The sequence below is a fragment of the Trachurus trachurus genome (genome assembly GCF_905171665.1).
Source record: "Trachurus trachurus genome assembly, chromosome: 9".
Taxonomy (NCBI): Eukaryota; Metazoa; Chordata; class Actinopteri; order Carangiformes; family Carangidae; genus Trachurus; species Trachurus trachurus.
The window spans coordinates 7,176,825-7,321,003 of NC_139895.1; the positions used below are offsets into that span (position 1 = coordinate 7,176,825).

Consider the following 144,179-nt stretch of genomic DNA (forward strand, 5'->3'; position numbering starts at 1 on the left):
CTTTGTAAGGAGGGTCAGAGCTCAGAGGGGGGAGACCTTTAAACAGTTCACCACACCTTCACATCAGTAGTGACAAATGTCCATCACAGATATAAAGACCATCAACATGTCGGGGCTTCAGTCTCCCTGTCCCAGACCACACCTCCACAAGATATGCAACATACAGAAAATAAATAGATGCATGTTAAAGGTCATTTCCATATACAAATATATTTTATGAAGCTTATTGTACAAGCATTTCTTTTTTTTCTTCTTACCTACAGCGTAACATTTACAAGATAGGATTGAACAGTGAAGTAGAATAACCTCTTATAAACTGCTGATATACTGTCCTGTATATACGTGTCTGTGATACCTGCACTCCAACAGACGTTAGTGAAGTTTAGACCTGGGTTGAGTCTCAAATGCAGCAAAAAGCATAGGCTCTGTGAAAATAAAACAACTGGTCAGCAGGCGTCATGGCTGCAGTGTTGCACTGGTGCAATCAGAGGAGGCCACTCCACTCTGCAGCATGCATTGCTAAACAAAAAAATCTGTATTGGCACAAGATGAGGAAGCACAAACTGGGAAAAAAAAAAGTGTCAGTACAAAATATATAAAGTTAAACAATCTGCCCATAGCTATTGACACAAAATAAATGTCTCTGTAATATCAAAATAGTGAATTATTTGAAATACATAATAGAATAATTTCCACTGACGAGCATCCTTATCAAAAGAATATGCACTATGTTCACTCACTGTCAACTATTTTGTACCATTAAAAAAAAAAAAAAAAAAGGATTCTCAGCTTTGACTTCAGCTTCATAGCAAACTGAGCTGAGAACAGCCAGGTCCCTCTGACCAGCTCATGAATCAAATCAAACTTTTGAAAAGCAGAAATCCACCCATTCAAAAGGCACTTCCATCTCGAGGAGACAATAGAGTGTCATCGACATACAGGGAGCTATATACAAACACAATGTACAAAGTCTATAGAAAAACAAAGGTTGCTGCGATGTTTCTGGATAAACATTTGGTTTGATGAACTCTGACAATAATGCACGACCTGAGGCAACGTTTACGACACGTTGGCTGTACCCCCCATCACCCCCAGATGTGCCAGATGTTTAAAGTTGACCTGTTGTAAGTTACAAGTGATCAATTAACACATCTCCTCATGATTTATGTAAAACCACTCTATACAGTAACGTTAAAGGGTTAATGCGACCCAGAAAAACAGATCAGCTCTCCCTGATCAATCAATTATATATTATATGTATTGCTCATCATATTCATTATTTATTTATTAAGAAAACTGCTGAGAAAAGTAGGTTTAAAAAAAAAAAATCTATGCCGTCAAAAAAAAATAAAAAAATTCTCTGGCTCACAATATACAGCTCATTTTTGTTTTTCTTTTGTATCTTTATCTCAGAGGTGTCCTTCCACACAAGACAGTCCCGTTCACTGTAAACCGAAGGTCGGCAAGTTTCTTTCTAATCAATTAGGCTCATTTATGCTGGAATTTGCTTTGTTGTTTGTTCACATGGTGCTCTGGTCTGGATATATCTTTATATCACGTCTGCTTCAGAGGTCTGTCAAGCAAGCATAACATAACATTTGGAACTTCCTGTTTTTTTTTTTTTTCCAGAATAAAAATAAAATTCATAAAAACAAAACAAAAAACAAATACCAACTGAACATTCTTGTGTGTTTATTATGAAGGGAAATCACTTAGAGAAATGTTTTCTGTTGTTAACTGTTATTGCCAAGATGGAGCACTGTCATAGCACCAAGCTCTTTGCACCGTGCACTACAGTGACTGTGTGAGGACTAATAATGTGATTAGACAGATCACTGTCGGTTTTGGCCTGTGAGCCACCAGTTGCCGAAGCACTTGATGTAAACAGTGTCAATTTGATTTGTACGTCACCATCACAACCTTGAAAACATCTGGGCATACTTCAATGAAATGAGTTAAAACAAAACATGATGATGATAATGTTTTCAAGGCAACACTGATTCCAGACCAGCACTTTATATTGACTCGATACTGACTTTTCTAGAAGCATTCTGAGAGTTTATGATAGTTTTTCCTCATAGTAAATGTCATTACATGCTGTATGACTCTGAATTGTAATGTCAACATCTTCTGAACTGAAACAAAGCCAAAAAACAAACAAGGTCCCCTCACACCAAGTCCCGTGACCTATTTGATTCCTCTCTGAAATGATTGGGTCCAACAAAGGTTTCGAAATCCCACACAAGCATCAAGTGGCTTTGAGAGTCCGATGTTTTTTTTTTTACACTTGCACTGTAGCTCTTGTTTAATATAGTAGTTTCTCCTCTTGATATGTTCGATCCCTTTATCTTTCAAAAATGAAATCTCGTAAAGCTTGATCGTTTTCCCATGGCGAAGCAATGGCATCGTGTGTCTCCTCCAGAAACTGCCCATGCCGACTGTTAACGAAGACCACGAATGAAAAGTAGCTTACTCTTCCGGATATAATAAACTCTTAAAATGCGGGGTTTTCTGTACAAACACGGGAGCAGTGATCTAAACACAGATATGTAAGGCTATCTACCGTCTACATCACAAATTCTGGCTTTGGAACCTAATATATCTCTCTATAGCAGCCAAGCCAATAATTATACAATAACTTCTCATATAGTGAATAACACAGTGATAGTACAGACATAAATACATACACATAGTAACAAAAAACCATGCAAGTGCGAGCAGAGGTGACTTTGTGGTAATGACCAAAGACAACTTCAAGCTATGAAGAAGAGAAAGATGAGAATGACCCCCCCCCCCCGCCCCTCCCCCACCTCAGTTCAAACTGAGATCATTTTTTCCTGAAAAGTGATTTTTCCTTCAGTTTTTGTCTCTTATGCCTCGATCTGTGTTTGTAAAATATCTTGAGAGTGAGTCTGTGATCGCGTTCACCCTGCTGTGATCGCCCACCTGAGCAGCGATGATGAAGACACGGGGGGATAATAAGCAGTCGAGGTGAAATCGGAGCGTGGAGATTTTGACTTTTCCATTCCAGTTATCTTCCACGAGGATAACTCACACGATCCATCCCTTCCCACGAACGGACCAGTCTCCTCTTCACCCGGAACAACAGGCAGTAAAAAAAAAGGCTCTCCTCCAGTGCAAAAGGGAAGTTGCGTTTCAAAATGGGTGTTTGGAAATGAGTGTATAGACTAAAAGGAACAGGAGGAGAGAGTTGTTGTTTTTGGCTGCATGTGTTGACTTGTTTTTTTTTTCTCTTTCTTTTCTGTGTGACATTTAGTTTTATGTGAAAAGGCTTTGAAGGAACAAAACAAAACAAAACAAAAAAACTATCTACAGGCGCAGGAATCTACAGTCATGTTGGGGTAGACTTTGAGCACCACGTTCTTGTCCTCGTCGAAGAAGAGGATGCTGAGGGAAGACATCTTCTCTGGGACGCAGCACGGCTCAGGGATGCCGGGGACAACGCCCACTGCCCGCACTATGCTCTGGATGGTGGCGTGGTTAGAGGGCTTCAGAGCCTAAAGCAAAAGGGACGAGAGGATTATTCAACTTTATCAAAGGTTTAAATTAAAATGCATTGAGAAAAGAGGAATAAATCTGTAAAGCAAACATTTGCCTTTTACACTAGTCAGTATTATATTGTTATGTAACTTTTATTTTAAGACAAACTTGAAGGAAAGATCTGACAGCTTGGGTTTTATTTTGAAAACTCATTCCCCCCGCTACCATTCAAGATCACAGAAAGCACCATTGGAGAATCTTACAATTGTCACTGATAGCATTTGTAATAACTTTTTTATTCTATTTTGAACTAGTGTGCTTGCCGTAATTGTGGATGCAAATCGTTTTCTTGTAGTTTTAGACATTTCAGGTGCATAAAGTGGTTTAGTTAATCTGGATCAACTGTTTTCAGTCAGTCTGATCATCTGAATGCTCATTTGATGTAACTTGGTTGGGGACAGTCTTATTGCAACCAGAGGTGAAATACACAGAACTAAGACCCAAGTTGAAATAACCTTCTTTTTTTCCCCATATAAAGGTATCTACCTTTTGGATCCCAGCTGACAACTTTCACAGTCCATTTGCCATGTTAGCATACCTATGATTTAACAGTGCATCCAACGTGCAGCTGCAGGTAGATCAAAGTGGTGACGGCCTGAGAGGAAGCCAGCGGTTCCCACACACAGCTGTATCACCTGATCAGCTGCTTCAGGTCTTAGCGGGATCCACTAAAGTGACAGCAGGGATCTTCCCGCACGTCACGGAGCGCCTTTTAATAGCAGCTATTTAGCAGCTTCTAAAGCTCGGACCTGACAAAGGAGAAGCAACATCACAGGATCACAGGCCTGTCGGACTGAGCGGCAAACCTTCAGGAGAGGGAGGGGAAGAGGAGGGGAAGGAGGAGTAGGAGGGGGTTGCCTCAGGCCCTGGGCCTTACTTCTGGGACTAATTACATCCAACTACAAAGGCCGGTGACTCCGAGGTAATGAATTAAGTGGATGGAGCTCGTGCATTCCGGCCGTGTTTAAAATACCTGTGATGTTATCTTGTCACCAGGGGGCCACGAGCTGCAGGAGGGAGCTAGTGTTAAACATCAAGTAAGTTTTTTTTCTTCTTTTGTTTCTTTTATTTCTTTGTGAGCTCTGTCAAAATGTGCAGAACCACTTGGTGTTAGAGAAACTTTTACTCGAGGTCCTCCCTGCAAGGTTGGACCTCCTCAAGAACTTACTTTGCCTTGCCTTGCCTTGCCTCAAGACCTATTATAAGGTCTTCCACCTGCTCCTGTTGGAAGTTTGACCACTTCAGCTGCACGTTTAGCACAGTAGGTCTCCACCTTGGACTAATCATTGTTCATTAAATTGTGTAAATTTAGCTCTGATACAAATCTTCAAAGACCTATTGATCTTCATTCCTTCAATATTCTATACGCGGGATAAAAGGCAGGAGGAGGAACTGCTACCAGTGTATCTGGTTCATCTTTGGCAGTTGAAGATTAAAGCAGATGGCATACATTTCTGTCTGTGGTATTATCATCTATAATATAAGACAGATAGGCCTCAGGGGCTTCTGATGTAAATGTTCTGAATTAACATAATACAGAGCAGTAACAGTGGCAGTAAACAAGGGAGCGATAGCCCAGCGTAGTCTGTTATATTTACATAATGTTTCCCATATTGCATGAATAAAGCGCAAAAAAACATATAATGAGGCCGTTTGGTCAACAGTTCCTGGCCTACAGTCTAGAATCGGTTGGGAAAACCAGATTGTATGTTAGAAGTGTTGGACCAAGGCCTGACGTGTAACCTCAGGCCTTCAAACCCTCATTATGAAAAGGTGTAAAGGTCTATGGGTAATGACCGGGTCTACCACAGAGTTATTCCCTCCTGTTTCATGCAAATAAAATCTAAAGGCCTGAAATCCCGAGACAAAAGAACCAGTACTGGTGGAAGTGTTAAATTGCTGCCTTGATTGATTTTGATTTATCTAAGTTTCATCTTGCATATACATAGGTCACTACAGGACTCTTTGTCTCACCTTTGGCATGGGGAACTGGCAGGACCCTGAGCAGTAGTATGCGTCAAACGACTTGGGCGATATAATCCATTCGCTCCATCCAATGTCGGCAAAGTCCACTTTCAGGTACCTCCGCGCGCAGTTCCTGGGCTCGTTCCACTGCTTCTTTCGCGCCTTTTTAATCGTCTGCTCGTCGAACTGCAGCAGGGGCATCTTGTGCCGCTGGTTCTTGCGAGTCTTTTTCCGCGGCCGGCGGGCCTGCTTGTTTTCAAAAGGTTCGTACGGACTCGTCTCGTCCCAGCCGGTCGTCTCGTAAGGATACTCGGGCCCGGGGAGCTCGTTGTTCTGCAATGGGAGCAGAACGTTCACCGAGCGTTTCTGTCTGGGCTGTGGCTGCTCTTGCTCGGTGCTGTTGTGCTCACGCAGTCCCAGTTTGTGGAAGCCGTGTGCGGCGGAGCCCTCCCCTCCCACCGAGTGGTGTCTCTGCAGGGTGGCTACCACGCTCTCGGGCTCCGAAATGGCAGAGTCGTTGGCGTAGACCAGGACGTAGGGCGAGCGGTCCGACAGGAGCTTCTTCCACGGCTGGGGCCCCTGCGAGGCCACGTCGATCCCGATGAGCAGCTCGTCGTGGTGCTTGGCCTGGTTGACCACGCGAGTTATGTCCTTCCACTGCCAAGATATGAAGTCCCTGTAGAGCGTGGACACGTTGATCCGAACGTGTCCGAGAGTCCTCATCTTGTTATCCGTGGAGGCAAAGCTCCAGATGACCATGTGGATGTGGCTGTGCCTCCGGGGGCCGTGGCGAGCACAGCTTTTGGACCGGGAACAGCCCTGGGTGCCGTTCTGAAGGTCTCCGATGTAATAATGAAGAGTGGCCGACAGAACGTCTTCTGACTTGGTGAGAGAAGTGAGGTTGAAAATCTGCAGCTGCTTCTTGTTGATGGTACCTGTGCATATAACGATAAGGAAAACACAGTTATCACTTATGATGGTCATGATCTTATTAAATAAGAATGGTTTTATTGATAAGCCATGGTTTGTGTGTTTAAATTATGAAAAGATCGGATTAAAAACTGAATATAAACTGATTTTCCTCCTGGTTTCTAAGGACAGTCCACAATTTTAACAGCTGTAAAATGGACCCTTTCTTCTGAGGATAGTAGTTCCAGGGGAAAATCTTTCTCAGTGAATCATCCCGAGTAACCAGGACAATGTTTCTGGAAAGAGACTTTGTTTTAAATAGTATTCCAGTGCTTTAAGCAACACCATTTAAATTCCTCTCATGTTCATTGTAACGGGGTGGAGGCTGTAACCTCAAGATATCCCAGAACCTGGCCAAATAAAACCAAAACCATCTGCCTGGCTTGATACCACTGGGGGTTAAGTGAAAAGAAAAGAAAAAAAAAACAAAAAAACATGTTACTAATTTGGGTGAACTGACCCTTTATAAGCTTTGATATGCAGCTAACAGGCGATAGGAGGCAGTATAATCTAACGAAAACTTGACCCCGAGTGGAAACTGTCTTCAACAGTCTCCGTGTCCCGGTGATAACAACACAGCGAAGCCTCCAAGTCATTTCGGCCTCATAAGATTTAATTTATTATAACACATCCCGGAGAAAACACATGTAAAAGCACTTTAAATGCAGAATCTCAGTGTGCAGTGAACACACACACACATGCACATACACACACACACTCTGCTGCCTGCAACACACACACACACACACACACACAGGCAGACTGGGCAGCTGCCAGATGCTGGCTCGAGGGAAAATCTGTCTAGACTATCTGACAGTAAAATCTTAAGGCGTGAAAACAAATGTGGCGGCAAACAATTTTGAGTTATATGCGGAGATGTGGTGCGGAATCTCTGCCTCTGGCACCGGGAGGGAGGAGGTAACAGGTTGATCACATTTCCATGACTGGATCAACAGGTGGATTTCAGTTTCAGCTCAGCAGACTTTTGCACATGAACGGCACCGATTTCCACCTTTAGTTTATTAGTTTTAAGGCTAAAATCAGGATTTATTATTCTTTCTTTATTGACGTTAGTGGTTTTTTTCTTTTCTTTTTACAATACGGTTAAATTGCGCACACGCTCCACAAAGAAAAGGCTCGTTGTTGCACTTGTGCGTATAAATCAAAGTGAGCAAAACTGAAATAAAAGTATCTCCTGTATCTATACATTCAGTCGTGTACGTGTTCCCTCTCTAGACTGGCACAAACCCGTGGTGTAAACATGCGTAAAAGTTTGGATACGTACCCCAGTGCGCTTTGAAACTGCGGACGGTGTTTCCGTCCTTGAAGGGAAATCCAGCCCGGTTGTACTTGGCGTAAAGCATCTGCATGTGTTCCGTCATTGTATCCTGTAAAAGCAGATCCTGCTCTTCCTTCGCCGGATGCTTTTTATCCACCGAATGCGTAAAATCCACCTTTCGTCTCTCGGGGATATTGTCTGTCTTCAGCATCGCGCAGTATCCAACGCACAGATAACTCCATCCGTAAAGCAGCACGACCACAAACCGAGAGTAGAGAGCCATGCTCGAGCCAAAGCGAAGGTAGCAAAGATAAAAAAATAAAAAAAATAAAACAGCTGTGGAAAAACCTTGAAGTTGTCCCTATCTCCAAAAGGACATACCATCACCTGAGGAACAGTCCTCTGTGGGGAAATGAGACCATCACCTCTGACACCAGTTCACAGCGAGAGAGAGGAAGGTGGACAGGAGAAGAAAGTTCAAATATATATATAATATATATATAAGAGCGTTATCCAAAGTTGTCTCTCTGCTTTTGATAAGTTGCAGGTCTAAACGTGCTGCAGGCAGCAGATGATAAAAGTCCCACAGAGCCGAGCCGAGCTGCTCCTGGTTCAGTATCCGAGCTCTGAGCTGATTTCTGGGACCAGCAGTCAACCGTGCCCCCGTCTCAGCTTTCATTGAAGGTAAAGCATGTTGTGCTTGGTATTATAGGGCTTGTGGGACCAGCTGGGTATTCCTCTCTCTCTCCCTCTCTCTCTCTCTCTGAGTGTGTGTGTGTGTGTGTGTGTGTGTGTGTGTGTGAGTGAGTGAGTGAGAGAGAGAGAGAGAGAGTTTCCTGTTCGGGATACTTTTACGCACATTCAGCCTGGGGACAAATTATCTGGTGTTATCAGGAGCTGGAGGAGGCTGTTTTGTCAGTTGATTCGAGGCGGATTTTTAAAAATATTTTTATTAAAGGACATTCCATCGATTTATTGAACTGATTTCCAGTTCCCAAAGTGCTGCGGCAGAGCAGAGCAGAGCAGAGCGGAGCAGCAGCCCCCTCCTCCCTGCCTGGTTCCTGAGCTGTGCGTCTGGGCCGCGCTGCTGAATGAAGCGGCTTATTGTCGGCATTAAAGGCTCTCTCCCCTATTTAGTTTTGTTCAATGGAGTTAAGCACACACATCCTGTACCATCACGGTCCGATCCGGATGCTGTACTGTCCCCACTCCCCACTCCCAACCCCCCCACCACTACCCCACTCACCCCCCACTCACCCCAAACAGCCCAAACAGCCCATCCATGCAGGCGGGGTTTAAACACCCCCCCTCTCGCCACTGGGCTTCTCTTTCAGGGGCACTCGGGAGGAAATGATTAGGGCATTTCCCCGCCCTTGGACATCTGATGGCAATAATATTAGCATGCCGTGTCCTTCATAGCAGTCCACGCGCGCCTCTCCCCTCCCTGCAACCTATGGAGGAGACGGGCAGTGACGTCAGCTGGAGCCAACTCACAATAATCGATCAATAATCACAACACCTGTGATCCACAAGCCATTGAATATCAAGAGTTAAAGGGATAGTTCAATATTTTGGCAAATTGGCCCATTGCCATAATCCCTATAGTCATAGCAGTAGGTTCGTTACCTTTAATTGACGTTGCAAGCTATTTTTAGAACGGCGGAGCAGAGCCGTGAGCTGCTCAGAGCTACGCTACGGAGGCTAATGGGATTTCTTGGTTTCCCTCATCAAACTCATCAAATACACAATCCAACAACTCCAAAACGCTCTGGTGGACAAGTTGTGACCTGCACATTCACCACGCTATGAGATAATAACAGAACGTTACCAGACAGAGTTGTTTTAGAGGGAAATTCATGCAAAACCGCTGATGCACGTTCCCGTCGGAGACAGTTTTTCATCAAGCAGTTTTTACCTCTAAAACAACTCCGTCTGGTAACGTCCTGTTATTATCTCATAGCGTGGTGAATGTGCAGGTCACAACTTGTCCACCAGAGCGTTTTGGAGTTGTTGGATTGTGTATTTGATGAGTTTGATGAGGGAAACCAAGAAATCCCATGAGCCTCCGTAGCGTAGCTCTGAGCAGCTCGCGGCTCTGCTCCGCCGTTCTAAAAAAAGCTTGCACCGACAATTAAAGGTAACGAACCTATTGCCAAGACTATAGGGATTATGGCAATGGATTGCATTTGCCAAAATGTTGAACTATCCCTTTAAATGTGTTTATTTATGATCTAAAAGTATCAGATCTGTAAGCTGATCTGAGTAGGTGTGATAAGAAAATGAGATGACTAATATTATATTTCATAATAATACAGATGAGTTTTTACATGTTGGAACTGACGCAGCTCCTGATAAGAGTCAACAAGACAAAGCAGCACAGTGAGGCGGGAACTTAAAGTGTCGTCCGTCTTCATGAGTGTCAACGTGACGCCTGTTGAACGGCCCGGAGGTTTGGTTCACGCGCTGCACTGAGAGAACTCGTCACTCACCATGAATCACTTTCCTGCTCAGAGGCCGATGCTACAGGTTTTAAATCCAGCATGAACCAAACACAGCGACACTGTCTTGAGAGATTGAAGCGTCTCTTATTAAACGATGGCTGTTGGCTGGAAAAACTGTATTTTAAATTATGTTTTATTGTTTTGTTTTGTGCTGAAGAGAGGTGGCGACTGGTCTGGACACCAACCATGTGTCCTGGTGTCATCACCGAGTCTCTTAGGCCTTGTTCACACTGCAGCCCAAATCCGATTTTTTGCTAATCTGATCAGAATCTGGGACAACATTTATCCTGTCATAAACATCAATGAATACTTATGACAGCTGTCGTTAAGTGTCGTTATGTCACTTTCGATGCAAAGTTAACATTGTTTGAGACCTTATTATGACAGCTTGACATAAAGACAACATAACCTGTCATAGCAGACCTAACTGCCAAATTTTAAAAATTATATCAAGCTGTCATAACAAGGACATCCCAAACAACGTTAAAGCAGAAGTAAGCGGAATGTTTGTGTTAATATAAGTCTTAAATAGTTATATCTTCCGACAGCAATCACTTACATAGAGTGTTTGGTCTGAAACACGGGTCTGTCAGTCACTCTGCTCTGCTGTAAGCCGAGGAGAAAACTTTCCTTGTATCCCACAACCTTTATCCAATGAGGAGAGAGAACAGCATAAAGGGGCAGTCCTCTCTGTGTGTGCAGCCAAGGGATGCGCGTGAATGTGGTGACGTAGGGACGAGGGAGGGGACTGCTAACTCCATCTGCTGACAAGAAGTTAGCCAAAACGACCGGATCGCTTACTTCTGCTTTAACTTTACATCAAAAGTGACATAACTCACCGAATGACACTTAAGGACAGTTGTCACAAGTATTTACTGATTTTTATGACAGGTGTCATGTCAAAGTGTAACAGAATCTGGTCTCACTGATCGACAGTCCACATGACATATTGCAAGTGATCAGACCTGATCTGATCTGCATGTATGTGTCTTATCCACATTGATTTCTATGGCAACAGGCTACGCCCAGAAAAAAAACCCCAACAAACACAGACGACGGTGAACTGTGCTTGTTTCTGTCCCAACTCATGTGAAGCAGAGTCGTTCAGACTAGATACAATCTGGATATACTAAAAATCCAATTTGGAGCAGCAGTGTGAACAAGGCCTTAAAGCGAGTGCTGATATGTGTTAAAACAATTGTACTGAAATCGTTCTTGAATCTTCTTTTTTTCACTTTTTACAACAAGTTTTAAGAGCTAGACATCAGTTTCATCCGTGCATCGTCGGCACCAGTAACTCCTCGGCCAACACATCATCATCCTCATGCTAGAAATAAACTGTCTTAATCCAAGTCGTATAAATTTGGTCACAAAACTGCATTTGTTCAACTTTTATATATTTTTTTTATAGGTATGATTTGTTTTTAGCACTTTTGGTTTAATGCAGAACTTTGCTGTTTAGTCTTCATCCATCAAAAGCTGCTAATGAAACGTCAGATACTTAAAGATGCCACAGAGGTCGAGACACCAAAATAGGGTGAAACTGGCCAAATAGTGGCTGCACTATGTCGAGCCCAGTTCAGTCTGAATCCACCTCTTTACCTCATGTTGTGTATATTAGGGGCAAGTCAGGCCTCAAACCAATAAAACCACGCTTCAGTTGAAACCCCAACAGCTTAAAAGCCCAGTAAAAGAAATGAAGAGGGATATAACCATTTAAATTAGACTTTATTGTGAAATCATTAGTTTACAGACACATGATCTGTCTGGGTGCACTTCCAGTAACTTAGTTTTTTGTTTCTGTTCTTATAATGCCCGACGACACAGAAACTGGAGAGCGAGGAGGTCAGGTGGACAGTCCTGGTTAAATCTGGGCTTCTACAAAGAGCTGGAGGGGAAAAAAATGAATATCTAAATGTGCTTCTAATCCTGGTCCGTCCAGTTTGTTTTGTTGAAACAAAAGCAAAGACAATCCAGTTTTTCTTAGAGCCATTTTATCAGAAGCAGCTCAAAACACACATTTAAAAATATGTTGGAAGAAAAAGGGGAAAAAAAAGTAAATCATTTTTTTCACCCACTCAATCACAGATTTTTTTTTATTTTTTAGACATACTTTGAACCCCAGAACTCACATCTTTGAAAAAAAAAAAAAATCAAAGAAAAATTAAAACCAAAACCCCAAAAAACAGAAACACTAACTAGGAAAACCCCAAACCAGACCCCCATTCCTCAAACCCTCTGCTATTACAGAACCAAAACCCATATCCCTGTGTCACATATTGTTTCAATGAGACCAGTGGGGTTCGATTTTAGTCAACAGGCAAACAGATGCAGCCGGCCGGCGGAGGCTGCTCTGGTATCAGCGAGGCTCAGAGGAGACGTGAGAGGTTTTTCTTAGAAAGAACTAAGTTGTTTAAAGAAGGAAATAAAGTTATTTGTTTTCTAGATAAAACCAGGAGGCAGTTGGCTCGGCTTACTGTGAGGCCAGCCTATAGCCGAGTCTGCAGGTCAAAATAAATGATACTGTTTCAAAGGAGAAACTTTATTGTTGGCGTTAAAAATAAAGTATGAAATGTTAATTTATGAGCTTTAAAGTTGCAGATAGGTGGATTTTGTTACTTCGCTGTCTCCTGAGGCCTCTGGTTGGTTGAAGGCCTGTCAACGTCATATGAAACGCACCCCCCATACGACTCCTCCAGTTTAGGAAAGGCTCCAAAATGTCCATCGCCCCGGGGGCCAAGTGGACATCTAGTCGTCCCTAGAACAGATATCTGATTCTAAGAAAGCAAATAAACATATTTCCAAAAGTAATGTCGAACTTTTCTTTTCTTTCACCATTGAAAGGTGAATTTTTTGTTTTCCGTTTGTTTTCAAGGAGCCGACAGAAAGCACATTACTGCTTGTGTCTGTTTCTGATGAGTCGGCGGAAAATTAACTTATGAACAAATAACAACGGTCCTGTAATTTGTTTGCTTGTAAACACAGATAATGTTACTGGAAGAGCTTCCCACCATGTGCTTAAATGGTAAAAGCAAAAAAAAAAAAATTTAATCCAGTAATTAAAAGGGAATCAGTTGCCTAACTTCCTCAGTACGTCCTAAATCTTTTTTTTTTTTTAAAGAAGAAGCTGTGGAGTCGTCTTCCATTAAAAAATGTCAGAGTGAGTGACTAATATGTAAATGATAGAGCACTTTGATGTCCTGCAAAGTGTGCCCTGCATCTGGGAACATGCGGAATGCTTTAAGCCCATTACCCATTCTTCCAGTCCGACTGGAGCTACCGCAGCCTGGGGGAGGACATAAAAGCAAACCCCCATCATCTTTCAAAGCTCTTACGCCTTTAATTTGTTTAGACAAACAGCCCAAAACATGCCAGGCTAAAACCATGGAACGAGCCCGGGGTCCCCCGAGCAGGTTCCTGCCCCCAACTACGACCGCTGCTCAGGGAATGTCAAACAAACGGAGCCAATCTGGGCCTCGGTCCTCACTATGTAGAGCGGAATAATAATAAATACATTTTAAAAAAGAGAACGAAATAGGGGCCACGTCTAGATTAGAATAAGACCCTTTTTTGCAGTGTAGAAGAAAAATAATGTCACAAATTTGAAGTTATTTGTAAAGGAAACATCCAAGTTGTCACACCAGTCCGCCCACTTCTTCCTCTGGGAATCCTCAGTTTAAAGTCTTTTTTTTTTTTTTTACTGCAGCACCTCCACCCAGATGGCATGCATGATATGAGGGGAACAGTTTGTAAATGATGGTGCGACTACAGCGACTCGGTCAAATTAGAGGCTTCCAGTGCGCTCCAATATGTGCCATATGTAGGAACGTGTCAGCAGCAGCAGCAGCAGCAGCAGCAGTCTGGAGCTCAGACTGTCCTGATGTTGTGGTCGTAGATGACGACATGGATGTAGAGGTCCGACTGCAGGAATGTCCTGTGTGAGTCCTCGCCCGGTCCACACTGCAACCCAGCAGCACAGAGGTGGAGCAGTTAGCATGCAGGGCTTGTGTGGACAGTGTTAGCTATACTAGTGTATAATGGTGCATTCAGACTAAAATGCAAAGTGAATTTCCACTTTGCTTCTTCCGTTTAAATCCATGTTTTTCGCCGTGTTTGCTCGTCGGTCTGAACTTGGACCGATCTCAAAACGTAACGCAAAAAAAAAAAAAAAAAATCAAGTCCTTTGCTGCTTTTTTCCCTCTTATTAGGAAAATGTTTGCTCAAGCTAACGTTTTCAAGTCCGTGTGGAAGACGCCGATTCACGCGGCGCCACTTCTGCCACTTTCCGTTGACTTTACATTTACATTTACACTTCCTGTACGATTAGCTTCACTTTCAGGCTGAACATACCGTGAAGGAAGGTTCGTTAAAGAAGCATTAGACTAATTTCACCCGCGATGGGTCCATGTCACAGTTGAAGTTGTAATCAAGCGGCTACTTGAAGCTGAAACATGCTCCTCTGGGCTGCATGGAGGGTGGTCGACGGCTGTTTGTACTTCTTATTTTACCATTGAAAGGTGATTTTGTTTTCCGTTGTGCCATCTTGGTCTAGCAACAGCACAGTGTGTTCAATTTTATCAATTATTTATTGCCTTTGACTGTCAATATCTGTTGTCTGTCCATTGCTTACGTCAGTGTTTTGTGTTTGTATGTTGTTTTATGCTCTATGCCACTCCTGCAAATGAATTGCCCCATTGAGGACAAATAAAGTTGTAGAAATTGTGCTTAACACCTTCATTTCAAAGTGTTTCGAGGGATGTTGCATTACTGAACCATTAGGTATTATTGTGACCATTTAGCTTGTAGAGGGAGTGGGAATTTCTACATTTAATTATCACTGAAAAATACAATGAATGATGCTGCTGATTGGATTTTGTACCAGGTTGTCTATGTAGCTGGATAATTCTGATGATATATGGTCTATTTTGACGTATTTAACACTGTATCTACTGTAGTTTTGATATGATTTCGACGAATAGTTCAATCCTGATGTACAGGTTGGCATGATTTGTGCACGTTGGCTCTTATCTGAGCCTTCACAACCTGCCGATACCCACAATACCCTTCTTCATACTTTTTGGAAATACATTTATATGTGGCAGCTGCTGGATAAATACGATAGTTTCTAACAGAGTCTATAGATAGGTTAACATACATACAGTGTGTTTCCCGTTAGACAGAATCATTTGATTCAGTGTTAATCTAAAGAAAACATCTCTGAATGCAAAGCTGTCACAGAGAGAGTGTGTTAGCAGTTATCCACAGCACATCTCTTTATAATAACAGGTAGTGCGTTAAAAAGGAGGAGGTGGAACGCTGCATAATTTGACAATGATCGTAACGCTTCATTTTCCACCAAAGATGTTTTGCGTTACTTTGAACGTCCGAGCTGACGCGGCCCCACCGCCAAGATGTGAAGCCACTGGCAGCTGGGAGCATTTATTTAAGGCTAAGTGTGTCAAAAAGCTTCTAGTGGGAGTGGATCCATGGCCAACCATTACACTCAATTTACACTTTTACCTCAAACACACTTGTGGGTGTCCTAATAAGTGAGGCGGTCTTCCTTTGCAAGTTCAAAAGAGCATCAATAAAAATAGACCAATAAAAAAGAAAGGAAGAGAAAAAACAAAAAATAAAACGACATCATAGACACATTAAGAGAAAATGGGAATCGCTGGCGGACTTAAATGATAAGCGTCTATTTTTTTACAGAAACCAAAATGTGTCATTATCACTCACGTCATCCCAGAAGCTTCCTCTGTTCCTCAAACGTCAGCTTCAAGAGGTTTTGCTTCAATTGAATCAAGTCATTGTCATAAGTGAAATATGAACCAGCCCAAACTCCCCCCAACCCACTTTTTTATTTTATTTGGCCTGGACAGAAAAAAAGTGGTCATGGTATATGACAAAGGCAGAAAAACAAACAAACCACCCAAACGGAGTTGATGTTGAGTCTTGATTTTGGAAAGGTTTCCCCCTGCGGATCTGCAATGCGGCCACATGAGCAGCTAAGTGAGCTCATGGTGGGTTAAAAAAGCCGGATCGGTTGTGCGCTCGCTGCTCCGTGCCGACCGAGCCAATGTGGGCTGAGCCGAGCTGAGCTGGGATCTGGGCACACGGGGTGGTTTGCTGTGTCTGGCTTCCCTATGCCTTCTCTTGTGTTTTTAATAGACAGCCTGGTCGGGGCGGTGCTCGACCGCAGCTAGAACACTAGTGCTGCCATTTTGGCGATTGGCCTCAAAAACGCAGTCCCCACAGCTCCGTCGGCAATTTCAAAATAGTTCAGCCCCACAAGCTCCCCCCTCCCCTTCTCCCCAGCAGAGAGGGGAAACTGGAGAGAGAAAAAACAGCGTCTGTCAGTCGTTAGTCTTCCGAGGGCCCCCGTCAGGCTGCGAGGTGGAGGAAGCACCTGTCTCGACCCCTTGATCCTCAATTCTTTGTGCAGGTGGAAAGCAAATATCTTTCCCTCCCACTGATTTCTCTCTGTCTTTCTCTCTCTTTCTCTCTACAAGTGATTCTCCTACAGCGTTGACCCCCCCCCCTAGAAATGCACTTTGTCTCTCTTGATCTCAATTAATCAAGACTCATTAAAAGCCAAGTAGAGAGGTGTCAACGTTAAAGGGATAGTTCACCCAAAATTGAAATTTCATTATCTACTCACCCTCATGTCGACTAAGGGCTGGGAGAAGTTTCAGAGTCCTCCGTGGCTTCTCTGAGTTACAGGGGGTCTCGGTGTAGCAGTGCATGTCCATATAACGGTTGCAAATGGATAGCAACTGTCTTCGTACCAAAAAGACACACTAAAAAACATCCAAATACCTCCATGCTGCTCGTATGTAATGTCCGTCTTGTATTGAAGCCCCGAAATGCGAAATTGTCCCGAAAAAAATTAACTAAGTCTATTTTTCAAGCTTGTTTGTAGCGGAAGCTTCTCTTCCCGGTTTGTCAGGTCCGTCCTCTTCCCAGTTCGTCCAAATTTGACGAACCGGGAAGAGGAGCTTCGAAGATGCTGCCGCTACAAAACAAGCTTGAAATATAGACTTATTTAATTTTTTTTCGGGACAATTTCGCATTTCGGGGCTTCAATACAAGATGGACATTACATACGAGCATGTATTTGGATGTTTTTTGGTGTGTCTTTTTGTTACGAAGACAGTTGCTATCCATTTGCAACCGTTATATGGACATGCACTGCTACGGCGAGACCCGACATTTCAATTTTGGGTGAACTATCCCTTTAATGGAATGGATAGAGGCGGTACTGTAGGAGGAGGTGATGCATTCAAAGCATCCTGGGTCGTCCTAAACAAACAGGACGTTGTGGGTACATGATGAGTCAGTTGTTGGACACATGAATCAGTTTTTAAAACTGTTCTTGGAGCAGAAAAAAAGGAATTTGAAGAGTTTTTATTTTTTTTGTGTTTTGTGTTTTGACCTATAGCCTCTTTGCTTTCCAGGGACGTTTTTACTGCCGTCCAACAGGTGAACTGATCTAATTAGCCGGACCATTTGTCTCCCTGGGGGCTTTAAAACAAAACAGGACGACTGCAACAACACACACACACACACACACACGATGGGAAACCTACCAAAGGGTCCACATTCAGGATCTTTTTGTCCCTCTTGTTCTTGAAGAGCAGGCCGCTGGGGTCGTCGTAAATCACCTCAAAGTTTGGGCTGGAGTTGGAAGTGGACGTCTGCGTCTTCCAGTTGTAGTAGCTGCGGAGGGAAACGGTACATAACAGTAAGAGTTAGGTGTTTTTAAAAATGACTGGAAGCCACTGAGTTGTTTTTATGTTGCCCTCCGTCTGTGTCGCGCTGCCATTCAGGCCCACACAGACGTTGCTGCTGATGAGACACAGTTGGAAACTCGTGTATTTCAATGAAAGAATGCAACCCGTAGAATTCAGGCAGGGTGCGACGTGGTTTCATGTTTTTATTTTTTGTTGTTGTCAAATAAAAACAGTTGAAAATAGGTCAGCTTTACATGAGAAACCAAGAAAACCAATCCGTATTGTTGCTGACTTTGCATTCTGTCTCTCGCTCTCAGTCTGAGCTGTGACGCACCAAGAGACCAGAGGCCTGGAAATACTCACTATGGATGTGATGTAACAATCTTCACCTACAACAGTATCTAGGTTCCAAAGAGGAGATAAAAACAATAAAAACCAACCACACAGTAATTCAAAGAGAAATTCAAAAACAATACCAGGAAATTAAAGGGATAGTTCAACATTTTGGCAAATTGGCCCATTGCCATAATCCCTAATCCCATAGCAGTAGGTTTGTTACCTTTAATTGTCGGTGCAAGCTATTTTTAGAACGGCGGAGCAGAGCCGCAAGCTGCTCAGAGCTACGCTACGGAGGCTCATGGGATTTCTTGGTTTCCCTCATCAAACTCATCAAATACACAATCCAACAACTCCAAAACGCTCTGGTGGACAAGTTGTGACCTGCACATTCACCACGCTATGAGATAATAACACAACGTTACCAGACAGAGTTGTTTTAGAGGTAAATTCATGCAAAACCGCTGATGCGTGTTGCCTTCAGGGACAGTTTTTCAGCAAGTAGTCTCTGCAATTACCTCTAAAACAACTCTGTCTGGTAATGTTCTGTTATTATCTCATAGCGTGGTGAATGTGCAGGTCACAACTTGTCCACCAGAGCGTTGTGGAGTTGTTGGATTGTGTATTTGATGAGTTTGATGAGGTAAACCAAGAAATCCCATGAGCCTCCGTAGCGTAGCTCTGAGCAGCCTGCTGCCCCACTCCGTTCTAAAAATAGCTTACGCCGACAATTAAAGGTAACGAACCTACTGCTATGACTATAGCGATTATGGCAATGGGGGTTTTGCCAAGATGTTGAACTATCCCTTTAAAACCAGGAAAAGTTCTCCTGAATATCTAAAGGTGCAGGACCAAACTAAAACAAACAAACAAACCAGGAGCCAGTGAACCAGAAGTGATGTAACCATGTCTCTCTGGAGCCGAGTGCTTAATGGTCTGGACACGATCAATAGAGTTCTGGGTGAAACACGTCAAGGGCTGTTGAGTTAATAAGATAATAATGGATTTACAGTACACAACCCCGCTCACAGACATTTGTGGCTGACGTACTTCAAACGCGCAGCAAGTCAAAACAGCCGACAGCTGACAGGTCTCTGAATTTACCTCAAACTCAAAAGCATCAAGAGTTTTGTTTTGGGTTGGACTCTGATCGTCTCGTTGCATCGCTGCAACTCGTGAAACAGTGAAAAGACGGGTGTGGTGCCATTTTCCAGTCATGAGCAGAAATACAAGTCAAACTTTGCAAGGTAAGCATGTTTTTTTTATTTGTTCGTCTCAAATTGAACTCAGTGACACTTTGTGTTTCAGCAGTGTTTTGACAGTCACATCTCTGAAGATAAAAAAGATATGAAGATTACAATGATTTTAATGTCCTCATGATGTGTTTTATATAAAACAAGACGTATCAAGACATTATTTTGACCTACACTAAACCAATAACAGTCTCATAAAAAACAGATGCAGAAAGCTGGGGCTTCTTATGTCACAGATCTAAGCAGCCAATCCTGTTAAAGGGTTAGTTCACCCAAAATTGAAATTTCATCATTATCTACTCACCCTCATGTGGACTAAGGGCTGGGAGAAGTTTCAGAGTTATCCGTGGCTTCTCTGAGTTACAGGGGGTCTCGGCGTAGCAGTGCATGTCCATATAACGGTTGCAAATGGATACCAACTGTCTTCATCGCAAAAAGACACACCAAAAAACATCCAAATACCTCCATGCTGCTCGTATGTAATGTCCGTCTTGTATTGAAGCCCCGAAATGCGAAATTGTCCCGAAAAAAATTAAATAAGTCTATATTTCAAGCTTGTTTTGTAGTGGAAGTTTTTCGAAGCTCCTCTTCCCGGTTCGTCAAATTTGGACGAACTGGGAAGAGGAGCTTCCGCTACATACGAGCAGCATGGAGGTATTTGGATATTTTTTGGTGTGTCTTTTTGTTACGAAGACAGTTGGTATCCATTTGCAACCGTTATATGAGAGACCGAGACCCCCTGTAACTCAGAGAAGCCACGGATAACTCTGAAACTTCTCCCAGCCCTAAGTCCACATGAGGGTGAGTAGATAATGAGTGAAATTTCAATTTTGGGTGAACTATCCCTTTAATTTGTGGGGAAGCGGGGCGGAGCCAAACCAACCTGAAGAGTTTGCTTTGGCACAACCACTAACACTGTGTCATCCACTGCCAGGTACAAGCTAATATACAGCATAACCACAAATAAAAGATGCTAACTGAGCTCATCTCTGTGATACATCCACTCCTTCACCACAGATGCTCCCAGCCCCCCCCCTTACTGGGTAAATAGTTCATGGATATTTAAATCATGTCTGGAGAGGAGTTTGACTGATATCCAGTGGAAGTGGTGAGTGCTACCTGAACCATGTGGCGTTCTGTTTATCTGGATCATTTTCCCTTTACAGTCTCACAGCAGCAGGAGGCTTCGAGACAACACACACCAGCACCACATCACATTGAGGTCACGACTCGGCGGGTTTCGTAGAGGGGGAGAAAACTTCACGGATTACAGCGCATTAATACGCAGCCGCCGTCACCGTATCGACATCCAGCAGCAGCAGCAGCAGCAGCAGCAGCAGCAGCAGGTTAAAATAAAAGATCTTTGCTTTGCAGAGAAGAGGAGGAAGTAAAGCAACCTGCAGAGTTCTGTATCTTTTTCTAAGAAAGAAGGAGAGAGAAGGTACAAGTCTGTTTCCAATTTGATCTTGAGGGCGCTGCGTTGGAGTTCGCCAAGCCCGGCATTAAAGTAAAGCTGTGGGTAATAAGCAATTGAAACCAAAGAAAAGGGTTGAATTCCAAAATAAATGGCCGATTAATTTACAGCATCCGATTGGATCCTGCTCTGCTTTTAGGTTTTCTGTTATTTTTGACACAGCAGAGCAGGAGTCAAAGGGACACTCGCAATGAATTAATGTGCTTTAAGAGTTTATCGGTTTGAGGATGTGATGTATTAACATTTTTACTTTGATAGTCCACTGATCAAGTGCAGATTCCTTGAGCAAAGATCAATATCTTGTTTGACGTCCCCCCGCCATTAATTTGGCAGATCTTTCCTTTGTGTTGATGTGAAACACAATGGGGCTGGTTGGGAATTAAAAACATCTCATTACGGTAGTTGTTGAATGGTGCATTGTTCCCATGTTAAGGTTGGATTCAGCACAACGTCGAAGCTGAGAGGGGCCAGGCATGGAAATGAGAAAACCAAAGACACAAGTCTCTAAAATTGGTTTAACTAAAAAAATGAAAAGAAAAAAGAAAAATCAAAATGAAATGAGTCCAGATTTAGCTTCACTGCTCCGTCTGTTTTCAATTCATCTGATTCATCTGAAACATCTTTATGTACCAAACCACTTTTTATTTGCACTGTACAAATTTTTATTGTTAATTTATTGCTCTGAAATGTGATATATACTGTGACACCTTGTTTTGAAAAGACTTACACAAGCACATAATATTATTATTACACTTTTCCTCTGTTTAATTCAAAGTGTTGCTGTCCAAGGGAAGATATATTTGGAGTAATGAGAACCAAATACTTCTCTCTGGAGCTCTATAGGTCAGAGCCAGCCAATCAGAGGAGAGGAGGCTCTGAGCTTCTCTTCTGATTGGCTGAATGACTGCTGAGTGATGTAATTGAAACAGAGAAGATTTCAGGTAGAACACTTAGGAAAACTAAATCCTGCAAGTGTTGGATGGTGTTGTCCAGGTGGTGAGGGGGCGGGGCTTTGGGTGACTGCTTTGTTGTGACATCACAAAGTGACAGGAAGTCCTGACAGCTGGTTTTAAGGCTCAGTTTCTGAATACAGGCTGTGTGCATTTCTCTGTGGACTGAAGCTTTGATACTTTCACAGTATTAATATAGAACCTAGAGCTGCTTTATAATCACACTACACATGGACATCTACCTTTATACTGTATGGAGCTTTAACCCGCATTATGATGCCATTGGGGGGGGGGGAATGTTTGGAGTGTTTTTATGTCTCAAAATAGAAAAAATGAACATAATGTAAAGAAACTTTTTAGAAATTATTGTTTTTTGTATACTGTATGGAGCTTTAACACAAACATCTACCTTTATACTGTATGGAGCTTTAATACAAACATCTACCTTTATACTGTATGGAGCTTTAACACAAACATCTTTATACTGTGTGGAGCTTTAGTATCTTACAGAGCTGTACAGCACAGTAACACAACACCACATGTCACACGACAAGAGTTGCTTCAGCCGTAGCAACAGTTTGCGTTCCAAGAACAAAGTTGGACCTCAGGGAGGAAGCTCAGTGTAAATTTGGGAGAAGGTAGATTGTGCTGTGGAGGGTGAGCCGGGGGGTGGGAGTGATGAAGAGGGGGTCAGAAACAAGCTGTAAATTTGGGACCATAACGTTGTGGAGAGGTGCCAGCATGCTGCAGATTATATGGCACTTGCTGCAATGCTTTACCGGAGCCAACACATGATGGACATTACACATAAAGAATTAATGACCTACACTGTGTAAAATATATCTCACAACTTACATTTATATTGTGAAACCTCTGCTGTCTTTGGCTGTCTGGCTGGTGTCAAGATGTTTTCTGCAGGATCTTCTTTCAGAGGTAATCTCTTGTGGCACATAAAAACCTGTTTGCAAATACCCATTTGCATTTGGGCCGTGAAAATATTTTCTGACTGCAACATATTAGGCATGCCTCCCTACAAATTAAAAGCAAACGTATAGTTCAAGCAACATAAAAACTTGCCCATGTGGCCTTTCCAAAACCCACAGACCCCTACTATGCAACTTTGGGAAATGTAAATACTTATTTTTTGCAGATTGGACTATGAAAAGGGCCAGGTATTCAGAGACGGACTCTACTGCTCGCTGCATGGTTTTCCTGGATTGGCCACTTGTCATATTCTCAAAGACAAGTTTTTCTGAATAAGGGGGAACGCTCCATCTCTGGAGGCCTGCACCAGGACTGAATATCTTGACCCAGATCTAGACCCAGATCCAGCTCCGGGGGGAAAAATTCAGTCTATTTGCAGACCACATTTCATGGCAACAAATGCGGGCTAAAGTGCTGAACAGAGACATACAGAAAGACAGCTACAATCTTAACTGCAAAACAAATTAAATGAAATGTATCAGGACTATGCAAAATACTTTCATGGTGACAGGTAAACACTTATTAAAGACTTTCTTTGGACTCGGTCTTGATTTATTCTGACTTTCTTCAACAGTTTAAGTTCATTGTGACAAGTGTAGGACAAGTCTCATGTCTAATAAACTTGTTGCACTTTGATATAGACGTCTCCAATGACTTAACACCTGTTACATTTCAACCATTCACTTGAGACTTGCAGGTTATTTCGTCTGGAACAGATTGCTTGACAGGTTTCACATACACCATAAAGAACCAGACACTAGCAAATGCATCAAACAGACATTACTTTAATCAATTAAAAGAATAAATTCTGTTGTAAAATCTACTATATCACAAAACCTAATGATGATGAACAGTGTTAGAAGTTTTGTCTATATTCAAATAGTTGTTGAATTTTGAGGGGGGAAGTTAATGCACCCTTTCATGTTGTCTGTATTTAATGGTCATAAAGTTTGAACTGATCGTGATATAAAGAGTAGGAACTTTGGTGCAATCTTCTCAGGATATCTGGTCTGAATGTTCCTCTTCAGCTCAGTCCACAGCATCTCAACAGGATTATGGTCTGGGCTTTGACTGACTTTGCCATTCTCAAATAGATCAACGTCATTGTCCCGCTGCATCGCCGGCTTCTCCTGAGCTTCAGCAGGTGGACATCCGTCCTGTGTTGGAGTCATCAAGAGACCATGATGATGTGGAGCCAAATCCCAGAGGCAGCAAAGTCCAAAATCATAACGTGTCCTCCACCTTTCTTCAGCTTTTAGAAGATGTTTTCATTTTTACATGCAAAGTTTGCCTTACATTTTGCATAGTGATACATGTTCCTCCAAAGAATTAAAGCTTTGTTTCACCATCCATCCATCCATCCATCCATCCATCCATCCATCCATCCATCCATCCATCCATCCATCCATCCATCCATCCATCCATCCATCCATCCATCCATCCATCCATCCATCTGGTCTTTGTTAAACTCTTTAGTGCAGTCGACCCATGAACAGACAAGTTGACCAGCCTCAATGAGTCTTTAAGCCTTAAGCAGTTCCTCCGGTTCTCCGTCATGGTACTGGTCATGCTGTGTTGTGTCTTTGGAGCCGTCTTAGCTGGACGTCCTCGTCTATGAAGAGAAGCCACAGAACCAAACGGTGTCCATTTATAGACAGTCTGTCTGTCTGACTGTGGACTGATATAGACCTGAACTCTGTAATCAATGAGATGACTCTGTAATCCCTTCAGCTTTATGCAAAAAACAAGACGTGATCTTCAGTCATCTGGGATCTTCGTTTGCGAAGCTCGTTTTTATTTTAATTTCAACCCACAGCTCCGACCTCGTTTCGACGACTGGACTTAACTTCTGCCTCCTGATTAATGAGTTGGTCATTCTTTTTCATCCTACACTGTGAATCTTTGAATGATGCCTTATTCAGGCTACATTCAGAGCAGTGTTATGAGTTGAAACAGATTGCGTTTGTTCATATTTGCCACTTGGATGAAGATCTGATAGATGAAGGTGAGTCCGTAGGTGTCACTCACATTGAACACAACTAAACCTGAAGTCTCAGATATCGGTTGAACGCCTCCTGGCAGCTGTTGCACCAGCTCTACACCAAACACATGCCCTGGATGCCTCTGACCAGTACACACAGTGTTGGGGGAATACACTGATGCATAAAATTATAAGGTATGATAGAACAAGAGGTCTGGCTTCTTTTTTTTTTTTTTGTTCAAGTTGCCAACGGAGCTGAGTAGAGCAGGTTGAGAATAGACTGCTGCAATGCCCCAATTATGAAATACAAATTGAGGTTTTTCCCTTAAAATTATATTGTCTGAAACCTGCTCTCAGACACATGCATAACTTCTTCTCTTTGTAAATTAGATCTGACAGTGTTTCAGTGACTATTTATACCGAGATGCCATACAACAATTAACATTTTTTTGGTCAACCACTTTTATTCCATGGTGAACCGCTATACTTTTGCTGGAGAATGGGACAGATGTGAGATATTTTAACACTGTACATGAAAAAGACTGACAGGGATTTTTTTTTTTTTTTTGAAGCAACGCCGAATTTGTTCATACGTTAACTTGGATGTGTTTATTGGCTCCACCTCCCTCAGTGTCCCATATGAACTGTCACCGGGGCAACTAACTGCACGGTCGGTGCACATTTGGTCACAAAGAAAGCTCCTGCAGCTGGATGGCACCACACCCAGACACATGGACCAGTAAAAGTGTGAGAACCTGGATTTGGTGGAAACAATGACGGTGCTCCCAGCGCCGCGTCCATGGTTCCCTATGCATTTACCATGGCTATTTGACACGTGCACTGTGTCCTTTCACTTTCCACAGTTACCGTGCTTAGCTCTATTGTTATCTCCAGGCGGTCATTTTCCAGGGTAATGTCAACAGTCTCATTATAGGGCTCAGAGGAGCTGGACTCTCTGCGCTGGACGATATATATCATAAAAGAGCAAATACCTAGAATGTGTATTCGCTCAGTTTTTTTTTCTTCTCTCTCTCTCTCTCTGTCTGTAGAGGCCGAAGAGTAAAAGTCCAGTAACTGTTTCTGAAGTTAATGTTTCCAGTATAAATCACAAAAAAGGCCTCTTCGGTGTTGAGAGGCAGAGTGTAATGGGTTGAATTTACTTTTAAGCCTTGTGGGGGTGTCATGGGCCTGACTGACTCAACGGCGAATCGCAGATGGTTGACGACCCCGTTAACGAACCCATACAAACGCCTTTAATTCATTTTCCTGTTAGTTTTAGTTTCCTCTGGGAATGTCTTAATATTAAAGCACGAGTAACGTGTGTCCGTCTCCGTGGGTCGTGTGCACTGCTGTGATGTTCCTGTTGGTTTTGTTGTTCAATGAAAATGATCAAATAAAGTTAGAGAAATCAGATTCAAGTGAAGAACTGACTGAATATCAGATTAAAAATATTTTTTTCCCCGTATGTACTAACACTACTCTAAACTTTCTTTTAGTGTATAGGCCTACATAAAGACAGTCTTTTAATGTGTTTAATTAAAAGGATAGTTCACCCAAAATTCAAATTTCACTCATTATCTACTCACCCTCATGTCGACTAAGGGCTGGGAGAGGGCTGTTTTAAGCTTGTTTGTAGCAGAAGCTCCCAGCACTGCACTTCCTGGTCTGTCCAAATCTGGCATTGACACCCAGTTCACGGCTCCGCAAATCGCGTGAGATTCCGTTACAAACAAGCTTAAAATATAGACTTATTTAATTTTTTTTGGAACAATTTCTCATGTTGGGGCTTCAATACAAGAGGGACATTACAGACGAGCACTATGGAGGTATTTGGATGTTTTTTGGTGTGTCTTTTTGGACGAAGAAAAGTGAGCTCCGTTCGCACCCGTCATATGGACATGCAGTGCTGCAGGGAGCCCTACTGTAACTCAGAGAAGGCCCGGAGGAAATCTGAATTTTGGGTGAACTATTCCTTTAATCAGTGCACTAAATAACATGTAATTATCAAAATGTTTATTGATTTGATCAGTTTCTAATGTATTTGAAGCTTCTTTATCTTAAATACAAATCTATGTTCAGCAATGTTCACTATTTATTTTTATTTTTTTTTAACTTTTCTTGAATCTATTGATTTCTTTTTTTTTTTTTTTTTTTTTTTTCATATAACAGATAAAGCAATAATAAAAATCTCAACAGCTGCCCAACAGACAGCAGAGGATATAACAGGGATATAAAATCAAGGTGATAATTGTTTTAAACTGATGCTGTTACATGTTTTGGGGTTATATATGTCTTTATATGTGTATATTTTGTCGCTATATGCAAAACGCAGTGATGTTATACATAAAGTTACCAATGGCATTGATAAAATGGGAACAAAGTGAACTCAATGACTTTTACACACACTTAACAGAAACAGATAGATGAGATAAATATTGTCTATTGTTATATATCAAGGCACACACACACACACAGGGCCATTACATAACACTGTGATACTATCCTGTATTGTCTGTGAGTGGAGCTCAGGAGGCTACAGTAACATCACCTCCACTGAGCGAGGTCAGAGGTCAACTCCTGTTTGTTAAATGAGTCCCAGAGAACACAGTGGACCGGCCCAGCGTCTTATTAACTCATATTCAAAGAATGCTCGTTAATGACAGCTTATCAGTCGGCTATGATAACACACACACACACACACATGACGACCAGGATTTATGCTCACAGATAAGAGCTGCTGGTGTCACTGCCACCATTTCAGATGTTCGCCGTTAACGACATGGACGGAGCACTAGCCAATCAAACTTGGCAGGAGGTCCTGGAGGTTTGAGCCGGCGGAACATTGAGTTAATCTGTCAAACACAGTCCAAACAGTATCAGCTGCTCAGAACAAACAGTCCCGACTGGATTTTCTTTTTTTTTTTCTTACACCCTCCCAGGACGCAGCTCTTAATAAAGTGCGTGTGCGCCATGTGTGAAGATCGACACAACGTGACACAGAACGTATCACACCGACCGCCATTAAAGCTCACACACAAGACACAATGCTGCTGCAGGGCCGAAAGGAGCTGCCAAATCACCTTCAGAGCTGGAACAGTTTCTCTTTTGTATTAAAAGTTAATAAAATAGGACAGCAGTGCAAATATTTTCACAGCAGAGAGAACGAAGCCAGACACACAGGTGCGTTGCAGAGGCCGAGCGTGGTGGAGGCAGTATGGGGTTTGGCCGCGGAGGAGGCATGCGCCGTGTTCGCCGAGCCGAGCAGCAGATCCTTCAAGTTCAATGTTTCACTCCTTTTTGCCAAATGCACGCAGGGCAGAGAGAGATGGAGGGAGAGAGAGAGTCATATGATCCAGCTTAGCAAAGAGCTGTTGAGGTTAATTGAATGATAAAGGCACGGTCGCTGCTTCCCTCAGATAAAAATCAGCCTGTTTGTATTGCGAGGTCGAGAGATTCAACCGCAGCTATAAAAAAAAATCCACTTGTTAACTTTTTTTTTTCTTTTTTAGAGGCAGTAATGTGCTTGAAGCTTTCCTGCAAAACACACTTAAAGAGGAGAAGGAGTCAATTAGGACTGCCATATATGTCGTCTTCTCTACTAAACACAGGGAGAGGGAGAGGGAGAGGGAGAGATAGCGGGAGGAAGGAGGCGAGCAGCAGCAGCCAGAGCGCATAAACAGATGGTCACTTTGCTGGGGAACATTAAATAGACATCAGAGATGCTGTAGGCACATCTGGAGTGGCAGGAAGCTGGGTACACGGAGCTGCAGATCTGTGGGATAATTAGATGAAGGTCAGGACTTTAGTGTGTGTGCATTTAAAAGTGTGTGCGTGTGTGTGTGTGTGTGTGTCTATATCGGAAGCTCACAGTAAAAAGTAATGGAGACAGAACTGTAATGATTTGGCCTCTGAACACAGATGATGTTGTAGATGTATTTATTTCTCTACATGTGTAGTATCAGTGTCACAATTTAGGTTATTGTATCAGTGTGTGTAAACATTTGCCAAGAGAAAAGTTTTTTTTTGTCAATATTGTTGTGGTTTTGTGTTATTAACTGATTTTGCATAGAAACTCTCCACAGATGCAGAGAGGGAAATTCTGGATTTGATTTCTGCCACTGCAAAAACTCAAAATCTTTCTAAGAATATTTGTCTTCTTTCTTGTCAAAATGTCTCAATTTTAGTCAAAACTAATCTCTTTCCACTTAAAATAAGACTCGTCGCCTAAAAATGAACTTGTTTTTAGATCATTTTCACTTGTTTCAAACAAATTTACTTGAAATACGTAGAAAAATCTGCCAGCGAAAGCAAAGTTTTTTGTGCTTGTAATAAGAAAGAAAAACCTGCTTCACTATCAGATTTTTCTACTTATTTCAAGTGAAAATATGCTTGAAAGAAGTAAAAAGTGTCTAAAAACAAGCTACTTTCTAATGTGATGAGTCTTTTTTTAAGTATAATGAGATTTGTTTTGACTAGAAATAAGACAAATATTCTTGGTAAGATTTTGAGCATGGCCACTGATGAATGATCTTTTTTTTAATTTACCCAGGTTTCCCCAAGAGGTCAGAGGCTTACAACATGTGCCTTTACAAATGATGTTTATACGACCCACCCACCCAGTGTGCCTGCTAAAATAAATCAAGCCCCTTTGAGCTGATATTTTTACTCTTTACTGCCTCTTAAAGAATATAGGTGAGTGAGAAAAAACAAACAAAAAACATTTAAGAGATAGATGTGTTAGATAGTGCGGATATATCCCATATCCCACATATACACCCATTATTTCAGTTTATGTATTTATTTTTGCCGGTGGAGCATTGTAGTGTGTGAGCATGTGTGAATGGGCGTCTGTGTCTCTAAATTGTTTTTTTGTTTACTTTCTATTATGAACCTGTACTATTGATGACTGAACTCTTATTTTGTATTTTTGTTGTTAATAAGGACTCCCTCGTAAATTAGATGGTATCTCAATCCTTTGAAATAAAGTCGTAAAGTCATATCAGACTTAAGCCATTTCCTTTAACATCTATTAATGACAAAACATAAAATGAATGGTCTTGAGAGAGTGGGCTCTACTTCCTGTTCTCGGAAGTGATGTAAAATTCAAAATAAAGCACATTTTAATATAAAAATGACACTTATTTTGAGATGGAACTGACTGAGAAAATGTGGGAACGTTTCTACAAAACTTCTGCGCAGCGTCTTGAACAAAATTTGGGAGTTGAATTGAAAGGAAATGTCAAAGGAGAACGTCTTCAATCTGTCAATTTGCAAAGTTGGACTGGATCGAGCTGGGTTTTCCATGCACTTCACAAAAATCAATATTTTCTTTTTCTTCTTCGTCTTCTTCTTGTCTTCTAAGTTCACATACTTTTGCTTCAGGGAGATACTCTGCCACTTCTCTCTCTCTCTCTTTCTTTTTTTTTCTCCTTCTTCTCTTGGAGACTCTGCAGACTGTGTATGTGAACCTATCCACCCTTCCTTGCTGGAGGTGGGAGGTAGAGGCCGGAGCTGGCGCTGGTGTCGCTGCTCTGTGTTCTTTGTGGCTGAGGAGGAGGAGGAGGGACAGGATTCAGAGTCCTGCGGTGGGAGGTTTAGTGCACTGAGTGGGCAGCAGCTCCAGCATCTGCTCCCTCTTAGCGGCAACCACACTGGGTGTTATTGTTCCCAACAGAGATGAAAAAAAAAAATGGAGGGGAGGGAGCGAGGGAGGGAGGGAGGATGACATGGAGCAGGGGAGGAGAACGGGGGAGAGGTAGCAAAGCATGGAAGACGCGGTTAGAAAAGTTGGAAATAAAGAGAGAGAGATGTGTAAATCTGATGAAGGGGGTGAAAAAAGAGACGGAGGGGGTGTGAAGTCAGATGTCAGATGGGGGGAGACCTCATAAAAGCATCGTTAGGGAGGAGGCTGCGCGCTCGCCCAATGACTCACACCTAGGAGCTTGTTAAGGCTTCCACCGGCCGGACAGGAGGGACCAGTTCAAGGCCACGAGCCGGGCCTGTGTGTCGGCCGGGACACATGGTGAGAGATGGATAAATAAAACAACAAAGCTTTGCATGTCTGACACTTTGGTTTCAAAGAAAGGGAAAACCACTTCCAAAAATAAAAGGCAGACTTGTCTTTTAACTGCCGCAGCGGTTTTCCAGTAAACCAGAGATATCGTGCTTTCAATATTAACCAACACGCTGTGCTTATACAACAACTCTGAATCTCTATTTAAAGGTACATTGTGTTAGAATTACTTCCATCTAGCGGTGCGGTTGTATATCGCAAGCAACTCAGTCATATATTTCATGCTGCATTCACGTGAAATCGGTTAGATGGCAGACGGACGACAGCCGCTGCAGGTAACGGCATAAACAAGCCTCTATGTAAACAAGTGGTCCGTCAGCACGAGGCAAAACAATACACGTGACAATATGTTGTCATGGCGATGTCGTATTGTTTACCTGACCCACGTTTTACTGGCTTTCTCTCGACTTCTGTGACTAAAATGACATCTGGTTTGTTACCGACGGTCGTTTTTCCGACTGCACCTGAATGCAGCATTCACGTGCAGCATTCACAGTCCTCACTGCATTACCGCGGTGACTTTTCACAGACGCCACCTCGACCTGAGCCGACAGCCCCGGTGTCTCCACTGAGTTTCCTACCGTCACGCTGCCACTGAACGTAAAACCATGGCGACACCACATGGCAGCAGCACCGAGCTTACCCGCTCCATGGAGATATGAATGATATGAACGGCTAATTAAGAGCTGAAAGGAACACTTTAGTTTGTTGATGGGGGGGGATTACTGATTAATGAAAAACAGACTTTTGAACTAAATAATCGATTTTCATGAATAGATAACAGGAGAAGTTACACAATGTCCCTTTAAAAAGAGATTCTGTGGATATAAAACCCTTGCTATACGTTACATGAAGCTGCACACGGCGTCCATGTTCTGCCCCGGTGTCACTGTGAGGTTACGCAGGTCGGCTGCCGTTTGGCTGAACTCTGGATAAAACCATGTACGACACCTTCTCACCCACTGTCCAGTCGTGTTTGCGCTCATGGGATTTCTCGCACGTATCTAAAATGTTGGCGATATGTTACTATGCACGAGTGTGTGGAATGTGGGAATGGTTTTGGCTCCGGTAATTTTGCTGACAACTCTCTGTGTACACAGACTCTCCTTGCTGCACTACGGATTATGAAGATGGTACTGTACCTGCCCTGGATTTTAGCTTACACCTGTAAGGTCAGCAGTTCGTCTGTGGCCGCTGCTGGAATTGTGCGACTGGCACCGACGCATGAGGTCGTCCAACATGCTGCACATGATGTATCCTGACTAAATATAGCAGGTTGAAAGCACTTTGGTATCAAGTCTTTTTCTTTATACTTATTTTGTCAAATATGAAACTTACATTTTGATCATTAAAATAAGGCTAACTTGTCTTAAAGGTCCAGTGTGTAATAATTGTCACGGTTTATTGGCAAAATCTGAATATACTGACCATGAATATATTTGTATAAGTGTATAATCCCTATAAAATAAAATGTGTTTGGTTTTCGTAGCCTTATAATTATTCTTTTACATTCACAAGGGTCTTGCTTTAGAGAGTGTTGCCATCTTGCGCCGCCATGTTTGTATGGCAGCCCGAATGGAAAATCCAGCCAGCCAGAGAGCGTGTTTCAAGAGTTTCGTGTTCATAAATAAGAAAGAAGAAGCAGTAGGAAACAGCAGGTATTGTAAAATGGTTTAGATCTTTACCTCATCGCTCCATGCTCCTGAAATACTCCCAGTCGTTTCAGTTATGATAAACAAGTGTTTTTGTCCTTGGAGGCCACCGTCACTTTGCCGACAGGAGGAGGAAGTGCGAGCGAGCGAGTGAGCGCTGCGAACTAGAATCTGAACGCTGGATATCATGGTTTTCCCCCCAGTTTTACACACTGGACCTTTAAAGGTCACAAATGTTAAAACAAATGTTGTTCCACTTTTGGCTTCATTACTTCCTTGTCAATGATTCTCCAGGAACTCTACTGATGATGAGTAGAGATCATAAAGGTGGTGGAGAGCGCCGTCTCACGTTGACATTACGTCAAAACCAGTTTATGGTTTAAAGCTATAGGTTCATATCTGGAGACTGGGACATTTCCCTCAATGCAGAAGCACTGAGGTTTCCAAACCAGTTGTGTTAAAGTGTTGAAAAAGCTTGGGACACATAGAAATGGTGTTTATCTTTGTCACAAGTGACTTCCTGGCAACATAAGCAGGAACTTGTGGATGGAAATACAGAAATACAGCACTGATCATTTTACCCGTCACACTCTCAGTTTGACCATCAGTCCAAACTCCATTTTGATATAATATCTAAAACCAAAAAGGAACAAAAATGAAGTTGAACCCAGTGCATGTTTTCCATTTTTTTGATGTTGAGTCCTGTCCCCATCAAACCAGCAAGAAGATAAAGTACCCTCTAAAAGTAAATCCGTCAATTAACTGATCTAGTTGGTTTAAGCTTGAGGTGATCAAATCTTTTGCACTTATCTGTGATGACAAATTCACTGCACATTAAAAGAAGATCAAAATCTCATGGTTTAAGGCTGCTTTAATCTTGACTCTAATCACGTCTGTCTTGTCCAGACAGGTTCAGCACTTTGGCAGCGCTACTCAGCTTCACTTACAGCACTGTATATTTATTCCACATCTGTGCTGAAGCCACAACGGCTGGTGCTGTACATACTAACTACACCGGCCCTTTGCACAGCTCCTTCCAAGCCTATATTGGTCTCTCACGTCAACCTGAATCTTTAATCCTGGATAATAAGATTTCCTTACCCTTCAAATCTTGTCAAATCCCACTCGAGTCAGGGCCTCCCCAACCAACATGGACATGTTACAATGGAAGGAGACTTACCATAAATCCGAACGTCCTGGCATGAGCTTCTTCTTTCCGCTGAAGTATGGTTCAAAATCTTGGGTCTTGAGTCTGTGGGCGTAGTCTATATAGCCAGATACTTCCTGTCCAAGAGTATTATGATCCCTTATGAAAATGACCGACTGTAAAAGAAAAAAGAGAGAGAGAGAGAAAGAAGGAAAGCCTCTGTGTAAATAATCATGGCCATCAAACGTCTCCTGAGTAAAAGCCAGCGGGGCCAATGTCACTTGTTAAAAGTGGACATATAGAAGAGATCTGTTACAAATCCTCCCACTTTGAAATACAAAGGCTCATGTTATACTTTTGAATCGGGCTCAAATCAGAAACGACTCCAACTTGTGCCGCTGTCCTGCGATGGCCCGGGATAACCGAGGTGGGACGTCTACAGAGTATCCTGCTCAGATAAGTGCGTGGGACTCGAGCGACTTAGAGAAACTAGAGTCACAGTTCCGTTCCAACACACCTACGTTTAGGGCGAGAATGTAATGACATGCAATGTGGAGCTCTGAGATAAAACTTTAGACTATACGTTGCGCTAATTACTGTGGGAAAAACGAGGAGGCATGGAACTCAAGTAAAGACAAAAACAGCGCTTTAGATGGGTTTAATATTAGGGCCATCCCTTTGACGGATTGACCTGCAATGAAACCAGAACTTCTAGATTCAGTTTCTTTGAACGCTACAGACTCTACATCATGCACATGACTGCTTTAGACTTGAGGTTTCTCAATTTTTTCCATTTACAATTTGAGAGTCTAGGGACTCATATCATGTCTGGCCTGCACAACCTTCATGATTTCAGGCTGAATAAAAGCATCAGCTGTGATGGACCACTCAACCTTCCAGCTGACGGTAGCAGACCAAGTTTTGTCTTTACAAGACAAAAGCAAAATGAGAGCGAACGGATGGAAACAACAGACCAACGTCTAAATGTTCAGGCCTCTGAACTCAATCTGAAACCAAGCCAAACCAGAGAGACATAACCTCTTTTAAAAAATCACCCTCCCTTCCCCTCGGACTATCTGACCTTCATCGTCACGGTAACAAGCATTACTAAGAGTGTTGGAGGCACATTTGCTCAGTGGTACAAAGAATACACAAGTGGATCATGTTTGACTTCAAATATGAAAGCAACAGGCCCAGTTCATGTCTGATCTTTCCTGAAATTGTTGAGGAACAACCCTTGGGCTCTTCATAGTCCAAACACTGATTTCTGATTAGAAAACAATAAGTAAGAACAGAACAGAAAAGAAAAGATTGGGTTCCTCAAATGCAAACAAAACAAATAAATTTCCCAGCTGCTCATCAGAGTGCAGGTCTTTGAAGTGAGCTCAGACCAGACACAACGTGGAGAAAAAAACAGGATGACAAATGGTTTTGTCACCTGATTCAGGCAAAAGGAAATGAAAGGGAAGTTGTCCAAACCCCCTCGGGTGACAGAAGAACATGAAATGATCTTTTCATGTCGATTTGATGGTTTAGATAACACATGATGACAATGGATGAGAAGAACTCCAAACAGAGAGCACACTCAGGTGTGAAGAGCTTGTTGTGTCTGCCTTCACAAAGATAAAACAGCTTTTCTTTACTTCTCGCCTTGAGAGAGGACGACTCCCTTTGTGTCCCACTCTTCTTGTTTACTACGGGCATGAATGAGTCCCACTTGTCGGCCTACAGTAACACAGAAAGACGATCCAAGCAGAATGCCTCGGCTTGCGATATCGCATTTGTATAACTGTCAGGACACGGGCCATCTGTGGATCCCTTCACTAAAAAAAGGCGTGAGATAACTAGTGCTCCAGAGCTCAGAAGAAAAGAGGGTTCCTTTCTCTACGTCTCTCAAACGTTTAAAACAGATGCTATCAGGTTTACAGCTGGCTGGAGGCCTGGGCTAGATACCCTATCTACTGGCTTCTGTCCTCACGCAGCCAGCCTTGAAAAGACATTATCAGGTGGACCTGGCAAAAAGAGGCCAGCCACATTTGGTTTGTGGCCATTAAAATATCAGCTAAATTGGTCTTTAATCAATTAAGCTCAAATGACCCGGTAACTGGTGCAAACTGTAAAAGTTAGCTACTTTTGGTTATGGGTCGATTTACACATTCCTTTTTCCCAAATGAAACCTTTACCTACCTGTTAGTATGACCTGTCTATTTTCTGGCAATTCAAATAATACTGATATGTTGCAGCAGTGAATCACAAAAACGATGGAAACAGATATTAAAAGTCTTAAATCTGAGAGATTCATATTATAATTAGAACATAGTTTCTGACAATTGAAGTTTTTGGTCGCAACATCTGTTGGTTATAATCAAAATCTCGGGATCAGATCTAATGTTCTCTGTTTTTAAATCCATCTGCTCATAAAAAAATAAAGAAAAAAAACGCCACGTGTTTTTCAGTGGAAACTGCTTGAAGAAAAATGTACACATAACTTGTGCTTTGCTAACTCGCCTCTTGACAGGTAAGCCAAAGTTCATTCCACTCTCAGGGAACTTGAAGGAGCAGAACGGCCGAGCCAGACCCTACCGCTTATTTGCTGCAAACAAGCAACATGAGTTTCCAGCGTCAGTGTGGGAGGGAGACCAGGGGGACCTCCACCTTACACCATGGAAAACAAGTGGAAGCCTTACGTCACCTGCCAGCAATTACCAAGAACAGGTGCTGTGACCTCACAGGGCAGCGAGCGAGAGGCCCCCGCTTTATGGCAAACATCAGTCTGGTTATAGTGCCTGAGAAGCTGAGCGGAGCGCAGGTCTCAGGTAGGACAGGCTCTGTGCCTTTGTGACACTCAATATACGGTTTGCTCCTCTTTGAAACTCTTTCTCGTGTGCACACAGTTGAAATTTCACCTGGCTGGAAGCAAAACACCGGTGACCTTAAGATGAAGGTTACATAAACCCGTAAAGAACAGTAGAGCGGGAGTTTCCTTTAAATCCATGATCCATGAAGTTAATAAACACAACAAAGCATCTCAAATCCTCATGGGTACTCCGCCCTCTAAAAAATCCACAAGGAACATGTTTATGTGCTCGGAAACAAACAGTGAAACTTGAACAGTGTTGACAATTGTAATTATTGAGGTCTGTGAAAACTGTGGAGGGATCCCCTGCCTCTTGACAATAAGTAAAACCCACACAGATGTGAACCACTCCACAAACCTGTGGCTAATCTTTCAAAGGCCTGTGGCTGAAAGAGAGGGATTTACAAATTCAAGTCAAACAGAAGCTGACAGCAGGCTGACACGTACTGCACCCCTCCTTTGTGCTTTGACAATGTCCTACAGGTGAGGACACAATGGCCGGACCACCTGACATCCTGTGCCATGAGGAGTGCATGAATGTGTGTGAGTGTGAGAGAGTGTAGGTGTTTGTTTGTGTGTGTGAGTGTGTGTGCAAAAAGTCAAACTAGAGCTAACCACTAGGACTGGGTATTAAACCTCAAAAATGTGTCCGTAACACCAAGAAAATGTGTCCGATGCATTATTTTTATGCTCAGCAGTTCAACTTTCCAGCATTGTCATAGCCCATGGCTACAGTATTTGTGGGTTATGCTATTGCTACATAGCTAACAGTAGCATTAGCAGCTTACTTACAGTCTTGAAGAAAGTTAAGCATCAAACTTACCATCTTTGGTCATTAAGAGATGACGCCAGTGAAAACTACCCATTTTTTTTGTTTCAATCTCTATCACTTTCTTTCTTCTGCGTAAGTTAGCATGCTAACCAGCTAGCCCTGTCACTGCTAAATGTGATTCACAGTTGCGTCCAGTCTGCACTGAACAAGTAAAGTTGTTCAGAGGGTGTATCATAAATTATTGTTTACTCAAGAATGGCTGAAGCTCTTTGCAACACTGATTAGTAGGCTACCTGTTAATGCTAACGCTAGCTATGTAACATTAGCAAAACCTACAAATGTTTAAAAAAAAAATGTTTTCAAATTATATTTCAAGCTTGAAAGGAATTTAAAGTAGCTGAAAAATTTGCAGGAACTACTGCGTATTATTGGACCAGACAGGACTGGTCATTAAAGAGCTGTTAACGCGAACACTAGCTATATGTAGCTTTGTAAGTTTGACTGCTCAGTAATTTCACAAAGCTTCAAAGTGGTGTCTTTTCTTTTAAAAATATTTTTGTATAAAAACCACATTTACATAACTTTTCTCAAAGTAAGAGTATCTAATATCGTAGAAACATAATTTAATACTGCAGTATTTTGACTTGATACATGAGATTAAAGGTTCCTCAGGTAAATCAAATCAAGTAATTAAACCAGTGTGCACCACTGACTGCTTGTACTTTAAATACCCCCCTTACACATACATACAAACACACCGACACCACCAACCTGTCTGCCGGCCCCCATGGCCCCTCCTGCCCCCATCCTCCAGCCCACCTCTGCCCACACCGGCTCCCCCATCCCCCCACCCAGTCCCTGGGAACAATCCTGCAGTGTCAGGGAGCTGTGCAGGTGTCTTGCGGTGTCAGCTGCCATACTGTTTATTATTGGTGGGCTGCGCTTTAGGAGGAATCCCGGGCCATCACTAACAACTGTGTAAATTTGTTGGGGTAAGGAAAACATGGCCTGTACTACAGGAATGTTTTTAGGTGGGAGCCCTTTTTCTGGCAGGCTTTACTCATGTCCCCTTTCTGGATATTCCTCAAGGAGTGTGTATGCATGTGTGTGTGTGTTTTTCAGGCAGTTTGGGGAGAGGGATTCAGGAGTTGAGACGAGGAAGGGTGCTTTGCTTATTTGACTTGAAAGTGACTTCACACAGCCATCCTGTGTAACAGATGAGCCCACATGTGCCTGAGGTGTGTGTTGCAGCCATGGGCATCTATCTACCTGAATCACACTTCCTGCAGGATGTGACTCAGAGCCAGAGCTCACACAACGAAGAGCCTGAACCGGTTTCATCAAGGCCTCGCTAACCTGCATCAGCCAGCGCCATGCAGCGTACGGTAACTCCTTCATGACTCTATGCTCTGCTCATTTTAATGTGAGTGTGAAACATGTTCTCAGAAACCGCATTACACTCATTTTTATTATCAGTGTTGACACTAATAAGTCCATGATAACACACCAATAAAATTGTTGAGTAATGCAAGAGGTAATGCATATCTTCAGATTTAGAGCACAGGTTGTTAACGCCATTACAAACAAACTAAAACAAGATTATCTGCCACAATGAGAAAGGATGAGTATTTATAACGATGACTGTTGAATGGGATATGTTTTTTTGCAACCCACAAACACTGATGGAAACTCCACTCCCATGTTTTAACAGCTGCAAGTGATGGCCTGTTTTCTTTTGTACCATCTCCTGTAGTAACCTAAAATATCTCTAACATTTCTTTATTTTAAACAGATCCTCGTTTTGAGACCTGAGATGAAATTTGATTCTATTTCATGTTTTTTTCCTCTGTGGATCTGCCAAAAACAGATGTTTTCCTTTGGTTATTGCAACTGACATCATGTCTTTTAGACGACTAGGAGTTAAAACAATGTTATGATGCATAAGCCGCAAAAGCACTGGAAGAGGAACCGGACATTTTACAGTCAAAAAAAAAAGAAGTCCTGTCAGTGTTTGAGTCTGATGGACATACTAGTAACTGAAACCAGCACAACTTTAAAGTCTGAGCAGCTGAGTTCAGTTTCTATCAGAGCTTCTTGATGGACATTAGATACCGAGCTGCACAGATAGCACACACAAACATGCCTATTGTACGGACTCGCTCTTTGTGAAATGTGTCGGCGCGCGCTCCTTCCAGATACTCGTGCAGGGTTGTGAGCTGTTTGCACAGCGCTGTGAGTCACCATAATCTGTTTGAGCACCCTTTAGCATACCCTCTCATCATAACCCTCCACATGGGCTGCTGATAGACTGCAGCCACCCTTCCCAGACCTCCCTACAACTCTCTCCTGGCAAATGCCGCCGCTTTTCCATCCACTAAAAAGTCTAAAAGCGAGTTTAATTTTAAAACAGGTCTATATATCTACAAAAATAAATAAAGGCTTGGGGCTTTGATTGTTTCCGTCATGGAAAGAGATGAACCGTTTTCAGTTCTGCCCCACAGATTCAGTGGCCACTATGACTTCAAATATTTGAGTCTCTACAATGCAAACATGGTATTTTAAACCTCGTCATTTTTTGTCACCGTCTGGGATTCCACCGAGCCGTCGGTTTTTAGGGAGATGTCTCGCTGTCGCACAGATGTACAGCTGTCCACGGCTTCTTGTTGTAATTGTCGTAACAGGCCTGATTGTGTGTGCAAGCAATAAGGATGGAAATAATCAAAAGACATTTCTTTTTCCTTTCGTTTATAATTACAGGGTGTGTCACTAGACAGATGTCTTGGCACCGGATACAAAAATGCACAAGTGAACTGTTCAAAAGGACTTCTTGCTCTGCACTGTGGTTTAATGTTATATCTGTATTCTCTTAAAGCCCTGCACAAAGGCCCAGCCAGACCACACAAAAAGGTGTAAGAAACGTTTGCTTTATTCTGTGCAATGCATCGGATTAGAGGCTTTTTTCCCTCTCTCGCTTTTTGTTCAATTACTTCTCCTTTGTAGCTCAGCTCACCTCTGCTCATTCCTTTTCAAATATTTGAACTTATTCCATTTAAGTTTGTTAATGATCTACTACAACGATGAATTACTTTACTGTCAGATTCCCATTGGCTTTACTGCGTTTTTGTTCTTTCCTAGAGATCTGGGTCGTAACAACGTGTATGAGTGCGTGTGGTTTTGCACATCAAATAAAGGGCGTGTTGGTGCATGCGCTATGCAAAAGGTTGGTTGTTCATTTGTTTGTCATTCTCTGTCCTTGAAGACCACAAGTATTTCCATAATTTTGGGAAATTCTGGGAAATTCTCAAAGTATGCAAGGGATGGCGTGCCGGGAGCATTTTTGACCTAGGGCCCAGATTAGGTAATAATGCAACATACTGTATACGCTACTTTATATTTCCAAGTAATGCACAGCAAATACAGATGCTGGAATAGGAGGATGTTTGGTTGTTGTTTAGAAGTCAGTTTAGCAAAAAAAAAAAAAAAAAGAAAAGAAAAAGGCAGATTTGTGCATTTGTTTACCTCATGTGTTCTCCATCTGCATCCATAAACAGACTGCTCGGGCTGTTTGTGCAAGAGACGAAGTAAATAAATCCAGAAGCAGGTGTCCTCCTATTGGGCTTTCTAAACACCCAATGGTGGACAGCTACGCCCAGTGAGGTTAGCCATGAGGGCAGAGCGACCGTGGCCAGATACCAAAGGGGAAGCGGCTCAAGTCAATCAGTAAGGAAGGCGAAGGCAGCTAGCTCAACCCATAGGCTCGCAACGGCCTCTGTCTTTTTGGAGAACCCGCCAGTAAAGGCATCACCACAAAATAAGTGGCTTGAACCCACACACTTCAAATTACAGGGCACTCGGAATCAGAAAATGCTATCCTGCTTTTCGCAATTGGTGTTTTAGAAATTCTATTAAAACCTCCTTAACTTGGCCCTCGGCGCAGCTTTGCTATTTTCCTCTGGCTGCGTCAATTCACGTTGGTCTGGAAGCAGCCGAACGCTCTTTCATTGTCCTCACAAACAATGCATTTCAATGTACTGTAGGCATGGCGGCAGGAAAACACTGTAGTTGAAACTGGGAAAAAACAGCAGCTTGCACGGTTTTTGACCTGGAAGCTACAGTTGTACTTTGGAGGACATATTGGACCGGAGCATTAAACTGTAGAGCTCAATGGGAAAGAGCAACAGAGTCACACCATGCTCTTACTGTAGTGGAGCCAAAGCAACTTCCTGTTACAGCAAAAAAGACATGAAAACATGACCTTAGACCAGTTTCCCTAAAACCAAAAACCAGTTTCAATGTTGATTTTTGTCATAAGGAGACAAAACATAAGTCTGATAGCCCTTCACGTATGTATAACTATGGTATTTCTTCCCCCTGGGTCAACTAAGGGAAAGTTTTATTTAAAGCTCAAATATTTTACTCTTTTTCTGTGATTTATTTGAAGAGTTGATCCATAAGAAGATCTGATCAAGATTTGTGGTTTTAGGAACCAAAAATCATCTTAGTGTAGTTTTCCATCTCCTCTCTCAGCTTCTCTCTGGAGCTCTAGTAATGACAGGTTGGTGTCAGCCAATCAGAAGAGAGGAGGCTCTGAGACTCTCTTCTGATTGGCTGACTGTTTTCTGAGTGATCCAATAAAAATAGAGCAGATTTCAGAAAAAAAACACTAAGAGAAGCCAAATCCTGCAAGTGAGTGTTGGACGGTGTTGTCCAGGTGGTGGCCTGGGTTTGGTGACTGTGTTGTTGTGACATCACAAAGTGACAGGAAGTCCTGACGGCTGGTTTTAAGGCTCCGTTTCTGAATACAAGCTGTGTGCATTTCTCTGTGGACTGAGGCTTTGATACTTTCACAGTATTAATATAGAACCTAGAGCTGCTTTATAATCACACTGCATGGACATCTACCTTTATACTGTATGGAGCTTTAATACAAACATCTACCTTTATACTGTATGGAGCTTTAATACAAACATCTACCTTTATACTGTATGGAGCTTTAACCCTCTATGGTATGCATTAGATGCCATTGGGGGGGAAAAAGTTTGGAGTGTTTTTATGTCTTAGAATAGACTAAATAAACATAATCTAAAGAAACTTTTTAGAAATTATTATTTTTTGTATACTGTATGGAGCTTTAACACAAACATCTGCTTTTATACCGTATGGGTTCTTCAAAACTGAACCTAGAGGTGAGAAAAGTCTAATGTGTATAAATGGAGACCTGTGGCGACAGAACCAGTGAAGTTTTTTTTGCAAGATCCGTTCCAGTCGACCATCTGTTGTGCTGTGTGACACAACAGGAAGGAGTGCATTTGAAACAAACTGCACTTTGATCTAACTACTACAACAACAACAACAACAACTAACATACACTGTCCAGACCTCACTGCTCCATTAACGGGCAAATAAAAAAATAAAAAAAGACAAATTGATCGGCAACCTATAATGGAATCACAAGTATGCCGCCTGTTTAGCGGAGTTAAAGGTTTGAAATCCTTGGCAGGTGGCAGACATTTCCCTGGTCTCTGCAACTGCAGCTGATAAAGACCTTCCCCATATGGAGAATAAGCTGTCAAGTCTGACAGGTGGCATCACTTACAGCGCAGAGCCCTGTAACAGAAAAGGGGTAAAGTTACTGCTCCCTGGGATAGAAAAAAGAAAAATCCTGCCCCTACAGTAAATTAGTCGCATGCCGGAATCCAGGGAGGAATTACGGGTTGAGAATAGCAGGCGGGTCTGGCACATGTGGTCAAAACACAAATCAGTCAAACGCCATCTCAGCTACGGATTTCAGACACCAAAGTGACCAAGCAAGGCATATCTTTTCCCTCCCCTCCACTCCTACAATCATTTTCCACATTCCACTGGCTTTTAAATTACCAGTGGGAAGAAGAATACAAGTTCAGCCTAAAATATATGTGAAAGCAGTGCAACGGAGCTGCTGCTGGTCCCCTGGTGAGCTTTTTTTTTTTTTTTTTTTTTTTTGCGAAAAGCTTTTCTGAAGAAATGCAAAAAAAAAAAAAAACTGGGATTATGGTGTCATTAACTCTGTGGGCACTTTAATCCTCTCTGTTGCATTTCCTGTCAGGAGTTTTTATTTTAATGTGTAAGTCCGAGGGCTAAACTCGGTCGCGCTGGCACATCGCACCAACGGTCCACATGTCTGGAAATATCGCCAAAGATTCACTTGCCTGATAAAAAAAAAAGAGGCTATTTTGAATTCTGAATTTCTAAATAATCTGACCCGTAACAACATCTGAGAAGGCAGAGCACAGGTTTGCTCCAGATGCAGAGAGCAAACATTTTTTATCACCCTGAACTGCAGCAGCATGGATTACTGGATGTTAAACAGCCCATCTGTCTGACTAAGCAGAGTTTTTGAGGGTTAATGCTGCATGAAGAGACGCTCCTTCAGGTTGGCACGTTTGCTCCTCTGCTACTGTCACAGTCGACACACAAGAGATATTTGTAGACGGTGCGATTGTGCAGAATAATTAACCGTTACATCCAATTATTCTTACTATTCACACTCCTGAGGCTCATTTAACTTCACTGTTGGAGTTTTGATTGTCAGTAGTAAAAGTAGACATCCTAAATTCTATGAAATACAACCTTTTTTTAACCTTTCACTTAAAACTTTCTGTCCAAACAAAAAGCCATATATAGGTTTTCTCTTTATCTATGTGGAGTCTTTTCTTTATCTAAAAATAAGAGTCTTATTTTGAAAAACCTTTTCACTTAAAAGCTAATCCTAAACCACCACCAATGCATGACAATCTAATTATTACATACTAATTATGATTGAGAAAAAGCAAATGTGTTTTGTTTGATGCAGGAAATCAGCTTGCAGTTTGTTTAGAGGAAATTAAATATAAATATACTGATTTCTAGGAATGTACATGAAGTGTCTATATCTTTATGAAGGACTTGCTAATATAGCCAACATGTGCGATGTAAAAAACTCAAATGACAACTCTTTAGCATGTTGTGAACACTGAGATACAGAATATGAATAATGAGTTGTGTTGTAGCAGCATGTGTTCCAGCTGTTTTCATCCTGTCCCTGTCCAGTTCATATTGCAGATTATTTTATGCTAGCAGCTACAGTATGTTGCACTATGTGGCCAAGACAAATTTCCCCCCTGGATTATCTTGATTTATTTTAGATAAATGCAATAGACTTTGTTATTTTGGAGATATCTAATGAGTCTGATGTGTTGTGTGCAAAATGGCTCATGATTCTCTTTGAAGCCTAGTTTTTTATTGCATATTTGGATTTTAAAAGTTTAGTTTAACTAAAGAACACAAGGTTTTACACTTCTTCCCGTCATCTCTTCACCCTAATAACTGCTACACATGAAAGAAAGCAGGAAACCAAAAATCCAATGAAGACGGATGCAGTTGATATTAAATTGTTCTTCTTTTCTATGTGGAACCGTACAAAAAAAAAAAGAGTGGTACTCACCTTTAACCCTTGTCCTCCTGGGTCCTTCTTTCCTCCCTTCCTTCTGTCTCTCCATACCTCCTTTCTCCACTCCTTTCCTTTCTTTGTTCCTCCCTCCCTTCCTCCATCCTTCTTTCCCTCCGTTCTCCCTTCTTCCCACCATCATTTCCCTTCCTTCCTTGACCCAATCTGTTCTCTTCCTCTTTCTTTCTTTCTTTCTTTCTTTCTTTCTTTCTTTCTTTCTTTCTTTCTTTCTTTCTTTCTTTCTTTCTTTCCTTCTTCTTCCTTCCTTGACCCAATCTGTTCCCTTTGTCCATCCTTCTTTCTCCCTTCCTTCTTCCCACCATCATTTCCCTTCCTTCCTTGACCCAATCTGTTCTCTCTCTTTCTTTCTTTCTTTCTTTCTTTCTTTCTTTCTTTCTTTCTTTCTTTCTTTCTTTCTTTCTTTCTTTCTTTCTTTCTTTCTTTCTTTCTTTCTTTTTCCTTCCTTGACCCAATCTGTTCCCTTTGTCCATCCTTCTTTCTCCCTTCCTTCTTCCCACCATCCTTTTCACTTCCTTCCTCCCTTCTTTCCCTTCGTTCTTCTTCCTTCCGTGATCCAATCTGTTCCCTTCCTCCATCTTTCCTTCTACTTCCTTCCTTGACCCAATCTGTTCCCTTTGTCCATCCTTCTTTCTTTCTTTCTTTCTTTCTTTCTTTCTTTCTTTCTTTCTTTCTTTCTTTCTTTCTTTCCTTCACCCAGGAGAACAACAGGAGGGTTAAAAGAACAAAAGACAGACACAGTGTGACACTCAGGTATCTGCTTGTACAGGTGTGTGGAACAGCTTGTGATCAAGATCTGAGTCCCTTAAACATTTGTTCATGAATGTTTGACATAAACGTCTTTCTCGGTTTTTCTTGTCATTGGGGGGGCTGCTCTGAGTATAAGCTGCTGTGTTTTCAGAGGCGAGAGCTTCAGGTAACGACGGCTGTGTTAAGGATTTTATTTCTCATAAGTCTGTGTTACAAAGGAGAGAGGAAAACAACGCGACAACTGATTCAACACCGTGGACGAGCAGTGGCTGTTTTCACTGAAAGCGATACGCGACGGAGCAACGGAGCGAACACAATGAAGCTACCACCGTCAGTCATCACCTCACCGGGCTGGGGTAATAACTCCCCACACAGGTCGAGGTCTTTTCTTGCAACTGGAAAATCAAAAAGAATTTAAAACATGGCTGACCTCAGGATTTCTACTTCCCCTGTGGAGTTATGAGTCAGTGAAGCATCTGTCCTGCATCTACCGTACCGCGCTCTGCAGTAGCTTTTTAAACATTAAGAAACCCCCACAATCGTTTCTCTAATTGCATGAACCTATAACAACATGTGGGACGCAGGATGTGAACTTCTGTTGATGTGTAACGGTGTCACACACAATAATGTGAAGCTTAAAATGTGACATTTCCTCCAAAACATAAAAAGGAGAAGCACATTTGTAGAATGTAAATGTTTTGTAGAGGAGGAAGGACAAATTAAATCCAATATTACAAACTGGTGGTGTATATACGAGTACAGAACAGTATGTACAACAAATATTCAGCATTAAGTACAATAGAAAGTGTAATCTGTACTGAAATGGAGCTTCTCATGAACGTTTGGGCTGACATCCAATAATATTGAATATTTCCTGTTTAATGTGATATTTATCATCACAAATGATCTGAGTGATGTGAGGTTACAGTGACCTTGACATTTGACCTTTGACTGAGGTTGTGTCTTATTCATTAACCGTATATTATGCCTGGTTAGTAACCATTGGTTTGGCTGTATATGAATCTTCATAATAGATATATAAGATCCTTTGTACCTACAGCCATTAGGCTTTTTACATTTTAGATGAACTGCCAGGCAAATACATTTCCCTTTGGGGATAAATAAAGTAATTCTTATTTGTATGTATTTGTATTTGTAGGCTATATGAGTCCATCATATAGGGTATAATAAGTTTCCTCTATGTCTTATTGAGATTTTGTGCACACATGAATGGGAATGTGTATATGTAGCAGCCTGCATGTGTCCAAGACAAATTTCCTACGGGACTAATACATTTAACTTAACTTAATGGCCAAAACTATCGACAAATAATAGCGACCCTTAACAAGAGGCCAAGATAACCTGGCCAGAGTGTAAAAATGTGTGGCAATGTGTTGTAATCTGTGTGTGTTTTTATGTGTCTGCTGAAACGAAATGTGAAGAAATGGTCATGTGAAAAAGAATTTCCCTGGAGGGACAATAAAGGTCTAAAGTCTAAGTCTAAAGTCTAAACATGACCTATAATATGATTAAATCAAAAATGATATTAAAAAACAAACAAACAACCAAAAAAAAGAAAGAAAAGAAAACAATATAATCATCCTCATATTAATATGGGAATATACTGTATGCCCACTTTGCATACTGTGATGTATCCAGATATTAAATGTGAGCCACAGTGAGTGGTATTCTGTTTCAAGTGGCTGTAGTATTTATGAATGAACACTACGTATTAACAGACTCTACTTAAAGTCATTAGGTGGTGTGGAAGTGGAGCGACTGCATCTGCACATCAGCACGGCGGCGACAGGCGCTGACTGATGCTAAACTGCACATTACAAACATCCTGTGAGCCGTCGGTTCGGCTGGAAACAGAAACAAATTCATCTTGGTGGTGGGTCCAAATACTTGTCATTGTCACCTTGGAGACAAATCATTATAATGTGGTCCGGATTACTGCACAGCCGTTAGCCACAGCGCTGCTATGCAGAAATTACACAGTGCCCTTGGTTCTAAAGTGGGCACGAACGCGGCTGCCACAAACAACTTTATTTTCGAGTGCACTCCCTTCCTGTTATTTGAGACGGATGTTTTAACAGATTTTTCATTGGAGGCAAGTACATGTTACACTGGTCAGCTGCATCTGCAGCTCGACAAGACACAGCAGCGCCCCGAGCTCACAAACGTACTACTTTAAGCACAGATGTTGGTACGGTAACCACATGACGATGATCCAGCAGTAGTAAACACATTCCGATCTTTCACTCCAACACCTATTAGAGTTTAAAGAGAAACCAGCACCTTCCAGAGGGATGATGGTATCTGAGGGTTTACTTGGAGAAAGTCTAATTTCAGTCTTACTGGAAAACTTGGCTTTTTTGTGTGTGTGTGTCAAAAGGAATCCTTAGGAACTGTGGCACAAATACATGAACTCACACACCCTCAAGAAAACACACAGCAGCAGCAGCAGCAGCAGCTTATACTGACATACACCTGAGACTGGAAGGTTTACAATATAAATAATCAATCATCATCTTAAATTAAAGCTTTTAATATATCATTTTTGTGTGTTTTAAACTGTTTTTAATTGAATTCCACTCTGACTTTGCTCTATTTTATGATTTTAAAAGTGTTAAGTGTCTTTGAGCATCTGTAAAAGCGCTTACAAATGAAATGTATTATTATTATTATTATCATTATATTATTAAATTTACAATATGTCACAAGAGCTGCAGTTTCTTTTGATGACCGCCCCCTGAGAAAAGATAAATAACATTATTTCTGCGACTCAAAGAAGTAATATGTCCTGACAGAACTTTTCAGAGTAAAAGCTCTCACTGGCTGGCTGCAAAAAACAAAACAAAAAAACCTTTCTCATACTTTTATTTTGGAGACAAACTCACCACAGATGCCGCCAATGTGTGTGAGGATCATAAATGAAACGGAAATGTGAATATTTGCTTTGCAAGTCGATTTACTGTACAGTGTTTGCCCCCAAATGTTCTGCTTGTGCCCCTAACGTTTTAAGTTAGGGGTCCACGGTGTTCCTACTAAAAAGAGTCTGGAGCCCTGTTTAGTAAGTGAGAAATGAAATGAAAGAATGACAACTGAAGCTGAAATCCTGATCATATCACACTATCAGAATAATCACAATGACCCCCCCCCCCCCCCCCCCCCCTATTGTCCAGCCCTGTTTTTGATTAGGGTATTCTAATCTGATGTGAGAGCAGCTTTCTCTGTCTGTTACATAAGAAAGATGATATAATTGACGTATTAGGTAACAATAGCATTTCTGTGAAAACACTGATTTTTGCAGAATCATGCGAACAAGAAGATGTGAAACAGGTGTCAGAGGAAGTTTGGCTTTTTTTTTCCTCACATCCATTACATGATGGACCAGAATATAAGCAAAGATAAAGTTAAAGGCCCCTCCTCTTGGGCTCAACAGCTCACTCCCCCCCTTCACTGGTAAGTGTGTATCTGCCATTCCTCCCGGCTTGACAGCGTCCAGTCTCTATCTTGGTGGTAGTTTTTATTCAAGCTGCACGCCAAACTTCACCTGCGCTGTCATTGGCTAAGGAAAACACACCGACTCCACCAAAACATCAAAACAAAGGTAGACACATGAGTAGGAGCCCATAGGTGATTTATGTTGTATAAGTCTGTATTAAGTTGTTTAGGAAAATCTTACAGATTCTCCCTTTAAGAAACTGATCGATAAAAAAATAAATAAAAAATTGTATATTATGATGTATAGTATACAGGGTTCCTACACATTTGAAACTCCAAAACTTTTTCCAGACCCTGATATCCAGACTTCTTAGAAAAGAAAAATTCAAATAATTGTGACATTTGAGTCATTAGATGTGTATCATGTAAATAAATTATGCAATAAATTGTTTGTTTTCATTATTCTGAATTTGTATGCCATTATGTCACCAAATAATTTCCAGGAGAAAGGTACAATAGCTCATTAACCCAAATGACTTTGCATAAGACCAAACCCTGTATAAGTATTAAGATAAATATATTTCCATACAATAGCTTCCATTTTCCATACTTTTCCAGACCTGAAAATGTATAAAATCAAATTCCATACTTTTCCATACTTGCGTAGGAACCCTGATAGTAAAAGCTCTCACTGGCTCGAAATGAAAGCTGCATCGCTGCAAAAAAAAAGAAAGAAAAACTTTCTCCTGCTTTTATTTTGTAGGCAGAGTCACCATAGACGCTGCAGCCCATTGCCTGATGCGCTGCGACTGTTTGTGTCTGTCATTCATCCAAAACGGATAAAAGCATAAAGGGCATTAATGATAATAAACTGCTGTGCCAAGCAACTACTGTAAATAAACTCTGAGCTGTCGAGTCGCTTTACTGGACCAAACCAAACCTGCATGTGTGGATTTAATCACATCAGTGATGGAGTCATTGACAGCTTCAGATACAGCCAAGTTACATTTCCTCTGAACGTATGAGGTGTTACACCTGCTCATGATCCCCTCCTTCCCTCCCTCGGTACCGTACCACCGCCGCCACTCGTCTCCGCTCCGGCTTCAAAGATTACAAGCGAAGAACATCGCTAATGTAAAACCAACAGGCACGTTTCTTTGATGTGCTGCTCTGAAACCACGCCGGCTCGTCTGATCCCGTCCGTTCGGGAGGTAAAGTCCACTCACAGCTGATACCCTCTGACGCCATCACAGAGAGAGAGAGAGAGAAAAAGAAAAAAGGCTGTTTACACGAGAAATGTTCCATCTCTGAACTTAAGATATGATACCCAAGAAACTTTCAAAAGGTGTGACTGCATGGGAGCCAACGCAGGTGGAAGTGTTCGTCTCAGCTCAGGTGTGGACAGCAGAAAGCGGCGGAGAGAAGAAAAAAAACAAAACAAAACATACACACACACACACACAAAAACCCAAGGATGTTGAGAGGGAGTTGTCCTCTGAATTACCTCTGTGAAAACACACTCGCCAGAAAGCCCCTGAGACATAATTATTTTCCTTCCTTCTTTGTCTTGGACAAAATTTGGTTGTGCTTTTGTCAGATGAAGTGAGACTAAGGGGTTTAGTGTCTTTATTTCCCACGTTTTTTACTGACTACATGTCTGCGCTGGGATCCAACTGCGGCGTAGATGTTCGCTTGTGAAAGGCCCGATTACGGAGGGAAAAGGACACGGAGAAGCGGCCGCTCGCCGATCCTTTAACCTCTTTATGGTACTGCCTGACAACTACGAATAGAGAAGAAAGTGTTTTAGTGTAAAGAATGATCAATTGGAAGCTGCTGTGTAGCTTGGTAGGTCTCTGGCTGTGTGATCAACCAGATTCAGAGTGTTTTCCTCTGCCAGACTTTGTGCCCTTTTGTCCGAACGCTACTGATCCAGGATGTCGAAAAAAAAGCCACATAACTCAAAACCATGACCAAGCGCATAAAGCTGTAAAAATCACTGAATCTCAGAGTCATTTCCTCAACATCTTGCATCCTCTGATACAGGAAGCCACATAGTAAATGCTTAAAAAAGGTTCATCTTGATACCGTTTACCACAATTGCCCCTCCACCGTCCCACCACCACCGCCGCCGTTGCCCCCTCTCCGCCTCTCAGCCCCCTTTCTCAGCTGACACCTTTCCAACTTCAGCTCAGGGGGAGGAGGAGGTTTGTGAAGCCAACAAGCCGACCTCAACTCCTTTCTCACATCGTCACTGACCTCCTGTGTGTGGTGTTTAAAGGGATAGTTCAACATTTTGGCAAATTGGCCCATTGCCATAATCCCTATAGTCATAGCAGTAGGTTTGTTACCTTTAATTGTCGGTACAAGCTGTTTTTAGAACGGCGGAGCAGGGCCGTGAGCTGCTCAGAGCTACGCTACGGAGGCTCATGGGATTACTTGGTTTCCTTCATCAAACTCCTCAAATACACAATCCAACAACTCCACAACGCTCTGGTGGACAAGTTGTGACCTGCACATTCACCACGCTAACTAATACGAGATAATAACAGAACGTTTATTGGAAACTTTATTGAGTTTCTGCTTTTAACGCTTCTCATCTTTGCACTGAAGCAAAGTCATATGATTATGAAAGACACCAGACAAGAACCGAAGACCAATTTTCTTCCTTTTCTGAGAAGATGGAAGAAGTAAAGAAGAAATAATGACTTTCCTAATATAGCTTTATATATTTATAAAAATGCCAAATACATGATCTGAAAAAAGATTTCTAATTCAAATTTGAATTCAATGCACCGCTACAAATCTAATACACAGATAACAAGTTACAAAACACCATAGTCCTTATCTAAAAACAAAGATGGTGACTATACACTGAACATTGCACTTTTGGTGAGGTTAACACCATCTTCCTGCGCACAATTTCACAATAAAAGCCCAATTAATACATTAAAGCAGAACTATGCAGGATTTCGGCTGTAATTATTGTGGCTCAGAGTCACTGTGATGGTAGAGTGACCTATTATGAGGTGAATGGGGTCTAGGCCAATGCGCTCACCCCCCCCACTGGCTGAAAACCGCACTTGCAAGATCAGTCCTCCGTCTCGGTGTAAATCTCATCAATGGATAGAACTATCGCGAGAAACTGCCTTACGGCAGTACGAGATAAGAACGCAGATGACGTCATGCATGTCATGAATCGTGATTGGTTTGAGTTCGGAAAGTCGGAGGAAACCATGGAAACATGTTTGTACTGATGAAGTTCGGCTTGTGGCTAACACGGAGCTAATGCTAACAGACACACACACACCATGGATCTTTTATAAGATAATGTAATACATCATGACACACACACACACGCCTTCGCGTTTTGGAACCTTTATTCATGTGTGTGTGTATGTCTGTGTCTTTGTGTCTTTGTCTGTGTGTGGCCGTATTAGCGTTAGCTCCGTGTTAGCATTAGCTCCCTGTTAGCGTTAGCTCCGTGTTAGCATTAGCTCCGTGCTTAGCAAACACCGCTCTCTACCTTCAGCAGTAAACACAAGCACGTGTAGGGAGGGGGTGGAGGAGGTGGGGCGGCGAGTTTTTTTTTTACGACAGTGACATGTGCCTCCCAGAACTGTGGGGGAGCCCCGGAGAGGGAAAAAAAGAGAAACCAACGAAGGAGCGAGCTATTTCCGGCCAAGTTGCATAGTTCTGCTTTAATGTTAATACATTAACATTAATGTTGAGTTTGCATTCACGTGAAATTGGACAGACGGACAACAGCCGCTGCACGTAACGGCATAAACAACATGTGACAATATGTTGTCATGGCGATGTCGTATTGTTTACCTGATCCACGTTTTACCGGCTTTCTCTGGACTTCTGTGACTAAAATGACATCTGGTTTGTTACCGACGGCCGTCTGCCCGACTGCAGGTGAATGCAGAATCAGTGTAACGTCACGCTGCCACTGAACGTAAAAACATGGCGGCACCACATGGCAGCCAGCACCGAGCTTACCCGCTCCATGTAGATATGAATGATTCAGAAATTCAGAGCTGAAAGGAACACTTCAGTTTGTTGATGGGGGGGGGGGGGGATTACTGATTCATGAAAAACAGACTTTTGAACCAAATAATCGATTTTCGTAAATAGATAACAGGAGAAGTTACACAATGTCCCTTTAAGAAAACTGTGTTGCAGAGACCAAAAGAAAATTGTCTAAATAATGACGTCACCTTGTGGCCACCAACATTAACTCAGCAGCAATCAGTAGCAGTGTGTGCAGCGCTGATTACACGGATCTGACTTTAAAGTGATTAGATGAGGTCGTCACACATCCTCCCCCTCCTCTCCACCACCACCACGACCGACCCCACCTACCCGTCGTTCCCGCTCCCCATGTTTTAGCCTAAACTGTCAAAACCTCTGACAGAAAACAGACTTCAAAGTCCACGGGGTGGGGCACAATTTCCTCCCTAAAATGTTTGGTCTGATCTTAGCAAGTCTACCAAAACGCAATTTGCAGACATGAAACAATCATCTTCCTGTTCAAAGCTGCAGCTTTGCCATGCGTTATTACAAAATCCTCTTCTGAGGCGTTTTGACTTTTCTTTTTTTGGACTTTTTTTTTTTTTTTTACACGTCTCCGGGATCCCCGATGTGAAGGTTGTGTGGTGTGTGTCTGTCGCAGCAGGCCTCTGTGTGAGGGTTTGAAGTGAACAAGCGCTTTTCTAATTGTCAGCTCTTGCTCCCACTGCAGTGCACATTAATCTGGCCGGTGCAGCCGGGGGATTAGCTCCAAACAGAGGGGGAAGTCCCTGCCTGTTGATCTCACGTGAACCACAAACACACACACACACACACAGCTGAATCTCAACACGTTTATTCGTGCGAGCACACATCACGCAAACAAGAGTGCGTACAGTATGCGTATGTGCGTGCGCGAGTGGCATGCGCGCATACTCGCAATATTGATTCCAGTCAGCGGGCTAATGAGAACCAGCCTCCCTAAACCGCTCGCTGCATGTGACACCACGGAGCTCCACTGTATCCCCCAGTCTGTTAACATTTAGAGAATATAACCGAGTCGAGCCAGGAACCACCAGCGCGCTGAAGGCGGCAGGGTGGCCTCGTGGTTACAGCAACCACCTTGTAACTAAAAGGTCACAGGCGTGATCCCTGCAATGGCCCATATGTCCATCAAGTTAAATCCAAGCCAAACCCCTTTCATTCATTCGCTGCAAACTGCAAACGGGGCTTCGAGATTGTCAGCTTCAACGCCAAAATGTGCAAATGATACGCTGCGGGGCCCCGGGGCCGCCGCCGCCTTTATGATACAAATGAAGCTTTAAAATTCATCGGTCGGCACCTCTGTTCTTCACTTAGGCTCACGTGAAATTGATTGTGAGCGAAGCTAGCTCCGCTTTATGGCCAGTTTTAGACGTCTGCAACGCATTACTGCACACATTCTCTCCGGTCAGCCTGAAACTATAAACGTTATAACGTAACATTAAAGCTGCTATATCAAATATTTTTGTATTTATAGGGGATCACACCACTACTTTTATGTGAAAAGGGGGGTCGCTGAGGCCACAGGGGATTATCACACAGCCACAACTTTAAAGCATCTATCAGCTCGTTGTTGGGTTATAGTATATCTGAGCCTCTCTGGTTTATTTTCATCCATTTAAATTGGCATCAGTTTGAGCCACGGCAACAGCGCATCAACAACATCTGCGTGTAGGAGTGTGTGGATTATTTATTGGCTTCAGTTCTTTGGACCTGGTTTGGAGTGAAAACCCGTAGCTCTTCATCAGAGTCCGGTCAGAAAGCATCAGGCTGGGTTAAACTGATAGTTTGGCTTATCTGATGTGAGCTGGTGATTTACAGTCGGTGTGGGGGATTTGGATCAGCTCTCCCTCTTTAAAGAATTGATGTGCCGATGTGAACAGAGTCAGAAAAAAACAAAGGAAACAACTTTCAGATCATTCAAAACAAGCTAAACAAGCTAACAGACACAAAACTAATGTCAGTTGAAGTGTTGTGATAACTGTCCCTGCTTTATGATGCCATCAAAGACAGTTTCTGAACCACTGCTCTACTGTATACCTAAGCACAAGGGTACCTCATTTTAGATTTTAGATTTAGATTTTTAAGGAACAACTGCTTTAATAGCCTTTTCAGAATAATTGTTAATCGGCCAAAAGGTGGCCAATGGACGCCAATGTTTCCATTTTCTCTAATAAAGTGCAATATGACTTAGTTTTACATAGAAATGATGTCCTTGTGCTATTATTTGTCCAATGGGAGGATGTCGTGCTCAAGTAAATGAATAACATAACAGTTAACGTTATCGCCCCGTCCTTTAGTCCGCTGCAAAAACTGTTGTGCTGATTGATACTAATATAATTTTACCATAAAGTGATTTCGGTGAGACACTACAGGCGAATAGGGTAAAAAAAATATATCACCATGAAACTTGCCAAGATTTTTACTTACATTAAGACAATTATTCTACAAGTTTTCTCAAATTCTGTTTAAATATGTAAATGAGACAATATCTATCTATCTATCTATCTATCTATCTATCTATCTATCTATCTATCTATCTATCTATCTATCTATCTATCTATCTATCTACCTATCTATCTATCTATCTATCTATCTATCTATCTATCTACACTTCCAGAACTGAAATCAGCACAATGGATAAAGCCCCTTTCAAAATTCTTGTTTTATTTTGTTGACATATTAGAGTACAGAGGGGATTTTGGATATCTCATTTTATCACTCTGAAAACTGTCTACTGTCTCTAGCCCTAAAAAAAAAAATTGCCTTGTTTTAAGGAATAACATTTTATAAATCAGGCTGTGAATGATAGTGACAAACCCCTCTGTAATAACCTTCATAATAAATAAAGGGATAAGACTGGAAGGTTTGGTGTCTGTAAATGCTGCTGAAGTGGAGATTTCTAGCTCAGAGTCTGAGGAAAAACTCATTTTGAGAAAACAGCCTACTGTATAAAGATTTGTATAGTAAAATGTCATAAATTGTTATTGTCAGTCAGACTTTTACGATTTTTTGCTGATACAAAGGCAACAGGCAGCTCAGTTTGCCACAGTAGAGAAATCTACAGACGAAAGAAAACAAAATTAAGTAAAATAACCACCTTAATGTGGATTTTCTTTCCACTATTCTGAAAGAAGACATGTGAAGGAAGCAAAATAGCCCAAAATCTCATGTTTTTACGGCTGTATGTATTTACAGACTGTGTTTTTTAATGTTTAACGTTGAGCAATCTACAACGTTTGGGCCCGAGTAAGAATACAATGGAGCCATAGGTAGATTGTGCGTAGTACTGCAGTTCAACGGTTGTAAAATATCTATTTCCACAGGAAAGGAAAGGGAAGGGCTGTTAAAGCAGAGATACAATGGTAAAAATATTTAAAATAAAGTGTACATTAGGGTTTTTTCTGAGAATATTAGACGTGTGGTGGATATAAGACGTTTTCGCAGCTGTCTCCGACCACCGCAGCACATCGCTCAGCTTCTGTCCTGCTGCTTCTCCAAACTGAGCGCACGCTGATTCACATCTACTGCACGACATGAACGCTGATTATTTGATGTGGGGTTGAGTGAGGTACTATTTTAATAATCACGAAATGAAGCCTGGTTTTGGAAATAATTGGACTGTGTCGAGTTTAGATCTTTCTGAATTGTGCTGAGTCAGGCTTGTGCAAAAAAAAAAAAAAAAATATGTGTGCATATGTTAAACTTGAATCTCTTTGCTTGTTAAGGCAGAAACATGGATCGAGGCGGTGGATACCTCAAAGAAAAACATATCCAAGGATGTTGTATCAGGCATTAGTTTAACCCTTACTTTAATAATGTAATGTACACTGCTCATGTATATTCAGAAAGCTGCAGAGTCTGTATTAATTACAACCGCTGGATACGACAGAGATGAGAATATGTTAGATTTCTAACTGCGGCTGTCTCTGGACGGTTCACTCCCCGGTGTGTGGAGATATGTTTTTTTTATTTTCTTCATAAATTTTAATCCAATCACTTTTGCGGATCTCCACACAAGCAACTGATGTAGATGTAGGAAACAGGGCGTCCCAGTCGGAGGGAAGTGGACTGCTGGGGCCCTGAGCTGTGATTTAGGATGATTACACAGGTGCTTTTTAACATAAAAATGCACCGAGGAAGGTTGATTGAGACCAAAAGAGTCTGAACGTTGCTCCCTGCCCCTCTTTATAAAAGATGACTATAATTTTTGTCTGTTTTGAAAGCCATGAGACGGCTCTGCACCGCTACACTCATTAATATAAAAAACTTGCCTCGTCCCACTTCAAATAGGAACTCTTGTTTTTTTGAGCTTTTGCAGCTGCATAAAGAATTATGCGCCCCAGAACTGAAGCTAACGCACACATAAGTGCTCTAATAGCCCCTGCACATGGCATATTGATGAGTTATTCCCTGATTATTGTTTACCTTGCTTAAAATAACGTATAAAAACAGGTGCAGCGTTATCAGGCTCTTATATTTGTGGACACATTCCCGAGGCAGACAAGGGCACGCAGGTGGACGGCTCCGAGAGGGAAAGTGTACACAGCACAATCAGCTCTTAAGACAGACAAATGACTGCTGGGCCACGGGCTGGGCAGAGCTGCAGGGAGAAATGTTTGCACTAAATGCAATTACTTTTTTGTTGGCAGACTTGGTGCTAAACGTGTTTGTTAAAGGCAGATTCCAACCAGGGTTATTGTAGTTTACTCAAACTAAGACTAGCAGTGAAAACACGATTTAGTTAAAGAGGAACTACACAAGATTTTTACCTTGATTAAAACAGCTTTGGAGTAATTGTGATGGTTAAATGACTTGTAGGGAAAATGGAGGCTCTCTGCCTTCCACCTATAGCGTCTCTTCAGCGTCTCTGAAAACCAACCTTATAAGATCAGAGAAACACAAATGGGCCCCATAATCTGTAATTTTCTGTTTATAACGGATAATACTACACAAATACACACCTTGTACAGTAAAACGTATAATATAACGTTATCCAACGCTCCATGGATTGATTTCTCACCAGCTTTGTTGAAAACAAATGCACATGGCTGGTAGGAGGGTTAGCAACACAGAGGAAAAGCGAACAGACTTAGCATAGTTCTCCTTTAAGTAAAATGAAAATGAATGAAAACTAAAAAACAAACTACAATGAACAATACAAACTAAAACTAAAACTAAAATCAGCTGCAGATTAAATTATCTTAGTTTTTATTTTCATAGAAATGGCAAATGTTGCAGGAAGAAAACACCATAGTCCAAAATGGGACAATTTCATGACGTACAACACCCCAGGTAGATAAGAGGACCAATGGGAACATTTGTGGGAGGCAACTGAAAGGGAAAAATCCAACAAATTTGAAAGTTCATCTTTAGAGCTGTCACAGAAAATCAAGGCTTTTCTCCAAATACCTGAAGAACTAAAAGCTAAGACTAAAACTAGAACCGTTTAATCACTTGTTGAACTAACTAAAACTAAAATATAAGATATAAAAAAGCAAACTGAAAAACTAAACAGAAGTAGAAACTAATGAAACTTTGAAACTATAAATACCTCAATTCCAACAGAGCTTTAATAAGCCGACCAACAATTTAGCAAACTGCAGATTTAAAGATTCGCCGACCTCCCTTAGCCAATTAGGTCTTGTTTTCTAAACTACTGCAAGAGGCAAACGAGGTGACAGTGCTATGGATATTAATATTCTCCTATGACACCACTTCCTGTCAGAGGGACAGAAAGTTCAGTCTCCCTCTTATATCTACTACGTCCATGTGGTAGGATTTTATTGGTGGCTAAACGCAGATAATAATTTAGGTGGTCAAACAGAAAGAGATGAAAGAGCTGCGAGAGATTGATTTTCAGTTTGGTAATTAAAGGTTCAGCAGACAGAAATAAACACAGCCGAGCAAGGTTATGATTAGGCCTTTGAAGATGCAGATAGGCTTCAGTTTGCATGTGGTAACAGAAGAGATACGCCGGCGGAGCGCTGACCGAGCCGCATGCAAACGTCCTCTCAAGCGCTGTAATTGTTCAAGCGTCGTCAGATTATACATCAGAGCGGCGCTGCAGACGCACACGGGCCTCAGTCACAACCAAGACCACATGGTCCGAGTCCTCTTCCAAAGCTAAGCGGTTTTAAAAACACGTCCTTTTTGATTTACGCGACTGTTTACTGACGCGCCACCTCTGCGGTCGTCGTGGGTACGGTTAGATTTAGGCTGCTCGGTCAAGGTTAATGAAAGTCAACCCAAAGTGCTTGGTGGAGGTTTGAGGGAGCGATCTGGGTCATGGTTGGATGAAGAATGTCGTGGTGGAGGACACAGAAAGAACCTTGTCATGGTTGAAAGAGACCAACATTGGCAGGAGATGGAAATGAACTGATGGTTTACACTTAGGTTGATTGTGGCTTCCTAAGCTCCTCCCTGACAGGTTTTGTAGCTCGATAGTGAAGACAAAATGTAAACAAGAAGTCCTTTAGCCTTCCTCTTGTGTTAGCTTTCTGCTACCATCTATGGTGTTCGGGTCAGTTTTGTGTTTTAAATCAGCTGTAAAAAACACTAAAAACTTTTTTTTTCATCCAATTTGTTTTTCTTCTCTTGGTTACATTGTTAGGCTTCCTATGCATGACAATATTGGTTTTAATATTTTTTGGCGTGGGGCCCTGGGTCTTTTTTTTTTTGTCAGTTTACCCCTTGGCTTCAATTGAACCTTCCTCTTGTAAGCTTTCTGCTACCATCTATGGTGTTAGGGTCAGCTTTGACCCAAGTCTTAAATCAGCTGTAAAACACACTAAAACAATTATTTACAGTATCATCCCATTTGTTCCTCATCTCTTGGTTATGTTGTTAGGCTTCCTTATCCATTAAAAGGTTGGTGTTGCACTTAAGATTTCAGTTTTAACTCTCACTATTGTTCTTATCGTTATAACCGGGTCAAAACCACAACCACCAAAAATGTCATAATTTTAACCAGAGCATTTTAGAATTTTGTGAAAAAAGTTTTTTTGTTTTATTTTGTTTAAATGAAGGTTCCTGACAAAGTCAAAAAGCCTTGATGCTATAAACTAATGTATGTGGTACTTTTATGTATTTAAAACTCTCGAGAGGGTCGCTTCCCTGCACCTTCGGGTCGGGGACAGGTCTCTCACTGTTGTCTCGGTCTACGGGTCGAACAGGACCAGAACCAGAACCAGGACCTGAACCAGAACCAGAACCAGAACCAGTTTTGGGGACCCCCAAAGAATACAGTGGTTACGCCCCTGTTAAAACCTGAAAACGGGTCACTGGTGACCCAAACACAAATGAAAGGTTAGGCATTTGAACAAGTAACAGTGCAATTTGTGGATGCGTTGCTTTTGTTTTACTGATTGACTGATTAAAAACAGGCCTTTACCAGAGAAAGAAAAATCTCATCAGTGGTGATTTTCTTCCTTTTCGTGGCGAAGGTGGTGGAAGTGTGAATTAATATTACCGACACAAAACGCCTGACGTTGCATCAGGAAACTGCGAGTCAAAGCATCAAACGCCATCATTGCCTTGCTGAGCTCAGCTGCTTTGCCGTGCGCTGCTGCTTGCAGAGAGCAGCTCAGATTTTTCAATTCAGTTCAGTTTTACTTGTGTGGCGCATTATCCCAAGGCCTCAAAACCCATTGAACTTAACTTTATTACAGAGGGAAACCCAACAGTTCCCACAGACACTGAGCACTGAATTTGATTTCATAGCGTTTGATGTCACATTGCAGAGACGTATTTGACTAATCATGTCTTAACCATTCAGGAAACACTGTGGATATTGTGTTACATTGTGATTCTCTAATTATCTCATGACAAACTGCTTTAAATTTCTTCTTTTTTTTCACTCTCATTCACATTTCTTGTCACTAAATCAAAGTGATACTAGTGTCATCTGTGACAAGTCCCACAGGCAGGCCGTCTCTTTAAAATAGGAGCCTTAAGCCACTGAGCAGAATCAATAAGCTAACAAGGCAAACATGTGTCCTGGTAGTGAAGCCACAATACCCCAAAGCCTCGGTTTCAGCTAATCTCCAAGTATGCTGAGTGTCCTCATGTGGGGAACAATAAGGGTGTGTGGTGGGAAGAGGAGGAAATCTTACACATACCAAGCAGGCCGTGCAAAATTAACTGAAGTGTGTTTTTAAGAGTGGGAGGGATCCAAAATAAATCTTGAAAGACCTGACTATCATGCTCCTTGTCTGACTCTTATCCAAGTTTAGCCACGCACACAACTAGAGGTTAATTCTTTTGACCTGAGACAAACTCTTTCCACGTTATTAGGCATTTCTGCCGTTGACAGAAGCTTTCAGAGCCTGTTCGTTACAGACCAAACATGTCAGAGAAAGTACCAAGAATGCCAACCATCTCAACGAGGCAGAGGCCTCCTGTTTGGTGGTCGAGACCGCTCCACTGTTCACACGACTGTCAGAAACAATTGATAGCAATTGCTTTCTTTTAACTGGTGTCCTATTGGTTTACAATTACCCACTATAAGGCATATCTAAAAAACAGGGTTAGATTTCTTTTTTTATAAAACAAAACCAGCCAATTCCTCTTTGTTACTAAAGTGAGATGCAGTTAAAGGCCTAACCTGAAGGATTTACTGCACAAAGTTATAAAGTTGGATTTACATGGACACTTTTTCCTTTTCCTTCCTCCGAATGACTCTTTCGGGCTAACTGTTTTCATGTGATATGAATTAATCTGATCTGGAGTTTACATTGATTCAGAACAGACATTTCACAGGGTTCAGGCCAACATTATATAGAAATGACTCAGGTCTTTTTCTTTTCTTTTTTGTCAAGTCCGGGCAGGTTTGGTCTGAGAATTAATGCTAGTGAGCCACGTCGAGTCCAGGCTTCAACACCCGCGGGTGCAGTCCGGTCGATTTTTCGTTTCCAGGCCCGTTGAGAACTCTTATGATCAAAACATCCCGCGAGTGATCAAAGATGGAGATCTATGGTCTGATCAGCTCTGCATGCAGTTGTCATTGATTTGACACTTTCACTCAAGCATTTGCAGAAGAAACGTCACCACGTATTTACGTTGACGCAGAGCAGAAAGAACGTAACCAGACAACATTCAGTTTCACCATTTACATTATATAATTTTACTTTCGATTGGTTTGGGAAAAGGAATATTCTGTCCCTGTTAAACCAAATGGGCCTGTTTATTCTTATTGAGCTGTTTATATGGAGCATTTTCATTCAGTTTGGACGTCTAAACCGATTCTCATTGGAAAATTTGGCTCCATGTAAACCCAGCTATAGAACTGAAAATATCCTTTCAAGACCAAAACTACATATAATGTCAGTATTGCATCCAAAATCCTACAACTCAACTTGTCATCTGTTGAGTTAACCTCATTCTCAGTCACACTAGGGTCCACACACTGGGTCATCTGGGGTTAAGCACCTTGCTCAAGGGCACCTTGGTACTAATGAAAAGGTGGCCTTGAGCACCGGCCATTCACTTCCCCGTCACAGATCTTTGTGCAGGGTTTCAATCTGCTGATCTTCTGGTCCCAGGCCTGCGGCGACCCTTCAGGCTTCAGGCTGCTGCAGTTGTTCCTCAGCACCTTTTTTTTTTTTATGCAAGGGTCCCTGTTTATTTAGAGAAGTTCTTATTAGTTGCGTTTACCTCGGGCGAAGGTTAAAACGTTACATGCCTGGATGAACTCACTCTTAACACAGGCTTAAGTTCCAGCTCAAACATTTCCGCAACATTGTCCGGCTCTCAGAACTTAAACCAATCAGTGTTTAGAAATTCAGATGACTTGTTTATCTTACGAACGGTACACACCGAGGTGAAAGCTGTAAACCTAAACATCCAATGCACATGATACCTAACAGCTGAAGCTTTAAAAAAAACGGGGTCAAACCAGCTCAGAAATATGTCTCAGTTTAAACAGAGTGGCGTGATCGCCACGTATTTTCATTATCAGAAAGGTATAAGTAGTTTCACACGGTTTGATTGCGCCGATTTTCACTATAATTCCCGTAATTTTACACAACAGCTGTATGCATTACACAAAGTATTTCAGACTGGGTCAATTTTAAGAACTGTAGCATAAACTCAGTACTGAAATGCATTCTTCACAGGCGAACCATCCAAAGTTCAAACATTCATGAGACCAGATGTGAAGCCTTTTTTTTCGATCCAATTCTACATCAGAAGTTATCAGTTTTTAGTCAGAAACTTGTCTGAGGCCACATTTGCTCCAGTGTTGGAGTTGTAGATGGAACATGCTGGAAACATAATGGTCAAATTATTGAGATGTTGTGGAGAATGTTGTTGTCCGTTGTTCGACTCATTCACTATCCCTTCTTTGGTCTCCACCAACTCATGGAGATAAATAAGACTAAGTTTAAACCCAGTAATATGACTAGACCATAATGTGAGAAACTGAGAATGTCATTGAAAACTGTTGTGGAATTGATGTACAGTAAACACCTACGTTCATTGGGGTGTGGGGTAGGATGTTGTCAAATCTGCTCAAAAAGTAGATAAACGTCGCCAAATAAAATAAATTTGGCACCATATGTCTGCCAGTTTCAGCTCTAAATCTTTTTGCTGCTCTGGAGAACATTAAAGCTGTTGTTAAATGATGGAACAAGTCAGAAATAGTGATTGAAATGCAGCATACATAAGACCTCATGCTAAGTGGAACTCAATTTCAAGCCATTTCAAGCCAGTTTTTTAGGCTGGTTTTAAGTGTCACTACTGCGATCCAGCCAAAAAATGAAAAAAAAAAACACTACGGTTCCTGATATTTTAGCAGCGTAGTCTTCGAACATGTTCGGCAACTAGTAACTGCTGTCTGGTGCTGGGCAGGTCGTGTACGGTTGGTTGTTCATATGAAGCGTTTCCATTGTAAACAGCTGTAAACAGGGCTGATTACAGCAGGTAAGTTGCCCAGGATACTGAAATGCTGTGCTTACCTCGTCATTTGATACTTTGTTTATTTTCCAGACGCTATTAAAAAGTGATTACTGCAACTTTAATTAAAAAAAAAAAAAAAAAAAAAAATTCAATTTTACAGTGTATGTTTGCCAGTATGAAACTATTGTTATTGGCGTCAAAAAAACAGTCTAAGTGGGGGGTTATACGTTGGAGAATATACTCTAAATCCAATCTCATATTATGCACAATTATCTGCATTGTTCAGTAATGAACTATTAGATGAATATGGTGTGTGACCAGAAACATGGCGGAGGCGTTACAGGTGAAATTCCTCTACATGTGAGTGACAAACTGCCATGAACAGCAGTCCCAGATAAATAAATAAAGTGCGGCCGAGCGTGTTGAGGTGCCACGGCTAATGTTTAGTGATAATGGGGTCAAGTGCCACGGAGCTCTGCACCAAACAGCTCACAGCTGTGACGGCTGCAGCGCAGTGACACAAAACAGAGCCCCTCCACTCCTTGTAATTTGAAAGTTATTTTACAAACCATTATCGTAAATTTTCTCTTTTGCGAGCTCTTTCTTTAGTATCAGTTTATGATCCGTCAGTTGGCCCTGAGGGGGAACGCCGGGAAAGGAGGTGGGCTGAACTTGCTCCGTGTGGGTTAAGTGGCAGCTCAATGTGTCATGGGAAAGAAAACATGCCCCCCGTTGGCCGGCTTGTTTAAGGTATCCTTTCAAAAGGTTACCGTCTTTTTTCTTTAATGCCAACATCACAGGCTGGTCTGGCCCCCCGAGCTAGTCGCAAACAGGAAGTCTCTGCTAATCCTGGTCTTCCCTAATGACGCAGAGGAATTCTCAATATTCCCATTGTCTTCCTGGCTGCACTTCCTCTGTGTTCAACTGCACTCTGCGGCTCTAAATCTTTTCAAGAACTACGGACTGGGACAATTAGCACCTCTTAAATCCATATTGTTAGGGCCCGTGGTTCCTCGTATGAAGCTGACATTGTGATGAATTCATCCAGAGTTGAGTTATTTAAAACAAAGGATAATGGATCTATGGATTTTCAACTAATGAAGTCTCTGTATACACACAGTTAGCAGTTTATTACATGCAGCTAAATCTAATGCAGCTGAATCCTGGGTTTTATTATATAAAAATACTGTTATGGCTCATGTTTTTGTCGGACATGATTTTCCTACATAAACAAAAATTAAAGGTACATTAAGCATTTGTTAAGCATAAAAATGTTTTACATATCATTGATAAGCACTAACTGTATTAATAAACTACATACTAATGAGTATTCATGCATTATAAATGAAGAATTCAGTATTTATTAATGCTTAACTAATGCTTAATAGTGTGTACTTATTATAAAGTGTTACCAAATTAAAAACTGAGGCTACATGCACATCTGTTTACTTCTACATTCAGAAATTCAGCATCTTGTGCACCACCACCAGCTCTTCCACTGGACTGACAGGTGAAGGAGCAGAGTGACAAGATGGTTTGAGGAGGAAACACCACAGAGACAGTTTGTGGTTGTGATAAAACAAACTATCAGTTGTGGGTTTATTTTCCCGCCTCCTCTCCCTGCAAGTGAGTAACAAAGTTAAACACTTTGATTTGATTTGATTTGATTTGATTTGATTTGATTTGATTTGATTTGATTTGATTTGATTTGATTTGATTCTGTGACTGTGTGATCTGATTTGGAGAATGGAGTCTGCGATGCTGTTTGAGTGTGTTGTGTTATGTTGCTCCCAGATGCAGATGCTCCCACCCCATGTGAATCAATGGAAGTGGGCTGAATAACAGGCAGGCCTTAGTGTAAATACATATTTAAGGTGTTCTGACACTGAATTAAGATGTTTAAAGGGACAACGAGGAGTTTCTCCATCGGCAGAACGAAAAATTCCGCAACAATAAAAAAGTCTCATATTAATGTGGATGAATCTACGCTACCCACACTTGTTAATGGGCCCATTTTCGATAAATATATCGTTTTGTCTCTATCGTTATTTTGTTATTATTAGTGGTGGCGGAAATGCTGGGCGAGCTGACCAGCGTTTCCTTACTTTCGGTTTCGTGGCGAGTCATGAGAATAACGCCGCCGAATCGCCGCTTATGGTCGGAACTACGACTGTATCTGATCGTCTTCGAACCTCTGACTTTAATTCTTTTTCTTTCTTTTTGTTCTTCTTTTTTTTATAATATATTTTTAGGGGAGCTAAACACCGCCCCCTGACTTTAATTCTTGATGAATGAAAACATGAGTCTGTCTTGCGCCGGTCAAAGAATTTCTCGGTGCGCGCGGGGGCTCATAAATGTAGTGTGAAAACGCTTCGCTTTTCCAAAACTCCTCGTTGTCCCTTTAACTGTCATGCAAAGCAGTATTGTTATTATTCAGCTCGTTTTTTTTCCGACATCTTCAACTTTGCTCTCTCGGTTGCTCCAAACACAAACTCATCACATCCAGACATCACAGTTTGAGCTCCAGTGCAGCCGGTGCAGGTTTGAGCTGCCATTGTTTTAAACCAGTCGGATTATCGATGGAAATTTCACAGCGTGAAAAACACAACTTGAGTCCATGCAGAAGAAGAAGAAGCGGTGCTGTGCCACAGCCTGGTGTGCTCTGAATGCTGATGCACAGATTAAACAGCCGGGCCTGTCATGGGCACAGTCCAGTCCAGCTCGGCTCCTATCAGCATTATTCCAAAGCACTCAGGCATGACATCTGCCAAGAGGCCTGCTCGCAGGGTTTGGCCTCATCACCAGGAACACGTCCAAGTCAAATATTGTTGCCCCTCGCACATTGTGGGGCAGCACCCTGTCACAGCTCCTCTTTAACCAGGAGGTGATGTTTATGACAGCGCTCGGAAAATTAATGGCACTGTTTCCATACAGGAGGAAGAAAAAAAAGAGAAAAACGTCGTACGTGGGAGGTTCTACAGTACATACCACACACACTCATGCACTTCGGATATGAAGAGTGGGGGAGGTGGAGGTGGTGGTGGGGCTGTAGGTTTTTCTTCTTCTGCATCACAACTTGACCGGTCCGGCGTGTTATCGGCAGCAGAGATACGTCCGACACTCTCCGAAAAAAAAAAGTGGGATCAAAGTGGATGACGTCAGCCAGCGCGGCCCTCGGAGGAATAAGATAAATGTACAGAGCCCAGTCTTTATCAAAGGCTCGCCTGTTTTAAGATCCTGATTAAAGCTTGTGGAGCTCCCCCTCCCCCCACCCCCACCCCCACTCCCCCTCCATCCCCAGTGGAAATAGGTGTTCAAACATGATTCTGTTTTAGTTGGCCTGCAGCTCTGCTGAGAAGCTCCCCCTTTGGGCTTGCCATGAGACTCCTGCAATCGCCGGCTGTCACACTCCAGCACAAGGAATTCACAGTGTTTTTACTGTGTTTTTCAAACCATGAAATGCACTTCAGTTCAGCCCTGCAAGAGGAAAAGAATAATAGAGACTGTGATTTTGTTTGATCTCTGCTTTCTGCGGATCTGAAATAACTACAGAAAGAAAAGAAAAAAGGCGACTTGTGGTTTAAGACAACATTAACTAAGAGTGTCCGAAGCAATAAGAGCCAACGCTGTGGTGCAAAACGTTGTTTATCTTTTTTCACCCTCTTCCTGGTCTCTGCTTGCTGATAGACTAAGACAAGATGAGCAGATTTTGTTTTGTTAGCGTTGTCATAGGGGATAAGATAAACGAGGGGGGATATCCATATTACAAGCAGCAGGCCACCACTGTGATATCAGCTGGCCCAGATGGTGGCTGGAAATACAGAGCTGATAAATAAAGTCGCGCTGGAAGGACTGTGAGGGGGCGCACCGCTGAAAGGACGGGCCGAGAGGACAGGACGGGGGAGCGTCCACCGGTCCTCAGGCTGGTTTATCTGCTGTACCAGCCACTTCGGTACGTAACTAAAGAAAATACTTAAAGGTATATTGTGTAGGAATTACTCCCATCTAGCGTTGCGGTTGTATATCGCAAGCAACTCAATCGTATTTTTCATGCTGCATTCACGTGAAATTGGGCAGACGGCAGACGGACGACAGCCACTGCACGTAACGGCACGAGGCAAAAAATGGGAATTCAATGCACCACTACAAATCTAATACACAGATAACAAGTTACAAAACGCCATAGTCCTCATCTAAAAACAAAGATGGTGACTATACTACTACTTTTGGTGAGTTTAACCCCATCTTCCTGTGCATTATTTCACAATAAAAGCCCAATTAATACATTAATGTTGAGTTTGCATTCACGTGAAATTGGGCAGACAACTCACGGACAACAGCTGCTGCACGTAACGGCATAAACAAGCCTCTATGTAAACAAGTGGTCCGTCATCACGAGGCAAAACAATACACGTGACAATATGTTGTCATGGCGATGTCGTATTGTTTACCTGACCCACGTTTTATCGGCTTTCTCTCGACTTCTGTGACTAAAATGACATCTGGTTTGTTACCGACGGCCGTTTGCCTGACTGCAGGTGAATGCAGCATCAGTGTAACGCTCCATTCCTCCTCACTGCGTTACCGCGGTGACTTTTCACAGACGCCACCTCCACCTGAGCCGACAGCTCCGGTGTCTCCGCTGAGTTTCCGTGGTTTCCTACCGTCACGCTGCCACTGAACGTAAAAACATGGCGACACCACATGGCAGCCAGCACCGAGCTTACCCGCTCCATGGAGATATGAATGATATGAACGGCAAATTTAGAGCTGAAAGGAACACTTCAGTTTGTTGATGGGGGGGATTACTGATTAATGAAAAACACACATTTTTAAACGAAATAATTGATTTTCTTGAATAGATAACAGGAGAAGTTACACAATGTCCCTTTAAAGCAGCAGGTGGTTTCTGGCTGGCCACTGTGGCGACTCTGGCCAAATGTTAGTTTGGATTTGTGTGTGTGTGTGATTTGGAGTGGAGACAAAAACATGCTGCAGTAAGCTCCTGTAATAAACAGTGTTATTCTGCGCTGTGCTTCAAAATAAAAGGTGAGCGATGGGGTGATATGTTCCTCCTTGGGGGTGAAGTGTCTCTTCATCATCAGGCAGATGTTCCTCCTACTGAAAAGGCCAATAATGTACGGGTTCTTCCTCTATTTACTCCGACCTCACCAATGTTAACTGCAGCCGGAAAACGCAGCACTTCCTGTTTGAGGATTCTCCCCGGGAAAGGACTTTCTGACAGGCTGTTTAGAGCAACATGTAAACGCATCTGGCCGTGTGTTATTGGCACAGCTCGGCGAAATAATTGGGAGCGCAAAGTGGAGGGAAATTAGACAACAGTTTAGCAAGTTAGGATGAAAGTGTGAGTTATACTGCGCGGGACCGCAACGACCCAAACCCAACCAGACTCCTGTCTCCTCTATTTCACACAACACACTGTCAACACCTCGTCTCTTCAGCTCTTCCCAACACGTGACACACCGGGATGTAATTAGTCGGGTTTCCGATGCAATTTTGTGCAAAAAGTGATTTTATTTTTGACGACAAAGCAGACAAAACACAGTTGCAACCGATCTCCGTTTCCACTGAGTCATGGCGTGAAAATAAAGCAAGACTTTCTCCTCTTGTGATATAATTCTAATCAAACATGACAACGGATTTCCAGCAGTCTGCTTCACAGTTATGATTGGCAAAAATCAGCTAAATATAAAAAAATGCAGTTTCCATTTCAATTTTGTGAATTATTGCTACATCATACAGCCTGAAAAACCACCAAATATCAGTGTACGCATCTTTTCATGGTTCCCACACCTCGTTTTTTAAAGGTCTCATATTGTAAAAAAAAAAAAAGGTTGTTTTGAGACCACTTGACTCTGAAGTGATGTACAACCATCCCGAAGCATTGAAAACACATCACAAACACGTCCTGGGGCTCACTATCTGACAGAAGATAAATAGGTTACATATTGCTTCTCTGACAAATACGGGCGTGCACGGCATTTCACTCTTGTTTGCCCTCCAACAAAGATCATTAAAGCAAATACTTTTATCAGTTTCAACACCTATATGTGACATATAGCAGCCTTAGGTGTCAGATAGATTGTGAGACTGATTTATAGGGTGTGATTCACTTTACATGAGCTGCACTAATTGCCGTGTGTTCGTTCTCTCTTGTTTTCTCTGCGGGTACGGCCCTGTGGCTTTTAGGTCACGTGCCTCTTCATTATATAAATAAAAGGACTGTTTTTCTTTTCCTATTTTTTTTGGAGAAGCCTTGTTGATGCTTTTCTGGCTTTCACTTCATAATCAAATGTGTTTTAAATAAGTGAATTTCCCTAAAACAGACCTTAAAAGTTAATCTTCCCTCTCTAATAGCAGGTAGCTCAAATGTAACGGATTTCAAATCTCTTGCATTTGTTAACAGACTCAAACCATCTGCATTTCTCTCTGGCATGGACCTCATACATGTGTTAATATGCATTACAATGACATGAAAATATGCTGAGAATTTGGCCTGTCTAGATTTTTTAGAAGCTTGAAAGTTAAACCATGAGCTCAATTCTTTGGCATTTCAGTGGGACTCTGTGCAGGAAACAGAAAGACACACTGACATTGACCTGATGAGAAGCTGTCCATCAATAGCAGCTGGTCTCTCAGGATACGAATCAAAAACACTAACTCCTGGACTTGCTCTGAGATAGCAGAGGGGGGGGGGGTACGTGACTGTTTATTGGGCCGAAAGACGAGGAGGGACGGTAGATGGGCTGAAGCCTGCACTGGACGCCTCTGGAAGACATGTGCACGGCTCTGAGTAGGAGAGATGCCGTCCATTATTTACTCAGGTGGAATAATACACAGCCAAAGCAGTCCAGTGTGTAGTGATAAAACAAAGAAGATTCCGAAGAATGTGCTCCATATGTTGCTGAGAGCCGGATAAGCATTAGCTGAATTCCCAGATCGAGTGTCGGCGTTTTCACCATAAATGGATTCGTTCATCACTCGCGGGCGGCTACCTTGTTAGCCAAAATCATTTGGTCCTGATCAAAGAATACGACTGATTAAGTGGTGTTGCCGGAGTTGCTTCCAGATTTACTGTCGGATGCTGGTTGGGTTTGCTGCATTCCTATACTGTAGGCTTTTAAGTGGAGGATGGATAACCGACCCGAGCCAGATGGAACCAGATGGGTCGAGCCAGGTTTGAAAAAAAAAAAAAAAAATTGGAAATGATGTTTGAGGTCAGGTTGCGTTGGGTCGTCATCTTTGCCAAACAATAGACAGCGAACATTTGACTTCTGAGGTACGGAGGAAGTGGATTTCTTGACCTTCTAGAGTTCCTGTTGATGAAAATATAAAAACTGTTGTGTTTTACTTATTTTACTTACCAGTAGTCTACAGCAGCGTGGGCTCAAGATGTTCTCCAAAGGTGCTCTAGAAATAAAGTTGGCTTGATTTAGAGAGCAGGTCTGGTCGCTTTTCCACTGTTTTGCTAACCCTCCACATGGCCATGTGCATTTTTTTTTTAACGAAGCCGGCGAAAAATCAGCAGTGGATAACGTTATATAACACATACGATGTTACGACGTATTTGAGTAGTCTTAACTCTCATAAACAAAGGAATGCGGGTTAAGGAGCATGTTTGTGTCGCAGTGTGCAGAGACGAGAGCTGGGACACCGAGGAGGCAGCCAGGTACTACACTGATGTTGCAAGGTTGGTTTTCAGCCATGAGACGCTAGGTGGAAGGCACAGAGCCTCCATCGTCATGTAGTTAACTATCACAACTAGTCCGGAGCTTTTTGATAAAAAATGTAGCATAGCCACGGCAGAAATCCTGCTTAGTTCCTCTTTACGACTGCATAAAGTAGCCTATGTGTTCGAACAATCTATGGTCAATTTAGCACAGTGCCTTTTGACGATCATTTACAAGGTTCCCACATGGCTCTATTCAAGGTAAATTTGCCAGCTGTTGCCATGGTAATGACAACAGAATAAAACGCCAACTCGATGCTTCATCTTGAACCTCCTATGTCGGGATTTGGTCAGTATTGGTTACTAATCTCTTGGACTTGGTTCAGGCTTTGTCTTCAAGGTTCAAAAACAAACAAAAACCAGGTTCAGGTTTCTGTTTTTAATGAAGACATTTGGTTTAACATGGTGAACAGGCCTTCTACTGAGTCTGGCAAGTTGTCCTATAGCCTGCAGCTGGATCGAGATTTTGTTGATTTGAATCAAAAACAGAGCCTTCGCCTTTATTTGATTTGCTTGGATTTAAATCTACTCAATGACACATTAGCTCGAGTGATGATTTGTACCCTGTCCTCCTTTAGACTGAGTGATTATAGCTATGTATTGTCTTCTTCAAAATGGATGCAGTAGTTAAAGCCGCTGTTTAAAAGATAAATCTCACAGCACCTGCAGCCTCACGGACCAGACAAATCTCTCAAGTTGAGCTCAGACCGTGAGTAACCAACAGGAGACCTGGAAAAAGTCATTGTTTTGGACGAAAATCCAGAGGAATGTTGTCAGAAAGACAAGATGAGGAATAAATGTAAACAAAGATGGAAAAGTATGGCTCAATCAATAAAACCATGGTTATTTTAGGAAGCTTTTATCTAATTAAAAAACGTATGCACAACGCAAACAGACAGGTGGTCCAAATGGCCAACAAAGTCCGATTTATTGAGGTTACAGTTTTTCGATTGAAAAGACCTTCATTGGGTAGAGTAACTAACAATACTAAGTCTTTCCAACCGAAACCTTGTAACCTCAATCAATCTGATGCAAGGGCGTTTCGCAGTGTGTGGGAGTTTTCTCTGTTGAGGATGTTTTTATCTAAAACGTTATTTATGCACTTCTCTCCCATTATGGCTGATTTAAAGGTATTTTAGGGACTATTTTTCAGAGTGAAATAGGTTTACTACAGGACCTGTTACACAAAGTGTTGATCTTGAGAGTGAGGAGTCTAAAAAACACCGGCTGCACATGGCAGGTGCACATTCCTCCAGGGACAGGGCCAGAAACCTTTAGGTAGTATTTAACACAGATGTTCAGTCCTCCCTAACATACTGTTTAACAAGCCCATGCACCCTGTGCCTTTCTAATACATGGACGGGAGTTGGAGTGAAAACATGCCAAGGCTCATGAGTCTATGAAACGACCAAATGAAAGGAATGCAAAAGATAATATGACTGTAAATAATGATTGATTACAGCAACGGATGATTTCAATCTCACAGCACAAGATCATATCAAATGTCTTGTGACCTTGATGTGTCAAAGGAAAATATTCACAATGCAGTTTGGCCAGACTGAACTCTGCAAGCAGATTGGACAAGGGACTGCATATCACAGGCCTGCTACTCTGATGACTTAACTAACTTCATAATTTGTAAATCTTACCAAACATCTCAAAGGTTTTCATTTAAATAGGAATCGTATCTATGTCAGACTCACTGAGGTAACACAGTGAGAATTTGCCCTATGACCCAGTGATGAAATTGCACAAAAGTCTTCACTTTTTTTTTTTACAGTGTTTGTTCGTGACAGTTGCAAGTGCGGCCCAGAAAACATGTAATTTCCACGTGTGGCCATAGGTGTCGCCAAAGATAACAAATCTAAGATCAAGACTGCTTCTTTAAAGGTATTCAGAAAAGAAATTTGAATTTGAGCCCACTATGGGTCTTAAAATTAGTGTAATCACTCTTCCATCAGACAATGTAGCCCAAACTTTGTGCAAAATTAAATTTTTCGAGTAAATCCGGGGTTTACGTGTGGTAGTTGTAGCTAGCCTACTAGCTAACAGTTAGCTAAACACACATAACACATGCTAAGCTCGGTCTCGCCCCAAACATTGAATATCCCGCCCGCTCAATAACGCCCAATCAAATTGGTTTTCCTTACTCGGGTAAACGTGTGCGGGAACTCGTGGAAGGAGGCGCAACAAACAGGACAAACGGCCATTTCTGAACACCTTTAAGATTGTTGCACCACATAAGAGAGCCAGTAGAAACTGACTGTCACCATGACGAAGTGAGAGATCTGAAGTCTCTGGAGCAGGACCGTCCCCTACTGCTAATTTAGGTCCCAACCTCTGTTCCTATAGGTGGACCTTCTAAAACATTCCTGCAGCAAACTTTTCTTTTCTCCAACACATGAATCAAGCTTTCATCTTTGACTATAGATGTGGCTAAATTGTGTCAGATGGGAACTTTCTGAAAAATATTACAGTACGTGCACAAAATAACGTTTAGACATCATCATTAGTTTGGCTTATAGCTTTGCGTAGCCGAACAATAGTAAAGATGTCTGGTCCCTCTGGGAAAGTCACCAATCATCAGCAGCTAAGAAACTGAATCATCATACTGCAGCAATGGAGAGAACCACTGCTTCATCTGCATCGATTAGGATAACCAACACTTTTCCTAAGCAGAGCAATATAGGGAAAACAACCGCCATTAGTATTTGGGTAAAGGTGACCATTGATTGTAGCTTAAATCTGTGTTGAGAAATAAAAACAAAAAACACTGAACTTTTATCCCAAGTAAAGGTCAGTGACCAGTTCTTATTATTCATCTTACTTCAATGCCTAACATGAAATCAGTCTCTTTTTTTGTTTACATATCCAAGCAAATATAAGTTGTGGAATCCCCAGGTTGAAGATTGTGAATTTGTGCGGATCTACAGTTTTTGTGAATTAGGCGATAGGGATACAAGATAAGGCAGGGTAGTTTCTTACAAGAAAAGAAACTATAACCAAAAGTAAATAAAGTAATTCCTGTAATAATTTGCCTCTCAATAAATCTTCAACTGTGTCCAGAACAAGATCCCTGGTGACAAGCCCAATCGTCGTTTATCCAGAGTCCCAGATGGCCACTATTTAATGCAAGACTTCCTCTGATACTCAGTAGACAGTTTAATATGACTGCTCATCTCCCTGGCTGACGTCCATAATGTCTTCCTAATGTATCTGAAAGAAATCCACTGAAGACGATGAGTAAAAAAAAAAGTAAGAAAAAAAATCCTTAGAGATTAGATTAAGTGTATCAGTTTTCATTTGCTCTGAAAATGGTCCAGGGGCCACATTTTTGGGGCGATGGTCTCCGGACAATAGCAGCTGTTCACAGGGGGGGAGGGGGGCCCAGAAGAAATCATTATAGCGGAGGGGGGGGTGGCTCTTTCAGTGGCAAAACAGTGAGGTGAGCGGTGCCACTTGCATTCTGGGATAGGTCTGATGTATTATGCGATGTGTGATTTCATGGGTAAACAAACCTTTTATCCGCCCTGAAACAGCTTCCAAATGGCCTTCGGCATGTTCTCACTGGATCTGGCTTTTGTAACTTAACCAACTAATTATGCTTTCATTCAAGAAAATATTGCACATGAAAGCTTAGCTATTGATAGCAGATGCATCTCTCAGAAGAAACCCTGTCTAAATAATTAGAAAACGGCCGATTGAGATTAACTGTCGTCTATTATTATCTTTCGATTGCCGTTTATCAAGAGGCTCTAAAAAAGACGATTTTTATACAACGTGAGTTTAATCTTTCTTTTCCTCATTCCTTTCCAAATCCCTCAGTGGCAGATATGGTGCACTGAGAGACGGGGCACAGCTGCCATGTTGGCCGCACGGACTAACATAACACATAATGCTGTGGCTATCCATTTTCTTTTTATAGACTAGGACACTAACCATGAAATCTACGTGTTGTAATCAGCCAAGAGTAATATTTCACAGTCCAGTGTTATGGTTTTCCTCAAAACCTGCAACTGTGAGAAAGTGCAGCCCAGAGTATTACAGTTCAAAGCTCACAGAAAAACAAAAACCCCTGATGAATTAATAGACAAAATATTAGCTAGAGCAGCAGTTTCTGAGCTTGTTAAGTTGTTTCGTTAGGGTCATTAAGGGTGGACCGTGTTGGGGGTTTCTGCGTCCGTATCGGGTGAAATCGAGTCTACGAACTAAAACAGGAAAATAGATGCTCATTAGCTGATTCTCAAATATCACAATGGTCGATTCTCCGCACAAAAGTTCCTTTTTGTCCACTTGATAGATGGTTGCAAACTGTTGGGGGCCGTATCCCCACCTCTCCACAACTCTGTGACACCATTCAAGTCAAGGTCATATGATAGCCCTGCAGGACTCTTTTCCTTTCTAAAGACTGTCCACCTTGGTCCTGCTGCTTTGAAATCAAACTTGCCATTGTTATTTTTACTGCCCATGACAGGGACAAAGGGACTGGGCAGCGGGGACACACACATGGCTTGTAATGCAATAGCGCTGGGAATTCCTCTTTAATTTCAATGCTATACTTGATCTCTGGGCTGCATGACTGACCACCTTATTATCTATAGCGACAGGAGCTTATCAATACAGAACTCGCTGGGTCCACAGACCAAAGACAAACACTTCCTTTATGCAGGATGTCCCCTCTGGGCATGAGACACACAGCGCAGGCCAACCAGCTAAATTCCACAACTGAAAGGGTGGGAGACTGAAAAATCATGTCTGAACAGTCAAATTAGTCCGACTAAACAGTCAGATTAAAGGAGGGAAAACTTCACTTCTTCTCCAGTGAGTGACACAAATTTGGAAGCTTTGGAAACAAGATACGGTATGATCCTTTAAAAAGTCTAAAATAAGTCATGGTGGCTGGTTGTCGGAGGACTTTTCCTGCATTTATATGTGAAACTATAAGTCAAACACAGTTCCCATCATCATGGATCTCCATTATTACAAAAGAAAAGCCATCCATCAACTGGAATAACCAGTTTGTAGATGTTCCCTAGGTTATCTTGAAATGAAAGCTAACATCATTGCCCATCAGCAAGTTTTCTGTTACACAGCAAGTTTGACCTAAAAAAAAAATTAACCCTTTCACAATCCCAGTGTAGTTTCTTGGATGTTTTAGTCATTTGTAAGTACAACAAGCCAACAGACAACAGAACAGAACCTGGATGTTAAAGCCTGATAAAATAATAGTTGACACAAATTACCGTGTTTCATGTGGCTGCTGAGAAATTCATCACTTTGGTCTAACTGTTGCTCAACTGGATCGCCAGAGAAATTAGCTCTTTGAGAGCGCACAAGCTCACGTTATGTAACCGCAATTACCGACTCTCGCCTCCAGCGGACAAAGCCTACACATGTTCTTAACATGTTTTATTCTTGTTCTTCCGAACATATATCTGAGCATACCGTATATCTTCATCGCTTCATGGTGTTGTGACGTTTATTATGACATATGAATGGCTCCTTCCTGTCAATCAGCTTTTAAAAATGTACACCTAATTGCGTAAAAAGTGATTTTCTTGTTCGTCACTGTGATTTATTCCTCACTGACACAACAAACTGACTCCTGGGACGAACGAGCTGAGAGCAAACACACTCATTCACTCTTTATGACAGGGCACTTTGCCAGGTGCATTGTTTTAATGAAGTTCCCTCTTGTTGCCGAGTGACGGATGGCTTCACTCACTGAATGAGAAACCTATTTATTTGCTTCTTTAAGGCGAGTCGAGTCTACTCTCGGGGTACGTTAAGTACTTCAGTCATGTGGAAAATCATTTAGAAGTCAATAATAGTGATTCAACAACTTGATGAAGGGGAAATATACAGTATCATGATTCATTGTGTGTTACTGAGCATCTTACAGTACATTAATCCATTTTTAAAACATATAAAGAAATAAAACTCACCTTCACTCACGCAAACAAATATGATCTCATAGCAACAGCATCTGCTCAGTTATGATGTATTTATATCTATCTGCATCTATATCCATTTATCTCCATCAGAACGATTACAGCAACAATAATTGAAGGTATTTATGAGCGTTTCCACCATTTTTTTGCCTTAATTACTGCACTTAATGTGATTTAAAATGAAACTTTCCACATGTATGATGATGATGATGATGATGATCTGTCTTGGCCAGTAAGTCAGACTCACTGTTTCACATGTAGCTGCTGTTTTACCCCGAGTCTGAGTCTGTGTTGCAGCTTCACACTGACACCACCAGAGCCTCTCAACAAACAAACTGGAAACAAACACAGAGCCGGGTGGGCGGGTGGGCGGGCGGTTGCAGCAGCGAGCAGCGAGCACACCTTCAGTTTCAGATGTGAACCTCCCAACAATTGACACCCTCAGGCATCCTGCGCAGGTGTGACCTGGATTTGATAAAAAACTTAACTTCTAACCCAGTGCAAATAAAGCCAAAGCTGCCCAGGTGCAGCTTTTGTTTGTGTGTGACTTTTGGCAGCGAGGCAGCTTTCGCAACAGGGCCAGGGAAGTAAAAAAAAAAAAAAAGCACAATGAAGGCAAGGCCCTGAAAGCTTTGTAGAGGAGAATAAATCAGAAAAGACCAGTCCGATAAAACTAGCACTTATGGCCTTAACCTCTTTATCCCTGTATGTCATCACCAGTTTATAAATCGAGCTATTCATTAGAAGGGTATGCAAGGCTGTCTACATGATGTATCAAATATATCAGGACGCAGCTGCAAAGTCTGATTTCTTATTGTGATTTCTTCAAGGACATCACGTCATATCTCTGTGTAAAGTAACTGCCTGAGACGGAGATGACAGCTCTCTTGTTTGTGAGCCACAGCTCCTTCTACAGACCTAAAAAGAAATATATCAAAGATATCAAACGTATTTTTAATGTTCCTATTATATGTCTCTGCTTTTAAAAAGGCCTCACTTTCTATTATATGTCTCTGCTTTTACCTTAAAGGGATAGTTCACCCAAAATTGAAATTTCACTCATTATCTACTCACCCTCACTACTCACTAAGGGCTGGGAGAAGTTTCAGAGTCCTCCGTGGCTTCTCTGAGTTACAGGGGGTCTCGGCATAGCAATGCATGTCCATATAACGGTTGCAAATGGAACTGTCTTCGTAACAAAAAGACACACCAAAATACATCCAAATACCTCCATGCTGCTCGTATGTAATGTCCGTCTTGTATTGAATTATTAAATAAGTCTATATTTCAAGCTTGTTTGTAGCGGAAGCTCCTCTTCCCGGTTCGTCCAAATTTGACGTTTCATTTCGGGGCTTCAATACAAGACGGACATTACATACGAGCAGCATGGAGGTATTTGGATGTTTTTTGGTGTGTCTTTTTGTTACGAAGACAGTTGGTATACATTTGCAACCGTTATATGGACATGCACTGCTACGCCGAGACCCCCTGTAACTCAGAGAAGCCACGGAGGACTCTGAAACTTCTCCCAGCCCTTAGTCGACATGAGGGTGAGTATATAATAGAAATTTCAATTTTAGGTGAACTATCCCTTTAAAGAGGGGGAAATGGGAGAAGTAGGGGTGTGGGGGGGCAGGGGTCGCAAACAAAGGGAAGATGAGCTCTGTTCATCAAGAGTCACGTCTGCCATATCAATCTTTTGTGACAGCGGACAGAAGAGACGGGAAGAACCTGACAGGCGTATTAACTGACAGGTGTAATTTCAACCTGACTTCAAAAGGCAGAGTGGTGACATGAAAGGAGGACAAAAGACTGACCCCCCCCCCAAACCCCCCCTCTCTGATGAATGAGGCGGAAGATGACAATGAATATGTCATCCATTTAAAGGAATGCCAATAACTCAGCTTTAAGTATTCTCTTCTCCTCGCCCATTGTGCTGCTGAAATGGATGATTTTCTTGTGTCCTCACAACCCTTCACAACAATGACGAAGGCCCTTTATGATGAACGCAGTAGGTGACACCTGAGACCGTGGAAGTAAACTCTGCTTGACTTTACAACAAAGACAGTAAAAGTTTAAGAGCAAGTTAAACAATCGAGGCAATTTGTGCCTGAATTAGATTTTAAATTAGTTAAAAGTGTGTTAAGAGTGTGCAGATTTAGTTCTGTTGTTGCAACCAAAGAAGAATGAATGATGTCAATGTGTTGTTTGATTATAAAGAAGATCTATACTATCAAGAAGATATAGGACATAGCCTGCAATTGTGTAACGGTGCAGCCAACCACTATTTTATTGTTATTATCGCTAAATATTTAAAGGTCTCATGTTGTATAAAGGAATAGGTCAGGGTCTTTTTTCATTAGGAGGCAGTTTAAGGCTCTATTTCAAAGGGATAGTCCAACGTTTTGGCAAATTGGCCCATTGCCATAATCTCTATTGTTTTAGCAGTAGGTTCGTTACCTTTAATTGTCGGTGCAAGCTATTTTTGAAACGGCGGAGCAGAGCCGTGAGCTGCTCAGAGCTACGCTACGGAGGCTAATGGGATTTCTTGGTTTCCCTCATCAAACTCATCAAATACACAATCCAACAACTCCAAAACTCTCTGGTGGACAAGTTGTGACCTGCACATTCACCACGCTATGAGATAATAACACACAACGTTATGAGACAAAGTTGTTTTCGAGGTAAATTCATGCAAAACCGCTGACATGTGTTCCCGTCGGGGCAGTTTTTCATCAAGCAGTCCTAAAACTATAGGGATTATGGCAATGGGCCAATTTGCCAAAAAATGTTGAACTATCCCTTTAATACTGTGAAAGTATCAAAGCCTCAGAGAAATGCACAAACTGAGCCTTAAAACCAGCTGTCAGGACTTCCTGTAACTTTGTGATGTCACAACAAAGCAGTCACCAGGCCCCGCCCCCCACACCATCCGACAACTTGCAGGATTTGGAATCTCTGAGTGTTTTATTCTGAAATCTGCTCTAAATTTAAACAAATCCTTAAAAAAAAAACAATCAACCAATCAGAAGACAAGCTAAGAGTCTCCTCTCTCCTGATTGGCTCATCAACCTTTTCTCACAAGAGCTCCACCACAGCAAAGCCTGAGAGGGGAGATATATCACTACATTGAGGGTACTTAAAACCACAAATATGTCTTCATATGGTTATCAAAACGTCAAATAAAACTCCGGAAAAGTGTAAAATATGGAACCTCTAAATACCTTAAACAACAATGATATGCACCCATAAAATATAAAAGAGAAAAAAAACAACACTTGTTGGACAGGGACTGCTTTGCATTAGAGAGCTTTAAAACGTGTGCAGAGAGGGAGCGATGAGGACCTGGAACGTGTTAGTGGGACTGATCCTCGGGTTTGAGGAGCGTGGCAGATGGGAGCCCGAGTCATGTGTTTGAAAAAGGCCTTCTAAGAAAGCCCACGTTGAACGGTGTGAAAGATACCTCCACGGAGCCGGGTGGTCTTATTATTGAACCTTATCGAAGATCAGCGTTGAGTAATTTGACACTTTCATCGAGAGGATTCAAGGTGCAGCGCAGATAAGAGGGAAGAAATCCAAACCGCATCCAGCTTCCCTTCATACTAAAGTTGTTAGTTGCAATTTTTAGCAGATGTTTTTATGAGAACAGCAGGTTTAACGTATGTATAAATAAATACCACATGCATCGATGCAAACCAGCAAACTGCCATTAAAATACGTAGTTGAAAAACAAAAAGCCAACCGAAACGTATGGACGAAACAGGAGACGACACATGTTTCACTGTATGTCCACACATGTGCACATGTTGTCTGGAATACATCTGTGTAATGTAAATATACCGAGGAGGTCAAGCCTCGTCGAACTGTATTAAGATTACCTGTTACTTAAACAGTTTCAAAGAGAGGAGGTATTAAGTGCACAAATGTGGGTTCAATTTTAAACAGAGTGGGCTTCAAAGGAAAATAAACACCATCCCAATCCAATTTTTCAGCAGAGGAAGCTCTTAAGAGATGAAAAATAAGAGGTGGGAAAATATCTTGTCAGCAAAACAATGTTGGGCATACACAACATGATATTTTGCTTGTTTTTACTCGGGCTCTCTTTTCTGTATACAGGAAGAGATACTCTAAATCGCCTCTCGCTTCACTGGAAGTTCCTTTGAGAGGAAAAAGCTGCAGTTCTACAGTATCGCAAACGGCTGAAAGTCATGAAGGACTTAGAGAGAGAGAGAGAGGGAGAGTGGGTCTTTGCATGGTACTGTTTACACAGTGGACATCCAGTGGGAAAACTTCTGGTGTTACTACCTCTACTCCCCTCTATGCACTTCATGTGATCTCATAATTGCAATTCCCACAGGGGCAGGTAAACGGAGGTCAAACAAAACTGCTTTTTTTTTTTTTTTTTTTGTACTCCGGCATCTTGGAAGTGAATCATTTGAAGTGTGTCAACACTAACACTCCCTGCAGACCGATGCCGAGTACAATCGCTCAAACGACACACATTCCATTCATCATAAACCGTAAGTAGAGAGACACAGGACGGTGTTAAAAGTAATGTTTGTAGTAAAAATATTCAGCTTCATGGTCAGAGGTTAAAATCTCTCCCCAGTGCATCCAAGTTTAATTAAGCATGCAGGTTTTGCCCATGATTTAAAAACACCTCCCTGGGCTCACTAATCAGTAAAGCTCCACTTCTGACGGCCGGGCAATAAACATTAAAATACCTTCCAGTCCTTCATCTGTACATTTATATTCCCCTTGTAGGCAGTAGGCTGGGGTGGCAGCAAGATAACCAAGTCATGCCAAGAAAAAGTCCTTCTTCCCAGCCACTTTCTCAAGCTCTTCCTGGAAGGAGGGGAGGGGGTTTATGAGGTATTTCCAGGCCATTTCCAGGCCGAGGAAAGATATGTAATCCAACTATCCTGAGCCCGAGGTCTGCTCCTGGGTGGGGATGTCTACAACATCCTGATCGGAGGCCCAAACCACCTCAGACCAAGAAGAAGGATCCAGGTCAGCCAACACCAGATAGATTTCCTAGCTTATGGACATTGGTAAGGTAAGAGTTCACCTCATATTTAGACTTAGAGATGTACTTTTAATGGTGATATTTATTAGAATTCCCATTTTTAATGATGTATTTATTCATTTTCTTACATGCAATTAGCAGAATTTGCACACAGCTGCCAACTCTCTTTTTCTTTCCTGGTTTCTCTGTTATGTTATGTGTGTGTTTGTGCTGTTATGTGTTTGTGCTATGAGTATGGTGTGCGAGCCACCAAATGGAATTGGCCTTTAAGGGATTAATAAAGTAGTCTTGAGTCTTGAGATTAAACTATGACTGTATTCACAACAAAAGCTTCCAAAGCGTCAAAAACGCTCGAGGGTGGGCTTCAGACAAGACAGCTTCCAAAGCAGCAAATATTTTCAGCCGCTTTGGTCGCTTGTCACGTGACTGACGTCAAAGTTCGATCGCGCTGGTCATTGGGGAGCCGAAGAACAAAAAAAAGGGAAAAAAAAGGGAGCCGAAGGACATCTTTATTCTGACTGGTTGCAGCCGAACCGTGTCATAGCCAAGTACCCTACTGTAAAGTTAACCATGGCTCAACTTCTCATCTGGTGAAGCTTTGGAAGCTTTGGAAGCTTTGGATGCTTTGGAAGCGCGCTGACACCAGTTGACGCTTTGGTCGCTCAGTGTCGCCGGGCTCTCATTGAAAATGAATAGACTTCTGGTGTTTTGACGTTTTGGAAGCTTTTGGTGTGAACGCACAGTCACAGTGGCATAAATTCTTGCTGTGTCTTGGTCGGGAGACTGGCAACACTACAAGTATCACCCCAACCCATCAGGACTCGTAGGAGATGTCAGACTAGGCAAAGAAATTCAAAATATTCTAACATGCTAGACTTTGTGTTGGGGCGTCGTAGAGAGTCGTAGAGCGTTGTAGATGGAAAATCGCTGATCGTCAGGTATGTTACACTGCACGTCTGTTAGTTGTTCATAATGGAGCCCGGCGCTGGGAATTTGTTGGCCACAACAAAATCGTGTGAAAATCAGCCTGAATTCGTGTAGTCTGATTGTTCTCAACCAGTGGTCCTATGACATTTACTGTATAGAAATGGCAAATTGTATTCAAATGTGAGCTTAAACTGCCTTATCCTTATCTACCTAAACTACAGAGGGCAACATGACGTTGTTACATATTTCTGGAAACTGCATAACTATGCTGTTGTGTTACATTATGCCAAGAAGCTACTGCATAAGAATATGATTTTTGTTCTGGAAGTTACAACTGAAAGCTCATAGTTGCCTCAAAGAGTGAATAAATGTCATAATGCAATTTAAAATGCAGTTTCTGCTGTTTCTATCAAATTTCACCCCCACCTCCCAGGACCCCAAAAAGGCTGAGAACCACCTCCTTAAGGCATGTTCTGACCATCTTCAGCCAGCTGCCCCTCCGTGTGCTGGAGGTTGTGGTCGGACTACTCAAGAGGACACTCACAATCACAAACTGGATCACAAACAGAAACTGTGATGAGGTATTAGTGGTCCAAAAAAAGGACAAACCTCTGGACAACTTGTAGTAAACACTCCAGCAGCTCATTAGTTTCCAGCTGTAGCCCCACAGGAAAGACAACAAAAGCGTTAAGGTCTCATAGTTTCAACACAAACCTCAGCCATGCCTTCCACCTTGGCACTGCAAACCTTTCAGACTGCCTCAGTGACGTCTGCCAGAGAGATGGGCAGGCTACTGTAATCCAACTCCTCCTGCTCTCCGTATCCATGGTATCAACCACCGTCTACCAGCTGCACCAATTATCTCATCTTTCCACACCAAAAACGATGCGTCACCTCAGCTCCTAACAACACACCTGACCCAGACAGTCCTAGCAGGTGATGATGATGATGAGCCCTGTTACTATGACGGCTCAGCTCAAGTCCAAAAACACTAGTGACAAACATGTTCACACATGTCTGAATGGACATACGTGATGAAATGTGTATCAAGCAGACCTTTGGAGCCACGAGAAGTTAGGGACGGGCATTCCAAGAAAAAGCACTCTTCGATAATCACCAGGAACTATTCCACCCCCCCTCTGATGGCCGTAGTGTAGTAGTCTTTCCATGTTTTTCCTTATGCTGTGCCAGTAAAAATAAGGGACATTTATATTTTTTCAGACTAGACGACAGTCTCATGAACTATTATATTTTTTTTATAATTTAATGGCTATTTGAATTTTTTGAACAATAACAACCGGTGGTAAGTAGTGCTGCATAATTAATTGTAATGTTACTGAAATTGCAGTGTGGCCAAATGCAATATCTAAATCGCAGCTGCAACTTTTTTTTTTTTGATATGGGTAAAATGTGTCACAACATTCTTGTTTTTAATGTTTGTTTCTTAGTGTTTTTTATACGAGCCTGTCAAAGACGAATTTCTGTCACGAGTGACAGACAATAAAGTTTATCTATCTATCTATCTATCTATCTATCTATCTATCTATCTATCTATCTATCTATCTATCTATCTATCTAACAATGTTGTGCACTGTCAGCACCAACAAGTGTTGTGTCGCTACAAAGACATCATCATCATTACATTCTATATGTTTTAAGTGAAAATGACCATTCACACTGAAATCACAATATATATGCTCATATATGTTATGTATATGTTTTTGCATACCACGCTACCTTTAATCCATAACTTGAACAAGTTAATATTTAAACTAATCATACACTTTATGTTGTGAAGATTCAAAGTGTTGCTGCAAGGTTAAATAAACTACATATAGCGGGGAGGGTCATAAATGCTCTTTAGATTGGGTTCGGCCCCTTCAAGGCTCCTCAGGTGAGGAGGCCCTCTTTATAAATTATTGTGCTGGCTCCATCTGAACAGCACACACAGGACGAGGTAGTTAGAGTTTGGTAAACACACTTTTATGGGCGAGAGAAGGGCGGGCAGCGGGCTCTCAGGTCTTTGGAGTAAAGGGGGTAGGGGTGGTCGGGGTGAGCTGGGGGTTGGGGGGGGCATTTCCACTCAACTTGACACAGTATGGATTCTGTTCCCATCCTAATGGAATTGCAGAAATATTTGAGGGGAATCCCATTACGTAGCAATTGGAGTGCTGTAATAATGTACTCACAGTCATTTTCCCAGTGCGGTTGGCCTCCTCGCGCTCTGCCAGGGCTTTCAGGAAGTTATCTTTGAGTTCTTTTCCTGCACTTGCCAGTGTCCTGGAAAAGACAACACTCAAACGGTTTGAAATGTTTCTCTTAACCTGAGAAAAAAAAAGTCACACAGTGCCTTAAAGGATCCTTATGGAAGCTTTTCACCCTTTAATATACTGTACTGTAGCTTCAGTGTACTCAGGCCTAACTGAACACTCACAATTACCTAAATGACCTTCATTTGCTGAATTATTTTCAAAATATATGATCAGTCAAATATCAAATCGGTTAATGCAATGAATGAATGTGCAGAAAAACAGAAGAGAGCGAGGCTGACATGCAGTCAGAGCCATGAGGCCGACTCGACCTGCTTCAAGTATGTCAGAACGCAGCACTTCACCCAACCTGCCAAGCTCCCGGGACACTCCCGAATACTCCAAATACCACCTCTTAACAGAAATGATCATAAATATTGTTGAGAGGTCAACGTTCCCGCTCTGACAGGAGAGTGAAGAGTGTAAAAAACCCACCAACGTCACAGCTGCCCGCGCCAATCTCACCAACGCAGGGCAATATTAATCAAAAGAGAGTTTAATGGCTTTATACGATACCGTGGCAGCTTTTTTTTTTTTTGCATTTCGGCTGGCCCGTTTCCATGGAAACTAGGTTCTGGCACACACCGACCGTATCCACACCTGAAATAACATTGGCACTAATATTTGAACAGTTAACACTGCAGTACCAGCAACAGAGCTCTGGCCTGCCGCCAGAATTGACTGTGCAAAAAAACTTTTCATCAGATCCACAGCGAGTGAACGTCTCACAGGCCGTAAACAGGCCGTCATGTGGTTACCAACACCGAGGGGGAGAAATGTAGAGAGGCCGTTCAGTCGAGGTACACTCATAGTACAGTATAGAGACTGATCTGAACTGAATGTGTTTGAATTGACTTTTTTTCCCATGTGTCAACTGATAAATTTACACCTCAAGTCTCATTTCAAGCACAGTATTTACTGATTAGAAACACTCAGGCCTTCTGCAACTTTGTGATGTCACAACGAGAATGACACCCGGACACATCGTCTTCTACCAGTGGTTGGATTACTTTTAACTTTTTTTTTGTATTTATTTAAAACAATCAAATAATCTAAACTAAATATCTAAACTTTTATGACAATTTAGAGTCTGGAGAGCCACATTGAGATGAGTTCTAACTTAAAACCATAAATACAGTATATCTTATTTAGGATATCAAACCCTCACATAAAAAAAAAAAAACTGAACTATGGAATATTTAAATTTCCAGTAATTCAACTTCAAAAATATTTCTTCAATTAGTGATACTGACTCTAAATTAAACATTTTACAATACCAATTCTATCAAATCCATTTTTAACACAAAGAAAGCTACAATAACCTACAAATTAGGGTGTAAACTAGTCTTTGTGCATGGATCTATATAAACAGCCAATCCAATTAGATCGTGGTCAAAGCATGCTGCATGCTGATTGGCTCACTGACACTAACTGAGCAGGATAGTATAGTACTATTGGTATTGATTCGTTGCGCAGCCCATACTTTCACATTTTCCTATCTGATGAAGTCATTGGTGTATTACACTGCAAGTGCATCATGGAAGCAAACAACCTACTTGTCTGATCATTGGGTAGTGATGAGCATCAAGTGCTTTGCTCAAGAACACTTAAACTAACTACACAGAAACAGAAGTAGCGTTTAGGAGTTTATACGCCGATACCAAAACAAAATGTTTTGCAAAACCTTTCTCTCAGAAATATAAACACGCTCCTCCACAGCTGGTCTGCATTTAACCAGAGAAGGTGGAATTCTGTGATAGGAAGCTGTGCAGGATCGTTGTCTCAATGAAATACAGTTGATTTGAATTAGGGCTAATCTGATCAAAGGAAAAGGGTAAACAGGAAGTTTTGGATAGTTGCTGCTACAGACACATTTGCTCTGAATCAAACCAGAGCGCTCGGCCTTGAACAGAAGTCATGAGGGGGAAGTCAAAATCCCAAACTTCCTTGAACACACCTGCAAGTTTGAACCGGCAACCCTCCAGTTATAAATCTGTTTCTTTCATCTTTTTACGTTACTGCTGAATATTCACAATTTTGCTGCATCCAGTCCCGTCTGCTGCTCGGGCCAACGACAAGACAAGTTCGGTTATATTCTACACTAATGGCTCCTCAGATCCGCTTTCCATTCCCAAAGCACTTTAAAAAGCCTCAACAACCACAACAAGCACGGACAAACAGCCAATTTCTGCTCTAGCTTAACATCATGGTGAAAGAGCTCAGAATCCGAATGTTTAAATTTACCAGAATTTGGAAAAGGATTGTAATTTATACTTGTCGTTTGGCCCGTGCCCCACAATGAAAGTCTTAAGAGGAATCACACGGTGGTAAAAGTGCAGGGACAGCACATATTTGGAGGCTGGAACTTCACTCCATCTCCTGAGTGAGTGAAGGATTGCTGCTGGGTCATGGGGGCCGAGGCCCCAAAGTAAACACAGGTGTTGAGGAGGCAAGTGACTGGGGTTACCCCATCCAGTAGCTAAAGCAACACACACAGTCACGGAGAGTGAATAATACTTCAGCAAAACACATGGACCGCTGCAAGTTTGAGTTTCCCGTCAATTAACAAATTTCTTATCAAGCCTCATTTAGGAGGGATAACAAGAATTTCACGATTAAATGATGGTTATTAGTGGCTAATGACGAGGTATTAAGCTAACTGTGATCTGGGCCTGTGTTTTAAGTGTCTTGTTTTTGGACTGTGGTCAAGGCAGGTGGGCCCTGGAATTATGGGAAAAAAAAAAAAAAAAAAGAATGGAGGAAGGGATGTGAACGGTCATCATCTGGCTCGTTGAAAAAAAAAAAAAGAACATCTGTCCTACAGATATAACATTATTTTTACAAAGAGTATGTTGCTGTTATGTGTCAGTTAACAGTGAGAAACACACTCAGGATCTGCTGACACTTTCCTCAACAATCTATTTACTAGTTACTATGGTTTAACAAAACAGCAAAACAGCCACACAACGTGTTGCTCAGTTACTGGTTGTTTATGCTCAAGACTATCTACATTTTCCTGGCAGTTGAACAGAAAAAAACAGTATACAGAAAATATACAGATTTCTAATTAAGCAGCAAATACTATTCAAAAATGTGAATGAGGAAGGATTTGTACCAGAAACAGCTGTTTGTTCGAAGTTGTTGGGCCAATGAACCGTGATCCATAAAGACTAAGGCTGTTGAAATGTAATCTATCGTTAGGGGCTAGAGACCCATAAATATCAAGCTAGATAAACAACAATCAATTTCTCAACAACTGTACAGCTGTAGAAACTCGATAGTGTTTCCGATCATTTCATCAATTATATACAGTACAGCACCGTTGGCAAGAATTAAAAAAATCAATCAATGCTCCACAGAGTTAATGTGACGCTTCGTCCAACCTCTGTTGGGGGGCGAACAGCTGTTACTGCACAGCGACCGTCCTTCCAAGTGTGTTTACACATGTGTAAACACAGCGTTACAGTGAAACCAGTTCAACCATACCAAAGCCCAGGCTCCTTCTTCCTGAAGCTGATGTTTTAAACTCAGTAAATGTCTAACCCCGTGAGACGTGCTCTGGATTTCCTATTTCTGTATTTCTAACATCTTTAAGCATAGGCGATTTTTCTTTTTTTAAGACAAGAATAAAAACAAGTGAAGTTCTGATGCTTCTTTGAGTCTAATCGGGGCTGATTAAAACATCCACAATGTGCTTCCTGCGAGTAGATTCTTCACAACTTGCAATATCTTGGAAATTTGGAATGGATTCCAATTGAAAAACAATTCTTTGATATAAAATTTTTAGCAATTTATGCACATGAACCCGTTATGAAACATCAACCATACTTTGCTTCCTCCAGTGCTATGTTGTCAAAGTTGACACGACTGTGTAAAACCCGGCCCGCTTGCCCTTTCACCTTTCCCTAAGTGCCTGCTGTTCGTGTGTTTGCCACCAAATATATCCACGTCCATCACCTTCAGAAGTGTGTTAACCTAAGCCTCACTGACCTACAGCCTCAACAATGATTTATCTCTGTGATGGACTCGAGAGACAATTTCATTATCTGTTTGCACAGCTGAGAGGAGGAAGGACAGCGCTGGGCCGAAGCCTTGTGACAGGCCCCAGATGAAGTGAACAATATTGATGATCTTATAGAGCAACGGCAAATGTCAGGCTCTTGGATATATTAGACATTAATTAGACTGGTTCTTTAGTGTTTTGAATGCAGGAGATGTGACGACCGAAATGACTTCAACAAGGGTCAAATTGTACAAGTTGTGAAAGTCATTTTCACTCATATCAAAATTTGCACCAGCAAGTAATTCCCTGTATAATAATAATTACGGAAATGCCATATCAAAATGTATTTGAGGAATGGGGGCCTGTGGTGTTCCTCCTTAATGCGTAGCCTTCGTTCTGCAAATAAACACTCAGCAAACTGGCGAACGAGCAGCTAATTTCACGTCACGTCGGGTAAAAAGACGTTGTGCTCCGAAAACTAATTTCTCCTTGTATTCTGGAGACGGATTAGCAGATTGAAGCTTTCATTAGCCGGCAGCTTTTGACAGTATGACAGATGGGAACTTTCAATAATACGGTGATTTCTTCAGAAACAACACATACTGTACCAGAGTATTTTTCCTGAGTGCTTGGGAAAATGAATCTTATGGAAAATATTATTTTGGGCTGGTGGACGTCAAGGGAAATTCCACACAGCATGACAATTTACTTTATTTTGGGCTTTTTCTAAAATCCTCTGTCACCTCTGATTACAATGAGCTGAATGTATCAGTTACACATGTGCTACGCATGATATTCTACCTGAGTTTTCTTTGTGTATTGTGGCCACGTTGGCTTTTGGGGGGGTTGGGGGGTGTTGCACATTGTGCGTTTCGTGCTGCTTGCGAACTGCATGTTTTTTTGGGTGCGGATCAAAGGAAATCATTGTCATCTTTTTCATGCTGACTTCTTTTTGAAGCAAACTTTTAGACGCGTTCCATTCGGGGAGCGTGTCGTGCAAATCCTTCAATATTGAAAGATTGATATCCTACTGCCGTCCAAGCAGTGACAGAAAGAGACATAGAGGTTGTGGGATGTGTAGATAGAGCCACGGGAAGCCTCCACGTCTTTGAGAAGATCATCTTCTTCAGAGGGAGTAGGTCCTGAAGGGAGGGAGCAGGCCCTCACCGCTGAGTGGCTGTCTGTCTCGCACATGTCTACTAGTGTGGTTTCTCCATCATCAGTTTATTAGCTTACATTGTAATGCAAAGCAACACATATGAAATCATTTAAAAGTTATTTCTCAACTCATTTCAACTGCTGATTAGCGAAGAATTTCCTTAGCAAGAAAATTCTTACAGGTTTATTTCTGGTTTATAAACTGCTGGAACTACTCAGGAGCCGGGACTCCATCCAAACCTATGGAGTCATGCTCACGCTCCGAAATCAATTAAAACAAGGTGGCAATAATTCAACGACAGATGAGAGACCCCCCCCCCTTCCCTCCAGACCTTGCCTCCTGGAGAACCTTGTAGGCCACTTAATCCGTGACACTCATCCTCCTTAGGAGTACAAAGGAGAAGACGATTGTGCGGCCTGGTAGCCTGATGGGAAAAGCTGTGATGTGGAAACCATTTCCTGCCCTTTATCAGGGGCACTTAGCCATAGTCTGCTGGGTGTGGTGTGGTGAGAGCGAGGCGGCCTCTATCACGTACGGTCAAAAATAGCACATCAACACGGCTTCGCTCTTCCTTCCATCTGAAGAAGTGAGATGCTGCAAAGTGGGATTTAATCAGCAAACGTGTTCAGCTTTATCATTTCTGCTTTATCATATCTGATCAGTGGCTCATATCACCGCTGCCCATTGGAAATGCAACAGATCTTTGGGCTAATGTTGGGGAGATTAACCAACAAAGAGACATTTAGAACCTCATCATGTGTCTCCGATCTTGTCCAACTAACGGCCCATGGATCTCACTCCAGAGTTTTCAAGTCCCTTTAATGGACACTTCTGGTTTAGTTAAGAAACGTCTACATTGCATTTCGGTCTGGACAGAATGAAATGGAGATCCTTGGAAACAAACTATGCAGACACCTGCCTCACCTCCTGATTGGGTCTTATTAGTCCTAACTAACGGACAGTGGTGGACACCAACCAGAGGTAACACCACCAACTTAAAGGGACTACGAGGAGATTCGGAAAGCGATTTCCCATGAGTCTCCGCGCGCACGGTGAAATTCTTGGACGGGCGCAAGACGGACAAAAGTGAAAACATTTGCCAAGAATGTTTTCATTGATGAAGTCGGAGGTTGGAAGACGATCAGATACCGTCATAGTTCCGACCATAAACAATGTCAACTAGCGATCCGACGGCATTATTCCCGATCTGCCGGGCAGTGGCCCAGGAAACCGAAACTAGGAAATGCTGGACGAGTCAACCACTAAATAATAATATCATAATAACTATAAAGACAAAACGATATATATTTATCAAATATGGACCCATTAACAAGTGGTAACGTAGATTCATCCACATTAATATGAGACTCTTTTATAACCAAAAGCAAACTCCTCGGGTCCCTTTAAAAAGGCCTGTATTTTAAGCTTTGCCGGTCTTTTATTTAAAGTGTTAAACTATTTAAGCAGATATATTTGCGGTTTTGAGAACCAAAAATCGTCACAATGCAGCTTTACATCTCCTTACGTTTCTCTAGTAGGAGGTCTAATAACAACAAGATGGTGAGCCGATCAGAGTAGAGTACTAATATAGACAACATGGGACCTTTAATCACTTGAAACATAATCAAACTGTCAAATATGAAAAGTGCAAGGCTCAATAAAAAAAAGAAGAAACCACGTAGCACCAATAATCACAAGTCATCACAGTGTTTTGATGATTTATGCTGATGAAGTCACATAATTCAGTCCTAATTGGAACCTTGAGTGGTTGCGTCACAAAACCGCAAAAAATATTAATCAACTATCAATGATGCAATAACATAAACATTCCCTATAACTTTGTTGTGCAATACTTCAATAGATAGGGATCATTCCAGGTATACACTTTTCTTTATAATTATTATTATTTTTTTTTTCAGATATATTCCAGGTATACTTTAATTAAAGGGATAGTTCACCCAAAATTGAAATCCTCCGTGCCTTCTCTGAGTTACAGGGGGGTCCACGCAGCAGTATTTGTCCATATAATGGTTGTAAATGGTGCTCACTTTTCTTCGTCCAAAAAGACACACCAAAAAACATCCAGATACCTCCATACAGTTCATCTGTAATGTCCCTCTTGTATTGAAGCCCCGACATGAGAAATTGTTCCAAAAAAAATTAAATAATTCTATATTTTAAGCTTGTTTGTAGCGGAAGCTCCTAGTGTCTCAGTTCGCTGCTCTTCCTGTGTCAAATCTCGCGTGATTTGCACTGACCGGCGGAATAATTTCTCATGTCGGGGCTTCAATACAAGAGGGACATTACAGACTAGCAGTATGGAGGTATTTGGATGTTTTTTGGTGTGTCTTTTTGGACGAAGAAAAGTGAGTACCATTCACAACCATTATATGGACAAATGCTGTGGCGCGGACCCCCCCGTAACTCCGAGAAGGCACGGAGGACTCTGAAAATTCTCCCAAATTTGAATTTTGGGTGAACTATCCCTTTAAGAGGCTACAGCCATGGCTGATCCCAGTCCTACCCTTTCTGTGTTTGTCCAGAATTAGCATTTTGCTACTGTAAGAATTAAAGTGTGAATGTAAATAGCCAGTTTGACGCTGCAGCGATTCAATACAAGCAGAACACAGTGAAACCAGGAAGCCGCTGGGTCCACCTGCCTGCACCTTTGACAAAAATCTCTACAACACTTTTAGTTGGGATTATTTTCTTAAAATAAATCACAATATTTTTCTTGGTGTCTTTGATGCAGCCCTAGAGCGAGGACACATGCTTCATTTATCAAGTCATTAATATGAAATATGAAATGACTGTTAAAAAGTGGCAACATCCAGGTCAAACAGCAGCGTGTTATTTATTATCTGCTGCACCAGCTGCTGCTGAACTGCCGCGTGTGTTGATGTATGTGCTGTGCGGTGGGATGTGGTGGTGAGCCTAAGCCTGGCAGGATGTGTGTCTCTCTGGACAGAGCTTGCAGGGGAGAGAGCTCCAAATTTACACACCCGTCCAAAATCGCAAAGTGCAAGGAAGGCAATTGGCTTGACAGCAAATGTAATAGAGACTGCAAAACCTCGTCGCCCGAGGGCCCTCGCCAGAGTAGCAGCGGAGGAGAGTGGCGGTGGTTTGGCTCGCTAAAAATGAGCCTATGGGATCAGCTTTGTGAGGCTTCTCATGTCAGTCACATCCACAATCTTATTTTCGCTAAGCATCTGGAGGCTGGATCCGAGCGAGTGAAATGTATTCGCCGTGCGTGTTTCGTGGCACTGGTTTTACTTGGCGCAGCGAGTGATGGCTCACTTTTAATATAGAGGAGCGAGTTAGAGAGAGCGGAGAATTCTTGAGGCGGACTGTAAAAACGTAGCAGCAGCACAATGGACAATGAGCATGGCTGTGGTTTGCGCTGTGGGGAGATCGCGGGGAGCCTGATGGAAACCTCGCAGCGCTGCCGTGAGCACACGCGAGGTCAGGACATATGCTGACATGGACTTCTGGGCCCGAGCCAGAGCCGGAGCAGGCAGGAAATGGAGGCCTCACGTCTGCTCAGCAGCGCTCCCCTTCTCCTCTTTGTTTGTCTCTGACTTTTTAGATCAAATGTTATTCTTATTCCGAGATGAAAAAATGCTAAACTGTTGAGACTTCTTAATTTGGGGGGTGTATTCGATATTCACGGGCAACATCTGGCAGTTTGAGAATATTACATAAAAAGAACAAGATATTTATGTTCTGCCGTGGTAAAAAGTCGTGACATGACACTACTATGGCCTACATCTTTAAATTGTTCTTGAACACTTCATTTCATCAAATCTGACCCCATGGTTCAGATTCAAATCATTTCAGGACCTTGTTATCAGATTGATTTAGATTCATCTTTCCACAGTTTAATTAACACAAGTTGACCAAACATCAGAAGATTGTTCATCAAAAACATCTGTTTTTTTTTTTGTTTTTTTTTAATCTAAATTCCAACAGGGAACTGGTCTTCAACAGCTATTGATTGTGACGACCTGTTTGGTTTCTCGCTAACCAAACAACCACACAACATGACTAAGCATCTCATTCATTGAAGTTTCCTTTCCTTTTTTTCCCTCTTCAATAACGTATTGAATTTCACTTATGTCTGACGAGAGCACCGGGCCTTTTGTTTGGTCTTTTTTTTTTTTTTACCCCCCCTCCTTTTCCTCCCCCTCACAGCCTCACAAGCTGTCAGGAGGAAGCGTGTTGTCCTTAAGAATGAGACAGGGCAACAACAGGGCAAACATCTGATTAGCATTCACGGCGCTATCTCCACTCCCTTGGTATTTTATTACCACAGGTGCAGGGGCATTCATTGATCAGATGCACGCTACAGGCGAGGTTCGGCCTTAATTGAAAACAGCTCTATTTATACACCTGCAGGCACTAAAGGTCTCCAAGGGCGCGAGGGGAGGTTACAAAGAAGAGAAAGGAAGGGGGGGGAAAACACAGAGCAGTGACAGAGCAGTGAAAAAAGACATGCCTCAGGAGACATAGGTTAAAGTGATAGTTCACCCAAAATTCAAATTTCACTCATTATCTACTCACCCTCATGTCGACTAAGAGCTGTGAGAATTTTCAGAGTCCTCCGTGCCTTCTCTGAGTTACGGGGGGGGTCCGCGCAGCAGTATTTGTCCATATAATGGTTGTCGATGGATAGCAACTTTCTTCGTCCAAAAAGACACACCAAAAAACATCCAAATACCTCCATGTCTGTAATGTCCCTCTTGTATTGAAGCCCCGACATGAGAAATTGTTCCGCCGGTCAGTGCAAATCATGCAAGATTTGCACTGACACAGGAAGAGCAGTGAACCGAGACACTGGGAGCTTCCGCTACAAACAAGCTTAAAATATAGACTTATTTAATTTTTTTCGGAACAATTTCTCATGTTGGGGCTTCAATACAAGAGGGACATTACAGACGAGCAGTATGGAGGTATTTGGATGTTTTTTGGTGTGTCTTTTTGGACGAAGAAAGTTGGTATCCATTCACAACCATTATATGGACAAATACTGCTGCGCAGACCCCCCCGTAACTCAGAGAAGCCACGGAGGACTCTGAAAATTCTCACAGCTCTTAGTCGACATGAGGGTGAGTAGATAATGAGTGAAATTTGAATTTTGGGTGAACTATCCCTTTAAGGCCTACAGAGGCATTCCCAAAACAGCATGGAGGAAGAGTGTGCAAGTGCAAAAAGTCAGCAAAATTTTGAAGTAAATAATAAACGTAAATCCAAATCGATGGCTGTTCCCAACTCCTCACTTTGTTTTCTTTTTCTTCGTCTTCTTCTTTTGCAGCCAGCGATTTACTACATTTAGGTTGTTTACCGTGCAGCTGCCAGCTTTTTGTGGCGGCGGTCAGCAGTGAACACTGTACTGATTGTGCTCAGCCACTTTGCAGGTGGTACATTGCATCCTGGGGGCCCGTGTTTTCACAGTGCGACCATAACAGGGGGGTCAGGGGGTCAGTTTGGTGGAAGTCCAATCAGAAAAACCACAGAGGAAAGAGCAATCTGCATTGAGACAGAGAGGAGAGAGAGAGAGGCATTTTGAGGGGGGGGCACACGACTTAAACTGACCACTTTTGATGGAAAAAGTCTGCGAGTGCTGCACTTTTTTTTTCCTTTTTTTTCTGTCTTGTCAAGGTCTTTTGCAAGATGTCAAATTTTCAAGGGTGGGAAAGCAATTAAAGCTGTTAATTATTTCAAAAACCACATATATATACAAAACACATGTCGGCTCGTAGTCACCTACAGGTTGTTAGCTTTGGAGCCGTAATCCAAACAGCAGGTGAAACGTAATAAGATTTTTCACACAAGTGTCACGAGGTCAAATAATGACTGACAAAAATGTAAGGAAGCCTCAAAGACAAGCAGACGTATCGGATTATTATTTAATGTTAAAAAAAAAAAAAAAAAAAAATTACATTAATTTGCTATAAGCTATCATTTACCTAGAACAGGATCGCGTCCAATGTAAAGTGTTTTCCTTTTGAAATAGCATAACACCGCTGGTTAATTACCTTGGAGGCGATTCAAAACCCACTTGCTGCGGTCCGGTCGGCTCAGAACAACAACACTCGGCGAGACGCTTCTGAGTGATGTCTTTCCCAGCGACGTCCGATTATTAACGGAGCATTTCCATCTGTCCACTGCAGGAGCGCCCATCAAAAACAAAACCAGGCCATAATTGATCATGGCAAAGGACAACAACCAAAAATAAAATTTAAAAAAAGGATGTAGGCGCTGGTTTAGCACCAAACATCTCTGGTGGTTCCACAGTCGTTAAAAAAGGAAACTGGAAGCAACTCTGCTCCATTTTTTAAATTTTTTATTTTTTTTTTTACTCTTTGTGGTGTTGACGCTCAGTAAACACGTGGTTAAGGAAAGAAAAAAAGTTGCATTGGTTTTGCACGGCTGGATCCAAGTGTGAAAATACTACAGCAAGATATTCAGCTCCTGCAGTTAAATTGATTCATTGTTTTTTTGTGTGTGTGTGTTCGCTGATTGTGTTTAAAGAAATCTGGAGTTTGTTTGATCATGTGGGACTGAAACTGCAGTCAGAAAGATCACACATCATCTACAACACTGGTTTCCATTGATTGCAATGACTTTTTTTTTTTTTTTTTTTTTTTTTAATACTGACACCAATGCAGTAGTCAGGTTTCCATCGCAGTTTTGTGCAAAACAGAAATTGACAAACTACATCTGTGAGTTGGTTTCCGTTTACATTATGTGAGTTAATACAACAACTGATTCGGTTTGAACTGGTTCCCTAAGGGCCATGGTGCAACGACTTGAATATGCAAGTGTTTCCTTTTTCAGTTTTTTTGCAAAACGTATTGATTTCTGGAGTAGTCTGGAAAGCCCACCTGATGACTGACAAGGTTTTTTTTCACGTTTCAAGTTTTCATTTAACGTAGGCCAAGGTTCTTTCTGTAAAATGATTGATAATATACCGCCACCTACTATGAAGCAGCAATACAGAAAAACGCAATATATTACATGTCAGTATTTATTTTAGATGATTTATTATGGTGTAGCTCTGGAATCCATTGTGAATCCACTACAAACTACAGCAGCCGTCGTAAAAAAAAAAAACCCGCAAAGCTTTCGAGCCTACACGAGGTGAGAATTTGATACTCGTACTCGTAGATCTTCCTTTTTTCAAATCAGCGAGTCTGACTGGATGTTGTGTCGATCGTGTATCCAGGACGCACACGCAAACACATCTCATTCAGGATGGCGGCCTTTCAAAAACAGAGTCCACAGACATGGATGTAGATCTTGGAAACGGAACAGACTACTGTGTATATAACATCCCAGTGTTCCCGTACAACATTTCCCTGGATCCTGCTGGGACAAGATGAAAGGCTTTGTGGCCTAATATCACTGTAACTGCAGGTGTGGAGGCTCCCATTTCACCAGTGTCACTGATGTTCACAGACGTTTGGAGGAAGAGGGAGGGGGGAGGAGGGAGGCAACGGTGAGACATCTGCACGTTTGGATAAGCATCTGAGGGTTCAATCAAATGCAACACCTAGCAGGTAAATGTTTGGATACTCCAAAGCCGTGTGTGTGTGTGTGTATGTGTGTGTGTGGTGAATGGTCTTATTTGGAGTCTGTTCTGGCTTGTCATCAAAGGAGATACCACAGCCACATGGCTTTATCAAGAATGAGAACAAAATCTGTGTGATCACTTTCCTCGGGAGGGGCCGCCCGCTCTGCACAGCTCTCCAGTTTGTAGTTGTTGTCATTCAGTGCATTTTTTTTTTTTTTAATCTGAATTTGGACAGATGGGGCGAATAAAAGTCTTTTTCCATGCAGGTCATGTACCTGACGTCTGGCTCTTATTTGTAGGATGTAATTTGCTGTTTGACTTTGTCATAATAAATTCAATATCTTTAGACTTTGATCAGACAAAACAAGGAAACAGAAAGGAAAGGCATCAGGTGGACTAAGAGATGGTAAATGTTTTTTTATCACTATCTTTCTAACTCAATCAAGTGATTAATCAGTAAAGTAATTAGCAAATTAAATGATAGTGAAGATATTAATCTTTAGTTGCATTGGTGTTTTTTTAGACAGCACATTTCTACAAACATTTCAAACCTGCACAGTTATTAACTCGCTCTGTTTTTGCAGCTCTCAGTAGATTTTGAGTGCATTCACACTTTGTTTAAAATTCACCTCACTGTCTGCCTGAATAGATAATTAAAGGTCCCATATTGTATAGAATTAGATGTGTGCTGTCATTATTGATTAGCTCTAGGTTCTATATTAATACTGTGAAAGTGTCAAAGCCTCAGTCCACAGAGAAATGCATTATGCACACAGCCTGTATTCAGAAACTGAGCCTTAAAACCAGCCGTCAGGACTTCCTGTCACTTTGTGATGTCACAACTAAACAAGTCACCAAGCCCCGCCCACCTGGATCCATAATCCAACCTTACAGGAATTAATTCCTACCTTTTTTACCTCAAATCTGCTCTATCTTTATTGAAACACCCAGAAAACAGCCAATCAGAATCGGAGCCTTAGACTGTTTCTGATTTTTTTTACAGCTAAAAAAAATGTATCTTCTTATGGAATCGACGTTTCAAATAAAACAAGAACAGCGTAAATCAGTGGGACTTTTTCCTGTAACACAATGTACCATTATTCAACAATACACATACATTCAGCCAGAACATTTCTCCTCTGTTTCTTGCAACTGTCAAGACATGGGGACAATAACAACACACCCACACCACCTCGGGCCACTTGAGGCAAAAAAAAAAAAAAAAACCCACTGCTATTTTCTGTCTGAAACACTGTTTTTGTCCAGTGCTAGTGCCCAGTACTATTTACCGTATGTAGCAACACAAAAAAACAGCAATCGCACAATATCTAATCAGACTCCACTGGGAGCGAGTTAAGAGCCACTTTTCTGTCGTATATATCCGTTTATAAAATTACAACCAGACCCGACTTGGAGCTGAAACTGAGCCGAGACTTCACAACGCTCCCAGCTTCCACCACCGCAGCAGACAGATAAATTCTGGGTGAAAAAAGACTTGAGGATCACTCACTGAAAGAAATATTATTCTTTCACACTGCATCGGTAGCTATTAACCACAGGACACCGACTCCAAGAGGCTGAAACCAGAGGAGCAACTTTTCTTCTCCTCGCCCGCACTGACTGATTGATTCCCAGATTTCACCGACCACATTCAGACTCTAACACAAACCAAACTTCATTCTCAGAGTCTCCTGATATTCTATGTAGCATCTGCCTGGTGATTAGTGTGAGGTTGTCTCCCTTGTTAGTCATTGCAGACCACACCTCAGTGAGCCTGGTGGTGGTGGAGGAGGTGGTGGTGGGTTAGGAGGAGGGGGGGGTTAACTCACATTGGCCGGCTCCTGTTGTACAGAGCGTTGCTCCTCGCAGCCTCTGCAGCCTGTGCAGCTGCTTTCTTCTCCTCGAATTCCTCCCTGCTCAGGACCGTGCCCTTGTGGCCGTGCTCCACCAGCTCACGAGCCAACTCCCTGCTCTGCAACAGACGAGGGAGAGGGAGAGGAGTCAGTCAAGGAGAGGGGACATGGCCCGCAGTCACATCTGGAGACTGTTGGAGGTTTTTGGTATTGAAATGTGGTGTAACGGTGCAACAAACAAGTGTTTTTTTGTTTTTATTGTTAAATATTTAAAGGTCTTGTGTTGTATAAAGGGAGATATGATTTTTTTTTTATCATAAAGCAGCTTTAGGTTCTATATTAATACTGTGAAAGTATCAAAACCTCAGTCCACAAAGAAATGCCCCCAGCCTGTATTCAGAAATGAGCCTTAAAACCAGCCAGTCAGGACTTCCTGTCACTTTGTGATGTCACAACTAAGCAGTCACCACTCAACTATGCCCCCAAGTCCCGACCGCCTGGACCCCCCATCCAACCTTTTGCATTAGGCCTATTTGTTCACCTAAACATCTACACTATATTTCTACTCAATCCCTCAGAAAACAGTCAGCCAATCAGAAGAGAGGCCCATTCTGATTGGCTGACACCGACCTCCAGAGAGAAAAGCCTGAAAAGGAGATGTAAAACCACACTGAGATGGTTTATGGCTTGAGAAAAAAAAACTAAAAACACAGATTTATCTTCTCACATATCAACACTTCAAATAAAAACACAGAAGACAAGGAAAATATTTGAGCTTTAAAAGTTATGAAAAATGCCGGTGAGATTTTCTCTGAACTCAAGGTGTCATCTTCAGCCCCAAAAACATAAAGATGCTCAATTCACCATGTCAGAAAAGAGAGTTTAAAGCCACAACAGAAGAATATTTGGTATTTTTTTACTTGACAAATGACCTAAACTATTAATTCTCCTTTGATTGATGCATCAGTGGCTGGTTTAGATAAAACATAAATCCAGATTGTCTTACATCCTGGATCTGAGTCCTGCTCATTAATCACCGCTGCAAGAGATGAAATTAGATATTATGTCAACCACGGACTAAGATTTTTGGATTTACTCACCACTAAAGCCTTTTTAGCTTAAAGATGTTATTTTACCTCCCTACCCCAAAATGTGGAAGCGATATCCTGCTCTGCAACACCACAAGCTGCAGATACAGTTCAGTTTTGTGGTTTCAGTGTGATTTCATGCATACACACACAGGTCCATTCATGTTCTAAGTGTGTGTGTGTGTCTCTGTAGTAGGGATTGTTAGCTACATTATTCCAATCACCGTTTGCAGAGCCACCGTCATTAAAGCCAAGCCATAAAGTCATCATCTAAAAACCAAATCTTGCTGTCAAATCCATGTGGCTTGTCAGATCAAAGCTTCTGCCACATGTCCTCCTACCCAAAATCCTCGCAGCCGGGCCCGTGTCCGCACCCGAGAGGAAAAGTTATATTTTCCTTCAACTTTGATGTGGCTCACCAGAAATGAGTCTCAGACATTTGCCCGGTCCTAAAATTGGCCTGAAAATCATTGTCTTCATTTTCAAGGCTCATTGAATAAGTCTATTTGAATGAACTGCTTCTTACCGTCGACACACCAGGACTTGGACTAATGCTCCACAACGTCGACGGCCAAGGCCACAGTGACTTTGTAATACGACCTGGTTGCTAACTACCTCGGTTCCCTGAGTTCACGCTCATAGTTTGTGACAAGTCCCTAAAATTACATAATCTGCAGGGGGGGGGGGGGGCGAAAAAAATAGGTTTATAATTAGCTGATTTATCAGAAAGTAGGCGTCATCGTCGGCGTGACCGCACAGGTTAGATGACCCGGACTGACTGGGTTCTGTCACAACACAGGGGTGATTGAGTTTGATATGATTGACTGCAGCTGATTATCAGGTCAGATAGGACACGCTCTCTTCTCTGTGTGGACACAGGTGTTCAAACAAAGTGGCCAAAGCAGCAGCAGCAGCAGCAGCAGCAGCAGCTTGGTATATCATTAACAAGGGTGCCATCTACTGGCCGAAGGCAGGACTGCCTGTTTCTGACATGCAGGTTGACTGAAACCTGCACAGTTATAAGCTGTAAACATAAACTCTGACACCTCCATTTGAAATAATGGTAAATGTAAACATGGACTTTAATTGTGTGTCAGCCAGCTTTATTTTAAGGGCATAATGAGGTTAACATGTTGAACACTACAGGCCAAAAGTTTGGAAGCATCTTCAAGTTTCTGTTCACAATGTCTTTCTTAAAATTAGTTCTATGGATTTTGGGAATTTACTGCATGATCAAACTTTGCTTTTCATTGATATGCACTTCATTTGATGTTACTGAATAAATGTTAAAGGGATACTTCACCGAAAATCGATAATTCACCAATCATCTACTCACCGTCATGCCAAGGAAGGGTTTGGAGAACTTTCAGAGTCATCAAAACGCTTTAGGAGTTCCAGGGGGGGTCCAGCTGGCAACGGATTTTCATATAATGGCGACGGATAGAGCTCACTTTTGAATCGTCCAAAACACACACTATGAAACATCCAGATACCTCCATACTGCTCGTCTGTACTGACCCAAGTGTCCTGAAGCCGCCGCATGAATAAGTTGTTCTGAAAAAAAATTATTTGACCTCTGTTTTTAGTGTTGTTGTAGCAGTAGCTGCACGAGATGTGCAAGATTTGCTGCGAGATGTTCGTTCGTCGTTGTAAACCATGGAAACCATATATGATGTAAACACAGAAGAACATCTTGCAGCAAATCTTGCGTAGTCACTGGGAGCTACTGCTACAACAAGGATAAAAACAGAGATCACATACATTTTTTCCAAACAACTTTTTCCTGTGGCGGCTTCAGGACACTTGGGTCAGTACAGACGAGCAGTATGGAGGTATCTGGATGTTTCATAGTGTGTGGTTTGAACCATTCAATAGTGAACTCTATCCGCCGCCATTATATGAAAATCCGTTGCCAGCTGGACCCCCCCTGGGACTCCTAATGCGTTTCGATGACTCAGAAAGTTCTCCAAACCCTTCCTTGGCATGATGGCGAGTAGAAAATTGGTGAATTATCGATTTTGGGTGAAGTAATCCCTTCAACAGAATAAAGAGGGTTGAGAAGATTTGCAAAATCACAACTTCAGTGCAAAAACAAATCACAATTTTCATTATTCACTTTAGCTCTTTGGCTTTTGGGAGTTTGCATACAACAGTCCCGATAAATCTCAACTGTTTTCATATGTCTGACAAACTACCACAGAATTGGCTGGAAAGAAACAGGAGTGCAAGAGTACAGACTTGTACACTGAAAAAAGAAATTGCAAAACGCAGAATGGTGTCCAACAAAGGAGTTCACTACACCCCGAGAAGACTAGAAGAAGAAACTAGAAGTTATGATGATAGAAAAAGGTCAGTGAAACGAAAAATGGTTTGTCCCCCTCACGCCTCAGACCTCCCTCCAGTTGAGCTTGTGTGGGACAAACTGGATCGATCAGTCAGAAAAGTGCATCCCACGAATCAGCAGTCTCTCAATGATGAACTTACATAAGAAAGCTTGGAGTGCAATTCCTGGCACATACCTTCAAAAACTTGTGGAACGAATGCCTCGTGTTGAGTTTACTTTGAAGAAAGCAAACTCTAAGCACGACAAACCCAAATACCTGATAATTATAGTAAAAATGTATTTGGATAAGTGACTCTTTATATAACATTCATGTTTTTTTTGTTAGTCATCAATGAAACTATCTTTGTTTTAAAAATGTGATATTCCTTCCAAACTTTTGACCTGTGTTGTGTATGTTGTAATAATAATGATTGACATAAAGTGAGACTTCTGAATTATTGGACATTTTATTTGAATGGTGGATCATTTTGGTTTCATTTAACAGATTTCAGTGCCTTGTTGTGGTGTTTTACCTTTTTTTCCCAATCCTAATACTTTTACTATGAATCCTCCATGGGTGGTGCTCTCAATAAAGACTGAATGAATGAGTACTATGGTAATAGTGGCAATGAGGCAGACCATTATGTAAAAGTGCACCTATAGGACTTGGTGTAAATTCTGTTCATTGTGTTTGATACCTACAATCCATTGACCTATTACTAATTAAGTCCTGGTTTTGGTTTTATAACAAAAATATCTATATAATAACATATTACTCTTTCCATTTTCAATTAAAAGACTTTAAATAACCATATCAGTTGTATCTTCCATAGTTTTAAACGCTGCTACCAAGCCTGTGTGCGACTGCCACCTAGCGTCTGTCCGTAGGTACTACACCAACAAACCCTAAACTCCTGTTACAGTTCACATTTGTACAACTCCATATAGTGCTATAAATACAGTAAAATTAATGTTAGTCAATGAAAACTGTCAACAAAATAACGAGAGATGTCGGCGATGACAATAATACAAACACTCACTCTTTATATTTCATTTTAACGACGGATCCCCGTGGGCCAGACTCCATTCACAATTTTAGCAACCGTGTTACTTTGCTAGTTAGCAACAAAAAAGTCAGCTTTTAACGTCCAATAAAACAGATTAACAATTGTAAGAACACCATGTTCAATTCGGCTATCATCTAACTATTTTTAAACGACAGATAATCCCGTAAAAATCAATTTAAAACCAACTTTCTAGCTGTCGTGGTCGTGGTAGGCCAGAACAAGGTTATAGCTGAAACAAACGATGTTTTATTGTTTATAGGACCGAATAAGATTATTTGTTTCACGCCGAATGAAAGACAGGATGTTGGAGATTCAGAAAACTTGTCACAACTTGTGTTTTATCAACATGAACTTTTACAAAATGGCCCAAAAAACTTAAATTGACAACTTTATCAAGGCGGTTCTGACGCAGTACAGAGAGGGCAGACGTCAACATTTTGTACCTGTGCCACTCACTCACCTGTAGGTAAAGTAAATCCATCCGCGTTACTTTGGAGTCCAGGTAATCCTCGTAGGTTTTAAACCGAGTGATTGAATCGTGAAAACGCGCGGCCGTGCTGTACTCCATCATGTTCACGTGCTCTGTGTTGTACACGGTGCTGCCATAGCAACCAACCCGGAAGTCCTAAAAACAAACAAACCACACACAACACAAAAATGGCCTCTTAAATAGTGTCCGGTCAAAACCATAGACTGTAAAAGGTCAAAACATACAATTCCTCCAGCTGGCACTTATTAAAAAATGGACAGCACTTGTTCAGTTTATCGCACAAATTAATTCATATTTTTTCTTTTTTCTTTTCTTTTCTTTTCTTTTTTTTTTTTGAAGAGGGCCTAGAAAAAGTCATAGCCTACTTAGGATGTTGTTTCCTGTGGTTCCCCCCTGTCAAAAATAAAGAGCAGAAAACTTACTTACCTCAGAGCTAAATCGTTTTTGTTTTTTTGTTTGTTTGTGTGTTAGTTTATAGCCTAACAAAGACGATGCATAGGCTACTACACAACACAAAGACATTTGCCAGGAATTAGCTACCACTACATAGTTAACTAGGCTATCACTGTGCCAACATTTCTCCAAGAAGGGTTTGACTTTCTACCTACAAAACTAAAATTCATATTCATAGACTGTATCATTTAGCCTACAATCATTCTTGAATTGCATTTCTCACATTCAAGTAGGCCTATTTTTTCTATATTCTACTGAGGTTGTGCGTTCCATCGTTATTCATTTTATAAAGTCCTTTAACCTGTTGTTCAAACAAAAACAATTGGGTTTTCTGTACTTTCCAGTTCATGAGTGTAATGCATTAGTGTTAGTAGGCTAGTTGTTGTACTGCATCCGATTTCACACCACTAATCTTTACTGTTTAACCAGTGTTAATTCTGATGGCCTACGCTGCAGGCAGCCATAGAGAATTAGTGGCTATACCACATGTGATAACAGACTGTGGAGTGGACTCTGCCTGTCGTCCAGTGTGTGGGAGGATTTTATGGATGGATGGACGGACGGATGCAACAGATTTGCACTGATAGTCATCTCTGAACTACTCACAGGTCAAGTGCCACTGATGGAGCGAGGCGAACTCTGAAAGCTGAAGCAAACTGCAACATCTCTCTCATTTACATTAAATCAAGCTCCACTGCAGCTAAAAGCATACATAGGCTATTACAACAAAATCTGAGTTTTCACTGGCCCTCCTGCTCCTCCTGAAGACCCCATCTTTCTCCTGTGAAGTGCAGTTAAAAAAAGTCACGTTTTGTTTCCTTGGATCTGTCTTAGGTTCCTTTAGGACCAACCGATAGCCTATAAGACGTTAGATGTCCACAAATTTGTGTCCGATCCATGAAGAGGACTGCTACAGACCTGCTGCTAAAGACTCGTAGGTCCCAAATCTCCAGAGGTAAAGCAGCATCTGGGATTCCCTTGATGACCTTTAACAATAATACAGTAGCTAATTTGGAAAGTGTAACAGTTCACTATATTACCTTTTTAATGTTTTGGAGGCTGCTGTTAATTAATAATATTGATTACTATCAGCATTCAGATTTACAGTTATCATTCATACTGGAGCTGCACAATACGCACAAAAATTTAGTGTGAAATGTTATTTTCATTTTTTTCTTCACTTTAAAAATGAATAAATTGATCATATCCATTTCTGTCTTGACAATCGCAAACTGGCACCATGTAAATAATAACTGACTTGGCTTGACTTGTGATTCTCAGGTTGAGAAAAACTATGGAGTGTGAGTCATTTTAAAGATTTGTGACTCTGTCTTCCAAAATGAATGACAGTAAATCACAGATTCCAACTCATTTAAATTAACAGTAACCAATCTCCAAAGTAGAAGTAGAAGATGAGAGTGGCTCAGGTTGGTCCTCATACTGGGACCTGACTTGGACTAACGTATGCAATGACAAAGTAATCCAGTCCCATGATGTCAGTTCCCAAATCCTGGCAAATAGCCGCTCTTTGGCACCTTCACCGACTGTAAAATACAGAATAAAACGTTACGGTAAATGTCCTCGGCTCCATTTACAGAAAGCCTGTGACTCTTGGCTGTCATTATCATCTTTTATTATCATTTTGTTTAATTTTCTCATTCGCTGTGACTTTTAACGGCTCTGCAATGACGTCCACGGAAAGTGAGGTAATGATTAAAAATATTGTTATGTATGCAGCTCTCATGCGACGGCCATGTAACTTATAGGGCCAACGTGGGCAGCACACACACACACACACACACACGAGGACAAGACAAGAGGAAGTGGAGGCAGATGGCAGAGGAGCTGGTTCACAAGGAAAGCTGCTTCTTCATGATAAACTTTAAATAAACACTGTCACGCAAGCTGTGTCTCTGTGCTGAGGTCACACAGTGTTTAAAGACCTGCTGCATTATTTAACAGCAATATGAATAATAAACGCTAAACTTCTCTTGTTCTAACTCGGTGTTGAGTAATCTTCTCTCTTTCCTCCTGATTTCCCAGTGTATGTTTGTAAATGCAATCAAACAACAATGAGAACAATTAGCATTTCATAGAGAGCTTCTCCTTGTTTTCATTTTTATTTGTTGTGCTTTTATTTTTTTTAAACTTAATCCTGGACAAATGACTTGTGCATAAATTCAGAGTATACCAGAGGAATCATTTGCAGTAGCTTTGCAGTCAATGCAAACACCAGCTGGACCTTGTGCAAATAATAAAACGTGTTAATTCCATTAAACACATTCAGTCTCAGAGACCTGGTATCATGATTTCAATGTGATGTCTGAATTGAACGGAGCCACCATTAATGACATTTATTATAACACCATCACAACATTATTGTTTCGTGTCCTTAAGATGAAATCTGTGTTTTCAGAGTTTGCTCTCATGAGTCATAATGTGACGACATGACAGAGCGAGGTTCTCCAGGGAAACCATGTGGACTAGATGATGTGATCCTCAGATGTACAACATCTCAGGAAGTGATTACTCCTGTCTGGATTTACGGCCTTTGACTTTGCTCGCTATACTGCTGATTGGGCTTCTCTTAAATAAGACAATTAGTAATTCACATCCAATCCTGAGACGATCTAATTGATCAAAATGAATTAGAAACTTACATTGAAAAACTCTTCTTTTTTCCTGCTCTTTGATCGCATCACAGAGCTCATGTGCAGGAATAGTTGTGAAAACAAATTTGCTGTAATAGGTAGCAGAACGTTTCAGTTTCAGGTCTTACATTATTAAGGGGTGTCCCAATTCGTAAAGGTTGACTTTCAACCCCCCCTACCCCTTGTAGCTCCGTTTCAAGGGGCAAGGGTTTAGGGCTAGGGCTAGGGGTAGGGATGAAAATTAGAATTGGAATTGGGCATACGAATTCCAATTCCTCCCTTAGCCCTAGGCCTTGGCCCTACCCCTTCGTTTTGCGCGTTCACGTGAAGTGGTATAGGGGTGTCCCAATTCTGGTTCAGACAAGGGTTAGGAAGAAGTGGTAGAGCTATCTGGCCCTTCAAACGGAGATTTTTCAGAGGCACACTTCAAACTGAGGGGTATGACAAGTTTCCCAGAATGCGAATGCTATTGACTTTCATATAAAAGTTTTCATTGGACTACGAACCGGCCTCCCGGGTCTCCAGATGCACTTTGAGGAATAAAAAACCTACTCCGGAGTATTCATCAGCATGAGGGGGAGTCACTAAAGACTCAATTCCATCTTTTGGTGAACTATTCCCTTAAACCCCAGCTTCTGCAACGCCCCCATCCCCCCCAAGAACGGCAGGGATCATGACCTGGGCCTCGGCCTGCACCTGCTCCACTCGAGGCCAGGATGCAGGAATATTCTCCACTGTTATTGCCGTTATATGACAGCAGCCTCAGCCACAGCTACATTCACCATTTGCATGGCCACTATAGCACTTTATTCTACCTCTCTGTGTCTGTGCTCTGTATGTCAGGTTCTTGTTCTTGTTGCCTGTCTTGAATGTTTGTTAGAACTTCTTTGTACCTCTGATCCCTGTGTTTTGCTCTGTCAAGTTCTTATTGTACTGTCTGTCTTATTTCACCTGTCAACATTGTGTCTGATTTTATGTCTGTCCTGTTATACCTGTGTCTGTCTAATTGTTATGAAATCTTCTTTATGTAAACTGCCAGAGGACTGCGGGTGAAAATTAGCTACTTGCTAATCCCGGTGCATTTACGTTGGGCTTCCTCTTTTCTCTTCCTTAAAAAGAGAAAAGAACTGATGTTATTAATGTAAATTGTCCTTTTTAAATAAATAAATAAAATTAAAATGAATTTGCTCTTGGGCCCCCTAGTGGCCAAGTGGTCCTAAGCAGGTGCTTAGTTCGCTTATGTCTTGGTCCAGCTCTGGAGGTCAGTCCAAATGCGTGTGTGTGCAGACACATAGCCTTTAATCCCTTCTGGCCTCTTATGTCCTCAGAGGAGATATAGCAGAAGACAAAAGACAAAACTTTCACTTTGTGACATTGTGACACGTTAATAATGTTTAATCATTAGAGTCGGGGGAAGAGGAGGAAGAGGAGGAGGAGTTCCACTCGTTCTCATATCGAAAACAGGGAAAACACTGGTGAGTAATCAGCGCTCAGGTCTGTTTTAGACCAAAGCAAAGAACTGTCATGACCTCAGAGGGCTTGGAGAACATCAGCGAGCACAGTCCTGTCATCACACACACGCACACACACACATGCACACAGACACCTGTCTTTCATTAGTTGACCACAGTGACCCCTGGACCAGCAGGATCTCGGTGAGACACACATTACTAACATATCCTCCTCATCTCCCGTATTAGCCGTCGTAACTCGGTGCAACAACTGCATTTCATATAAAACATAATCCATAAGAAAATCCACTGATATATTTATTTGCAATATTCATATTACATTTAAAAAAAACTTTTCATGATACATACAATATGTTTTTTATTTTTAAAAAATTCTGGTACAAAAAATATTTCTTTGGGATGTGTATGAAGACACAACAACATGATGACAACACAGAAAATCGTCAAAAAACAAAACCAAATACAGAACAGCATCAAGATATCTAGAGTTTATAATAAGGGCCTCTGTCAACAGGTAACATGTTCCTGTAGTTGTACGTGACACCTGTGTATTAAATGTATGATTATCTGTCATTTGGTTCAGATATTATTATCATTATATTGATTATTATACAGCTTTGAACACTGAATAGACTTCTGCACAGCTTTAAAACTGGGATCCTGATGTGTTTTTGCATTATTTTGTCCTTCTGCCAGGCAACAACACACAACAGACATGAAAGCAAAAATATTAAGCACAGTCTCAGAGTGAAAAGGAGAAATATCTTGATATAAATACTGAGATATCTGAGAAGAACCAGGCCTGAACCCTGGCCGGGCCTGTATAGGTTTCACAATAAAACGGTTGGGTAATATCTCCTGTAATCTTAACCACATTTGTAAATCACTTGGGTTACACTCTCTCTGAAATGATATTTGAAATGTATCAGTGCACAGAAATATGATTCATACTTTTATATTTTACAGGTCGGGACTTTGATCATTATTAATCCAAAAAAAAAAAATGTCTTCATATGCTTCTGCAACATGTTTCGTCCTTAACAAAGAAAGTAAAAGACAGAATGAATTTATGGTCTCCGTCCCCAGAGATGTCCTCCTCTCCTCGGTCATTCCCCGGCTGTTTGCCATCTGATACACCTACAGCCTGAAACCTTTCCCCAAAACACGGGCCCGTTCCTCCTCCTCGGCATCTTTATCCCCGTGGTGACGGCGGTGTGTGCGCTCCTCCTGCGTGGAATGCGGCGAGGTCGTGACTCTGGATTTTTTCGGAGGGACAGCCGGTTGCTAAAATGATATAGTTTTGATGGACAGTTTTCTCCTTGATCCCTCAACAGCTGTCCGTCCAGGAGGAGGGGAGGGTCTCCGGAGAGCCGGTCTTTATTTTCATGTTGATTATCACAAATCTGGTGTTAGGGAAAGGACAGTTGGCTGGTGTGTGTGTATGTTTAGGAAGGAGACATGTTTGAAGCTCTTTCCAAGCCAGGTTTCAGACAGAGTCTCAGAAGAAGCTAAAAATGACTCAAACTCATCACATCATTTTCCCTCTAGCCAACAGGGAGAACAAACATACTGTCATATGATTATTTTCTAGCGTTAAACCAACTTCTTTTTTTCTTTGCAATCATATTTTTTTGTCATCTACATATGTGGGATTAGATGTTAACACATGCAGCAACTCGTTACTTTCCTGGCCGATTATAAAATTGTTTAATTTTACAATTGCGTTCTGCATATTCATCCAAATTTTAGACATTTTAAAGGTGCTAATTTTTTTGTTTTGTTTTGCTATTGCTACATAGCCAACATTAGCATGAACAGCTAATGACCAGAAGAAGAAACTTTGCACAAAGATTCATTCTGATGTTAAACTCTTGTTTTGTTCCTTTTGTTATTATGCTATATACATTTTTTCTACTAGTTAGCATGCTAACTAGCTAGCGCCAGTCTGAACACTTTTCCGATACCGAGTCACTGTGTCTCCCAGTTTAATCTGGTGATGTAGCTGCTCAATGCTGAGGCTTGTGGCCTGAGACTAAATATAGAAAATGCCTCTTGGTCTTATTTGATGTAACTTTTCAATTGGATTTTTAAGATGCATTTCTTTCTGTCATTAAAGGTGTACAGAAAAGAAAATTGAATTTGAGCCCACTTTGGGTGATAAAATTAATGTGATAACTCATCTTTCAGACGTTGTAGGCCAAACTTTGTGCAAAATTCTATTTTTGAGTAAATCCGGGATGAAAGTGTGTATTTTTTTTTTCGCATTGGATAATGCAGGCGCACGGATTATACGTCAGCCTGTACACGATTCACCAGCCACTGATATTGGATCCGTAATCCGTCATTCAACGTCTGAGACACGCACACACACACGGAGCTCGGGCTCGCCTCAAGCTTTGAATATCCCGCCCGCTCGATAACGACCAATCAAATTCGTTTTCCTCACTCGGGTAAACTCGTGTTGCAGCTCGTGACAACTCGGCGCGACAAACAGGACAAACGGCCATTTCTGTACACCTTTAATAACAATGTTGTCTTACTGAACTTTGAGATAACTTTAACTTTGCTAAATGAGTGTACTCCCATTTGACTTTCCTGCAAATTTAAACCTCTTTAGGGGCTGTATGAAAATGGCTTCTCTTTAAAAAAAAACAAAAAAAAACATCATATCCTTAAAGATAATATTGTGTATCATAATTAGTGTAATCATAATTTTCTGACATCTTTTGTAAGATGAAGATGAGGGCCAATGTTTTTAGTGAATGATGACACCATCTTTGCTAAAGAAGAGGGTAATTAGGTTCACGTATATCATGTTATGTTTATATTTTCAGATATTATAAGGAGTTGTGGAAACAAAATATAAATCTGGGCTGAGAAAAAGAACAAAACAACTTAAAGGACCCTACTCTGCTCCCATATAAAGAATATAACCTTACCATTTACTCACTCCACACTTACCATATAATAATTTTTGGATTTCAAGTGAACATGGAGGAAGTTATGGATGAACGTTTTGCTGAATGTCACCATGAAAACAACTGAAAACACAGAACAGGACAGAGCATCATCAACTCAAGTGGAAAGACGACTCACAACTGTGATCACAGCTTCTTCAGAGAGAGGGAAGCTCTGTAGTTGGCACCTGGCAGCCCTTTAAGGTTTTCCTACACTTCATAGATACCCGGAATGCTTTGAATGTGGCAAATGACCATTGTCAGTCTTTCGGCCTCGCCCATGACTTACAGCACATGTCCAAAAGTCTACCAACCATGTATTCCTCCACATAGAGCCAAACCCTGTAATGTTTATCCAAACCGGTACTTGGGCCAGTACTTGACCTGCGTCCGTTTCGGTGCCGTTCCCGCTTGGACGTTCGCCTTCTCCAAGAGAGGTTTTGGCGCAGCCGGCGGCGGCGGCGGTTTCCTCCTCTCTTTGCTCCTGTCTGCTATGGTGAAGCCTCGCTCGCTCCTGTCATGCAAACTGACCCTTGGCAAGAAGTGGGTGGACACATGCTGGGATTTGACCCGCGGGCTGGAGCCCATTTTAGCTTTGCCCCTCTTGTTGAGGGCCACGAACCAATCGCGACCAGTCCTGTGGTTCCTGTGGATTACTGAGGCGTAAGTGTTGTAGCTGTTCTCCTGGAAACGTTCCCTGAACTTACAGTCGTCTGTGAACCACTCCTGCAAGAGAAGATAGAGATGATCAATTAACAGGTGTTACCTCAAAGAACCCACACAGTATGAAGAATCTCCTTCAAAATAAAGGTAGATGTTTGTATTAAAGCTCCTTCAAAAGGTAGATGTTTGTGTTAAAGCTCCATACAGTATAGATGTTTGTGTTAAAGCTCCATACAGTATAAAGGTAGATGTTTGTGTTAAAGCTCCATACAGTATAAAGGTAGATGTCCATGTGTAGTGTGATTATAAAGCAGCTCTAGGTTCTATATTAATACTGTGAAAGTATCAAAGCCTCAGTCCACAGAGAAATGCACACAGCCTGTATTCAGAAACTGAGCCTTAAAACCAGCCGTCAGGACTTCCTGTCACTTTGTGATGTCACAACAAAGCCCCACCCCTCACCACCTGGACCCACTCTCCAACAACTTTGCAGGATTTGGTTTCTCTGAATGTTTTATTGTAAAAATCTGCTCCATTTTTTTTTGTATCACTCTGTCTTGTTAGAACTCCAGGGAGAAGCGGAGAGATGGTTTTGGCTCTTGAAACCAAAAATATATTTCTTTATGGATCAAACCTTAAAAATGAAACACAATAAAAACTTGAAGAACCTTAGTAAAACTGAAGTTCAACAGTTTAGATCAATCACTGGGAGTATTATTGATGAATTGTTTAATTATCAAACTGTCCACATGTAATCAAGGCTCAGCTGCAGAACATGTGGGATCTATGTTTGCACGTCACCACTAAAGCTGACCCTTTGTTTCTTCTTTAGATAAATGTCTTTAGAAAACATAACGACTCCCTTTCCTTTTCAAGATCGAGCATCTGGAAGAAGAAGAAGGAGGAGAAGGAGAAGAGTTTCTGCCAGATTCTCCACACTGATGTAATTTTATTTCCTTGTTAATACTGATCTGACATACGGACCCATCTACACATGCACGTCTGCTACTGTGAGAGTCTTTCTCTGATGGTCTGGATAAACTGTGATGTGTTTCCCTCCTCTGAGGAACGTTTGTTAACAATCAACACTGATGATTGGCTCTATCATCTATTATGTTTCAGACAGGCTGATGGTGAACGTATTCTCTTAAAGAATCAACGCTGAAGGAGCTGTTGTTGATGCAGAGCTGGATTGTATGTATTTGTAATGTCATATTATTCACAGCAGTGTTCAGTTCAGGATGGGAAAATGTCAAAGCAAGCGGCCCAAGTGCGAGGCAACATGACATCATCTGATTGCGATCTGATTGGACGAGCCCCAGAATAACCCGGGGGCGGATTTTCAAAGTGGCCTAAATGACTTTCCTTATCACAGAGATGCTTTGATTGACAGCAGCAGAGCCTCCTTTGGTACTTACTGGTCTCTTACTCAGTACGGCTGCTGCATAAACTTCAGCTACAAAGTCGACACGCAGGCCGTTGATCAGTTTGTTTGTTACACAGATGGATTAATAACTGTTTTTTTGTTGTTGTGGGGTTTTTTTTGCTCTTCACACTCTTCTTATTCACAGATTTAGGCTTGAATATATTTCTGAAGGCAGTTCGATGTGTAAAACAAGAGAGATGTGCAGCAGCAGTTCATTATCACCCATAGTTACGTTTTGTTGCTAGGCGACATCTAGTGGTCATAGTGATTATGACAGGAGCAAAGTGGGAATAGTACGTAACGGATAAGGTTTCCAGTGCTGCTGCTTTTGGTTTTTGTGTTTTCAGTGCCAGTTTAACACAGTTTTGTATAAATTAATTTTTTTTTAATTTATATATGATTATTGATTGACAATACGATGTAAAAAGCACATACATAATGTTATATTTTTTATCTTTATACTTTGTTTCCTTTCTATTCATCCATCCTTCCATCCATCTATGAGGACCACATCATGTTTTTATTATTATAACTACTGTATGACAACCAAAGTCAAGGAGTCACTTCTTTCAAGCCAGAACACAATCTTTTTTTTTTTTTTTCCCCAAACCTTACCAATTAAGTTTTTGTTCCTTAAACCTGACCAAACCGTGACCGTTATTATTATTGCAATGACCATGGCAACGGAGGTAGGTACGCACGCCACTGTCGGTGCAGTCCACGGGTGAGTTTATTATTGTAACCGTGACGACAAAAGTGTTGTACAGCCTGCTAATTCAGGAGACACTCACATCATGGGTTGTATTGGAGGTTGGACAAAAAGCTTCCCTGTATGGTTGTTCAGGTTGGAGGAGGTCGGTAGCAGGTGAAGTCATACGGATGTTTCTTTTTATGTTGTTATCACATGTTATAAATTGTTTTGAAGGAAGATTTGATTTTTAAAAAACGATCCAGAAACTGCAGTCGATGGGTTTTCACTCTCAAACGGGCGGAGTGGAGAGAAGAGGCCGCTGTCACGGGAGACGAGCGAAATGTGATGAATGATACGAGCGGAGATGAAGGAATTTGTGATTTTGCACACATGCGAAGTGATGACAGTTGTTGTGTAACGAATGATGAATGAGAGCATGAGAGAGGAGTTCACACAGTCTGACATTGGAAAGGTGGAGGAGGAACTATACAACAACCATTAGTGTTGCTCTGACTGTGATTATTTGGCTCCCAGAGGCTGGACGATGATATAATGATGATGATGACGATGACGATGATGATGATGATATCCATCCCGAGAATGTAAAAACCAATACGTTACGGCCCCTTATCTGAAAGTTTTCTGATATTCATTAAACGTTCCTGTTTGGTACCTAAAAATATCCTCGAGTGGGAAACATGTAGCTACCCGGGGAAGCCTGGGTTCCTCGCCGCACCGCGCCGCGCCGCGCTGTGCTGTGCCGAGACTTCCTTGTATAACCCTGCTGCCATTCTCAAATAAAACAAACTGTTCTGCTTTGCTGAAGAGTGCAGCATAGCAGAAAATGATGCCATTACAGCGTTTGGTAAACATGCCAGTCACAGGAGAGAGAGCGCGCCGCTGCAAACCACCGCCGCCGCCGCCGCTGCAGAAGACTACAGACGGCCGGGTTTAAGTTATTCAAAGTGACCCACTGTTCCTTCTGGCTGTTGTTTTTAAAGATGATTAGAAAATTGCACAGAGCTCCCGAGTCGCTGCTATACGGGTGGATTGACATGATTTAACAAGAACGCTGCGTTTTGAGCAACATAACCATACTCTGGTACCGGTCGGGGGGAATTACACATTTGGAAACAAATCCACCGAAGCACGTACCAGTGTACACACACACACACACACACACACACACACACACACACACACACACACACACACACACACACACACACATACACACACACACGTACACGAGCATGCATACCAGGAAGAAGATTTGGCCCCTGCAGCTTTTCATAGGATTTAATGGCTGCAGCCAGATTCCAGAGATCTTATTGTTAAAATCATAATGCTTGTACAGCTGTTTAACCTGGCTCTTGCCCTGCTGGATTGGTCACACTCTTTTAAAGGGACCTTTCCCATGATCCCCGGGGTTAGCTGTACCGAGGGCAGAGGTGGAAAGTTACTTACTGATGATGACTAAATAATATTTCCTTACCACTTCTATTGACAGATGTTTCTTAATTCAAAAATCTGAGACGGCAACCTGAACTTCTACGACCCGACTCGCACCGATACGCACCAACTTTTTTTAAAAGTGTGGGTTTTAAAATCTTGTTAACAGAGACTCGGATGGAAAGCGATGCTCGTCGAGAGATATTTCAAGCGGATACATGGAAACCTTGAAGTCAGGGGGATCATCAAAGTCAGTAGGATGCGTCCTCTGGGGACCGTGGGGGGACATCTGTACCAGATTTCATGGCAATCCATCAAGTGTGTGTTGAGAGAGTGTTTGTCAATGGTAAACAGACTCTCGCAGTCACTACAATTAAAGAAAGTTGGCTTGTAAATGAAGCAGCCGTGGGAGGGAAACGTTTCATCTGACATTAAAAAGTGTCTTCGGCATAAATCATCCGCTGGAAAAAAGAAACGGCAGCTGTGAAATGTCTCAGGAAATGACAGAAATAATAATAAAAAAAGAAAGAAACGAGGTGGTTTCACCTATTAAATCCTTAATATCTGAGTCTTTTCTGTTGGTACTTGAGGTTTCACTTCCCTGACTCCATTTCTCTTTCCCCTTGTCTCTCTCTGTTTGTTCAACTAATGCAGGTGACCCTCCCTCAACCCTCCGTACGATCGTTGTGTGCGATGCCTTTTGCTGTTGCAGGTCACCGAGAGCAAAGTGCATCTGTCTGCTCATTATTCAGCCAATAAAGTGCCACTGTGAAAACAACCAAATATTAAACACGACAGACGACGGCAACAGGATCAGTTTGTTGATGTCACCTGATACCGTCAGGACCGAGCCCTCCCTCTCTCCATCCCTCCATCCATCCATCCATCCATCCCTCCCTCTGCCAAGGTTTACATCCACACCAAATCATCGAGGCAGTTAAATAGCAGAGTGCAGCTGTAGCTACAGATTGGAGTTTTAGTTGTACAAATATTTCTCCGAGGCAGAGCTGCTCTGGAGGCAAGAATAAGCTGCGACGGCAAACGGTTGGAGAAGGCAAGGAGAAGGAGAAGGAGAAGGAGTCTCCCAGAGTGCAAAGGTATGAAGCTGGTAAAGCTGAACTGCACAGAAAGAGTTCACAAAAAACTACAACCTATAAGATAAACATAAAAAAATGAAGATGAATTTGTCCCGAAGATGAAGCAAGTTGTATGTTTTAGCCCATTATATGTCTTTGATTTGATTTCTTATGTGCAAATGGACATTCCACCCAAAGGTCAAAATGAAAACTAAAGACGTCCTGAAACAGATCAGAGCCGTTTAAAGGGATAGTTCAACATTTTGGCAAATTGGCCCATTGCCATAATCCCTATAGTCATAGCAGTAGGTTCGTTACCTTTAATTGTTGGTGCAAGCTGTTTTTAGAACGGCGGAGCAGAGCCGCAAGCTGCTCAGAGCTACGCTACAGAGGTTTCCCTCATCAAACTTATCAAATACATAATCACACAACTCCAAAACGCTCTGGTGGACAAGTTGTGACCTGCACATTCACCACGCTATGAGATAATAACACAACGTTACCAGACAGAGTTGTTTTGGAGTTGTTGGATTGTGTATTTGATGAGTTTGATGAGGAAAACCAAGAAATCCCATTAGCCTCCGTAGCGTAGCTCTGAGCAGCTCGCGGCTCTGCTCCGCCGTTCTAAAAATAGCTTACAGTACACCGACAATTAAAGGTAACGAACCTACTGCTATGACTATAGGGATTATGGCAATGGGCCAGTTTGCCAAAATGATGAATTATCCCTTTAAGTTCTGAACGATTGCGTATGTCCAGTAAAGACAGGAAGCTAAAAAAAAAAGGAAGGACTCATCATCATGGTTATTGATTACTGTCGACAGAAGCCAATAGCATTGGATATATGGATGGGTAACTGCACTCTCTCATGAAAACCTTGACTTTGGGACCAATCAATGTTTGTGATTCCACCAGAGATAGTGCTAGTTTCAAATGTGGCAGTTTTCAAAATAAAATGACCTGGGCAGACTCCCAATATACGTATAAGAGGAAATATCAATTAGTCAAAGTGAATAGTCACAATGGAGCCACAAAAAGTGACCAAATCAGCAACCAAATCCAGACTTTCCAACAGTTTGTAACAGGAAGTGGAGGCAGATGAGACACAACTGGACTCGGACAAACTTCCAGCAGAACAAAACCCAATCAGGTCTTTAGTTTGAGGCGACATCCTGCGGCGTGCAGCGTTTTACTTTGTCCCATTGTTTCCCTCTTATTATCCACGGCCCGCAATCTTGTTATGTTTTTCGGTTCATATGTAAATGTTGTTTTGCGCCGCTGCTTCTGCTTTGACCCGACCGACAGAAAAGTTAGTTTCCTCTGCTGAATTATGTATCTGCTGGTGGACAGAGCTCAGTCACAATGCTGCGTTTTTCAAACAAGATTCACTTTGAACACAGACGCCACATCGCCAACCCCCCCCCCCCCCCCCCCACCCTGCTGACACGGCTTCATGAAACAATACCGGGAGCTGTGGGGACATAAATCGCCATCGCACAGCGTGACACACCAGCAGCAGCAGCAGCTCGCCGACTCTCCGGCTCGATTGTTTACCCAACATATTGATTTTCACTTTGTGGCTCACGCCTCTGTATATTATCAGCCTATCCCAGATAGGACTTAATCTGCTCTTCCCATTAACACATGCTAATGGGGGGTGGGGGGGCAGTTTCTCTGCACTCGCCTGCCAACGCTCCCACAGATGACTCGTCTGCGGAGCCGGGCGCTCCTGCCGACGCCAGCGAGGCCAAGCTGCTGCAGCCAGATTTGGGTTTACTGTGTATTGTTTAGGGTGGGGGGAGATTTAAAAGTCTTCAAAACTGTGGCTAAAGATTACAGCAGTGACACGCTGATGCAGAGCTGCAGGCAGCAGAGACTGGGAAATTATAAAACAAACATGGCTGCACTGGGTTTGGACACAGGAAGACGCCGAATAACAGCTTCATCTCTGAATCACATGCACATTCACTGTTTGTTTGGACACATTGAGTCAGTAGATATTCCGTTTTGATTGGAAAGCTGCTGGTGCATCTGCAAACATCTGCATCAATATACAATAGGCCTATGTGTCACTTTCCACAGTGATTTTAACTTCTATTTCACACAACTGTTGAAGAGAGTCTGTTAAAGGGATACTTCACCTAAAAAAAATCGATAATTCACCAATCATCTACTCACCGTCATGCCAAGGAAGGGGTTCAGAGAGTCATCAAATCAAAACGCTTTTGAAGTTCCAGGGGGGGTCCGGCTGGCAACGGATTTTCATATAATAGCGGCAGATAGAGTTCACTTTTGAATCGTCCAAAACACACACTATGAAACATCCAGATACCTCCATACTGCTCGTCTGTACTGACCCAAGTGTCCTGAAGCCGCCACATGAAAAAGTTTTTTTGAAAAAATTAATGTGATCTCTGTTTTTATCCTTGTTGGAGCAGTAGCTCCCAGTGGCTCTGTTGATGTTCTTTACATCATACATCCAATGGTTTACAATGACAAAGGAACATCTCACAGCAAAATTTCGCACAGTATGGAGGTATTTGGATGTTTTATACTTAGTGTGTGTTTTGGACGATTCAATAGTGAGCACAATCCGCCGCCATTATATGAAAATCCGTTGTCAGCCGGACCCCCCCTGGAACTCATAAAGCGTTTTGATGACTCAGAAAGTTCTCCAAACCCTTCCTTGGCATGACGGTGAGTAGATGATTGGTGAATTATCGATTTTTGGTGAAGTATCCAAATTCCATCCAGCACATCAACCATCACACAATCAGCAGCTTTATGGGCCTTTTTATTTAGCCTCTTTTAGCTCTTTGTTTTGGTTGCTGGTAGGACCACTGTTCGCTAGGCTACCTGCTCATCAGACGACAACGTTAGCAGCTAACAGGCTTATACAGGCTTAAACAGCTACTTTGTTCGCTTCTCACATGTTTTGTCCAAGAAAAGTCTGCAGTCTTGTCTTACTGATCTGTTACTTCCACCACACAACAAGAAAACAACAGTTCAGACTCGTCTTTTAGACTTTTTGGTAGCTCATTGTTTTGGTTTAGCATCGCTGTAGGCTACCTGTTCATCAGACAACGGCAGCAATTAGCAGCTAACAGGTGAACAAAATGAAGCGTTCAAGACCGTTTTTAAACGTCTCATCTCACACAACTACCTTGGTCGCTTTTCACTATGTTTTGTGACCCTTATCCTATCTTCCCTATCTTTCAGTTACTTCCACAACACAATGAGACGACGACAGTTCAGAGTTGAGTCATAAGAAATTACACAACACACAACTCAGCAGCACTTTGAGCCTTTTAGCCTCTTTGTTAGCTCATTGTTTTGGTTGCACTGCGTATTGAGGCTACTTCCTGGTTTCTGACCAATGTTTGCTCATCAGACAACGACGTTAGCGGCTAACAGGTGAACAAAGCTAAAGATTCATAAGAGCCTATTTATCTTTGGTTGTCATGGAGAAGACCAGGCTGGAGAGTAAATCCTGAGCTCACATGGCACCAGAAATAAGCAGCTGCTAGCTCGTTAGCTTGTTAGCCAGAACAGCTGGATGAGGTGGTGATCATCTGAAAAACATCTGGAGCTAATACAGCTGCATGACTGGACAACATATGAACAGTGACTTTAGTAGCATCCTATGATGATGATGATGATCTGAGTGGTAGGACCAATCTGAGACACTCACGGTGGCGTGGAGACGTCCTCTTTTATTCATGGCCAGGAACCTGTTGCTGTAGGCGCCTTTGATGCCGATGACCCCCTGAGAAACCGCAAACAGCTCCAGGACACCTGAGAGGACAGACAGACAGACAACAAGTGTGCTTTTTACTAGGCTTTTGTCTCTTTCTGCAGCTCGTACTGTACTGTAGCTTCTCCACGTTTGAGGAGACGGATGCAGCTCAAGAGCTTTTTAAAAAACGTTTTATGCAGCAACAACACAAAACATCTCAAATTAGCATTTCACATTCAGGACAGCATATTAGGGTCAGTGTAGTTTTTTTTAATTAGCTGGAAGGAGTGGGGGAAATGTATGGTGTTAAATCACATGTTTTTCAAGTTTTAAGTCACAAATTGGCAAGAAAACAACTCACAATATATATATATTTTTTTATCAAGGAAATAACAAGTGTCCCCCAACCTTGCAAAGTTTAGATGTGATTTTCATTCTTTTGAGTTGAAAAAACAAAAGGTTCAAAGTTCTGTAAAACTACAACTGGAAAACCTGAAACGTTTTAGTTTTTATCTCAGATATCCATACCCTCCTTCTGGTTCAGCTTTTCTTTAAAAAGACAAAACAAAAAAAACAACTAGGTACAACAGCCCTAATCGTCATAAAACTTGTCATCTCAACGCTAGCTATGTATTTTTCTGACCTTTTTAGGCCTAATGTCCTCTAGGGTTAAAACTGACTGATTAAAACTGACATTTAATGATGGCTCATCATCATCATGTTTGTTGTTTGACAAATTAAACTTCACTGACTGAAGCCATGCAGCAGACAGAGACATCTGTGCTTTACAAACACAAATCTGTCAGAAGGAAACTTCACAATCAGCAGCGAGGAGCAGTGAGAGGGCCAGACCTGGCTGCACAAATACTGTAACTAACTGTAAGTTTGTTTCACATGCAAACAATGTGTGATGTCCATGTATGTTTAATACAGAGAAATGCTGCAGAAAGTGCCTGAGTGATAAGTTTTAAAGTTTTATTTTCAAAAAATGTTGTGATATTGTGTGTTGGCCCATGGCGTGTTCGACCTGAGACGTTCTGCATCACTCAACCTTCAGGTTCACGATGAAGTGAAAACCAGGAGAAGCAAAGAAAACAAAATACAACAACCATTTTTTATGTTTTTTTAAAATCCAAATTTAAACGCAGTGTTGCCGTTGTGTGTGTGTGTGTGTGTGTGTGTGTGTGTGCAGAAGTGAACTGTGTTTAAACTCCTGAAACAATCTTCCTCATGTTGCAGCCTCCTCCTCCTCCTCCTCCTCCTCCTCCTCCTGCTGCTCGTCTCCTCTGCTGTCATGCAGGATTCAAAACCACACGGCTGCTGCGGTGAAATCCATGTAACCTGACAACTCGTCTGAAGGAGGGGGACCATGAAATGGAGGCACAAGTGCACTTTCACGGTGAGCGATGTGGAGGAGGAGGGGGGTAGTAAAAAACTGGAAATCTGATTTATGGCCTCTGGACGACGACTCACAGACAGGACAGTTGTGTAATAAATGTTAATAAACTCTTCTTAATAACTGTCCTGATTAATAAATGAATCCTAATCTGGTGCAGCTCTCTCTTCTCTTTTCTGATCTTAATATATATATGAATTTCTCCACTTTTTAGAGGCAGACACAAACAAATGCACTGATCACCGTCATTTCTGTGGAAAAATGCTGGTGGTTATGCACAAAAATGAATAATTGTGGCTCTGATTTATACTTTAAACTGTTCAAATGTTGATATTGGTGCATTAAAAATCAAATGTGCACAGGGTCACGCTGCAGAAATGAGACCAGAATCTGCACAAGAAAGTAACTCAACTTTATTATTCCTCTTTATTTTGACCTATTTTAATTTTTCAAAAGTAGTAGTAAGCAGTAAGTAGCAGTAGTAAATCTGAAGCCGGATATCTTTTACAGTGTGTGTGTCTCTCTCTGTGTGTGTAGTAGCGTAGTTGTGATGACAATCGTGCTGATGGGCAATCCAACACATCCTGGTGTCTGTGCCGCTGCACCTGTCACTTCCACAAATAGTCTCTACCTGCCAACATAACATCCCGGAGAGACACAAACAAGGCTCGTCAAGCTGCAGATGCGTGGGGCCGCCGCCGGCCGCTCAGATATTTCACAGGGTCACGCAGCCTAAGTTTAGGGCGCGCGCTCCATACGCGCCTCCCGTGTAAATCATTATTGTTAAAATGTCCCAAGAGGAAGAGGAGGGGAGGAGGAGGAGGAGGAGGGGGTGTGTGGGTAGTCATTTAAATTAAATGATACAAGGGGGGTCAATTAGAGAGAGTAAATGCTGAGTGGTGCTGAAAGTCGTCGTGGATCCAAGTGCGCGTCGTTCTCAGCAGCAGGACGCGCACTCTGGTCGTAAATGTATAATTTAGCAGCAGTGAGTGAGTGAGTGAGTGAAGAAGCAGAGACTTACTCAGCTGGTTGGGCTCATGGCTGCCGTTCACTCTGCCGTCGGGATGGATCTGGAGGTGGAAGCCGATGCCAACCCTGCAGTAGAGCCTGCACGTCCTGCGTCCGGACCTGCTCCCCCCCTCCTCCTCCTCCTCCACAAGTTGTTGGCGCTCCGAGTCCACGGAGACGCGCTTCTCTCCGGCGGCGCAGCAAATCAAGTGAGCGAAGGTCAGAAGAAGGTAAAGAGGAACATTCATTCTTCCAGCACGGAGACGCTACTCGCTGCTATAGGCCACTTCTTCTGGCAGCATGGTTTCTGCTTGGTGGTGTCGCTCCTTCTCCTGAGCGGTTGTGTGCAGCAGCAGCAGCGCTCCTGGGCATTACCCCGGCTGGCTGGCTGCGCTGCAGTAGCTGCTGCTGCCGGAGTTGTTTTGCTGGCACGGGGGATATTTATAACGCCAATGATCTCATTACTCGATGCATGCCTGAGCTCTAAAGGACGCTCTTTCATCCGGATTTTGTCGCCGTGATGCCACTCCTGCTCTGCAGCGATCCACCACGACGGCAGCGGGGCGTGAAGGGAACTGGGCACCGACTGACACCGCGCATTTTCCAAGGAATAGTCCGCGCCAGGACGCACCGAGCGCAGCATTTTACGCACAGGGAGAAGACATGGTTTCAGTAAGATCCGAGGGCGCGAATGGTTAATTCATTCATGAAAACAAGGAAAAAGAGAATTAAGAAGAAGAATGAGAAGAAGTAAAACATATAAATAAACAGGAGAGAGAAGCCGAGTCCTCACACAGCAGCAGCGTCTCTGTCTATGTGCAGAGAGTTGGAGCTGGATCAGGATCCTCAGGTGGAGCAGGAGCCGCACGCGCCTGTATTTATAGGCGTTTAGTCTGATACGTCCGTCCTCGTGCTGAGGCGTCCGTCGAGCCTCGCGTGCGTGTCCTCTGAGGCTGGGCAGCGGCTCACGAGACGTTTGTTTCATCTGATCAGATCGTGGATTAATACACACTAAGTTTCCATAAAGACATCCACCGACTCCCCTGACTAAGAGCTCTTGAGCAAAAAGTAAAAGTTTCACCTTTGTTAAAGTTTCCAGAGTCACAATATAAACTCACCAGACCTCAAAAAGCTTCATAGAAAGTTATTTATAGATCCAGAAGAACACATTAATAAATACATGTGAATAAATATTCCAGTGAGGTCAGAGAAGAAGAAAGAAGAAGGTCACCGGTTTAGTTCCTTTATTACACGTGTCTTTTAAATAAAACCTCAGGTTTCTGAGAACTGGGGGAAAATAAAATAAAATTTAAAACATCTTCATCCTGTTGTTTCAAAAACCAGAAGCAGCAGGAAAACAGAACAAGCTGAGTCCTTAAAGTCCAAACTGTTTTTAAGGTTTTTCCAGACAGAAAAGCTCAGGTGTAAATGAATCTGAATGTCTGTTGACACAAAGAAACCATGTTGTTTTAAATGCACCTGACTATATTCTGATTAAACATAAGCTTTTATCATCTAAACACTGAACTGACTGACATTTTTCAATAAAGATAAATTCATAGACAGTGAAACTAGTGTAGTGGTATAAGACTGGTCTCGAGACCACATTTTCAAGGTCTTGGTCTTGTCTCGGTCTTGGTCGAGCTGGATTTTTTCTCAAGACCACAGCTGCAATGACAACTTTGTTGTTGTTTTTTAAATGTCTCTCTGTCACTCGCTCACTTTGGTTTATTATGTGATGTATTTCAATAACTTTAAAATCATTACAATTATTCTATTAAAGTATCTGCTTGTGTAATCATCTGGAAAACTTCAGCAGGTTCTGTGCCGTGTTCTTCTGTACAACCCAAACTTTGTTTCAATTAGATTTGATATAGAATTATATTTTATTTTTAGCTGAGGAATAATGTATAGGCTATATATCAAGCCACATGATTATTATGAATACTTACTGAATACAGTAATGGTCTCACATTGGTTTGGACTCAGTCTGGACTCCGTCTCAACTTGGTCTTGTCTCGGTCTTGGGTTAGGTGGTCTTGACCACAACACTAATTGATATCCGTCCTTCTGTCCTATACAGAATAAATCCTGGACCATGATGAGATAAGATAAGATAAGATAAGATAAGATAAGATAAGATTAGATAGATAGATAGATAGATAGATAGATAGATAGATAGATAGATAGATAGATAGATAGATAGATAGATAGATAGATAGATAGATACTGCTTTATTAATCCCGAAGGAAATTCATCATAAGATAAGATGATACAGGATGTAACAATCACACATACATGACGTTAAAAACAACAGTAAACACAAAACATTCAACATAAAATATCACATATCACAAAATAAAAAAAGTATAAAACTTCTCATATGAACTGGTTTCATCCAGAGTTTTTACATGAACACTGTTGCTTTCTCACTTTCTTAGATCGCTCACAACCTCCGTCTAAACTAAAGAACAAACTAAAAAACACTGAGCTTTTAGAGTTTGTCCAACTTTTACAAAACAGAAAATCCGACATTTGATGACAGATGTTTGCGGCTGTAATAAATAAACACAGGTCGAAAAAGAAAAGTAACTCCTTCATCATCCACCTGTCCTGTTTATATTCACTGTTCTTCTGTGATGTTGTGTTCACTGTCACACACACAGAGAGACACACACACACACAGAGGACCAGTGTGGTGTGATCTTATTAATTTTCTATCTCCACATGTAATCCCGGCCCTCATTGTTTTCAGTGGGGGATGTGGGGGTGAGGAGGGGTCTCAGCTATGTTTGAATTTGATTAGCCCGAGCCCGGCCGGCGGTGGATTACGGGGCCGGCACAGGGGCCTAATTGTCTCTGGCACACAGAGCACCGGGGGCCGAGCCCACGTTACCTTTTATGTAAACAGCGGCCCAGTGTTTAGTCGCACTGTTTTAATGGCCGCTCATTCCTGTGAGGCCATTCCAGTAACAGTGAGGTAATCCCCACTGAGTCGTATAAACACGGATGATCCTGATTGATTCCCCCGCCCAATTGATCCCAGCTTTTAGCAGCTTTTTAGTCTAAGCAAACCGCAGACAGCAGGTTCCCTCAAACGTCTGTGGGGGCCTCGGAGGCGGAGGCGGCGGCGATCAATCTGGGCCGGGTCGTAGTGGAGAGGTCGAACACCAACATCATCAACAACACCGGTGTCCAGAGTCAGACTGACTGTCGTTGTGGTAAAGTTACTCACAAGCACAGATCTATAGGAACGAGAGAGAACTCTTTTTCTTTTTCTTTTTCAAGACAAGAAGTTGAAGAAGGCGGAAGAACACGCTGAAACTGTTAAAGGGACAACGATGAGTTTTGGAAAAGCGAAGCATTTTCACTACATTTATGAGCCTTGGCAATTCTTTGACCGACGCAAGACAGACTCATGTTTTCATTCATCAAGAATTAAAGTCAGAGGTCCGAAGACAATCACATACCGTCGTAGTTCCGATCATAAACGGCGATTCGGCCGCGTTATTCTCATGACTCGCCACGAAACCGAAAGTAAGGAAACGCTGGTCGGCTCGCCCAGCATTTCCACCACCACTAATAATAACAAAATAACGATAGAGACAAAACAATATATTTATCAAAAATGGGCCCATTAACAAGTGTGGGTAGTGTAGATTCATCCACATTAACGTGAGACTTTTTTATTGTTGCGGAATTTTTTCAACTCCTCATTGTCCCTTTAACAAGGTATTGAAACAACTTCTTGTCTTGAAAAAGAAAAAAAACAACCAAATACTACATTCGGACATAATGAACTTCCACAATATAGGAAGAAAAAGTTGTAGATCCAGAAGAGAAAAAAAGGAAACAACTATAGAAATTAGGTCATCGAAAGCTCAGAGTTTATTTAGTCCTTATCTGTCATGATCTTTGGATAATGACCTGCAGAATGAGACCGCTCCAACATCTGTAAGGTGTATCTGTGAGGAACATCTGCATTTGAGCTGTCAGTGCCGTGACACGTTCTCCAAACAGAGTCAAGTGGTTTTTCAGCAAATGAGCTCCGATAGTACAACGTGTTTAAGGTCGAGTGACGGCGCCCTCTCCTGGTCGTACACGTTAGAGGGACATTGTGTAACTTCTCCTGTTATCTATTCAGGAAAATCGATTATTTCGTTCAAAAGTCTGTTTTTCATTAATCAGTAATCCCCCCCATCAACAAAGTGAAGTGTTCCTTTCAGCTCTGAATGAGCCGTTCATATCATTCATATCTCCATGGAGCGGGTAAGCTCGGTGCTGCTGCCATGTCGTCGTGTCGCCATGTTTTTACGTTCAGTGGCAGCGTGACGGTAGGAAACCACGGAAACTCAGCGGAGACACCGGAGATGTCGGCTCAGGTCGAGGTGGCGTCTGTGAAAAGTCACCGCGGTAACGCAGTGAGGAGGAATGGAGCGTTACACTGATGCTGCATTCACCTGCAGTCGGGCAGACGGCCGTCGCTAACAAACCAGATGTCATTTTAGTCACAGAAGTCCAGAGAAAGCCGGTAAAACAATACGACATCGCCATGACAACATATTGTCACATGTATTGTTTTGCCTCGTGCTGACGGACCACTTGTTTACATAGAGGCTTGTTTATGCCGTTACATGCAGCGACTGTCGTCCGTCTGCTGTCCGCCCAATTTCACGTGAATGCAGCATGAAAAATATGATTGAGTTGCTTGCGATATACAACCGCAACGCTAGATGGGAGTAACAGGAAACCAAATCCTGCAACAAGTTGTTGGATGATGGTGTTATAGGTCCAGGTGGAAGTCGGGGGCGGGGCTTGGTGGCTGCTCGGTTGTGACATCACAAAGTCACAGGAAGTCCTGCCAGCTGATTTAAGGACTCTGTTTCTGAATACAGGCTGTGTGCATTTCTTCTCCGTGGCTCTGAGGCTTTGATACTTTCACGATAAGAGCACCTTCACCATACATGTTTGACCTCCACTACAAACACATTATTTACCTTTAAAAAAACAACAAAAAAACCACGGCGCTCTGTTTCTTCTTTGACGCTGAGCAGGTTCCCGCTCTCATATGTTCACTGATGAATGTATGGGTCAGAATTAATGAGCTGTGCCTCAGATCCTTGTATATTATTTTGCTCCTCTCTCGTGGGACTCCACTAACTCGACCGTGTGTGTGTGTGTGTGTGTGTGTGTGTGTGTGTGTGTGTGTGTGTGTGTGTGTGTGTGTGTACATATTCTTTTTCGGCCACTTAATAATTTAAGAAGGTTTTTCTGCGGCGGCCCCGGTCCACGGAGGTCAGCCAAGTTGCCTTCATGTTCCTCTGTGATTTACAGTGTTTATACTCGTGCTTGCTTTGTCCCAGAATGAGGACGTGAAGAGGCCGTTTCATTTTCATCCGCACACACACACACAAACAAATGGCTGCCAGCTGATTGGACCGACTTGAAGGAGCGGTTTACGTCAAAAGAAAACGTCTTCGCTGAATCCACAAACACATGCCGGAGCTTCCCACCAACACATCGGCGCTCCTAGAGCCTCGGGCGGCGAGTCTGGACCCTCGCCGACCTGTCAGCTACGACCGAACCGCACGTTGTTCCCAAGTCCCACGTCGTCTGACGGCCGGACGGAGCTGAGCTACAACAGACTCCATGTCAAGCTGCAAGAAACCAGAGGAAGAAATCACGAAGGAGAGGGAGTGGAGTGTGAGATGAATGTGAAGTTTCTGTGTTTTATCTAAACTTCACTCTGAGGTGATGAACTTCAGTAATTAGCAGCTCAGAGACGCTGCTGTGTGTGTGTGTGTTTGTTTTCAGCTTGCTGTGTCTTGGCCGAGCCACAAAGAGACACCTGTTCACTTGTAACACACAGGCCACCTGTTAGTGTGTGTGTGTGTGTGTGTGTGTGTGTGTGTGTGTGTGTGTGTGTGTGTGTGTGTGTGTGTGTGTGTGTGTGTGTGTGTGTGTGTGTGTGTGTGTGTGTGTGTGTGTGTGTGTGTGTGTGTGTGTGTGTGTGTGTGTGTTTAAGCATCACTGGATATGGACGACCCTGAAAGAAAAATGTCCCTGGACTCTTCTTCTCCTTATTCTTTTGAGTTTGTTATTTTACTGAAAATCAAAAATCAAACGACAGCAGTGACAGAGAAGCCGGACGTGATGCTGTCAGAGGATGACGAGTAAACTGCATGATGGTTCGTTTCTAGATCATCTAATAGTTTTAAAGTCACATTAAGAAAACTTTAGGGATAGTTCAACGTTTTGGCAAATTGGCCCATTGCCATAATTTGTTTGTTTTGTCTTTTTTAAATTACACGGTGGAGGTGCGTTTATGGAAATAAGCTCATTTCCAATTTGGAGAGGAAAGAAAATTCACATTACTACTGCTTTTAATTTGAAGGATTTCATCTTCACTTTGGAGGGTTTATTTCTAATTTTCTGTGCATTTGCTATAGATCTAAATCTAAATCTAAATCCATGTTGCGGACAGACCCCAGTGAAGTTGTTGAGTTTTATTCCCAGTGGGGCTAAAAAAAGAATACAAACACTAATGACCTGTTGTGGTTTGAAGGGATAGTTCAACATTTTGGCAAATCGGCCCATTGCCATAATCCCTATAGTCATAGCAGTAGGTTTGTTACCTTACCTGCAAGTTATTTTTAGAACGGTGGAGCAGAGCCGTGAGCTGCTCAGAGCTACGCTATAGGAGGCTCATGGGATTTCTTGGTTTCCCTCATCAAACTCATCAAATACACAATCCAACAACTCCACAACGCTCTGGTGGACAAGTTGTGAGCTGCACATTCACCACGCTATGAGATAATAACACAACGTTACCAGACAGAGTTGTTTTAGAGGGAAATTCATGCAAAACCGCTGATGCGTGTTGCCTTCAGGGACAGTTTTTCATCAAGCAGTCTCTCCGCCGTTCTAAAAATAGCTTGCACCGACAACTAAAGGTAACAAACCTACTGCTATGACTATAGGGATTATGGCAATGGGCCAATTTGCCAAAATGTTGAACTATCCCTTTAACTCCAGACGGCGTTGTTGTTTTCCATTGCCGTCGACGGTATTTTTTTGCCGGCCTCCCCCTACTTTTACCAGCATTCACTCGTCCGCTAACATGATCGATCACCGCTGGATTAAACCTTGATTTCTGCATCTGTGTGATGGATCGAAACACAAATCTCTCCACATCCAGGCGACGCTCGCCCCTGCAGAGCGAAGCAGAGAGAAGCTGCCGGTTGGATTTCAGGTGTTGAAAAGCGTCCTGCGGAGCTTCACTGGAGGTCTCCAACAGCTGAGAGCAGCTGATCCTCCACCACTACGGCCTAAACTTGGAGCAGCTCCAGCAGCAGGACTCTGACTTTGAGACATTAGCGCTTTGAGAAGATCTGAAATACCTGAAATACCTTGAAACCTCAAATAAACTTGAAACACAAACAGGAGATCCACAGGTTGAGATGCTTTTTATCGGTTCTCCTGAAACTCAGAGACTCTGTCTTCTCTTCGTCTTCCTCTGGTCCATCACTTCATCCTCTCGGTAAAATCCCCTCTGGAGATATTTACACCTCGGACTCAGATCTTCTGGCGTTAAGTGATTCTCTGGGTGGCCGCGGCGGGACTGGAGACTGAGATTAATCTGCTCTGTTTTCTCTCACAGGAAGCAGTCGCACTGATCTTCACTCATCTATTATCCAACCTCGGCATCTGGCCCGCCCCCGGCCCGCCATACGTCTTCATTTGGACCTTTCACTGGGCCTGAACACACACACACACACACACACACTGATACACAAAATAAAGGCAGAGCGACCTGAGATGAACACACGTCTTCATTCATGCAGCCGTTTCCTTTTATCTCCTACAATAAGAGCACTTTACTAGAAACTTTAAATTCAAGAAGTTGACAGGATGTCTCACTTTTTGAGTAAGTCAAGTTGTAAAGTTGGGATTAAAATGTAGTTCGTTTGAGCTGTCAAAGGTTATTGTTTGTTTTATTTGTACAGATTTGTACAAATCTCAAACAAACAAGGTTTAATTTGACACCAACATGAATTTTACAAACAGCCTGTTGCACATAAACACTGGAACCACAGACAACGTAGTGAGCTGCTGCTGCGTCGATGCCTCCCATAACAATGACTTGTTAAGAAACAAAAATGAACATTGATACAGATTTTTTTTCTTTTCTAGAGTATATAAGAGCATGATGCAATCGTGGATGTGTGTTATTGTCCTTCAATTGTGTATATAATAATGTGTACAGAATGTGTCACTACCGATGGGAGGGACTACCAATGGAAATGAGCCTTTTAGCTAACTCGGGTACATTTACATTTGTTCTTACAATGTTTTATGCTGTCCCTTTTAAGAAACTAATAAATAAATAAAAATAAACAAGGTAAAAAGCGGAGGCGTGTAAGTATACCCTTTCCCCTCCTGTCACTCAAAGAGGCCACACCCTCAATTATACTGAAATTAAAGCCTTAAACTAAATTTAAACAAAACTCCCCCCTTGTCCAGAGTCTATACTGTATATACCAATATTAGAAATTAAAAACCTCCAATAATTGATTAATCGTCCAATATTACTCCTTTTTACATGAACTTTGTTAATATACATTTTTTTTTACATTTGTTACCTGTGACAAATCTGTGGTTGGAGGTTTCCATGGAGTTTTTCCTCAGTGGATGTGAGGGTCTAAGGACAGAGGATGTTGTTATGATGGTATGTGAAGCCCTTTCAGACAAACTGTAAAAACGGTCTATACAAATAAAATTGCCTTGCCTTGCCTTGCCACTAATGCAACGACATCATGTCGACATGAAACCAGACAGTTTGTCGTTCACCTGCAAAGTCTGAAGACACAAAAAAAAGTCTGAACATCGTTTCTTACCGACCGACACAGACAAAAATGAGATCAATCAAATCAGTCGGACCCTGATATTTATTGTCGTTCCATCTTAATCTAAATCTTCATTCAGATTTTTGATCAAAACTTTCAGTTTATTGCTCAGTATGGTTTTATTTTATTGCTGTATTTTACAGTTTCTCTCTGTCTGACACATTGAACATCTCATGAAGCTTTTACAGGACACCGACGTCTTCACTTCACGTCTAGTGTCACCATGCATTTCCTCTGCGGTCTCTGTGGAGATGGTCGTGTGTGTGAGTGTGTGTGTGTGTGTGTGTGAGCTTAAAGTGGATGTCTGTAAATAAGTCAGAACGTCCTCTGCTGTTTTAGCTGCTGCTCCGGAAACACAGATTCATGTCGGTCCAACCTGAGCGCTGCGGTCGGCTCCGACACGAGGCCTCCAAAACCAGAGGCCGCTGCAGCTCTGCATGGAGGAGGGTGGAGGAGGGGGGCAGTGGGGCGGGGTAAAGTGGGGCGGGGTGGGTGTAGTCGGGTGTAGTTTGGGGTGGGGGCTCAGCAGTGGAATGTGTAACAAAGTAACTCGAGCACATTTCGAGCCATCAGCCCCCGCTGCGTGAAACACAGTCACTACATCATGGATGTCAAACAGCAGCCGAGCGGCCGTAAATCCAGACGCGGCCTCGGCCTCAGAGTCGACAGGTGGACGAGCGTCTTCCTCCGAAAAACCATTTACAGTCGAAGCCGAAGCTCAGAATCACAAGAGCTGACGTGTGTGTTTGGACTTTAACGCCGTTAATGGACTTTAAGTGTTCGCTGCTGCTGAGCCGATGATTCAACTCAACCGTGACCGTTGACCTTTCCTCTCTTTTACATCACAGCAGCAGCACGAACTGATACGTCTTCATTTATCATTGACATTAACAATAAAAGATATTTGTGGCTAAAAAGTTACATGTTTGAATTTGACATTAAGACTGATGCATTGTTTCTGTTAATAAACTTAAAAAAAAAAAAAAAAATCATCACTAAACACTATTTGTCTCTATTGGACATTATTGTTGACAGAAAGACATTCAATATCTAAACTAATATAACTTAAAGCAGAAGTAAGCGGTCCGGTCGTTTTCGCTAATGCTGCGTTCCAGGCCGGCTTTTGAAATCGTAAATTACAGCTTCAAGTCACAACTTACGACTTTGTAGCGTTTCAGGCAACCCACTCATGTTTTTCCGACCTGTTTTACCTGTGAAAGTCACTATAACGGCCACTCGTAACTTCCGATCCGTGAACTCGTACCAGATCGAACTGATACAACTTCACAGGTCGGAAAAACAGGAGTTACGAGTTTCCTTGAACGCACCATAACAGTCCTCGTCCCTACGTCGCCACATTCACGGCGTCCCTTGGCTGCACACACAGCCCTGCATGCCGTTCTCTCTCCTCATTGGATAAAAACTGTAGGATACGATAAATGTTTTCTCCTCGGCTCAGAGCAGAGCAGAGGGACTGACAGACCCGTGTTTCAGTCCAAACACTCTATGTAAGTGATTGCTGTCGGAAGATATAACTATTTAAGACTTATATTAACACAAATATATCACTTACTTCTGCTTTAACTAACATATACAGTTATATTTATAACATTTGTCCCCACAAATTTTTACTTTAAATTGCATTGTATTGCATGGTATTGCATTGCATTGCATTATATTGCATTGCATTATATTGCATTATATTGCATTGCATTGCATTGCATGTTATGTAAAACTGTGTAAAGCTCTTTTATAATCTTATTTAGAATCCTTAATTTATAATTGTATACACATATAACAATTTAATAAAACAATTTCGGATTGTTTTATAAAACCATTTTAAAAGAAATTTACAAATTCAAAAAACACTCAATCTGTCTGCAGTCATTTAAAAGGTCCTATACTTACAGTCTGCCGTCCCTAATAAACTGGCCGCTCTGTATGTGTGTGTACATACTGTATATACTATACGTATATATATATATATATAGGGGACTGTATGTTTAGCTCTGGAATGACTCATTAAAATGTCACAGCCCCCAAAAGAAACAAACAGAAGAAACAGAAAACCTGGACGTGACCCCGAGCAGCGAGTCGAATCCAGTCGAATCCAGTCGAGTCGAGTCGTTGACGATTCTTCGCTGAAACTTCCTGCAACAGGTGGAGCCTCGCCGTCGTCCGACCGCCGCAGAGTCTTCGGCTTCGCCACCATGCCAAGAATCCAAGACCGAGTGAGTGAGCGCGGGACCTCGTGCCCTGAATACAGGTACGGACCAACTTAAGAGAGGAGAGGAGGGGGGGGGGGGGGGGCATGATGTGTAAATTTGTCCCTGTCAGCGGACCTGTAGATTGAGTGCATTGTGGGACAGAAATAGTGCAAATGCATTGGAGGGTGGAGGGTGGAGGATGGGGGGTTAGGGTGGGGGGGTTGTGCTGTTTGTGTATATTTAGACCTTAAAAATTAATGACGTGACAGCGATATCCTAATCAGACGGCAGCAGCAGCAGCAGCAGCAGCAGGAGGAGGAGGAGGAGGAGGAGGAGGAGGAGGAGGAGGAGGAGGAGCGGGCCCTGTGTAAACCCCGGATTAGGACTTTAAAAAAACGGATTGGGCCTCGGCCTCGGGCTGCAGCGCTCCGGGAACCCGATACCTCTGATCTGAACTTTTATCTTTCACAGCCTCGTTAGCTCCGAGGATCGTCGTCGTCTGAACGAGGACTCGACCCTTTAACAGCTCCACAAACCGAGGTGAGTTTGGATGCTTCAGAGTCTGAACAACCGATCCTAAAAGCAGAAGTAAGCAGAATGTTTGTGTTAAAGCAGAAGTGAGTGATATATTTGTGTTAACTCATTGAGTGCCAACCACGTAATTTCTCGTTTTTCGTTCCCATGCGTTGAGTGCCGAAAACGTAATTTTACGTTTTTTGCTTTTTTTTTAAATTATGAAAATAGACACTTTAATACACATTATATGTAAATTTGGGGACTCTACGACGAGGAGAACTGAAATAGATGACGATCAAAGTCACATGACAGCTCATGATCTGGAAGTTTTTATCATAACTCGGCTTCTGCAAACGAGTTCTGCATGCAGATGCAGCGCAGCTGCTCCGCAGCTGCTCTGCTCTCACCCGCGAGGCTGCAGCAGCTGCTCGAGCTGCTCGGAGCTGAACCAGGAAGCTCTCAGCCGACAGTCCGCCCGGTCTTCAGCTGGAGCAACACCGTGTCCTCCCCAAAGTCCTCCCACGGTAAAATCTGATGGTCTCTGGGCCAAAGCAGACCGGCATCACCGACCCGTACCACAGAAGGACCGCGACCACCGGCGGGACCGGTCTTCCCGAGCCGCGGTGGCCGACTGACCCTCACGCTCCGCGGGGAGAAGCTGTGACACGGCACGGTGCGTCTGTGTTATTGTTGTTTAGTGGCGCCCCCCCCGCCCCCGATGGTGGTTTTGTGAATAGAACAACAACTGTTGTATATATTTATCTTATACGAGCCCTTTGATCCAGAAATGCGAGTGTCAGAAGAGCGACAGACACAAACAGCGCACCTTTCATAAAAGACGCTCTATCTCCTTTTCTAGAAAAAAAGGAGGGATTTTGGTGAAACCCAGCCATGTTTAGCTTGACTTTTCTCAGGAACGGAGGCACGTAGAAACAAACGGTTTGTGGCCACTTGAAGCATTAAGGTAAACCTTTCAATTGAGCCACAGTATGTGTTGGTGGCAATAATATAGAATACACTATGGCTCTACATAAAAAGTCAAAAATGGTCTAAATTGCCGGTACACTTGACTAAAACTTTGGAAAGGAGCGCGGCACTCAATGAGTTAATATAAGTCTTAAATAGTTATATCTTCCGACAGCAATCACTTACATAGAGTGTTTGGACTGAAACACGGGTCTGTCAGTCCCTCTTTTCTGCTCTGAGCCGAAGAGAAAACATTTATCGTATCCTACAGTTTTTATCCAATGAGGAGAGAGAACGGCATGCAGGGCTGTGTGTGCAGCCAAGGAACGCCGTGAATGTGGTGACGTAGCGACGAGGACTGTTATGGTGCGTTCAAGGAAACTCGTTTTTTTCCGACCGTGAAGTCATACCAGTTCGATCTGGTACGAGTTCACCGGTCGGAAGTTACGAGTGGCCGTTATAGTGACTTTCACCGGTAAAACAGGTCGGAAAAACACGAGTGGGTTGCCTGGAACGCTACAAAGTCGTAAGTTGTGACTTGAAGCTGTAATTTACGATTTCAAAAGCCTGCCTGGAACGCAGCATTAGCGAAAACGACCGGATCACTTACTTCTGCTTTAATATAAGTCTTAAATAGTTATATCTTCCGACAGCAATCACTTCTATAGAGTGTTTCTGTCAGTCACTCTGCTCTGCTGTAAGTCGAGGAGAAAACTTTCCTACAACCTTTATCCAATGAGGAGAGAGAACGGCATAAAGGGGCGGTCCTCTCTGTGTGTGCAGCCAAGGGATGCGCGTGAATGTGGTGACGTAGGGACGAGGGCGGGGACTGCTAACTCCATCGGCTGACAGGAAGTTAGCCAAAACGACCGGATCGCTTACTTCTGCTTTAACCCTCCTGTTGTCCTTCTGGGTCAATCTGTTCCTTTCCTCCATCCTTCCTTCTTTCCTTGCTTTCTCCCTTCCTTCTTTCCACAATCCTTTTTCCCTTCATTCCTTCCTTCCCTTCGGCTTTATGCACAGCTCCACTACTTCCTGAAATAAGCCAGCTCGTTTATTTCCTGTCTTACATTATTGGACCAATTGATTAGCTGTGCATAAAGCCCATTGACCTGATCTGTTCCCTATCCCTCCATCTTTTTTTCCTTCCCCTTTCCCTTCCTTCTTTCCTCCCTTCTTTCCCTTCTTCCTTCCATCTTCTTCCTTCCTTGAACGAATCTGTTCCCTCCCTCCATCTTTCTTTCTTTCCCTTCCTTCTTTCAACAATCCTTTTTTCCCTTCCTTCCGTCCTTCCTTCCTTCTTTTGATCCAATTGACCTGATCTGTTCCCTAACCCTCCATCTTTCTTTCCTTCCCCTTTCCCTTCCTTCTTTCCTCCCTTCTTTCCCTTCTTCTTTCCTTCCTTGAACGAATCTGTTCCCTTCCTCCATCTTTCTTTCCTTCCTTTTTCCCCTTCCTTCTTTCCACAATCCTTTTCCCCTTCCTTCCCTCCTTCCTTCCTTCCTTCCGTCCCTTCGTCCTTCCTTTTTGACCCAATTGACCCAATCTGTTCCCTCCCTCCATCTTTCTTTCCTTCCTTTTTCCCTTCCTTCTTTCCACAATCCTTTTTCCCTTCCTTCCTTCCTTCCTTCCTTCCTTCCTTCCTTCCTTCCTTCCTTCCTTCCTTCCTTCCTTCCTTCCTTCCTTCCTTCCTTCCTTCCTTCCTTCCTTCCCTCCTTCCTTCCCTTCATCCTTACTTTTTCCTTCCCTTTTGACCCAATCTATTCCCTCCCTCCTTCTATCTTTCCTTCCTTTTTCCCTTCCTTCCTTCTTTCCTCCCATCTTTCCCTTTGTCCTTCCTTCTTTCCCTTCGTCCTTCCTTCCCTTCTTCCTTGACCCAGGACAGGAGGACAACAGGAGGGTTACATTTCCATATATGACATATCTCTCCGACAGGATTGGGTTCATGCTTGGCACAAACCGCTCTCAGTCAGCCGTCGTGATTTTTTGATTTACGACTCAGCTTTTTATTTCGCCCTCGGATCAAAACGTCTCCATCTCACGTCTCCACTTGGAAATGTCAAACAGTGTCAGAGCACTTTGTGTCTTCATGACGACCATCAAACGTTCAGGGCTTCCACTTCGGCCCTGTACAGTACGATCAGCGTAAACTGTTGTTGGCTTTTCACAATGTTTTTGAATTTGAAAAACATTTAAAAACATTTCTCTGGGCAACAAACTGAACTTGTATTTGTCTAGGAAGACTTTTTAAGACATCTACAAGTCCAGTTGCCTTTGATTCAATTTGTTGCCCAGAGATGATGATGATGACCTGGATTAATGATAATATCCATAGACAATTAAAAACACAACTTTCGTACTCTTTACTAAAGGGATGCACCAATCTGATATTACAGTAAAGGAGAATTCCAGTCATTTTCTATAACGCTCTACAGCTCTATAGGTCCCAGAGTGCGACCATAGTAGGAAAAGAATTAGAGAAAAATATGTCTATACAAAAGGTTTGCCACTGTGAGCTCTGCTGGCTGGGGGTTCAGTTTGTCAATAAAGATTTGTTTGAAAGCTCTGAGGCAGAAGAAGCTGCTGCCTCTGGACTTTGGTGAGACGACACTGAACGCAGCATCTCTCCATTTTCTCCTTTTTTTTTCTTACATATTTATTTGACAGAAGCTTTGATCCATCACTTTGTCATTCCTCGTGTAATTAATATACGCGCTCTTTTCTTTTCTTGGCCTGCCCCGCTCATGGCTCTGGCAGCAGTGCGGTGACATCACCACATGCCGCCCGTCACATACCGGCATCATCGACATAAAATAACTGGATGGCAGCAGCAGCAGCAGCAGCAGCAGCAGCAGCAGCATCCCCGCTTTGATTGACGGCTCATTGGCAGATAATCGTTTGGCGTCGGCCGCTGCGGAACGTCACCCACTTTGATTGAGTGCAGTTGGCGAAGTTTTACTCAGTGAAGTAGAGTTGTCTAATGTGTGTAGCATGCAGCTGCAGTTATGTATCATAGTACTGCAGAGAAACAGGTGGCAGGATGCCGGTAGATAACGTGACGACTCCCCTCAAAATACACCCACAACCTCAACACAGAACTACGAACACAACTTCATTCACCTTCACCTCAGCATCTCCTGATCACAGGGTTACAGTGTCTGCAGCTGTGAGTCTGCAGGATACAACTTTAGAGCACTGGATGATGCACACGAGGCCATGTACCCAGATCGTAGATATTATTCAATTAATGAATAAATATTTCTCTACACTTTGCAAAGGTCGGAAAGCACACGTCTCGTAATGATCTGGGGATTCTGGGCTAAAATAACAAAGAAACAATCTTGCAAAGTATAAAAGTCAGTTTTTTTTTTCCCCCTCATGCATTTGTGATCCTATTTAATGTCAGAGAAAGGAGACAAATGAAGTTGTGAATGGAAAAAAGTGTCTTTAATAACAAGAGTGAAATTTACAAAAAACAAAACATAACAAAATACTTGATTCACAAGATTTAAGACAGAAAAACAACCCTTTAGCTATGGTTGTTGTTAGCATTAGGCTATTAGCTAACACCAGCTAATAACAACACATGATAGTGGTAGTTTGTGCCTGAAAGCAACTGAACAACTTGTCAGCACGTAAATGTCGCACATACTGCTGGTAAAGACACAAACTTAAGACCATTACATGATAAACAGAGTCATGTTCAGCTTTTATTGACTGTTGATGCACAGAGTGGCCATCTTGGATTGCGACATCACAACCTCACAAAGTTTATCTGAATTTTTTTACTGCGTAACAAATGTTATTTGTCGATGTTTTCATGCAACTTCATCTGCTTCCAAAATAAGCACGAGTTGCTTGTTTTTCATGTTCAGAGGTAAATACAGCGACTGCTTGCCGTAACACTGTCCCTGAAGGCAACGCGCATCAGTGGTTTTGCATGAATTTGCCTCTAAAACAACTCTGTCTGGTAACGTTGTGTTATTATCTCATAGCGTGGTGAATGTGCAGGTCACAACTTGTCCACCAGAGCGTTTTGGAGTTGTTGGATTGTGTATTTGATGAGTTTGATAAGGGAAACCAAGAAATCCCATGAGCCTCCGTAGCGTAGCTCTGAGCGGCTCGCGGCTCTGCTCCGCCGTTCTAAAAATATCTTGCACCGACAATTAAAGGTAACGAACCTACTGCTATGCCTATAGGGATTATGGCAATGGGCCATTTTGCCAAAATGTTAAGCTATCCCTTTAAACCTTTGTCTAAACGCTTGTCCAATGTCATGTCTTAGTTTGAATCATTTTTCTGCTGAAAGAGCTATGTATTAAACAACTCATTACAGTAGACTAAGATCAATGCCTTCTATGGCAGACTGAGGGAATGGCTTGTTTTCCCCCACGGCTCTTACCGGAAGTGGCGTTTTTGTTGAGCGTTCCCTTGGTTTCCAACTGGATCTATCCAACTGGGATCACACAGGAAGTTCAGAGACCTGGAACAAGACAAGAGCTGAGTGGCAAAATAAAACGACAAGTTACAAATATTAGAAACAAGAAGGTGAAAGAAGATAAAAACGTGAAATTGTCATAAATGAGTCTCAGGGACACAGTTGAGGCAGCGGCAGCGGTGGCGGCCATGTTTCATGTTTCATGTTGTTGCTCTGGATCGGTCCGAGGTTTATTGACCTGCTTGTTCGGCTTAAAAATGTCTGAAATGTAAAATCGTAGTGTGAGCGAGCGAGGGGCCCGGGGCCAGAGGGAAGTGCCAGCTTAGCAGAGATATAAACTGTCTGGCGCTGAGTGATGCAGTGACAAATGTGGTGGTGGGTGGGGGGTAAGTTGGGGTACAAAAGAGACGATGACACAAGCAGCAAAGCATGAGGGCACTAAATATCAAGGGTGTGTGTGTGTATATATGTGTATGTGTGTGTGTGTGTGTGTGTGTGTGTGTGTGTGTGTGTGTGTGTGTGTGTGTGTGTGTGTGTGTGTGTGTGTGTGTGTGTGTGTGTGTGTATGTATGTGTGTGTGTGTGTGTGTGTGTGTGTGTGATGGTTAGCAGCGCCCTCCTCTCTCCTCGATCACATGCCTTGGTGGTGAGATTGACCCGTTTGGATTGCTGACATGGGAGGTGTGGGTCGATGTGAGATGAGATGTAACGTGCAGACATGTGCACCGGTGCTGTAATTAATCATCGATGTGAGCATCAAACTGCTGCTGCTGCTGATGATCTCAACCTTTACCCTCTTTATTATTATTATTATCTGCCTCTTATCCTCAGTTTACCTGCTCGTCCACACACAGGTGTTCAGATACACACACAGTTCTGGTTGTATCGTGGAGAATCTGCTGTTTCCTCTGCTTTAAATAACCTTATTTTTCAAAAAATATCCTAAACTTAGAAACACAAGAGTCTCCAATAGGTATTTATTTGTAATTAGCCTATTTAAACTTTTGTTTCTTTAGAAATCATAGCCTATAAGACATAAGACTTTTCATTGATCCCACTTTTGGGAAATTCACTGATTGAACAGTAGAAGAGAAGTACAGGACAAGTAAAGAAAGTAAGGAACGTTTCCATGGTTTCGGTAGTCACGGTAAATGCATGGATTTTTTTTTTCCAGTGAAGATCTGTAAAACGCATGGATCATCACACCAGCTTTTAAAGGTGTACAGAAATGGCCGTTTGTCCTGTTTGTCCGTGTGTGTGTGCGTGTCTCAGACGTTTGAATGACGGATGACGGATCCAATATCAGTGGCTGGTGAATCGTGTACAGGCTGACGTATAATCCGTGCGCCTGCATTATCCAATGCGAAAAAAAAATACACACTTTCATCCCGGATTTACTCAAAAATAGAATTTTGCACAAAGTTTGGCCTACAACGTCTGAAAGATGAGTCATTACATTAATTTTATGACCCAAAGTGGGCTCAAATTCAATTTTCTTTTCTGTACACCTTTAACAATGGATATCACACAAATTGACATCTGTGTTAAAAGCCAGTGTTAATAGATCCATGCGTTTACCGCAACTATGACAACCATTGAAATTCCGCCGGAAATGCAAAATCGGTACAAACTTATATGAATAGAGAAAAAACTATCTAACTTCTGGTTAATTGTTTTCTGTTTGACAATTGCGTTGGGATGAAGATTGGTCTATAAACACTACACTACCCATGAGCCTCAGCTGCCTCAAAGGGAGAGAAAATAAAACCAGACAGAGAGCTGCAGCTGCATTTGTGTCCCTCATTCTGATGTCTTGTTCCTACGGTGGCCCTGAGGGGTCAGTGCACTGCAACTCAAAAAAACACACACATACAAAGACATAAATTCATAAAACAACTTCATCAAAGCTGCAAAACTCCCAACGCAACAGAAGTGTTTATGGGAACAGAAAGACATGGCGGTTATTGACGTTATAATAAACCAAACACACTCAGTTTATCGTCAAACAGGAAGCCCGGCCTATAGTCCGTCACTTTATTGTGTCCCCAGAAACACTTCTTGTTGTGTTGGTGTTTTTTTTTTTTTGCAGCTCATGTGTTGTCAAACTGAATTTACAGGCGGTTTGAGATTTGCTGTTGTTTTCTGCACCTCAGGGCCACCGTAGTTTCACTGTCAGTGCTGCATGAAAACTCTGTAACCTTGTTTCATGCTGTATTTTATTTCTTATTAGTTATTTTTTTACAAAGCAGTTAAATATCTTTTATTTTCATGATTCAAACAGTACATTTTTTTGGTTGGTCATATTTAATCCCAGCTCTGTTTAATCCTGCACTTTTTCTTTATTTACATTTTTATAGGATAAGATGAAACGTGAGAGTTTTATTCTTCGTGTCATCACTAAATGATCCAACTCCAACAACGCAGCTCCACCACTTATCGTCTTTTTTTTTGTTGTCTGGATTATGTTACTAATCCCACTAATAATATTACTCATGAATCTCAAACAGCAGATGGAGTTTGTTCAGTCG

The 144,179-nt window shown here is 42.1% G+C and overlaps 3 protein-coding genes across 3 annotated transcripts; all 3 read right to left on the bottom strand.

Moving 5' to 3' along the window:
• Positions 1 to 3,326: 3,326 nt before the first annotated feature.
• Positions 3,327 to 8,057, bottom strand: bmp3 (bone morphogenetic protein 3; the record flags this gene model as incomplete). The annotated part of the gene is made up of 3 exons (XM_083979288.1): positions 3,327 to 3,518; positions 5,536 to 6,461; positions 7,781 to 8,057. The coding sequence occupies 3 exons, from the start codon at positions 8,055 to 8,057 to the stop codon at positions 3,327 to 3,329; spliced, it is 1,395 nt and encodes a 464-aa protein (XP_083835414.1).
• A 6,085-nt stretch (positions 8,058 to 14,142) lies between these two features.
• cfap299 (cilia and flagella associated protein 299) lies at positions 14,143 to 105,716 on the bottom strand (the record flags this gene model as incomplete). Its single annotated transcript, XM_083979937.1, has 6 exons — positions 14,143 to 14,235; positions 17,865 to 17,994; positions 33,892 to 34,034; positions 85,963 to 86,053; positions 100,647 to 100,789; positions 105,609 to 105,716. 6 exons carry the CDS (start codon positions 105,714 to 105,716, stop codon positions 14,143 to 14,145), a joined length of 708 nt encoding a protein of 235 aa, XP_083836063.1.
• A 7,806-nt stretch (positions 105,717 to 113,522) lies between these two features.
• Positions 113,523 to 124,867, bottom strand: fgf5 (fibroblast growth factor 5; the record flags this gene model as incomplete). Its single annotated transcript, XM_083978248.1, has 3 exons — positions 113,523 to 113,897; positions 122,171 to 122,274; positions 124,633 to 124,867. 3 exons carry the CDS (start codon positions 124,865 to 124,867, stop codon positions 113,523 to 113,525), a joined length of 714 nt encoding a protein of 237 aa, XP_083834374.1.
• Positions 124,868 to 144,179: the final 19,312 nt, after the last annotated feature.